Below are 142,895 nucleotides of genomic sequence, written 5' to 3' on the forward strand. Positions count from 1 at the left end.
TGAGATTAGTGCTGACATAAAATTATCACTCTACGCACAGTCTGAGTGTTTGCACTGGGTTTGAGGTACATTTTCTTCATCTTCACAGCCCCATCACTCTTACTTGAGACTATGGGTCAACGGAAGTTTGCAGGCTAAAACCATTCAATAATATTTTCATCAATGCTGGAATGATAGTAAGTAACATTACAAAATATCAGAGGCCAAAAATGTTTCTTTGTTGGAGCCCAAGATTTTAACTTATTCTTCGTTGCCTGAAAATACTGCTCATTTAACCTCTTTAGGAAAAAAAAATATTTTGGAGATGAATAATTCCTTCCTTAATGCTTCACCCAAGACGATTGCTTCACACTTATCCTCTGATGCTTTGTTGTTTTCATCCATTTGATGTAGCAGGCACCAAGAATCATCTTTCCTTTGGTGATCTGGCATAACGATCTCTTATGCTTTTTGCTAGTTGTTTGATAAATATTTTGTAAATTTTTCCATGGTATGTATGCACTGTTTTTTGTAGTTCCAATTCTAAAGGTTTTATTAAGGAATGAACGTTGTCATCTTGAAAGAACAATTTCTCAGCGCTTCATAAACAGCTCTAAAAGCTGGTTGCTTATCATCATGGTAAACACCTCTGTTCCCGTGAAGAATAAAGATTCCTTCTTCTGCTTCTTGGCAACTGCTTCCATATAGACAATGATCTGGATGATAATTCCATTGACACGGAGAGACAAAAGGGCTTTCTGGATTGTGAAAAACATGATATCCAACAAATCTTGATCACCCATGTCATGTTTAGCTTGTATATTTTAAGCCATGTCATAAGTATGTCTCCTCATTGTAGTCGCACAGTTGTCACATCATTCTTGAAATACTTCCTTCTCATTCCAGTCATGTTTGTCAACATTACTCCAGAGTTTCCTCCAGCTTTTCCACGGTATGGATGCCTAGCAAAGCGACTATTCCATCCTATTCGAGGTTCCTTGGGTTCTGGTGCCATTGCAGCAATTTGTGTGGAATGAAATTTCTTTAGTAAAGACCAAATAGTATCAACTGGTCATAAAAAAAGGGCTATCAGTGTGGGAGTCAACTTATTTCAGGAATAACGGCAAGGACAATCTCTGCAAACCACATGGTTTAAAAAGGTTTTCCACTCTGCTGCATTCTCACTTGGAAAGGTTATGGGGTATATTGTATAATTAAATATTTGGAGAAATGACCCCTGTCAAATCTTCCTTTAAAGCTGTGATGTAGCTGATCTTCAGCAAAAACCTGGAATTGAAAAGCTTTGATCCTGAAAATGATAGCTGACTTCAACCTGGTCATAGTTTCTTCCAGTCTTTCACCACAGGCAACTATAGCTAGATGCATTTTCTCAACAGGCTGTATTTTCAGACTACACCTGTCCCACCCGCCTGGATGCGCAGCGGGACCAGCCTTGCCCGCTCCTCTCACTGCACCACATCTGCCTCCAGCCAGTCAAGAAGCCACTGCGTGCCTGCGTCTTCCAGTCACTGCCACCTTTTCCTTCCTCCAGGGATGTGGCAGCTGGCTGAAGGCGTAAAGGAGCGAGCAGAAGCCGCAGGCCAGACAGAGCGCCACCAGGCACAAGTAGCGCTGCATGGCTCCAGCCGCCTTCCTTGGTCTCTGTCTCTGCCACGCCCACCTGGGGAACTGGAGCAGAGGGAGCCTAGTTCTGGAAATTTACCCTTTTTACTCTCCATGGATTCAACAGCAGTGTCTAAAAGAAAAAAAATCATCAATCAATCAATCATTTATATATATTTTAATATAAAGATAAAACAGTGCGAACCAGTGGAACTGGATAGAAAGTAATTCAATTTTACAGAACACATCTGTTTTCCAGGCTCTTACTTTTAATAAACATAAAAAGAGCCATATATATTTCTGTGGAATTCCCCTTTTACTTAAGAATTCATTAGCGAATTAGTTTAATGAGGCTGTTTTATTAGAGGCTGTAGTTTCATTCAAAAATTAGAATAGGAACAATGACTTGTAAAAATTCAACACTGTATTTTATTTTTGAGATGGAGTCTCACTCTGTTGTCCAGGCTGGAGTGCAGTGGCATGATCTCGGCTCACTGCAACCTCCATGTCCAGGGTTCAAGCCATTATCCTGCCTCAGCCTCCTGAGTAGCTGGGATTACAGGCACGTGCCACCACGCCCAGCTAAACTTTTTTTGTGTTTTTAATAGAGACGAAGTTTCACCATCTTGGCCAGGCTGGTCTTAAACTCCTGACCTCGTGATCAGCCCACCTTGGCCTTCCAAGGTGCTGGGATTACAGGCGTGAGCCACCGCGCCCGGCTGGAAGTTCTTTCTTCTTAAAAGGATCATAAATATAATTCACACAGGCATGACACTTTTACTAATATAGATTGACTTTTTGCTTCAAATAACCCATTCGTACATCTAAATTAATTTTGGTCTGTATGTGTGTGTGCATGTGTGCGTGCGTGGATGTGTGTGTATAAATGGCAGTAAAGGGTAAAAGGGAAGGTGGAAAAAAGGGAGATGGTCTAACATTTTTCACACATTTTTTAAATACACCAAAGATATGTAGTAAAAACAATGGTGCGGTGAAAACAAAATGTTGCAAACTGGATAAAAGACTTAGCTCCAGGTCCCGTCCCGTCCAGTCCGGAGGCGGCGCCCGCCAGCCTTAAGCTCCAGGCAGTTCAACAAGGGCCGCTCCTACAGGTTCTTGGGGGAGGTCAAGAACAGACTCCTCTCCAGATATGACCCCCAGAAGGAGGCAGAGCTCTGCAGCTGGATCACGGGACTCACCAGCCTCTCCATCAGCCCGATTTCCAGAAGGGCCTGAAGGATGGGATTATCTTACGCACATTCATGAACAAACTGCAGCCGGCCTCAGGCTCTTAAGATCAACCGCTTCCGTGTAGAACTGGCACCAGCTGGAAAACCTCTCCAACTTCCTCAAGGCCATGGTCAGCTACAGCATGAACCCCCTGGACTTATTTGAGGCCAACCACCTGTTTGAGAGTGGGAACGTGACCCAGGTGCAGGTGTCTCTTCTTGCCCTGGCAGGGAAGGCCAAGACTAAGGGGCTGCAGACCAGGATGGACATCGGTGACAAGTACTAAGAGAAGCAGGAGCGGAACTTCCACGACGCCACCATGAAAGCCGGCCAGTGCCTCATCAGGCTGCCCATTACCAACAAATGTGCCAGCCAGTCAGGCATGACCATGTACGGCAGGGCACGGGGAGGCATCTCTATGACCCAAGAACCACATCCTGCCCCCGCCATGGACAACTCCAGATGGGCACAAACAAATGTGCCAGCCAGGTGGGCTTTTTGACTCCTGGGACCCGGTGGCACATCCACCACGCCAAGCTGGGAATCAACAACTGTGACAACTCCTCCATGTCCCTGAAGATGGGCTACAGGCAAGGCGCCAACCAGAGCGGCCAGGTCTTTGGCCAGATCTTCAAATACACGGCCCCAAGTACTACCCGGAAGCCCAGTGGCCCATGGGGCTCCCTCGGGTGCCGGCGACTGCCCGGGGCCAGGGGAGGCCCCTGAATATCTCCCTTACAACCAGGAGGAGACCGGCTACTGAGGCTCCCAGCACACTCTCTCCCCAGACGGTCTCCCCGTCTGGGTGTTTGGGTTTTTCTGTGTTTCCGTCTTTTTTTTTCCAACCTGTTCAGTGCTACCAGTCAACTGAGGGTCTGTGAGTGGCGGCGTGGGATCAGGCAGCAGGGTTTTTTTCCCCACACCCCTCCCCATTGCTTTGGTTCCTTCGCAGGACTGAGCCACCGGGCTCTGGGGAAAGGGATCAAGGCCTTTTCCTGATGCGTGTAGGATAAGGGTCCCCACTGGCATGTCCAGGCTGTGCACCGAGCTGTGCTGGGGAGAAGAAACCTGGGCGTGGAGGAAACCGGACCCAGAAGATTTCCAGTGGCCTCTCTTCTTCCCCTTTTTGTCAGCCAGTTTGTGGTTTCTGTGCCCACAAAATCTTCAGGAGGTATTAACTAAAGAAAATTTTTTTTTTCCTGAGGAAAGGCACGGAGACAGTGGAGAGGGTGCTGGGAAATAAGTGCCCTGGGAGAGGGGGCCCAGACACGATGCTAAAATATCTCAGGCTCCTGAGTGGCTGGATTTCTCTAGGACCCTCAGACCTACATTGGGGCCCGGTGAGAAAACTGAGGCCCGTACAAGGTAGTGGAATTCTGAGTTGCCAAGGTTAAGCCTGACCCCTCTCCATCCTAGCTCCCCCACCCCCGTGGCCCTCACTAGGATTTTTGTTTGTTTGTGTTTTTTTGAGATGGAGTCTCACTCTGTCGCCCAGGCTGAAACACAGTGATCTCCCCTCACTGCACCAGCCTCCCACGCTCAAGCGATTCTCCTGCCTCAGCCTCCAGAGTGGCTGGGACTACAGGCATGTGCCACCACGCCTGGCTAATGTTTTGTATTTTTATTAGAGACAGGATTTCACCATGTTTGCCAGGTTGATCTGGAACTCTTGCCCTCATGTGATCCCCCCGCCTCGTCCTCCCAAAGTGTTGGGGTAACAGGCATGAGCCACCACGCCCAGCTCCTCAGTAGGTTTTAAGGAGCCTTAGCCCTCCTTCTCCCCTTAGGGCCTGACCAGGTATACTGGTCTATCAAGAAGCTTACAGTCCTGGCAGATGGTGAAGGGGAGCCAGTGTGTCACATGGTCAGAGAGGGAGTAAGAGAGAAGGGGGCAGTCCCATGCTGTTTTTAACAATCAGATCTCTCATGAACTCACTGTGAAGAACTCACTCAAGTGGATTGTGATAAACTAAGCTTGTCCAACTCGCAGCTTGTGGGCTGAATGCAGGTCAGAACAGCTTTGAATGTGGACCAAAACAGATTTGTCAACTTTCTTAAAACATAAGCGATTTTGTGTGCATGTCTGTGTATGTGTGTCTTTTCCTTTTTTCTTTTTTCTTTTTTTTCTTAACTCATCAGCTATTTTCAGTGTAATTTATGTGTGGTCCAAGAAAATTCTTCTTCCAATGTGGCCCAGGGAAGCCAAAAGTTTGGACATTCCTGTGCTAAACTATTCATAAGGGATCCACCCCATGATCCAATACCTCTCACTGGGTCCCACCTCCAACACTGGGGATCACATTTCAGCATGAGATTTGGAGGGAACACACATCCAATCTCTATCAGGGGTATGTGCCCATTATTGAGACAGGTTGTAGAGTATGCACACTTTCAAACGGGTCCTGTCATATTATTTTCTGAAATGTTTAAAACCATTTAATTTCCCATCCATTGCCCATAAAGGCTGTTTTCCTCATATCCTCATCACTCAATGTTATCTAGGATTCTTAAATTTTCTAAACAAGTGGTGAAAATACAGATCACATTTTATTTGTACACATTGCATTTGTCAGATTGTTAATAGTGTATTGGATTCTTTGGCCCATTTTGCTATTGAGTTTACTATTTCCTTTGTTCATTTGAATATCAATCATATTCACTTTACCCTAAGCAGTGTCAACATTTTCTTCTATTGTCATACGTCTGATAACTTTGTATGCCAGCTTTTATTGAAATGAGTCTTTATGATTGTTATACTTATTCTAAAGTTTTTGTATTTAATTAAATTTGTTGGATTAGTGTATCTTTTATTAAACTGGGACAACAAGCCCAAATCTATGTTTTGTTGGGTTCATTCAGATTTAGAATTCAGATAACTTTTTGGTGGATAAATTATTTTTATCATAATGAAGAATGGCTATCATAATGCAATATGATCATTTCTGCCAATGCTTAATGTTTTGTAGTCCACTTTGTTTATGTGATCAGGAGGGCAAGACCTGAATGACTTTGACCAACTCAGCGTTCTGGACCTCCTAGTCCTCAGAATGATTTTAGAATGTTCCAAGAAGACAATATCCTGAAATGGGGAGAAACTGTCTGGGACAGTCTGGACTCTGTCCTTGTTTTTCCTAGAACAGGATATTCCTGCAATTCTTAAACTCCAAGAACCAAGGTGCACATGGGGTGTGAAACCTCGGGTGGAGCACTCAGGGGTTCCTCAGCTGCAGTACACAGTGGGGCATGTGCAAAGGAGACTCTGTCAACCGTGGGCAACTTTTCTGACCTCAAGGGTCAGGCTTGTCATCATAGAACTTAGGCTTTTGCTGATTCTTCCTGCTCCTCTGTTAGTAATAAATGTAGTTTGTCTGATTTACTGTGTGAGCATTCTTCTGTTTCTGGCAGCTTGGTTTATATAAAATACCTCCTGCTAGACCTACAAATCTATGCAATGTGGAAGTGTCATAGAGGTAAACAAGCAACTTAACTGAGTTGAAAACTAACATACATAACATGGGGCCACTGCAGCAAGGGGCAAAATGATCCTGCCAAAATGTCATATGTGACCATTCCAGACATATTGTGGAAGAAGAAATTGGATGCTGAAACTCAGAGAGATCTGAAGATCTTATCCAAGCCAACAGGAGGCTAATAAAGCCAGGGAATTCCACTGTACTCTGATTCAAGAGTACAAGCTTCATCTCAGAGAAGAGCAATGCAATGGCACTAGTGATCAGACCAGGGAGACCCTCTGCCACAGAGAAAGCAGAGGTCTAGAGAATAGCACGAAGACAATAAAAGACTCCAGATTCAATTTCCCTTTGCCTTGAGGCCACAGAAAGCCCAAAGCATGTGAACATCTTCTTGGAGGCATTTAACTAAAAGAACAATTGAAACTTGAAGAAAATGTGAGTCAAAAGTTAAATTTAAAGATATGTTACTTTCTCCAACCCTCCCCCACCAATTCACCACAGGATGAGTCTAGTGAGATAAAACATGTCATTTATACAAAATACAGAAGTTTTATGTTCTTTATGTGAGCAGAAATATGTTCAAATTTTACTCAATAAATGTGTTTTGTTTTACTACTAGAAATAGTAAATTTCACTTGGTCATTACTTAATTTTATAATTATCTTTATTTAAATTTGTATCAGCTCACTCCCGGGTATCTACCTACAGGAAAAGAAGTCATATGAAAAAGACACATGTACACACATTTATAGCAGCACCATTTGCAGTTGCAATAATGTGGAACCAGGTTAAATGTCTATCAGCCGATGAATAGACAAAGAAAATGTGTTATAGATACACCATGGAATACTACCCAGCTCGGAAAATGAACCAAATAATGGCATTCGCAGCAAACAGGATGGAGTTAGAGATGATTATTCTAAGTGAAGTATCTCACGAATAAAAAAACAAATATGATATGTTCTCACAAGTGGGAGCTAAGCTAAGAGGGTGTAAAGGCATAAGAATGACATAATGGACTTTGGGGACTCGGATGGAAGGTTCGGGGGGTTAAGGTACACATTGGGTACAGCGTACACTACTCGAGTAATGGGTACAGCAAAGTCTCAGAAATCACCACTAAATAACTTTTCTATGTAATGGAAAACCACTTGTTTTCCCAAAACTATTTCAATGTAGTAATATATAGGAAAACAATGAATATGATAGTCTTGAGGTGCAACATTCACTGGATTTCATATGGGAGAAAAACAGCTAAAATCAAACACGTGGACAGGCAGTCAGAACATTGTCCATCACATACATAGTAAAATTAATAGGAGGCCAAACGTTCACGAGGAGAGTCCATTTGGAATAGCCTGCACCTGCAGTGAGGATGTACGCCATAGGGCACACATAACTCATGTTAGGGAGAAAACGTATAATTTTACTCAATGTGAAAACATCTTCGGAAATAGCTCACTCCATGCTGTCCAGATGCATTTCTGTACTGTAGAGACTAAGAGTCATCAAAGTGAAAAACCTCTGCCCCGCTCCAAGTTCTGCTTCACACAGGAGTAATACTACTGGAGGGAAAAGCCATACATGTCCCAAGTGAGGGAAAGCCTTTACATATCAGTCATTTCTTATGAGACATATGAAAATTCACACTGGATAAAAACCGTATGAATGTAACAAAAGTCAGAAAGTCTTTAGATATTCCCTACACCTGAATAAACATTTAAGAAAGAGCATTCTGGAGAAGCCCTATGGATGTAAGGAATGTGGGAAAGTCTTCAGCAAGCTTCAAAACATGCACATATAAGGAGCCACGCTGGAAAAGAAAAACCCCTATAAATGTGACAAATGTGGAAAAGACTTTGCAAAGTCATCAGAATTAAAAGTCATCTTAAGATTTACAATAATGAGAAGCCCTGTGGGTGAAAACGGGGAAATCATCATTAATTTTTTCACCATACTCAATATGAGAGGAGGACATACTGGAAGGGAGCTCAATGAGTTAACATGCATAAGAACATCTTCCTGAACTCTCGTATCTTATAGAAGTGTGAAAAGAAACCCTCTGAAAGTAAAGTCTATGGAAAGCCTTTTCTCTTCATTCATCTTGAGTACCTATTTGTTCTCACACTGGAGAGAAGCTGTGAAAGTAAGGAATATGAAAAAAAGCCTCAGTGTTGCCTTAGACTCATAATTCATACAAGAACTCACACTGCAGAGACGGCTTGTGGAAGTAAAAAATGTAGAAAAGACCTCTTTAAACACTTATCCCTCCTGTTGCACAAGATTCCACGCCCTGGAGGGAGACTACAGTGGGAATGAACATAAGAAAGTTTCAGTTCCAGCTCTTCACTTATTGGGCATGAATGAGCACATAGTAGGACTGAAGCACTGTAAACGTTAACAGTGTTGCCATTATCATTGTCTTATCCTTCAAGTAGAACCCAAATTCATACTTTTCTAGTTTTTCCTTTCTTAACAAAATGGTATAAGATGACAGATATCAGTCTTAGCACCCTTTCCGCTCTGCCACGTTAATGTTGCTATGTAGTAGCTTGGTTACAATTCACTCACACATGGTTTCATTCTCAATGTGAAGCCCTCTCTGCGCTCCATTCACTTTAGATTTAGAATTCATCTCCTCCATGATACCTTTTTTGTCAGTTTGTTTTTGTTGGTCACAATTTGACTACATTATGGTCACATTATGCGGTTTTAATGGTGCCGATTTGGTGTACCTGTTACGACTTTCATTTCGGTGTAATAGGGTCAATTCTGTCCATTTCCCTGCTATATCCATTATTCTCATCTTCTTCACTAAGGGAAGATGGAACTTTTTACAAGGAGCACTATTGAAATGCCTTTATTTATGTCGTTATCCTTATTTTATTATTTAATTAAATTTTTTTTTTTTTTGAAAAATGGTCTCACTCTGTCTCCCAGGCTGGAGTGCAGCGGTATGATCAGAGCTCACTACAGCCTTGAACTCCTGGGCCGTTGTGATCTCCCAGCTCAGACTCCTGAGTAGGTAGGAGTGCAGGCATAACAGGTGTGCACCACCACGCCAAACTTGTTTGTTTTTGTAGAGACTGAGTCCCTTTATGTTGCCTGGAATGGTTTCAAATTCCTGGGCTCAAGTGATTCTCCCACCTTGGCCTCCCAAATTGCTGGAATTACAGGCATGGGCCACCATGCCTGCCCCTGATTAATGTCTTTAAATGAGTTTCCCAGTTTTTCTCATAACTGCAGTGAGCAGAGCTTATAGTCCTGACCAATGTGAAATGCAGAATTCACTGGTTTGGATTTCTGAAAATCTGTTTGGAAATGGGAGAGTTATTGTTACTCTCTTCTTTTAACCAAGTTCCCTTTGCTCTTTCTGCTCGCTGCTCTCTGGGAATAGGATGAAATGCCCAGAGTCAGGATAAGCCACTTGAAGACCCTTGGAATGATGCTCCCAACAACAAAACCTTCAATATACAAGATTTCTAACTCCCTAAAGGCATGTTGGATATCCATGGCTGCCCTGGACTTTTTCTGGACTTGTTTCATGAAAGTAAGCCTTAATAGAACTAGGAAACATTTTAGGAGTGATATTTATAACAAATTGAATGATAAACCTAAAAATGAATAAAACAAAATACAAAAATAAAGAGAATAGATAAAATGGGCTTACAGATGCCGATTGGCCACAAATCCTTGGCTCTCACCCCCATGGATGCCTCACCTACTGTGACGCTTGGAGGGCTGGCAGCCATCACTCAAGAAATCAGAACACAGTGGCTTCTACTGCAGCATCAGGGAGCAAAACCTAAGCCTGTCAGCTCTCAAGAAACATACTTGTGTGTGTGTGTGTGTGTATATATATATATGTGTGTGTGTGTGTATACACGTGAGATAAATTTTTTCTGTGACTTTGACCTATCTCATGCTAAAACGATACATTGAGTTAAAACTAGTGCAAATTTCTGGCAACAGAACTTCATCTCCCCATTACTTATCCAGGGCATTGAAAATTGGCCCACATCACAGATCCTTAAGTCATTCTCTGAATCATGAGGAGAAAAGAGAACAGAGAGAACTCCATGTATGTTCCAGTCACAGGGCTGAGTGCTGTGTCTACATGATCCCTCTTGGTGCTTGCCACAACCCTGCAAGAGAAAAGTAAAAACTCAAACACACACTCACACACACAGACATACACACGCACATGCTCAAACACAAACTAGAAACTACAGAACAAAGAAAGCATTGACAACTAATAGAAGCATAGTGCTGGCCAAGCAAGGTGGCTCATGCCTATAATCTTAGCACTTTAGACCAGGAGTTCAAGACAAACCTGGGCAACATAGGAAGAGACCATCTCCACAAAACATTTTCCTAGATAAACATTTTTAAAAAGAGGTATAATGCCTAAGGGCTCAGGGAAGCAATACCCCTATGGCTGTGTAGTAAGCAGCAGGCAAAGTTGCTTGTCAGAACAAAGTGGTAGTGATTCCAGGCTTCCTTTGCACACTTAGCCAGGAGACTGGTGAGCTCAGCACTGCCTGGGTTCACTTTACCCTTCTACAGCTCTAAAGCTCTGGCAGGTGGGACCTAAGCATAAGAGAAAGTGATATTATGCAGGACTCTCTTGACCACATGTGATGGAAACCTAACTCGATCCAGCAGAACATTGAGTTAATTCGCTCTAATTACTAAAAACGTCCGTGAGTAGATGGGCTTCTGGCTCAGTGGGATCAGGGGTCAACTAACATCAACCAAGGCTCATTCTGTCCCTTCATTTCCTGTGTCAGCTCTGCTTTTCAGGTAGGCTATTTTGAGAGAGCAGCAAAAAATGGCCCCATAAATTTCATATCACTTACTTCCTTGGAAAATGCTATGCCAGTAAAAAGCAAGCACCTCATTCCTAGCAGTTTCACCAAAAGTGCAGGGATGACTTCCATGAGCCCAGCTTGGATCACACGCCCACTCCTGAATGAATTACCCTGCTGATCTGACTGCCCAGGGTGGATCAGCACCTCCCAAATCCCATGGGCTAGTATCGAAAGAGTGGTCCTCCCATGCGAAAAACGGAAGGACAGTACCAGAGGAATATGGGCGGGAGGGCCTCATCTCTAGATAAAAAGTATGAGCGTATTTGTGTTCTTTGTACACTCATTTATATGGTCACCGGGAAGAAAATGAGAAAAACTCACACACGACTTTCTACAGGCCTCTGTGCTTTGTTTCCAACACTGAGCTGTGAGAAATTTAAGTATTAAAACAAAACTTTGAAAATAAATAACAATTTGGGACAATGGGGCCAGTTAGCTGATGCAGCACAGGTGAGCAGTTCTTTTGTGCCCCTGAGGACACAATTCCCAGGAGGCCGCCTGTGGTCTCCTAGGAGAAGTGTGTGGGCACCCACAGGCTGCAGTTCCACCTTTTCCTTCCCTGGACTCTCAGGAAGACAGGAGTTCTGGATTCAGCTGAACTGAGTTCAAGTTCAGGCTCTGTGACTCACTGGCTGTGGAATTCTGGGTGAGTCACTTACTCTTCTTGAGTCCCATATCCTCCTTGGTAAAAGGAAGAGGTATAGTTATTGTTAGGTTTTGAAGGCAAGGCGAGGGTTAAAGAAAGACAGAGAGACAGTTGGCAGCTTCAACAGCAACTTCTTTATTGCCAGCAAAACCCTGGGGAGGATTAAACCAGCTTAGTGCTGGCACAACTGCCGCTCACAGGCTGGGGTAATCTTGGGACTGGGACGGCGGGGTCCGGGCGGTAGAGCTTGTTGCCCAGCAGGATATGGCAGGGATGTTCCTGCAGACAGACTGTGGAGCCTTTGCCCGGGACGATGTGATACGGATGTTTCTGCAGTAAGGCAGACAGGAAGGATGTTTCTCATGGCCCGAGTTCCCATGGAACGTTTCACTCTGACCAGGGTCTGCAACATGGCTGGAGGTTTACAACATGGTACAGGTTAGACTAACAGTAACATCTCCCAGGTAGACAGTTCTACAAAGTAAACTTCCCTTGAACATCTACACTCTACCAGACATGGTGCTGGGACCCAGGTCACAGGAGGAACTGGACAGATGAGGTCCCTGCCATCCTGGTGCTCATGTCTGACACAGGAAGCTAATGGGTCATAAGACCAGGTCAGATGCTGGTGGTAATGAAAGACATTACCAGAGTGAGATGAGCTAGAAAGAAACGGAAGGAGCTGTTCCAAACACAGTGGCAGGTGGAGACCCCTCCAAAAGGTGACTTTTGAGCAGAAACCTGAGAAATGCCCGACCAGGGGAAAACCGAGGGTAAGGTCCACAGAAACAACTGCTGTGGAAGGGGAAAGCGTGTCATCATCCAAAACCAGGGAGGAGACCCACAAAACTCCACTCCTATGGAGCAGAGGGGCCTGCAGGGAGACACAGGATTCTGCTGCTCATGTGGGTATCTGCTTCCCAGCAGGAAAGGGGACCATGCAGGATAGAGGGGCTAAGTGAATCCTGGGTTGTGGGGTTACGGGTACCGGTGCTGACTCACTGTTGGAGGTGAGCCACAAGAGGAGGCTTAGAACCCCTACCTGCAGCCTTTCCATTCTAATAAGGAGATTGTAGTGTGGTCAGTGGTGGTATCCGGAGACCGTTGAAGGGCACACGGAGTGATACCTCCTCTGGCCTCCACTCTCAGCTGCAGATTTTCCGAGTTCCTGGAACAGCTTCTCCGTGGCCCCATCAAAATGGAGGGTGGTGACAGCACACACGAGATGCTAACACCGGGGCCCTGTGCCATACCACCTGCTTCCCTTGGCCCTGCCCAAACCTTTGTAAACAGCTTTTTCTTAATGATCCTTCAGTCGCTTCAAGGTCCCTGCCAGCACCTGACTGCCACATTCCCCAGAGGGACCAGGCTCCTCGGCACAGGAGCTGAGGTTTCTACAGGCACAGAGGAAACACTGTCCCAGCTGTTGGAATGGAGTCAGGAGTGGAAAACAGAATGCTTGTTCTCATGCTCAGACTCACCAATTGTTTCATTTCATCGCACCAAGGCTGTGTGGCATTTTGAAGGAGAATTAGTAATCTACATAATTACAAATTATGTTCTTAAAGGAAGCTGCTCAGTGCCATGCCTGAAACAAGGTGAAACTCCATGAGGAGATGTGTGAGAAGCCAGGGTGCCATAGTTACAAACCAGGACTCCAGGTGCAGACTGCTTGGTTCAAACCTGGACCAGTGGAATGAATTTTCGCAACTCTCCGTATTGCTCTTTGCCCCAGTTTTTCCATCTAACAACTAGAAGTAAAAACAAGGTTATTGTGAAAATTAAATGAATTAAAGTAAGCAGAGAGTGTCTAAAACAACACCCCCAGTCACACAGTCAGCACTGAGCATGTTTTTCTTCACTACTCTTAATGAGGTAAGAGTGAGTGCACGGGCAACACCCATGAGCCTGGGCTTTCTATGGCACAGGCATCAGAGATGCCACTTTTGAGGTCCTGCATATATTCTTTTGACATTGATAAGGGAAGAGTCTCATGGGTGAGGAGCAAGCAACCACATTGGGGCCAGACAACCCATGGTCAAAGTTGAACTCCACCACTGTTCAGCTGGGTGACTCTGGGCAAGTGACTTTCCCTCTCATGTTCCTTTTTCATAAAAACTCTAGGACAGTAATTCGACTGCCAGTCCTTCCTTAGGGTGCGAATCTCAGGAAACACTGGTAGAGCCATGGGGAACAGAGACAGGAAAGGAATGCAGCAGTTAACGGGACCTTCATCAAGAAAGTTTCCACTGTGGCAGCCAGGACTCAGCCCTGCCAGGTACCTCCGAGAGACAGCATAGAACACGCGCCTCAGAGTCATCTCACTCAGAGCAAGGGAGCTGCGGTATTTATCCACTGATGCCCACCAGTCAAACCTCAGGGACCCTTCCAAGGTCATGATTCCTCCAGAATGTCCTGCCTGCACTGCAAGGGTCAGACCTGGGGTTGAGGGCAGGGCCCCTGACAGCACCTCCAACAACGAGCAGGAACACAGCCTGGTGTGGGAAGTTTCAGTGAGTCACTGATTCCAACACACACACACATACCTTCACACACCACACTCTAACACCAACACATACATGCATACATGACTGTTGTCCACTTAGATCCTGGTGACTCCATGGGATGGACGATAAGGCAGGAATCAGAGGGAAGAGCAAAATTAAGGGGAGTGAATGTCTTAAGAACAAAATGCACATTGAGGCAGAAAATCAAGGGGGAAGAGGAGTGGTCTGGACACCAAATGCCTGCTGGGTGGCACCTGCTCTACACACACTGTCACTAATTCTCCAAGCAGCCTCATGAGGTAGAAGAAATTCCCCTCAATTTACAGATGACAGAAACCTAGTTAAGAAAAGAAAGCTGATTTTACCAGTGTCTCAGCAAGTTAGTGGGTGAAGGTATGGACTCCCAGCTCTCTCTGTCCACAAAGCCTACAAATTCTCCCTTGTTAGGCAGGCTGGATACCGGGCTCTGCTTCTGGACTCTGCTCCTTTTCCTGCTAGGCAATCATGGCAGAACTGGCAGAAACGTTATGCCCCTTCACCACCTGGAGCAGAGCCAATGAGAGGGGCTGGGGAACAGGCCATGATGCCCTGCACCCACCATTCATTGTCTTCAGGATTGCGATCCCTCAGAACTCTTGCACCACGTGGTGGCAGCACTCTCAGTGTCTGGGTGTCTTCTGAGGTTGTACAGGATGCAGTGGAGGCCACTGGCTGTGCTGTCATATCCTAAGTGGCAGCCACCCAGTCTTGGGCTTCTTGGCTGCTTCAGCACCAGAGGTTGGACAGTGCCCATGCACTGAGGCCCTCAGGAGAATGGGAGGGAAAGGAAAGGCAGCATGGAGAGATATAGGGTCCATCCACCATGTCCCTGGATGGAGAGACTCCTGTTCCCACAGTAGTTCCCACACCGGGACCACGATTGGCACTCATAAACATGCCAGCCTCCATTTATATTTCCTTGTTTGACAACTCCTTCCCATTTTCATCCTGGAGACAAAACTTCTGAACACACTAGCTCTGAGAGCACCTGAGACAGTCCCTGAAGACCTTTGATCCAAGCAGGATCCCTCCCTTGCCATCTCCAGACCTCCCCACAAGCTCCCTCCCTGGTCTCCTGGCTCCTGTTCATCCCTTCCAGGCAGCCTTCCACAATCATCTCTAAAACATATCTGACTGTCCCTCATGTATCCAGCACTTTCCATGGCTCCCCAGAGCCCTCCAGATCAAGTTCAAATTCTTTGATCAGACACTTGATCTCAAGCTGCATTCTACCTCCTGAATTAAGATCCCCGAGAAGCCCAACTTGCTCAGCACAAATGAATCACTGAAGTCAAAAATCTTGAACGTGGCCTTGGCCTTGAGGAAGTCATCAACACCCTGGCTAGTGAGGGTGCAGTGCTGCTCCAGGATGATGGTGTGTAAAGTTGTGCTCCAGGTCTCAGGCCCTGAAGAAGCATCTCTCCTCAGGACTGGGTAGTACAGGAAGTGTGTGCATAAGCAGATCTGCTGGTGCCGTTACACTATGCAGCTCCAAGATGGTGGCAATATACTTACTGAGATGCCTGCAGGGTGAGGCTGGGGAGAGGAAGCAGTTCCATAACACGTATGAAACCCTGGAAAGACTTTCCTGCCAGAATCTCAGGACCACATTACATCCAGAAATGGGTGCCTTCTGGGCACACTTCTCTCCCTGCCTCCCACTCTGAGCTGCCTCCTAGCCCCACATGCCCCAGCCTGGCCCAGGGCTTGGAGCCCAGCGGGTGTTCAGTCCATGGTGTTGACTGCTCCCTGGGCCAGGAGAGCCCTTGGCGGCTCTGTGACTCCTCCTGTAGAACCCCTGCCTCTACCAGGGGACCTCCTGATTCCCACAGAAGCCCCCACGGCCCTGGATTGCTCTACCTGCCCTGGGATCCTCCAGCCCCATAGACTTTACTTGACGCCTTAGCCCTCCCAGAACATGACATGTTTCTCAGAATGTGGCTGATGTCCAGGGCCATCTGTGGATGTTTGCTGGGGGCCTCTTGCTGTTCTCCTTTATGGTCTGTAGGGCAGGGTCAAGAGGAGAAACCAGTCCAACATTCAGAATGGACAAAAGCTCACTGCCACAACGGCAACCACCAAACAGTCAGCAGTGCTTCTGGATGGAAAAGAGGTTTCATTCTGCAGAAAGCTCCTTGTTTGGCTTCTTTTGGAAGCCAGGGAGGGGTACCAAGCTCGGCTTACCTGCAATGCCTACGTTACCATCTGTTCCTAGTATATGCGATGGGCCCCTGCTCCCACTGTAGGGTTGACGTTCCCTCCAGCTGGAGACCTGGGCTCCTGACACCAGCTGACCTGTTTGTCCTGCTCTGGATGACAATGGAAAATCTGTACCTGGTATTTCCCTAGGTTCTTGGTTTCTACTTTCTAGACATCCAGCAGCAGTGACCATACCTGTTCCCACTCCTGAAAGGGGACTCCCTTGTAGGGCAGCCGAGACATCTACAGATGGAAGACTGCTCAGTGAGACAGGCCACAGGGGTCCCAGGGGAGGAATCGGGGGCTGGAGGATTCTGGAGGTTTCCAGCCTTGGGGTCTGTGGTTCCTCAAAGAGGTTAGGTCTACCTCGTACCAGGTCTGCCCTCCCATGATTCAAAGAGTGGATGATTGCTCAGCATCAGGAACTCTGATCTGGAACTAGTTTTTCATTTAGGTCACCAAGAGACAACCCCTAACCCCTGAGCAAGGCATGGTCCAAGCTCTGGCATGAGATTCTCTTCCAGCAATGTGATGCCTACAGGGCCAGGTAGAAAAGCCGGTGACCAGGTCTTCTGTCCTCCGGCAAAGGACAGTGTGCCATCCCCCCTAGAAAGGCAGGTGGTACCAGGCCACAGCCGTTGGTGCCTGTATCCCTGGCTCTGCAGACACCGGTCATGGAGGTCCTCCCCTCTTCACTTTACCTTCTTGCTGCTCCTAGATTTCCTCTAGTCATTAAACACTTTGAGCCATTTTTCTGTGCATCTGATCTGACATTTTTGCTCTCAGATGAAACACGATAAAGTAAGCCGAGCCACCAGGATTCCTGGAGGGAACCTTTGGGTCTTGGGCTCCATGGCCCTGATGGGACTGAACCAGAAGGAGCCAGGGAAAGGCAAACACTGGGACTCAGGCCCTATGACCCAATGGCCATTGGTGGCTTGTCCTTATGGCCCCAAGACACCCTGTCTTCAGGCCACAGACAGCATGGGGTATGGTCTTGCCTCAGGCTCCCAGTAGTGTCCTGGCACTAGCGGGTGCTGACCCTTGAGCCACAACCGCAGTTGTGGGTTTTGGGTTTGGTAAAAACACCTCAGGGACAGAGTTCTGGGTTTGACTTTGGCAGGAAACATGGCCCCTTCCAGGGATGATGTGTCACTCCTACTTGCCACGAAATGTGCACATAGGCTGTCCCTCTGCCCATCGCATCCTGCTGGAGAGGATGGAGGAAGTCAGGGAACAGGCAGGGTGGACAGCTGGGGTGCAGGGAGAGGCAGGTGCATGCTGGGGGTCAGACCCTTCGAGGGCTGTGTGGGGGCATCAGGTGGGGTGGGCTCCAGGTTCACACTCAGTGCACTGGGCCGGTCTCAGGACAGGCTTCCTGGACCCCACCCGGGTGATGTGGTCACTCCCTGGGGGACTGTTGACAGGCCCTGGTCACCCATCCTGGGCAGAACAATCCCATCTCCAGACTGGACTTTCTGAGTCCTGAGACAGGAGAGTGCTGCCCAGGCCTGTCACACTGGGAGGACCTGTTAAGTCCTCCATCCCTAGACCAGCCTAGCACACAGCAGGGACAGCCTCTTACCTTTACCTTCAGGGTGTGGACTGATCCATCTCATTCTAAGGCAACCAAGGCAGAGCTGAGGACCTGTGCCAGGCTGGGAGCCAGGCCCCTCCCTAAATGGGCCTGAGGGAAGTACCATCCCTGTCCCAATGCGCCACAAATTTCAGCCCAGGAGACACACAGGGAAGGGAGGGCATGTCCTCCCTGCTGGCTGACACTGGAAAAGCGGGACCTGGGAGACCAGGGAGTGCAGGGTGGCAGGGGCTGCTTCAGGCCCAAGGAGAGCTCAGGCTGCACCATGGGGCTGCCGCTCTTGGGCTGGATGCTGTACCCTCTGCAGGATTTGAGAAAGTCCAGTCTGGAGATGGGATTGTTCTGCCCAGGATGGGTGACCAGGGCCTGACAACAGTCCCCCAGCGAGTGACCACATCACCTGGGTGGGGTCCAGGAAGCCTGTCCTGAGACCGGCCCAGTGCACTGAGGGTACACCTGGAGCCCACCCCACCTGACCCCCACAGTCCTCACAGGGTCTGACCCCCAGCATGCACCTGCCTCTCCCTGCACCCCAGCTGCCCACCCTGCCTGTTCCCTGGCTTCCTCCATCCATCCTGTGCAGCCCATAGACTGCGACCATCTCACCGGCCCCTCTACCTTTGTCCTGTCAGAATCTCTGAGCAAGATCTCCCAGGTCCATCTAAACACCTGCTTTTTCCATTTTCACTGGGCCGTTGGACACCACTGGGCCATCCTAGCTGTCCACAGGTCCTTTGATAATGTGCATTTCCTCTGACATCTCCCAGCAGTACTCAGCAGCCCCCATTTACCAGATCCCTGCTGACCAGATCCCACACATCAGCTCCTCCCTGACCACACCCTCCCTGAATAGACCCCCATGACCAGCTCCCATAAACCAATCTCCCGCTGCCAGGCCCATAATCACCAGGCCTCACTCACCAGGACCTTACTGACCAAGCCTCACTGACCAAGACCTTAATGACCAAGCCTCACTGACCAGGACCTTACTGACCAGGCCTCACTGACCAGGACCTTACTGACCAGGCCTCACTGACAAGGGCTCACTGACCAGGTCCTTACTCACAAGGCCTCACTGATCAGGTTCCACAGATCATGACCCCTTTGCCTGGCCCCATAGATGAAGGTCCACTGATCAGGCCTCCAGGGAATAGGCTACCAGTTACTACCAGGCCCCTACTAACCAGGCCTGAGGTGACCAGATGTCTCTGACCAGGAACCCAGTGAGTAGGCCCCGCTGAACAGGTACGCACTGCTCAGATCCCCGCTGACCAGGTCACCCCATAGACCGAGGCTACAAAAGTCACCACTGATCAAGACCTCTCTGACCAGGCCCCGACTGATAAGGTTCCACTGACCAGGCTGCCCTGACCAGGGACCCACTGACAAGAGCCTCTGCTGTCTAAGTCCCATGTGACCAGGCCTCCACTGAATAGCACCCCTTGACCTGGTCACCAGTGACCCAGATCACACTGACAAAGCCATCACTAAGCCCCAGCTGACCAGGTCTCCACTGACCAAGCCCCGCAGCCCAGGTTTGCACTGACCAGACACCAAACATTTGTCTGCCAGTAGGCCCCACTCACCAAGACCCCCACTCCTAGAACCCCTGAGACCCACTCTAAGCAGACCCCTGCTGACCACGCCCCCACTAAGTACGCCTCACTGACCAAGTCCCAACTGACTAGCGCCACTGAGCAGGCCCACACTGATCAGGCCCCTTCTAACCACACCAGAAGGCAAGCGGCAATGAGATGTTTCATATGTCAAGGTAGGAGCAAGATGGAGAGAGGAAGGAAGTGCCACATCCTGTTATACAACCAGATCTCATGAGAACTCACATCAGGAGATCAGCATCAAGAAGGTTAACCATTGGTGAAGGAACCACCCACACCACCGCCCACTGTTTCCAGTCAGAAGCCTCCTGCAGAGGCAGAGCCTCTTAGGAAACTTCCACTATGGCAGTGCAGAAGGAAAATAGAGGCTTGGAGCCCCCACACAGGAGGCCACCGTCCTCCAGAACCCAGATTCACAAGCCACCAACAGCTCACACCCTCAGTAATGGAAAAGGTAAAGGCACTCCACACCAGCCCAACCCATGAGAGCAGCCATGGGGGCTGAAGCCTGCAAAGCCACAGGTGCACGGCCCTAGTAGAGGTTTTCCATGAGCCTCTGCCTCTGCAGCAGGTTTCTCCCCCTTCCTACTACCCTCCACCTTCCCACCACCCTACTCACGACCTACTCCTCCCCACCCTATCCCTCCTTTCCTTCCACCCCAATCCCTTCTCGTCCAAGATTAAATCACCTCCCACCTGGCCCCACCTCCAACTTTCAGGATTCCAATTCCACATTAGTGTCATAGGGACACACAGCCATCCCATATAATTCTGACCCTAATACCCCAGAACCTCATGTCATTATCACACAGCAAAACACAATCATGCCTTTTCAAAAGTTTCCAAAAGTCTTAACTCATTCAGAATGTAAAAATGTTAAAGTCTCATCTGAGACAAGGCTACAGTTCCTTCTGGCTATGAGTCCCTGAATTTAAAAGGGATTTCTTTTCTTTCAAGGTACGATGATGGGACGGGCATTGGGTAAGGTTTCACAATCCAAAGGGAAGAAATTCCCCAGAAAAATAACACAAATGAAGTGCAAAACCCAGCAGGTCCTGGCTAACACGGTGAAACCCCGTCTCTACTAAAAAATACAAAACACTAGCCGGGCGAGGTGGCGGGCGCCTGTAGCCCCAGCTACTCCGGAGGCTGAGGAAGGAGAATGGCGGAAACCCGGGAGGCAGAGCTTGCAGTGAGCTGAGATCCCGCCACTGCACTCTAGCCTGGGTGACAGAGCGAGACTACATCTCCAAGCAAAAACAAAAACAAAAACAAAAACCAGCAGGACACTATGCACTCAATCTTTAAGTTCAATAATCACCAAGAGAACTCACTATCATGCAGACAGCATTAAGGAGATAGCGTTTAACCATTTGTGAAGAATCCGCCCCCCATCCTTGTCTTTCATGCCCACAAAATAACCTCCCCCATTCTCTCCATGCCCCTACCTCCACCCCCCACTCTTCTCCATGATTATATCACCTCCCACCAGGCCCCTCTTTAACATTCCCCATTACAGTTCCACAAGAGTATTGGTAGAGACACAGGGCCGAATCCTATTATTCTGACCTGGGACCCCTCAAATCTCATATCCTTGTCACACTGCAAAATACAGTGATGCCTGCTCTACAGTCCCCTAAAGTCTTAACTCATTCCAGCATTTACTGAAATGTCCAAAGCCCAAAGTCTCATCCGAGACAAGGCTGCAGTCCCTTCTGCCTCTGAGTTTCTGAAATCCAAAGCCAGTTAACAACTTCCAAGGTATAATGATTGTACAGGCACTGGGGAAGCATTCCCAGGCAAAAGGAAAAACGATTGCCAGAAAGCAGCACAAAACACAGATGGGACTTACAGACCCCATGCAAGTCAAAAACCCAGCAGGCCAGTCATTGAATCCTACAGCTCCAAATCATCTTTTCTGAATTTACATCCTACATCTAGAGCACAGGGGTGTGATGGCTGGGCTCCCAAGGCCTTGGGCAGCTCAGCATCTGTGGCTGTGCAGGGTCTGTCTCCTACAGCTGCCCTCATGGGTGGGGCTGGTGTTGAGTGCCTGTGGCTTTTCTACACTGAGGGTGCAAGCAGTTGGTGGGTCTATGAATCTGGGGTCTGGAAAGTGGTGCATATCGGCTGCCGGTTGTGAGGCGTTTGATTGGGTTTAATAGGGTAGGAATGTTTTCATTGATGTTAATTAGTGTGGGGAAGTGGGGTTGTGGGGGCTCCAACCCTCTATGTTCCTTCTGTACTGCCCTAGTAAAGGTTTCCCATGAGGCTCCGCCTCTTGGAAAAGCTTCTGCCTGGACACCCAAGTTTTTCCGTACATACTCTGGAGTTTATTAGAAGCCTCCCAAGCCTCTAGTTTTGTGCCCTGTGCACCTGCTGGCTTAACACTATGTGGAAGCCATCAAGGCTTGGAGCCTGCACCCGTGAGCAGTGACCCAAGCTGTACCTGTGCATCTTTCAGCCATGGCTGGAGTTGGAGCTGGAGCTGCAGGGATGCAGGCAGCAGTGCCCTGAGGATGGATACAACCGTGTGACCATGGGACTGACCCAGGAAAGCATTCTTCGGTCCTAGAACTCAGGGTCTGTGAGAGCAAGCTCTGCTGCAAAGGTCTCTGAAATATCTTCAAGGCCTTTTTAACATTGCCTTCGCTATCAGCACTTGGCTCCATTTTATGCAAATTTCTGAAGCTTTCTTGAATTTTCCCACTGAAAATCAGCTTTTCTTTTTGACCACTTGGCCAGGCTGCAAATTTTCCGAACTTTCAAACTCTGCTTCTCATTTAAAAAATGTTTCGATTTGAGGGCATTTATTCAGTCACACAGAAGACCACAGGCTGTGCGATACAGACAGGACACGTCTTGAGCTTTGCTGCCTACAACTTCATATCACCAGACATACCCTAAATCATCACCCTCAAGTTCAAGGTTTCACAGGTCTCCAGGGCAAAGGCACTGTCCCGCCAAGTTCTTTGCTAAGGCAAAACAAAAGTAACCTTGGCTCCTGTACCCAGTAAGTTGCTCATTTTCATCTGAGACCTTCTAAGCCTGGCCTTCACTTGTCCATCCCTCAGTCACCCTTTGAGTTGCAACTATTTAACAAGTCTCTATGGTCATCCTTTTAATTATAACTATTTAACATGTGTCTACAATAGTCCAAACTTTCCCTCATCTTTCTATCTTCTTCCCAGCCCTCCAAACTGTGCAGTGTCTGGTAGTTACCCACCTCTGAACCTCCTTCTACATTTTCAGCTATCTTTGTCACAGCCTGGCAATGTGGTAAAAGAAGAAAAGTCCATTTTCAGGGGGAAAATTCAAGAAGGCTTCAGATATATACATATAAAAGAAGTCAAATTATAATAGTAAAAAAAAAAAAAAAAAAAAAGAGGAAAACAACCTAAAGGACATTTCATGGCTCCACTCTGCAGTACAAATTTTCTGTAAAATTATTTTTAAAAGAGATTTAATTGGCTCACGGTTCAGCAGGCTGTAAAGGGAGCATAGTGGCTTCTGCTTCTGGGAGGACTCAGGAAGCCTCACAATCATACCAGAAAGCCAAGCAACAATGAGATGTTCCATATGGCAGGAGTAGGGGGAGGACAGAGAGGAAAGAGGTGCCATACCCTGTTATAAAACCAGATCTCATGAGAACTCACTATCAGGAGATCAGCATCAAGAAAACTAACCATTGGTGAAGTTTCCACCCACACCACCGCCCACTGTTTCCAGGCAGAAGCCTCCTGCAGGGGCAGAGCCTCTTGGAGAACCTCTACTAGAGCAGGGCAGAAGGAAAAGACGGGCTTGGAACCCCAGCACAGGAGGCCACCATCCTCCAGACTGCAGATTCAGAGACCCACCAACAGCTTACACTCTCAGTTGGAAAAGCTACAGGCATTCAACACTAGCCCAGCCCATGAGAGCAGCCATGGGGCTACACCCTGCAAAGCCACAGGTGCACGGCCCTAGTAGAGGCTTTCCATGAGCCTCTGTCTCTACAGCAGACTACTCCCACTTCCTACTACCCACCACCCTCTCACCACCCTACAAACAACCTACTCCTCACCCTCCCCGCCCCCGACTTTTCCTCCCACTCCTGCCCCTCTCCCATCCATGATTAAATCACCTCCCGCCAGGCCACACCTCCAAAATTAAGGATTACAGTTCACATGAGTTCTGGTAAAGAAACACAGCCAAATCATATTATTCGGTCCCTGATCCCCTGCAGTCTCACATCCTTCTCACAGAGCAAAATATATTCATGCCTTTTCAAAAGTTTCCAAAAGTCTTAACGCATTCCAACTTTAACTAAAATGTAAAAAATTTCAACATCTCATCTGAGACAAGTCTACAGTCCCTTTTGCCTGTGAGTCCCTGAATTTAAAAGGATGTTCTTTTCTTTCAAGGTACAATAATGGTACAGGCATTGGGTAAGTTTTTGAATCCAAAGGGAAGAAATTTCCCAGGAAAATAACACAAATCGGACCACAGGTGCAAAACAAGTCCAAAACCCAGGAGGCCACTATTCATTCAATCTCAGAGCTCTAAAATCATGAAGAGAATTCACTATCACAAGCACAGCAGTAAGGAGACGGTGTTTAACCATTTGTGAAGGATCTGCCCCCCAACTCCCAATTTTCACCCCTCACACCAACCACAATTCCCCCATGCTCCCTACCCCCCAACCTTCCAACCCCCACTCTCCACCATGATTAAATCACCATCCACCAGGCCCCACCTTTAACATTCTGATTACAATTCCACATGAGTTTTGGTAGGGACACAGAGCTAAACTGTAGTATTCTGTCCCTGGCTCCCCAAATCTCGTGTCCTTCTCACATTGCAAAATATGATGCCTTCCCTACAGCCCCCTAAAATCTTCTATCATTAAAGCATTTATAAAAAATGTTGAAAGTTTAAAATCTCATCTGACACGAGGTTACAGTCCCTTAGGCCTGTGAGCCTCTGAAATATAAAGCAAGTTAACTACTTCCAAGGTACAAGGCTTGTACAGGCATTGGGTAACCATTCCCAGCCAGAAGGAAGAATTTTGCCAGAAAAAAACAAAACACAGATAGGACTTACGGGCCCCATGAAACTCCAAACTGAGAAGGCCAGTCATTTAATTCTACAGCTCCAAAATCACCCTTTTTGAAACCTTGTCCCACATGCAGAGCACAGCGGTATGAGGGCTGGGTTCCCAAGGCCTTGTGCAACTCTGCACCTGTGGCATTGCAGGGTTTATGCCCCACAGCTGCCATCATGGGCTGGGCTGCTGTTGAGTGCCTGTGACTTTTCCCCACTGAGGATACAAGTTGTTGGGGGGGGTCTGCCAATCTGGGGTCTGCATGATGGTGGCCTCCAGTGTGGGGGTTCCAAGTCCAAATTTTCCTTCTGCATTGCCCTAGTAGAGCTTTCTTATGAGGCTCTGCCTTTCTGACATGCTTTTGCCTGGACACCCAGGCATTTCCATACATCTTCCAAAATCTCCAGAGAGGCTCTACTCTCATGCTTCATCCACCCACTGGCTTAACACTATGAGGAAAATACCAATGCTTCTAGCCTGCACCCTCTGAAGCAGTGACCCAAGCTGTACTTGTGCATCTTTCAGCCATGGCCAGAGCTGGAGCTGGAACTTCAGGGATTGCAGGCAGCAGTGTCCTGAGGCTACTCATAGATGGGGGTCGGGAGGTCATGGAACTAGCCCAGGAAATCATTCTCCTCTCCTAGGCTCCAGGTCCTGTGACAGCAAGGGCTACTGCAAAGGTCTCTGAAATGCCTTCAAGGCCTTTTCCCTATTGTCTTGGCTCTTATCACTGGGCTCCTTTTTATGCAAATTTCTGAAGGCTTCCTCAGTTTTCCACTGAAAATCAGCTTTTCCTTTTGTGGAGCCATGTTCTTTGCTACATCAAAACAAAAGGAACCTTGGCTCCTGCTCCCAGCAAATTTTTCATTTTCATCTGACACCTTGTAAGTCTGATCTTTACTGTATATTTTCCTGTGACCCTTCTGATCATAAGTATTTAAAAATTCTTTACAAAGACCCAAACTTCCCTGATCTCCCTGTCTTCAAAGCCCTCCAAACTCTCCCGGCCTCTGTCTGCTACCCTCTTCTGAAACTGCTTCTACGTTATCAGCTGTCTTTGCTGCAGCCTGGCAACGTGGTAAAGGAAGACAAGTCCATTTTCAGCGGGGAAAATTCAAGAAGGCTTCAGATACTTGAATGAAAAGAAGCTGAGTGCTGATTGCCAAGACAATAGAGAAGGCCTTGAAGACATTTAATGGTTCAACTTTGCACTACTGATTTTCTCTATAATCATAAAGAAAAGAGGTTGACTGGGCTCATGATTCTGTAGGCTGTAAGGAAGCATAGTGGCTTCTGCATCTGAGAGGACTCAGGAAGCCTCCCGATCATACGAGATTGTCATGGGGCAATGAGATGATTCTTGTGGCAGGAGTAGGAGCAAGATAGAGAGAAAAAAGAGCTGCCATGCCCCATTATGCAAGCAGATCTCAAGAGAACTCACTACACAAGGACAGCATCAAGAAGATGGTGCTTAACCATTGGTGAAGGATTCGCCCCCACCCCCAACTCCCACTGTTTCCAGACAGAAGCCTACTGCAGAGACAGAGCCTCTTGGAAAACCTCTACTAGGGAAGTGTGGAAGGAAAATATGGGCTTGGAGCCCCCATGCAGACGGCCACCTACCTCCAGACGCTAGAGTCACAGACGCACCAACAGCTCACATCCTCAGTGTGGAAAAGCTATAGGCACTCAACATCAGCCCAGCCCATGAGAGCAGCTGCTGGGGCTAAACACTGGAAAGCCACAGGTGCACTGCCCTACTAGAGGTTTTCCATGAGGCTTTGCCTCTGCAGCAGTCTACTCCCCCTTCCTACTACTCCCCACCTTCCCTCTACCATACTGCCAACCGACTCCTCCCAATTCTACCCATCCCTTTTACTTTCCACCACCACCAACCTCCTGCCCATAATTAAGTCACATGCTACAACATTAGGGATTACAATTCCACATGAGATTCATAGGGACACACAGCCAAACCATATCAATCTGATACTGACATCCCAGAATCTCAAGTCCTTATCACAGAGCAAAATGCAATCATGACTTTTCAAAAGTTTCCAAAAGTCTCAACTCATTCTAAATGTCAAAAACTCAAAGTCTCACCTGAGACAAGGCTACAGTCCCTTCTGCCAATGAGTCCCTGAATTTAAAATGGAGTTCTTTTCTTTCATGGTACAATGATGGTACGGGAACTGGGTAAGCTTTCTCATTCCAAAGGGAAGGAATTTCCCAGAAAAATAACACAAATGGGCCCATAGGCCCAATGTACATCCAAAACCCAGCAGGACAGTATTCACTGTATCTCACAGCTCCAAAATCATCAACAGAACTCAGTATCATGCGGATAGCATTAAGGAGATAATGTTTAACCATTTGTGAAGGATCCAACCCCCACCCTCATCTTTCACCCCCACCCACAAAATAAATTACCTCATTCCCCCCACACCCCTGCCTCCAACCCACACTCTTCTCCATGATTCCATCACCTCCCATTAGGCTCCAACTTTAACATTCACCATTACAATTGCATATGAGTTTGGCAGGGATGCAGAGACAAATCATATTATTCTGACCCTAAGCCCCATATCTCATGTACTTCCCACACTGCAAAATACAATGATGCCTTCTCTACAGTTGCCCAATATCTTAACTCATTCCAGAATTTACCAAAATGTCCAAAGCCCAAAGTCTATTCTGAGACAAGGCTGCTGTCTCTTCTGGCCCTGAGCCTCGGAAATACAAAGCAAGCTAACTACTTCCAAGGTACAATGATTGTACAGGTATTGGGTAAGCATTCCCAGCCAAAAGGAAGAAATTTGCCAGAAAGAAGCACAAAACACAGATAGGACTTACAGACCGCATGCAAATCAAAAACTCAGCAGACCAGTCATAGAACCCAACAGCTCCAAATCATCTTTTGTGAATCCAGATCCCACATCCAGAGCACAAGGGTGTGAGGCCTGGGCTCCCAAGTACTTGGGCGGGTCTGCACCTGTGGCTTTGCAGGGTCTAACCCCCACAGTTGCCCTCATGGGCTGGGCTGGTGTTGAGTACCTGTAGCTTTTCCACACTGAGGGTGCAAGCTGTTAGTGAGTCTATGGATCTGGTGTTTGCAGAATGGTGCCTCCCTGTGTGGGGGTAACAACCCTGTATATTCCCTCTGTATTGTCCTAGTAAAGGATTCCCATGAGGCTCTTCCTCTTGAAAAAGTTTCAACCCGGACACCCAGGTTTTTCCATACATACTCTGGAGTCTAGATGAAGGATCTCCAGCCTCCAGTCTTGTGCTCTGTGCACCTGCTGGCTTAACACAATGTGGAAGCCACCAAGGCTTGCAGCTTGTACCCTCTGAAGCAGTGACCCAATCTGTACCTGTGCATCTTTCAGTCATGGCTGGAGCTGGAGCTGGAGCTGCAGGGATGCAGGCAGCAGTGTCCTGAGGATGGACACAGCAGCGGGGCCATGGAGCTGGAGAAGGAAACCATTTTCTCCCAGGCCTCATGGCCTGTTACCTGAGAGCAAGGGCTGCTGCAAAAGTCTCTGAAATGCCTTCAAGGCCTTTTTAACATTGTATTGGCTATTAGCACTGAACTCCTTTTTACGCAAATTTCTGAAGCCTTCTTGAACTTTCCCACTGATAATCAGCTTTTCTTTTTGACCACTTGGCCAGCCTGCAAATTTTCCAAACTTTTAAGCTCTCATTCTCATTTAAATATAAGTTTCACTTTTACGTCATTTCTTGGGTCACATATAAGACCACAGGCTGGTCGACACAGACAGGACACCTCTTGAGCTTTGCTGCCTAAAAAGTTCATTCCACCAGATACACTCTAAATGATCACCCTCAAGTTCAAAGTTTCACAGGTCTCCAGGTTAGGGGCATCATGCAGTCTCTACACTGATCCAAACTTTTCCACATCTTCCTGTCTTCTTCAAAGACCTCCAAACTCTCCCACCTCTGGCCGTTACACACTTCTCAACCTGCTTCTACATTTTCAGCTGTTTGTTGCAGCCTGGCAATGTGGTAAAACAAGAAAAGTCAATTTCAGGAGAAAAATTAATGCAGGCTTCAGATATTTGCCTGAAAAGATGCTGAGTGCTGATTGCGAAGACAACAGGGAAAAGGACTTGAAGGCATTTCATAGCTCCACTTCCCAGGAATAATTTTCTGTATAATCAGAAAGAAAAAGAGGTTGAACTGGTTCATGGTTCTGCAAACTTTAAATAAATCATAGAGGCTCCTGCTTCTGGGAGGACTCAGGAAGCCTCCCAGTCATACCAGAAGACCAAGCTGCAATGGGATGTTGTATATGGCAGAAGTGGGAACAAGACAGAGAGGAAAAAGGTGCCACACCCTGTTATACAACCAGATTTCCCGAGAACTCCTTATCATAAGGTCAGCATCAAGAAGATGTGGCTTAACCATTAGTGAAAGATCTGCCCCTACCACCCCCACCCCTCACTGATTCCAAACAAAAGCCTGAGGCAGAGGCAGAGCCTCTTGGAAAGCCTCTACTAGGGCAGTGGAAAAAGAAAAAAAAAACATATATATATATGTATGTAATACAAATATATATGTATATAACACAAATATATATATATATATATTTGTGCTTGGATGCTCCACGCAGGATGTTACTATCCTCCAGATCACAGATTCATAGACCCACCAAGAGCTTGCAATCTCAGTATGGAAGAGCTACAGACACTCAACAGCAGCAAAGCCCATGAAAGCAGCCATGGGGATAAAGCCTGCAAAACCGCAGGTGCACTGCCCTAGTAGAGGTTTCCATGTGACTCTGCCTCTGCAGCAGGCTCCTCCCTCTTTCTGCTACCCACCACCCTCTCACCACCCTACTGCCAGCCTACTCCTCCCCACCCTACCCACTGGTTTTTCCTTCCACCGCTACTAACCTGTTTATGATTAAATCACCTCCCACCAGGCCGCACCTCCAACATTCAGGAATACACTTCTCCATGAATTTTTTAGGGAAACACAGCCAAACCATGTAATTCTGACCCTGCACCCCCAAATCTCATGACCTTCTCACAGAGAAAAATACAAACATGCATTTTCAAAAGTTTCTCAAAGTCTTAAATCAATCCAGCAGTAACTTAAATGTAATAAGTTCAAGTCTCATCCAAGACAAGGCTGCAATCCTTCCTGCCTATAAGTCCCTGAATGTGAAAGATAAGTCTCTTCTTTCAGGTTACAATGATAGTGCAGGCACTGAGTAAGCTTTCTCAATCCAAAGGGAAGATTTTCCCAGAAAAATAACACAACTGGGACACGGGCCCAATGCGAGTCCAAAGCCCAGCAGGACCGCATTCATTTATCATAAATATCACACAGACTGCATTAAGGAGATAGAATTTAACCATTTGTGAAGGATCTGCCACCCACAGTGTCCATCATGATTAAATCACCTTCTACTGAACCCCACATTTAACATTCCCCGTTACAATTCCACATGAGTTTTGGTAGGGACACAGAGCCAAATCATATTATTCTCCCCTTGCCCCCCAGTCTCATGTTCTTCTCATACTGCAAAATACAACGATGACTTCTCTACAGTTCCCCAATGTCTTAACTCATTCCAGCATTTACTCAAATGTCCAAAGCCCAAAGTCTCTTCTGAGACAAGGCTGCAGTCCCTTCTGCCCCTGAGCCTCTGAAATACAAAGCAAGTTAATTACTTCCAAGGTACAATGATTGTGCAGGGATTGGGTAAGCATTCCAAGCCAGAAAGAAGAAATTTGCCAGAAAGAAAGACAAAACACAAATGGAACTTACAGACCCCATGCAAGTCAAAAACCCAGCAGGCCAGTCATTCCATACTACAGTTCCAAATCATCTTTTCGGAATCTATGTCCACATCCAGAGCACATGGTGGTGTGATGGCTGGGATCCCAAGGTCTTGGGCAGCTCTGCAGCGGTGCCACCGCAGAATCTTTTCCTTATAGCTGCCCTCATGGGCTGGGCTGGTGTTGAATGCCTGTAGCTTTTCAACACTAAGGGTGCGAGCTGTTGGTGGGTGTATGCAACTGGGGTCTGGAAAATGGTGCCTCCCTCTGTGTTGACTCCAACCCTATACTCTCTTTCTGTTCTGCCCAAGTAGAGGTTTACCATGAGGCTCTGCCTCTTGGAAAAGCTTCTCGCTGGACACCCAGGCTTTCTGATACATCCTCTGTAGTGTAGACGAAGGCTCTGAAGCCTCTAGTCTTGTGCTCTGTGCACCTGCTGGCTTAACACTATGTGGAAGCCACCAAGGCTTGGAGCTTGCACCCCTGAAGCGGTGACCCAAGCTGTACCTGTGCATCTTTCAGCCATGGCTGGAGCTGGAGCTGCAGGGATGCAGGCAGCAGTGTCCTGAGGCTGCACACAGCAGTGGGGCCATGGGGCTGGCCCAGGAAAACATGCTTATCACCTAAGTCCCAGGGCCAATGACAGCAAGGGCTGCTTCAAAGAGCTTTGAAATGCCTTCAAGGCCTTTTTCCCATTGTCTTGAATTATTAGCACCGGGTCCCTTTTTATGCAAATATGTGAAGCCCTCTTGATTTTCCCCCTGAAAATCAGCTTTTCTTTTGGACCACTTGTCCAGTTGGCAAATTTTCCAAAAGTTTAAGCTCTGCTTCTCATTTAAATATAATTTCCAACTTATGGTCATTTCTTTGATCACACATAAGAGCATGGGCTGTTCAATGTAGGCAGGATAACTCTTGAGCTTTGCTGCTTAGAAGATCATTCCACCAGATACATCACCCTCAAGTTCAAAGTTTCACAGATCTCCCAGGCAGGGTCACTGTGTGGCCAATTACTTTGCTAAGGCAAAACAAAAAAACCTTGGCTCCTGTTCCCGGTAAGTTCCTCCTTTTCATCTGAGATCTTCTAAGCCTGGCCTTCACTGTGCATCCTTCTCTCAGTCTTTTAATCACAACTATTGAACAAGTCTCTGCAGTGATCCAAACTTTCCCTCATCTTCCTGTCTTCTGCCAAGCTCTCCAGACTCTCTAAGCTCTGGCTAACACCCAATTCGGAACCGCTTCTACATTGTCAGCTATCTTTGTCGCAGGCTGGCAATGTGGTAAAAGAAGAAAAGTCCATTATCAGGGAAAAACATCTAGAAGGTCTCCAATATTTGCATTAAAAAAGGCCCAGTGCAAATAACCAAGAGATTGGGGGAAAGGTCTAGAAGCCATTTCATAGCTTCACTTCGCAGCATTAATGTTCTGTATGTACATAAGGAAAAGAGGTTTAATTGACTGACAGTTCTTCAGGCTCTAAAGAAAGCGTAACTGTTTCTGCTTCTAGGAGGACTCAGGAAGCCTCCCAATCATATCAGAAGACCACGGAGCAAAGAAATGTTTCATATGGCAGGAGTAGAAGCAAGATAGAGAGAGGAAAGAAGTGTTATATCCTGTTATACCACTAGATCTCATGAGAACCCACTATCAGGAGATCAGCATCAAGAAGATGGTGCTTAACTACTGGTGAAGGATCCACCCACCACCCCATATCCACCCCCCGCTGTTTGCAAGCAGAAGCCTGAGGCAGAGGCAGAGCCTCTTGGAAAACCTCTACTAGTGCAATGCAGAAGGAAAACATGGGCTTGGAGCCCCCACGCAGGACACCACCATCCTCCAGACACCAGAGTCATAGACCCACCAATAAGTGTGCTATTATGTAGATAAACAGGTATCTACAATGGTCCCAATTTTCCCTCATCTTCCTGTCTTCTTTCAAGCTCTCCAAACTCTCCAACCTCTGGCTGTTACCCACTTCTTAACCTGTTCAGCTTTCTTTGTTGCAGCGTGGCAATGTAGAAGAAAAGAAGTTCCATTTCAGGGGAAACTTCAAGAAGGCTACAGATGTTTGCGTTAAAAAGAATTCCAGTGCTAATCACCAAGACGATGGGGGAAAAGTCATTGAAGATATTTCATAGATTCACTTGGCAGTACTTATTTTCTGTGTGATTGTAATGAAAAGGGGTTCAGTTGGCTCATGGTTCTGCAGGCTGTAAAGAAAGCATAGTGGCTTCTGCTTCTGGGAGGACTCAGGAAGCCTCCCAATCATACCAGAAGGAAAGCAGCCATTAAATGTTTCATACGGCAGGAGTAGGAGCATGCCTGAGAGAGGATACAGGTGCCACACCCTGTTATAAAACCAGATCTCATGAGAACACACTATCAGGACATTTGCATCAAGAAGATGGTGCTGTTTAGCACCATAAGATGGTGAAGGATCTGCCCCGCAACACACCTCCATCCCCTACTGCTTCCAGACAGAAACTGGCTGCAGAGGCAGAGCCTCCTGGAAATCCTGTAATATGGCAGTGCAGAAGGAAAATAAGGGCTTTGAGTTGCCATGCAGGAGGCCACCATCCTCTAGACCCCAGATCCATAGACCTACCAACAATTCCCACCCTCAGTATGGAGAAGCTACAGGCACTCAACACCAGCCCAGCCCAGGAGAGCAGCCATGGAGGCTAAAGCTGAAAAACCACAGGTGCACTGCCCTGGTAGAGCTTTCCCATCAGCCTCTGCCTCCGCAGCAGGCTCCTTCCCCTTCCTATCACCCACCACCCTCGCACCACCCTACAGCCAGCCTACTTTTCCCCACCTTACCCACCCTTTTTTCCTTCCACCCCAGCCCTCCCATCCATGATTATATAATCTCCCACCAGGCCCCACTTCCAACATTTGGGATTACAATTCCACATGAGTATTTCTAGGGGCACACAGCCAAATCATATCATGCTGAACTTGAGCCCCCCAAATCTCAGGTCCTTCTCACAGAGTAAAACACAGTCATGCCTTTTCAAAAGTTTCTGAAAGCTTAACTCATTCCCACATTAACTCAAATGTAAAAAGTTCAAATCTCATCTGAGACAAGGCTACAATCTCTTCTGCCTATGAGTCACTGAAGTTAAAAGTGCATTCGTTTCTTTCAAGGTACAATGACGGTACAGGTATTGGGTAAGTTTCCTCAATCCAAAGGGAAGAAATTTCCAAGAAAAATAACACAAATGGGACCACAGGCACAATGGACACCCAAAACCCAGCAGGCCAGTGTTCATTCAATCTCACAGCTCCAAAATTGTGAAGAGAACTCACTATCAGAAGGACAGCATCATGGACATGGTGTTTAACCATTTGTGAAGGATCCACCCCACCCCTGCCTTTCACCCATAACCCCACCACCTTCCCCTCAGTTCTCCCCATCCCAATACCCCCCAATTCTCCCCACCCTTCCCCATCCAAACTCCACTCTCCACCACGATTATATCACCTTCCACCAGTCCCCACCTTTAACATTTTCCATTACAATTCCACATGAGTTTTGGGAGAGACACAGAGATAAATCATATTATTCTGTCCCTGGTCCCCCTAATCTCATGTCTTTCTCACATTGCAAAATACAATGATGCCTTCTGTATAGTCCCCCAAATCTTAACTCATTCCAGCATTTACTCAAATGTCCAAAGCCCAAAGTCTTATCTGAGACAAGTCTGCAGTCCCTTCTGCCCATGAGGCACTGAATTATAAAGCAAGTTAACTACTTCCAAGGTACAATGATTACACAGGCAATGGGTAAGCATTCCCAGCTGATAGAAAACAAAATTTCTAGAAAGAAGCACAAAACACAGATGGGACTCATAGGATAAATAAATGTCCAAAATCCAGCAGGCCAGTCACTCAATCCTACAGCTCCCAAATCATCCAGTTAGAATCCCTGTCCCACATCCATTGCACAGGGGTGTGAGGGCTGTGCTCCCAAGACCTTGGGCAGATCTGCACCTGTGGCTTTGCAGTGTTCAGCCTCTGTGGCTGCTCTCATGGACAGGGCTGGTGTTGAGTGCCTGTAGCTTTTCCACACTGAGGGTGCAAGCTGTTTGTGGGTCTATGAATCTGGGGTTGGGAGGATGATGCCTCCCTGTGTGGGGACTTCAACCTTATATGTCCCTTCTTGGCTCCCCTAGTAGAAGTTTCCCATGAGGCTCTGCCTTATGGAAAAGCTTCTTCCTGGACATCCAGGATTTTCTGTACATCTTCTGGAATCTAGATGGGGGCTCTCAAGCCTCTGTTCTTGCTGTAAGCACCTGCTGGCTTCACATTATATGGAAACCATCAAGGCTTGAAGCCACCTCTGAAGCAGTGACCCAAGCTGTACCTGTGCATCTTTCAGCCATGGCTGGAGCTGGGGCTGCAGGGATGCAGCCAGCAGTGTCCTGAGGGTGCACACAGCAGCAAGGCCATGGAGCTTTTCCAGGAAACCATTCTTCTCTCCTAGGCCCCAGGGCCTGTGACAGCAAGGGATGCTGCAGAGGTCTCTGAGATGCCTTCAAGGCCTTTTTCCCATTGTCTTGTCTATTTGCACTGGACTGGTTTTTATGCACATACCCTGAGGCTTCTTGAATTTTCCCACTCAAAATCAGCTTTTCTTTTTGAACACTTGGCCAGGCTGAAAATATTCCGAACTTTAGGTCTCCACTTCTCATTTAAATAGAAGTTCTATCTTGAAGTCATTTCTTAGGTAACACATAAGAACACAGGCTGTTCAATGCAGACAGGACACCTCTTATGCTATGCTGCCTAGATGTTCATTCCACCAGCTACATCCTGAATCACCACCCCCAAGTTCATAGTTCACAGATCTCTGGGGCAGGGTCACTGCACAGCCATGTTCTTTGCTAAGGCCAATCAAATGGAACCTTGACTCCTGTTAACAGGAAATTCCTCATTTTCATCTGAGACCTTTTAAGTCTGGACTTCAGTGTTTATCCTTTTGTCAGCCTTCTGATCACAAGTATTTAACAATTCTCTACAGTGGTCCAAACTTTTCCTCATCTTGCTGTCTTCTTAGCTTTCCCAACTCTCCCGACCTCTGTCTTTTACCTACTTCTGAACCTGCTTCTACATTGTCAGCTCTCTTTGTCACAGCCTGGCAATGTAATAAAAGAAGAAAAGTCCATTTTCGGGGGAAAATTCACAAAGGTTTCAAATATTTGCATGAAAAGAAGCTGAGTGCTGGTTGCCAAGACAAAGAGGAAAGGGCCTTGAAAGCATTTCAGGGCTCCACTTTACAGCACTAATTTTCCATATGATCATAAAGAAAAGAGGTTTAACTGGCTCATGGTTCAGCAGGCTGTAAAGGAAGCATAGTGGCTTCTGCTTCTGGGAGGACTCAGGAAACCTCCCAATCATACCAGAAGGCCTAGGGGCAAGGACATGCTACATATGGCAGGAGTAGAAGCAAGACTGAGAGAGGAAAGAGGTGCCACACCCTGTTATATAACCAGATCTCATGGGAACACACTATCACAAGGACAGCATCAAGAAGATGGCGCTTAACCATTGGTGAAGGATATGCCTGCCACCCCCACCCCCTGCTGTTTCCAGGCAGAAGCCTGCTGCAGAGGCAGGGTTCTTGGTAAACTTCTACTAGGGCAGTGCTGAAGGAAAATATGGACTTGGAGCCCCCACACAGGTGGCTACCACCCTCCAACCCCCAGAATCATAGTCCCACCAACAGCTTGCACCCTCAGTGTGGACAAGCTACAGGCACTGAACACGAGTCGAGTCCTTGACAGTGGCAATGCGGGCTCAAACCTGCAAAGCCACAGGTGCACTGCCCTAGTAGGGGTTTTCCATGAGGCTCTGCCTCTGCAGCAGGCTACTACCCCTGCCTACTACCCACCACCCTCGAAACCACCCTACAGCCAGCCTATTCCTTCCCACCCTCCCCCCCTTATTTCCTTCCACACCCCCCGCCCATCCATAATTAAATCACTCCCTCCCCGTCCCTCATCTTTCCATCATGCTCCAATCCCTCCAAACCCTTCCAATCTTTGTTTGCTAGCCACTACTGAGCCTGCTTCTACTTTTTCAGGTATCTGTATAGCAGGCTGACTATGTAGTAATAAAGCAAAACCCAATTTAAGGGGAAAAATTGAAGAAGACTTCAGAAATTTGCATACAAAAAAGCCCTGTGCTAATAGCCAAGACAAAGGGAAAAAGGCCTTGAAGACATCTCACAGCTCCTCTTGGCAGTTTTACTTTTCTTTATTATTGTAAATAAAAGAGGTTTAATTGACTCATGATTCTGCAAGCAGTGAAGGAAGCTTAGTGTCTTTTGTTTCTGGAATGAATCAGGAAGCCTCCTAATTATATCATAAAGCCAAGGGACGATGAGATGTCTCCTAAGGCAGGAGTAGGAGGAACACAAAATGAGGACAGAGGTTCCACAGCCTGTTAAACAACCAGATCACATGAGCACTCACTCACTCTCAGGACAGCATCAAGGGGATGGTGCTTCATCATTCGTGAATGATCCACCCCTACACTTTTATGACTAAATCTTTTGCCACCTAGGCCCCATCACTAACATTAGGAAATAGAATTCCGCATGAGTTTTGGTAGGGACACAGGGACAGAATAGTCCCTGATCCCACAAATCTCATGTCCTTCTCACATTGCAAAATACAATCCTGCCTTTCCAGCATGAGTCTTAACTCATTTCAGCATTAATTCATTTCAGCATTAACTCAAAGTTACAAAGTCCAAAGTCTCATCTGAGTCAAGGCAACAGTCACTTTTGCCTATGAGCCTCGGAAATAGAAAGGGAATTCACTGCTTCTAAGGCACAATGATGGTACAGACATTGTATAAGCTTTCCATAATCAAAAGGAAGACGTTTTCCAGAAATCTTCTTATATCTGAGACCTCCTCAGCCTGGCCTTCACTATCCATGTTTCCATCAGGATTTTTGTCACAACCATTTAAACAGTCTCTATAATGTTCCAAAAGTTTTCTCATCTATCTGTCTTCTTTTGAGCCCTCCAAACTCTTCCAACCTCTGCCCATTACATGGTTCCAAAGCTGCTTCCACGTCCTTGAGTATCCTTATAGCAATGTTCCAATCCTCATTTGCCATTTTCTGTATGATTTGTTTTGAAAAAGAGGTTGAATTGACTCATGGTTCTGCAGGGTGGACAGGAAGCACAGTGGCTTCTGCTTCTGGGAGGACTCAGACATCTATCAATCATCGTGGAAGGCAAAGAAAGAGTGAGTAAGTTGTCTCACATGGCAAGAGGAAAACACGGAGAGTAGGGAGGTGATGTAGAGTTTTCAGTGACTAGATCTCATGAGAAGTTGCTCATGATTGTGAGGATGCTACAAGGGGATGGTGCTGAACCATTCATGAGAAATTTGCCTTCACAATTCAATCACCTTATACCAGGATCCACCTTCCACAATAGGAAGTATAATTCAACAGGAGATTTGGTGGGGACAATGCAAATTACATCATTAATCTTTGAGTATAAAGACATCCACAGCAGGATTTATCCAGCCAACTTCTAGGAGATTCTTTATAGGATTTGAGGCCTATAGCACATACACTAAAATATTCATACTTCAAAAAGCAGTAAAGTGGTATTATTCTTCCAAAAGTTACAATGGTAGTTTAGGCATTCATAGCATGATTTAATTCATGTTTGCTACTGTTTCTATTGTATCATCATATTAACTGTTTCCTACACAATTCTGTATTCACCTGGATTTCAGTTGATCACAAAACCATCCTTGTGCTACCACCGATAGCGTGCACTAGCTCTTTGCTCTAGTGTTATTATTCTCTGTAGAATGAATCCTTGAACTGGAAGCGGTCCACGATCGAGTATCTAGTCATTCAACACTATCAATTCCTGGGTGGCATTTTGAAAAAACAGTATCTTTTGCTGCAAGAAATGCAGCATCTGTGAGTCCATGTCTCTCACTGGAATTGGATGAAAGTGGTGAATTTCAGCCAAAGTAGCCAAAGAAATCCTGTTCCTGCGATTCTGACGTCATCAGCCTCTGCACCTCTGTCTTCACTTCTGTCACATATTGCCGGCTCTCCGTGACTTTGGTAAGAGCGTCCTTGTGCATGTGGATGATGTCCAGGATGTTGGTCTGGTGTCCCTGAGACAGCACTAACAGGTCCATGACTGGGTCCAGGTCCTGCCTGGGCTGACTGGCAAAGAGCTCACTGATAGTGTGGAAGGCCTCTATGGTGAAGTGGATGGCCTGGTCCAACTCCAATGCCTGGCTGAGGCTGAAGTACTGGCTGCCATCTGATGCTCTTTCTTAAAGCCTGTTACCATCATCTGCTTGCATGTCAACTCACTGGCTGTGAAGTTGAGCTGAGTGCCCTGTTGTCTATCTTCTCGGTGAAGTACTTGAAGCTGTCAATCTTGCTCTCCCATTCCTAAAGGTTGAGGGTCACTCAGGGTGGGCTCAGGGACAGGAAGAATCTGGGACTCACCATCTCATCCTTCTCAGCCTTCCTCTTGCCCTGTCTCCACGCTGTCTCTTCAGTGCTGGTGGGGCACATCAGGAAGTGACAAAGGATGTGGCACCGTGCCCACACCCAGAAGCTGGCCGTGTGGTTCATCCACCAGACTGGGCCCTTTCTGCACTTGAACATAGATGCCACTTCACCACCAATGCCTTCAATGCTGCCAGGGAGATCTTCGCCAATCAGCCCAGGCAGGACCTGGACCCAGTTATGGACCTGTTAGTGCTGCCTCAGGGACACCAGGCCAACATCCTGGACATCATCCACATACACAAGGAAGCTCTTACCAGAGTCCTCCTCAGGATGGTCTGTGGTCTGCCTCTTGGCACCCAAGAAGCCCACAGTGCTGTAGAAGCCCTGATGCATGGGCTGGAGCCCCAAAGGCAGTGCACAGCCTGCTCCTGAGGCTGCTGCTCATATCCTCTATGTGACTCCATTTGCAGCACAGTTGTTGCACTGAGGCCTGTGCATGCCAGGCAAGGCCAAGCTGGCTCAAAGAGCAACCAGCCACCTCTGCAAGGGTGTGCCAGGAGCAGGTGGACCAGTCACCAACTCACTGCCAGTCAGGGTCAATCAGTTATTCTGCCCTGGAAGCAGGGCCCCAGTGCCATCTGCTTTTCCTCAGGCCTCCACTTCATCAGCTGTCAGGTGGTGGTCACTCAGGGTGTGGGAAGCTGGCCATCTCTGTTTACTTGAGTGGATGAGGTTGGTGGCTGGTCCACCTGCTCCTGGCACACCCTTGCAGAGGTGGCTGGTTGCTCTTTGAGCCAGCTTGGCCATGTCTGGCATACATAGACTCTGGGTACTGACAAGCTGCTCTGACTGAGCTTGTCCTGTTTTGGGCCAAATTCTAAGTCTGGCCAGGGCCACAGAAGGATGAGTCCCCTGGGTGGTAATCCTGGCTGCTGCAGGGGGGTGCATGGTGTCTCTCCCATCCCAGGGCTCAGGATGAGGCCGACTGAGATAGGACCCTTTAGGTATGGGACTTGTGCCCCAGAAGGTGGCCTCTGTCACAAAGATCAGGTGAGAAGATGTATGGCATGCTGCTGGCTGCCAGGGCTGTTGGGATGACACATTCACCCTTCCTTCCAGGGACCTCAAAGTGACCAGCTTTCCCTTTAAGAATGACTTCTTAAGGCCCAGGAGTCATCTGGGGCTGCAAGGCAGATGGCCGCATGCTGCCCTGGCTTCTTCAGTGGTGAGCTGGTCACTACCCACCAAGGGGAATCACATGCAGGCACAATGCAGGGCGCTTGTCTCTGGACCTGCGTCTTGGTTATCATGGAGCCAGACTGGGCCTGGTGACAGGGCCCTGATGGGGTTGTCCTGGTGGTCCTGGGGGTGTCCAGAGGAGATTCAGAATGGAATTGCTGTGAGGATGAATGAGATGACTGTCAGCACAGAACAGGCACCCGGTGACTGTTTAGGGTTTATCCTCAGTAGCTGCCCAGAGGCCAAAACCACCCACCTGATAGTGACTGTACCCAAGCCAGGAGGAAGAGAAGAGAGCAGGTTCCACTCACCTGAGTCTGATGAGTCAGCTGTGCTGAGATGTGCTTCTCATGTAGAAAACAGTCCTTCATGCAGAGCCACTCACGGACTCTGCTGTGTACCTCTAACTGCTCCACAACACAGAGGCGATGGGGGCTCAGCAACAGTGACATCGTGGGGTGACACAACCCAGCACAACTGGAGCCTGCTTGGGTCAAGAGGGCCCAGAGTCAGTGTCCTCTACCCCCTGAACTGACACGTCTGCATGCAGTGTGTTTGTACATGTGTGTGTGCCTGTGTGTGTGCGTATGTATGTGTTTGTCTTGCTTCTCTGGCCAGGCTTAGCTTCTACACTCGGGAGCACCCAGGTCTCACCACTGTCACAACCAGGGCCCATGGCCAGCATTAGAGCCTCTACAGGTGCTCTCCAATCTCTGCCTTCCCCATCCATGGGGGTCCTGGGGATGCAGACAAAGGAGGGGCACCGGGTAGAGCAGAAAGGGCTGGCATCCTCTCTAGGTGGAATACAGGTCCTGTGTAAAGTTGTAGGTCTGCCAAACAGTGCTGGATACAACACATCTTCTCATCTTCTTTTACCAACCACCTGCCAGGGTGCCCTGACTCACCTTCCCTGCAGATGGAAGCAAGGAGACTCCACAGACAAACCCTCTGCCTGAGGTCACACAGTGGCCAGATGGCCACATTCCTACTGACCAGCCGCCCCTGACCAGATCCCTACTGACGAGGCCCCTAATGACCACTCCTCCATTGACCAGGTCCCACTGACCAAGTCCCAACTGACCATGTCTTCCTAACCAGGCTCACACTTAATCGGCCTCATGGGCCAGACTCCACTGACCAATTTCCCACTGACCTGGTCCCCACTGCCCAGGTTCCCACTGACAAGACCACAATTTCCCAGGTTGTCGCCCCCCCATCCCTCACTGAACAAATCTCCATGGATCAGTCCCCAGCGGACCAAGTCCCCTCTGACCAGGCCCTCACTGACCAAGCTCCAAGCCACTAAGGCCCCACACGGACCAGGCCCCTGGTATACTGTATAGGCTCCACCAACCAGTTTTTCATTGTTTATGTTCCAACAGATGAGGCCCCACTAATAAGACCCCCACTGACCATGTCCCCACTGACTAGGCTTCCAATGACTAGGTTGCCAGGTCCCCACTGATGAGAACTTTACTGAGGAGAACACCACTAACCAGGCCCCTGGTGATCAGGTACCAACTGACTAGGTCCTAATGACCAGGTCATTTCTGACCATGGTCTACCCACCCGGCCCCTGAGCAGTGCTGCTTAAAGTCTCATTACCATGCCCCCCCTTAGCCCACAGACCCTCCCTCCCTGCATGCATGCCCAGGGGTCAGGCCCTGCGGGTTTTCTTGGGACAAGGCCTCTCCTCCAAGACACAGGGAGAGACAGTCAGCCTCAGGCTCCAGGTAGCCAGCTTCACACTCATCCCCCAAGGCCCTCAGGGTTCATCTCAGAGGAGACAGTGAGGTGGCCTGGCACAGCCTGGAAACCCCATCTACCCTATTCCTGAGTGTCAGAGTGGGAGGAAGGGAGGGACATTTGGCAGACGAGACACCCTGTGCTGCTGGGTCTCCCGGGGCCCTTCCCGCAGCGCCCGATCTAGAGACACAGCACAGAGGCTGCAGGGAGACTAACCCAGAACCCTTGAGGCTGAGCCAGGGACCACATGAGGACTGACCCCAGACAGCCAGAAGGCCCTTTGCTAGTTTCTTGGTACCTCAGTGGATGCAGCAGCTGTTTTTCTGTTGAGGACCAGTGAGCACATGCTGGGGAGGGCTCGCCTATACTTCCTCAGTGGCTCCACCTCTGATTCCAAAAAAAATCACTCATTTCAGGGCTGGGGCAGAGAAAACACAAGATTATCTTAGAACATCTTGTGCCAGAAAGTAAAAAAGTGCTGACAGAGTAACAGGCACAAATCAAAAAGACATAAAGAGTCAGCTTAGAATATCTACCACTGGCCTAATCTTGGGGAATTGGAGCACCAGAAACATGAGCTTTCCCTTCTCCCTTATTTATTGTTTTTATTTCTCCATGTAGGACAAAGAAGAGAATCAGAAAATAATCACCTGGCAACCATTGCAGTAATAATTGTTCAAACACAAGTCATCCATGAAATGCCAAATCTAGTGTGTTTTGAGGAGTAACCAGATATTTACAGAGCCTCAGATCATCACCACACAAAATACGGTTCAACTAGAAAAAGAAAATCATAACATTAGCATGGACAAGCCTGGCAGGTACTCCTTAGGTCTCCTAAGTAATAAAAACTGTGATATGCAAATAAGTCTTCGATGACCTTTACTAAAGAATCAATGACGACTTGGTTGTTTGGCTGTTTAAATAGCTGGCATTTGGGCAATTTGAGTATGTCAAACTCAATAATACTGGTTTTCATCTTCAAGATCCACTTAAAACTGAAGGAGACTGAAAAACATCATTTAAAATACCCTACAAGTTATCTTCATACATATGATACAAAAATATCCTACTTCAGTAAAGATTGTGATGTTGTATATTTTATGAGAAACAATTAAAATGTTGTGTAAATAGCCCAGTAATAAAGTTTTATAATCTTTTATATCACAAAATTTGTCCTTATGATTTTATGGTTAAATATTCTCTTGATTAGACGTGGCTTACCAGTGGATTCTGCAGAAGAAAGTAGATGGGTGAAAGTGTCCAACACAGCAACAGCTGGAAAGAAAAACAAAGAATTATGTTCTTTACCTAAAACACTTTGGTTAGCTCAGTGTGATTTTAAAAACTAAAGAGTTGAGAACTTTATCAGAGTTAATAAGAATGAGAAATATGTATGTACATTTACAATACAAAATTATTATTAAATAATTTACACATGACATTAAATCTAATTGTGTTTAAATATCAGAGCTTTTTCATTCTTCATTCATCTACTCAACAGACACGTGCTAAGATTCTAGAACCAGCACTAGAATTTCAAGATGAAGATGGTATGGTCCACCTCCCAACAGTCATAAGCTATACCCAAAAAAACCAGACAAGACAATGTCCATATAGAGTCATGGATACACAAGAGGTATACAGCAGGGCACTACTGGAACACACAGAAGGGTCCTCTATCCCACTTTTATGTCAATATCATGGGCTTTCTGGTGGAGGAGATAATATAACTTGATACCTGAAGGACAAGGAAAAGCTCATCAGAGAGAGGGAAGAGGTGCAGGCAAAGAGCCTGAGGTGGGGAAGAGCCCTGCAGAGTTCCGCTCCGTCCAGTTTGGCGCTAGAGCAAAGGGCAGAGTGCAGTAAGTGGTGAGAGATAAGGTTGAGTAACTTGACAGGAATCACATTGATGTGGGTGTTTTTATTTCATGGTGAAAAAGTTGGAACTTTTCCTGAGAACAGACATAAGCCAATGACACAGTAAATGACAGGAGATTTAAAATGTCACTTGTGAAGTGACTGCCTACGAAGGGTTATTGCTCAGCTAAGTATTTCTGAATGAATTTGACATCTGTTGGCCTTCAATCTCTACCAAAACCCTGAGAACTTGATGATGCCTTTGTTTTCTGAGAATCGTTTCAGGGTGCTGGCTGACAGTTCCATGAGGATGGCAAAACTTAAGAAAGTGTAGAGCCAGTGAAAAAGAGATGCATAGACTTCTTGGGAATTTTTGAAGCTATGGGATGTGATGAATTTATGGTGCACAAGGACAGTCTTCTCTGTGGAAGTTTTTGTTTTCATATCTTTCATTAGATGTGCATAAGAGAAAAATACTTAAGATGGTATCTACTAACCCAACAATGAAAAGGAATGCCATTTGTTATTAAATTTTATTTCTAAAATAAACCTAAATTTAAGGAATAAATTTTGGTAACATACTTCTCTTTGTCTCTCTAATTATTTGTTCTACACAGTCCAGCTCCATCTAAAATAAGTGAAAATAATAATAATGTTTAAGTTAACCAAAAAACATTATCATGAAAATAATATATCACTTACAAATTGTGGTCTTTAGTATTTTTAGTGACTAGACATAACTTGAAGTTTGCTTCAAAAGAAAAATAATCACATACATAAAGTAAATTTTCTACTTAATTTAGATAACAGAGGATGTATCTGTGTAATGTTGCTTAGAGTAATTGGACAAAAACACAGTTAATATTGGTCTATTGCATATACATAATTTTAGAAAGGTGGTGTTTATTAGTACAAAGGTTAAACAATGGCCAGGTGTGGTGGCTCATGCCTGGAATCCCAGCACTTGGAGAGGCCAAGGCAGGAAGATCACGAGGTCAGGTGATCGAGACCATCCTGGCCAACATGAGGAAACCTGGTCTCTACTAAACATACAAAATTAGCTAGACGTGGTGGCCCACACCTGTAGTCCCAGCTACTTGGGAGGCTAAGGCAGGAAAATTACTTGAAGCCAGGGGTTGGAGGTTGCAGTGAGCCAATATTGCACCACTGCACTCCAGACTGGCAACAGAGTGAGACCTTTTCTCAAAAAAGAAAAAGAAAGTTAAAGTCATCTTTTACAATGAATGCATTACTTTGAAATTCTTAGCAGAACTCTCCCCTTTATAAAAGTTTAATCTGTTTTTTTACTCCAATAAATTTTTATCTTAAAAAGAAATTTCTATTCTCTACTTATACTAAACTTTTTTATGGTAAATTTTTCTTTTATTAATTTTTTTTTCTAGTTTGTATTCTCAATTAAGGTGGTACCTGTGGAGGTTTTTTCCAAAGGTATATTGAGGCATGCCAAGATTTGGAGTACAATTGAACCCATCACACAAGTAGTGAGCATATGACCCAATAAGTAGTTTTTCAACCCTGGCCCACTCTGTCCCTCCCCGTTCTTATTTCTCAGTGTCTATTATTCCCATGTTTATGATAATGTGCACCCAATGTGTAGCTCTCACATGAGTGAAAGCAGGAGATATCTGGTTTCTGTTTCTGTGTTAGTTTGAGTAGGGTAGTAGATTCCAGCCGTATCCACGTTGCTGCAAAGGGCCTGATTTTGTTCTTTTCATGGCTGCAAAGTATTCCATTGTATATATGGAATTCTCCAATCTAGCTTGGATTTTCAATCTACCTTGGATGCACCTGGATTGACTCCATGTCTTTGCTATTTTGAATAGTGCTGCAATGAACACACATGTTCATGCATCTTTATGTTACAATGATTTATTGTCCTTTAGGCATACCCCTAGTAGAGTAATGAGGTTGCTTCATCCAACGATCATTCTTAGTACTTAATTTCCAAACTGCTCTCCATAGCAGCTGAACTAATTTATATTGCCACCAACAGTGTGTGTTTCCTTTCCTCCACAGTCTCCCCAACATATATATATATATATGTTTATATATATATGTTTTTACTTTTTAACAAAAGTCATTCTGACTGGTGTGAAATGGTATCTCACTGATGTTTTATTTGGCATTTCTCTGATGATTATCAATGGTAAGCATTTGTTAATGTGTTTGTTGGCCACTTACATATGTTATTTTGAGAAGTGTCTGTTCATGGCCTTTGCCCAGCTTTAACGGTGTTATTTATTTTTCGCTTGTTGATTTGTTTAGGTCTCTTATGGATTCTGGATAATAAGCATTTGCTGTATCCATGGTTTGTGAATATTTTCTTGTATTATTTAGGCTATCTGTTTAATCCAGTGATAGTTCCTCACGCTGTGCAGAAGCCCTTTAGCTTAATTAGATCACACTTGTCAATTTTGTTATTCTTGCAGTTGCTTTTGAGGAGTTAGCCATAAATTAATTGACAAGCATGATATCCAGGAGAGCATTTCCTAGGATTTCTTCCAGGATTTTTATAGTCAGAGGACGTACTCTTATGTAAGAAAGGCACAAACCGATTTTTTTTTTTTTTTTTTTTTGAGATAGTCTCCATCACCCAGGCTATAGTGCGGTGGTATGATCTTGGCTTACTGCAACCTCTGTCTCCTGGGTTCAAGTGATTCTCCTCCCTCAGTCTCCCGAGTATCTGAGATTACACATGCCTGCCAACAAGCCTTGCTAATTTTTGTATTTTTAGTAGAGACAGGTTTCATCATGTTGGCCAGGCTGGTCTCAATCACCTGACCTCAGGTGTTCCACCTGTCTCAGCGTCCCAAACTTCTAGGCCTTGAGACTACAGGTCTGAGCCACCGTGCCTGGCCAAGCACAAAGCTTTTAACATAAAAAAGGAAATTAACATTTTAGGGTTTTGTTTAATTCATAAAATGCAATTAAATTGGATTCTACTAAATAATAAACATCCATATGTGGTAAAGTGTTTGGATGCCAATCATTCAGTTGTGATTATGGGTGGGAAGAGTTGAGATGGTGCAAATAAACTTTTTTAAAAGTTTTTATTTTCAAGATGGAGTCTTGCCCTGTCACCCAGGCTGGAGAGCAGTGGTGTGATCTCGACTCACTGCAACCTCTGCCTCCCAGGTTTAAGCAAGTCTCTGCCTCAGACTCCCTAGTAGCTGGGAATACAGGTGCCCACTCCCCACCCGGCTAATATTTTTTTGTACTTTAATAGAGATGGGGTTTCACCATCTTGGCCAGGCTGGTCTTGAACTCCTGACCTTGTGACACACCTGCCTCAGCCTCCAAAAGTGCTGGGATTACAGGCATGAGTCACCGTGGTGTCTGCTGCAAACAAACTTTAAAAGTGACATGGGCTGGGCGCAGTAGCTCATGCCTGTAATCCCAGCATTTTGGGAGGCTGAGGCAGGTAGATGACAAGGTCAGGAGTTTGAGAACAGCCTGGCCAATAGGGTGAAACCCTTTCTCTACTAAAAATACAAACATTAGCTGGGTGTAATGGTGGGCGCCTGTAGTCTCAGCTACTTGGAAGGCTGAGGCAGGAAAATCGTTTGAACCTGGGAGGTGGAGGTTGCAGTGAGCCGAGATGGTGCCACGACCCTCCAGCCTGGACAACAGAGTGAGACACTGTATTAAAAAAAAGAAAAGAAAAGAAAAAAAAAAAAAAAGGCGGTAGTATGCACTGCAACTAAACTAGAATTAGAGAGTAAGCCAAAGCATCTCAAGGTATATCGTCAGTTATTAGGCAATAATATGCAATTTCTAAAACCTAACTTAAATGCAGCTTTTAAAGACATTTTAAATGTGTCAGTTTAGTCACATATATTGAATAAAGCTAGGAAATGGGTATCTCTTGAAAATGGGAGCTCCAGGGAATTAAAAAATGAAAAGTTCCCATTTCCTTTCTGTGTTAACATAGCTAATTATGATCTTTACTTAACATGCATAAGTCAACAGAACTCAGTATTTCACCAAATTACAAAGAGGAATTATATTAGAGAAATGAAAGCCAAAAGAGAAACGATCATATAACTAACCTCAGTGAAGTAGTTCTTGCAGTTATTTGAAGTCTGTGGGTTTGAAGTAGGAATTCTGATGGGCATTTGGGGAATATATTTTCTGTTGAGTCCTCTACTAGTAAGATTTCCAACACAAGGTGACTCTGGGTCTCGCCTTGTAGAAAGAGTGCTGATAAAATGTTTCATCCGCTCTTTCTCCATAAGGAGCTTGGTGCTGATCATTGCTATTTTCTTATTCGATCTGTAAAGACAGCAAAGACAAATGCTTAGTATTTCATTTTTCCTTAAATGATTCTTAATGACTTGCAGTTTTTAAAACGTTGCCCTGAGAGTAAACCAAAGTACCCACTAAACGGTGTTTTCACACCGAAGATGTGTGACAGCATACCTGTTGTAAGCAATTATAATTGTAAAATCATTCTAAAGAAGCACCCGTGTTTCTTTAGAAGGTAATTTATACTGAACAAGAAGTTCAAACAAAGTAGACAGGGGAGAGAAACGGCTGTCAGTGATGCACGGCTCACCAGGTGAAACTTGCTGCTTTCTAAAATGGCTCCACTTGTGAGATTCTAAAGATTCCATTAGAAATACTTGTATTTAAAGGGTAACTATGCGGGAAAATGAATATGTTGATTTGTTGGAGTATAAGAACCACTTCACTGGAAATCATTATATCAAAACATCATGTTGTAAAATGAACAAAAAAAAAAAAATCTAGGAATAGTTGTGTTTAGTAAAGAAATTTTAGGTTTCACCCTTGTACATTTCACCCATTATCTGGGAACAATTAAGCATTTGGCACTGAGAAAGAACTCAGAGCAACAGCTCCTGGGGAGAACTAGATGGTGTGGCTTGGAATAAAAAGAACTAAAGCAGCGCTGAAGGCAATTAGCCCCCAGCACTGTGACCAAGGCACTGGAGTGGGGGGCTTGTTCTTTCTGCCTTCCACACAAATCTTCAGGCTGAACAAGGTGTTACTTTTTAACGACTTTGTGAATTACACTTCTTTAAATTCCTTGATAATTATTCCCTATTTCACAAGGATGCCTTTCTGTAACATCTTGAAAATGTTACACAAATAGTCTTTCTTGAGACACCCTCTATTGATAATACTAAAAATCACAATTAAAAACGATTGTGCCCAGAGTAGCAGTACCACTCGACACTTTGGGTGTAGGTTGTGATCTACCGAAGAATAAATTAAACTCATTAATCTTTCTATTTAGGGAATCTCTGACAAGTAATTTTATAACAAGATCGCTTTATGAATTATAAAGCTTCAAAAATACTTAGTGACAAAAACTAACAGATCAGATTAACTACATGAGAGTTTTCAGAGGAAAAAAGTCATACAAAAGCAAAAAAATAAAAATAAAAAATAGAAATGGGACAGACATTATCCTTGACTAATATTTTCAAGGTAAGATTATTTACTAACATTATTTTCCAAAATTACATTATCAAATTAGCATTCACGTCGTACTAATCTCCTGAAGCCATCTCACTAAAAATTATGTTTTCAAAACAAATTAATGAGCTTAATTCATTTCCTACAATTGTATGTTTTGACTTACTTTGTTATTTTTTTTGACATGGAATTGTTAGCTTTCAATGCTACTGCAAAGGCTTCCTTATATTCTTCCAATTCGGTTGTAACCTCTTCATAAGCAGTTTTCATTTCGGAGAATTTACATTCCACATCTTTAAGCATGAGTTCCTTCTTATTTAGTGAAGCCATGTTATCCTTGCTTAACTGCTCCAATTGTTTTTCATGTTGTGCTTGTGTCTAAAATGAATGAAAAGAATACATTTTTAAAACAATTATAACCTAATTACCATATGTTTTTTGCCTTTCATTTTGAGTCAGTGATTCAAAGAGCAATTTTGAATATGTTAAAAAAAAAAAAAAAAAGAGGCTGGGTCGGGCGCGGTGGCTCAAGCCTGTAATCCCAGCACTTTGGGAGGCTGAGATGGGTGGATCATGAGGTCAGGAGATCGAGACCATCCTGGCTAACACGGTGAAACCCCATCTCTACTAAAAAAATACAAAAAACTAGCCGGGCGAGGTGGTGGGCGCCTGTAGTCCCAGCTACTCGGGAGGCTGAGGCAGGAGAATGGTGTAAACCCGGGAGGTGCAGGTTGCAGTGAGCTGAGATCCGGCCACTGCACCCCAGCCTGGGTGACAGAGCAAGACTCTGTCTCAAAAAAAGAAAAAAAAAAAAAAAAAAAGGCTGGAGCTTAACATATTTATCAGCAATATCAAAAAAACTAATAACTGAATTCAGAATTAAGTCTGATTTATACAAATTTGAAATCATAATTATGTTACTGTTAATGTAATCTGGTCATACAAGAAGTAATAGAATGCATTCATAATTTTAAAAAGTGATCAAAGAACAATGTAGCTTAAGACCAATTTAAAAGTATCACATAATCTCTAAATCACAATTTTTTCTTATGCCAACTGGTCTTAATCATCAAATGACTCCATAGTGAGAATCATTACTCTGAAAGATTGATCTTGTTATAGTAATAATGGAAATTTAAATGTTTAAAAGAAAAAACAGATGCCATTTTTTTCTAGAACTCTACAAAGCAAATTGCTACAAGAGAGGCAGAAGAAACACAATATATACATATCCAAAATACAGTTTGCAGTGAAATAAATGAAAGCACATTACAAATAAACTTACCTGATTTAAAAAACTAACCTGTAAATGGATTTCTTCTAATTTTTCTATTGCCTGCATTGCCTTTTTATCTAGCTCTGATTTATATTCTTGTACTTTGCCAAGTTCTACCATATTGTTTTCCATATGTGTCTTAAGATTTAATATTTGTTCTTTCAACATCTTTTTATCCTCCTCAAATTTTTCACATTCCTGTTGTACTTTTCTCATAGATAATAACTCCTGTTGAAGAACTTGATTGTCTTTCACCAAACTGACACATTTTGAAGATACAGCTTCCTTCTCTGCCATAAGATCATCAAACTGCATGAATAAAATAATATAGTTTGATATAGACTAAGAATAATCTAATACAAAACCAATAGCAAATTTTGAAAAGTATTTACTTGCAATAAAATGTTATCTGTAACACAGTACATTCTTCAAATGTAAAGCCTTAAATTACTCTGAATTTTAAGAGCAAAGTTAAAGCTACCATGAGTCACAAAAATATATGCTTTACTGTCATCATCTTTCCAGAGAACTTTTGCACTTCATCTGACTTTTATTTTCCTGATAATACATTTCTGTTCCTCCTTCAATGGCACTAAGTGATCTCTCAGTGAAAAGTGTCTAACCCCCTCCCTCATCCTCACTCCCCATAATATGTCAAAACGGTGTCAGACATATCATAGTGGGTGATTTAGGCCAAAGTCAATAAATGGCTCTGGGAATAAGACTTTGAAAATAATTTAATACTCTATACTAGGGATGGTGGCTCATGCCGGTAATTCCAGCACTTTAGGAGGCTGTGGCAGAAAGATCACTGGAGGCCAGGAATTTGAGATCAGCAAGAGCAAAATAGTGATACTCCCATGTCTATATATATGTGTGTGTGTGTGTGTGTGTGTGTGTGTGTGTGTGTGTATATACTTATTTTTAATTATCTGGGCATGGTGGCTTATGCATGTAGAGCCAGCTAGTTGGGAGACTGAGGCAAAAGGATGGCTTGTACCCAGAGCTCAGGGCTGCAGTGAATTATGACCACACCACTGCACTTCTGCCTGGATGACAGACAAAGACCGTATTTCAAAAAGACACAAAATAATGAATCCTGTAAATAAGGATTCAATGCCATAAGCCTTTCCTTAGACTGCAAATGTTTCAGGACAATTTGAATTGCATTTTAAGAAGTCATGATTCTTGGGGTAAAGGCCATAGAATACAGCACCCAGAAATAAATCCACATATTTAAAGCCAACTGATTTTGGACTAAGGTGCCAAGAACATACATTGGGGAAAGGACAGTCTCTTCAAATGAATGGCACTGGGAAAACTAAATATCCATATGGGGAAGAATGATACTAGTTTCCTCTGTAACATCATATAAAAAAGAAACTCATAATCAATTGAAGACTGAAATGTAAGGCCCCAAATTATCAAACTACTGTAAGTAAATATAGGGAAAATGCTTGAGGACATTAGTCTGCACAAAGATTTTTATGGGTAAGACATCAGAAGCATAGGAAAAAACAAATGATAGACCAATGGTAGTACATTGAGCTAAAGAGCTTCTGGCCAGCAAACAACTGAGTGAAGAGAAAACCTGTAGAGTGGGAGAAAATATTGTCAACTATTCATCTGATAAGGGACTAATATGTAAAATGTACAAGAAACTCAAACAACTTGACTGTTAAAAAAAAAAATCTGAGTTCAAAATCGAACAAAATATCTAACTATACTTGTTTTTAGAAAAAAGAAATACAAATAGCCAACAAATAAATTTTTAAATGTTCAGTATCATTAATCCTCAGGGAAATATAAATCAAATCTACAATGTGATACAATCTTGCTTCAATTTGAATACATTGCTATCATTGAAAAGATATAAAAATAACAAATGCTGGTGAGGCTCCAGAGAACAGGAAACTCTTACATGCTGTTGGTGGGAAGGTAAATTAGTGCAGCCACTACAGAAAACAACACGAGTTTTTCTCACAAATCTAATAATGGGACTGCCCAGGGACCCAGCAACCCCACTACTGGGTATTCAGGCAACAGAAAAGAAAACAATAGATCACAAGGATACCTGTCCTCACATGTTTATTGTAGCACTATTCACAACAGCTAATGTATCAAATCAACCTATATGTCCACCACCAAATGAATGGACAAAATCCTGTGGTACACATACACAATGGAATACTATTCACCATATAAAGGAATTAAACCCTGTTATTTGTGGCCACGTGGATCAGTCTGAGGGATGTTATGTTAAGTGCAGATAAATACTGCACATTGTCACTCATGTGTGGGAGCTGAAGAAAAACTGAGGGCTGGGTAACATGGCTGATGCCTGTTATTTCTTAGCACTTTAAAAGACCAAGGCAGGAAAATCACTTGAGGCCAAAAGTTCCAGTGCACCCTGGACAACATAGGGAGACATCTCTACAAAGTCAAAAATCAGACAGGTGCAGTGCTGCATGCCCATAATCCCAGCTGCTCAGGAGGCTGAGGTGTGAGGATCATGTGAGCCCAAGAGTTTGAGGCTACAGTGAACTATGATCAAACCACTGTCTCCAATCTGGATGACTACAGTTGTCCAGAGCCCAGACTACACTAGAAAAGTCCTGTCTCTTAACAACAACAAAAAAGCTCACAGAAGTAGGAGAGGGGAGGCTGGTTAATGGATAGAGAATTACAGTTAGATAAGAGGAATGAGTTCCGGTGTTCTGTGGTATTGTGGGGTGAATATGGCTATGATTTATAGTATGTTTTTTAAAAGCCAGAAGATTTTGAATGTTCATAATTCAAAGAAATGAAAAATGACTGAAGTAGTAAATGTGCTAGTTAGCTTGATCATTACACACTATGTACATGTATCAAAATGTCACTCTATGGCCATAATTATGTGTGTGTGTGTGTGTGTGTATATATATATATATATATATGTCAATTAGAACAGAAGCGAGGCTATATTCATCCCATTTAAAAACAGAATATGGGCCAACCTTATTGACTTCCTTCGAATGAATAGAATGCAGTAAAAGGGATGCCATGTGGCTTCCCTATCTCAGACTGCTTTCCCTTCGAACTCAGCCCCCAGATTGTGAGAGAGATCAGGCCACAAAGACAGCCTGGCAGTGCCAGGGTCAGTGTTCATGCTGCCTGCCCCAACCAAGGTTCCAGCCAATGGCCAGTATCAGCCATCAAACACGTGGGTGAGCAAAGCTTCAGACGATTCCATTTCCCCAAATGATCAGCTGTTCCTAGAGAAGCTGAGGGAAGCAGAGACAAGCTCTCCTGGCCAAGCTTTTTCCAAACCACAGGTTCATGAACAAACGAAATGTTTTTCTTGTAAGTCACAAAACTCTGGGTAATTGTTAGAAAAATAAAGGACAGGAAACATAACTTGTGTAGCAGAAAAGAGTCTCCTTTAAAGTAGGATCTAATAAATGTTGAGATTTATTCACTGATGGCAAACATTACTGAGAAGCAGCAGATAACCAGGAGAAAGACAGAAGCTGCTGAGGAGGAACTTTTCCTAAAACCCCCTTCAATTATGAGCTCTGATAACAAGGCCAGGGTGTCTCCTTACAATTTCCCCTCAAGTTAGGAGACCAGACTGGGAAGCAAGAAGACATATGATTTGAGAAACAACTAGAAATACTTGGTTACATAACCAAAATCAGACATTTACCTGATTTCAATGAACTAAAATCCTAAAAGAAGAAGCTTTGAGTATTTATTAATCGATCTAGTGTTCAATTTTCATTTTCCTTTTCTCAGTGAGGAAATAAGGAGAACATTATGGAATGATTTTTAGTCTTCAAAGAAGTAAAATAAACAGCACGCTTTGAGTGCTAAGACATCAAATGCAATTTCTCCTTCACCTTACTTCAAGCTTGTTTGTATGGAGGAGTTAAGACCATCCCATCTCTATGTTATGCCACAATGTGTCTCTATAGCACACTCTGAAATTTCAAAAGTCAAAATACTAATCTACTATGTGTCTCTCATAAACTGCCTGAACATTACCTGATTTTGAAGTGCTGCACTCCTAAGACGTTTTCTTGGAATGAATTAAACTTTATATTCCAAGAATCGTCTACTGAGCTAGAAAGCAGAGCTGTGCATCTCTGTTTCAGCAAAAGGAGGTCAATACAGGGAACTGTGGTTTCTGAGAATGCAAGATTGGCACCAAGAAAAGTATTAGCCACAGTGCTACCCGAGAGAACCGGCTACCAGGTGGAAAGAGGATCTGCGAACTGAAAGATGATGACTTCACTTGATTTCCACTGAGGAAAGCTGGCAGCTCAGACTTAAACTTCTCCTTCCTGGATGGTAGACAGCTATGGAAGATTCTGTGAAGTACAATGAATTAGCAAAACATAATGCACTAAATATTAGACTATGTCAGCATATCCTGTGATCAAAACTTTCCGCAAATATAACTATAGAGGGAGGCAATGGAAAAGAGACTAAAGGTTGGAACGGAGAAAAAAAGAAATCAAGTGTGTCTTGTAAGCCTGACTTCCCATCATGTCTTAGACTAAGTAAGGTATAAGCTGGCCAGAGACATCTTCGAGACACAAAAAGTGAAGTTAAAGATATTCCACTAAATTTAATTTTTATTATGACATAAGACATCTGGTAATATGCAATATGATGGAAAAAAACTCCTCATTAAATTTGATTTGGCCTTGGCATAAGAATAGACATAAACAAGCTAAGAGTTGATAATCTAAAAATAAACTTGCACATTTACAGTCAATTGATTTTATACAAGGTTAACAAAAGAACAGAATGGGAAAAGAATAGTCTTTTCAACAAATGGTGCTGGGAAAACTGGGTATCCATATGCAAAAAATAAATAAAGCTGGACCAGATATCTTATTTAAAAATTAACTCAAAACAGTTAACTGTAACAGCTAAAACTATAAAACCCTCAGAAGAAAACCCTGGCATAAATCTTTGTGACTGCATTTCGCAGTGTTTTCTTAGCTATGACTCCAAAGGAAAAATGGATTCAATGGACTTCAAAATTGAAAACTGCTGTGCCTGAGAAGACAGTATCAAGAAGTGAAAAGGTAAGACACTGAGTAGAAGAAAGTATTTGAGAAGCATATATCTGATAAGGGACTTACATATATAGGACATATAAAGAATGTCTGCCATTCATAAACAACAAGATAACCCAATTTAAAAAATGGGCAAAGATTTTGAATAGATATTTCTGCAATGTTATGTGCAGATAAGGGAACCTGGACTTGTCTTGCCTGGACATGCCGGTAGAGGACTGGAGGCCTACAAGCACTGGCGGGATGGGGAGGAGTCACCAGGAATTCCCACCTTATGCAGGGGAGGAGCCTGACCACTTCCGCTCATGTGCTCCTGGTATTCAATTGTGAGGTGGAAACCTGTTTGCAGGACCCCTCTCTTTGCTGAGCACTTTCCTTTCACTTAATAAATTCTGTCCTCCTCACCCTTCAATGTGTCTTCATGCTTAATTTTTCCTGGTCATGACAGAAGAACCCAGATTTAGCTGAACTAAGGAGCAAAAACTCTGCATCAATACCTGCTACAGCACAGATGCAGCATGAAAAATTATGCTAAGTGAAATAAGCCAGTCACTGTAGACCGCTTGCTTTTTATTTCAGAGGCTTATAGGCAAATCTATACAAAGAAGGTGGGTGGTTCCCTAGGGCTGAGGGAGGAAGGGGAAACTAGTGAAGATGGCTAAATAATGTGGGGTTTGTTTTTAGGGTGATGAAAATGTTCTAAAATTGATTGTAACGAGGACTGCAGAACTCTCTCAAAATATGAAAGTGAATGAATTGTATATTATAATTAGTGAATTGCATGGTGTGCTCATTATTTCTCAATAAACCTGTTATCCTCTGCCCAAAATTAATTTGGTACTAGTGATTTTGGTACTAGTGATTTGGAGACAGATGTTGCTTGGTTTCAGATCACTGGCCAGAGGTCAAGGCCTAAGAGAATCAACAGCATGTCCTTTTTATAGAAAAAAGGATTCATGTTTTGAAAACTATTCTTTTCATTAGTATCAACTCAGTAAAATTAAATGAAAAATCTTTCTTTCACTGCTTAAAGCACTGAGAGATTTATATTGAGGAATAAGACCTTGTTTTCTTTGGCTCCAATTTCTATCCACAGGGTCTGGGAATCACACACTTCAAACTATAAAATCTCATCAGATGGGTTTTATTAACTCTTATAATGTGGCTCACTTTCTAACCCGATTCCGGTCCAGCATCACAGAGAGAAGAAGCTGAAGGAAATAAAAATATTTAACCCCTAAATATATTTTTGACATATTTTGAAATGGCCGCTGCAGGGCCAAGAGATTGAAATGGCCCTCATTAATGTAGCCCAATCTCTCCCCTTCTAGGTCTTCCCAGTTCTGGGGAAGATTAACTAAGAGCCTGATGCATTTAAAATCTGAAAAGATATATTTATCCTCTATTTTCTCAACATATTTTGGCAGAATTTGGGTTTTCTCATTATTAATATTTTCCCAAATTATGTGATTTTTGATCCCAAAACTGATTTAAAATTACCGTATGTTGGAATGTAAATTACTCTATTATAAAGATACATGCATTTGTATGTTCACTGCAGCACCGTTCACAACAGTAAAGACATGGAATCAACCCAAATGTCCATCAGCGATAGACGGGATGAAGAAAATGTGGTATATATACACCATGGAATACTATGGAGCCATACAAACGAATGAGGTCATGCTCTTTGCAGGGACATGGATGAACTTGAAGCCGTTATCCTCTGCAAACTAATGCAGGAACAAAAAAACAAACACTGCATCTTCTCACTTTTAAGTGGGAACTGAACAATGAGAACACACGGACTTGGGGAGGGAAACAACAAACACTGGGGCCTGCTGGGGTCAGGAGGGAGAGCATCAAGATCAATAGCTAATGCCTGTGGGGCTTAATATCTAGGTGATGGATTGATAGGTGCAGCAAACCACCATGGCATGGCACACGTTTACCTATGTAACACACCTGCATGCCTTGCTCAGGTAATCTAGACCTTAAGATAAAATAATTTTTTTAAAAGAAATTACCTTATGGTTTAGCTTCTTAATCAGAATATCCATTTTCAGTTTATCTGTTTTTAAGTCTCCATGGAAACCAAAGTCTTCATTTCCAAATACATATAACATATTTATTGTCCTTTCCAGGAGTTTCTTATATCTGCAAAAATGTACATAGTTAGTAAGTCAAGTGTTTTTAAGAGTAACTATTTAATAATTGTTTAAAAAGATGTTATGTTATGGCATATCAAAGAAACAAATCTATAAGCTATGATCCTTTCAGTTTCAACTGAACATAGTTTGAAAGCATTCTATATGAAATTACAATCTTAGATAAATAATATGAAGAATAATTTATGGCATATATAGCAGGTAAAGTGATATTATAACCATACATTTTGTTTTGTTTTGTTTTGAGATGGAATTTCACTCTTGTTGCCCAGGGCGACGTGCAATGGTGTGATCTCGGCTCACTGCAACCTCTGCCTCCTGGATTCAAGTGATTCACCTGTCTCAGCCTCCCAAGTAACTGGGATCACAGCCGTGTACTACCATGCCTGGTTCATTTTGTATTTTTAGTAGAGATGGGGTTTCGCTGGTCAGACTGGTCTTGAACTCCTGACCTCTAATGATCTACCCACCTTGGCCTCCCAAAGTGCTGGGATTACAAGTGTGAGCCACCACACCTGGCCTAACTACACTTCTTGTAAATAAACTATTCATATCCATGTTGGTATGCTAAGTAAAATAACCTATTACTAAATATAAGCCATAACCCAGAGATGAGTAACCAAGATAAAAAAGTAAAACACATATGTTTGAAAAAGACACAAAAATACATTTTGACACCCATTGACCGCAGTCTATAAGAAGAGAAAAAAGTACACACAAAAAGCATCAAGGAGATCGTTCAATGTAGAAAAAGAGAAGAAAACATCTTTAGTATCTGAGTTGAGGAGAAAAAGGAAACAGGCCGTTTTAGAAAAAGGGAAAGGGGCAGAGAGATGTGTGATGATTTACAGACTTTGAAGAAGAGATCTAGAGATCTTTGCTGACATGATGTCAACAAAACGAAAGAGATACAAAACCATGTAGAGAAAGGCAATGTCAGAAAAATGTCAATTAGATTCAAAAACAAACTTAAGTGCTCAGTAAATAAATAGAGAAGTAGCTGTGTTCAGGGCTTCAAAGACACATTCCATTAAAAAAAAAAAGTGATCAAAACGTGAATGCTCATTTTACTTTTTCTTTAGGTTTTACATATATTTATATATATATGAAATTTATTTATGTAAAACAGAAGTTTTATAACATGTATACTTCATGTATACAACGGAGGTACCGTGTAAAATGAGTAAACTTCCAATATGTTTTATATCTAAAAGAAAAAGAAAGAAGCAGAAACAAAATATAAGCTACATATCAAGGTAAATTTTGATGTAAAAGAATGACACAAATAGGTCTTTAAAGAATTTGAATGCAGCAGAGGATACTACAAAGGGAAGAAAAAATGACCACAGACAGCAAAAATATCTTCAGAAATCAAAATTCAAGCTAGATAATGAAGCGTGTACTTGACATTACTTGTCCAAGGCTTTGTCATTGTTTTCAAAACCATTAAAGAGTAAGTGGCCAGGTGCGGTGGCTCACATCACTTTGGGAGGCTGCAGCAGGCAGATCACGAGGTCAGGAGTTCGAGACCAGCCTGACCAACTTGGAAAAACCCTGTCTCTACTAAAAATACAAAAATTAGCCAGGCATGGTGACACACACCTGTAATCCCAGCAACTCAGGAGACTGAGGCAGGAGAATTGCTTGGAGGCATAGGTTACAGTGAGCCAAGATCGGGCCTTTACACTCCAGCCTGGGAGACAGAGCCAGACTCTGTTCTCCACCAAAAAAATAATAATAATAAAATAAAATAAGTATAATATTTTGGCTTCAAAAAACTTTCACCTTGCCCCAGCAGCTCAGCTGACTCCCGCCCCCACGACGCAGATGCCTATAAAGTTGTGTTGTGAGCTTGTAAAATACATTTCAAAATAGAATTCGTTTAATTATGAAAATACAGACATAACATGAATTTGTATCTAGGTTTTAGTCAAGTAAAATTAGAGTTAAATCAATTAATAAATGGTTAACATGTTCTACAATAGGAAAACCTTACCCAGTTGCCTCTTGTTCTAATTCATGATTTTTCTTTCTTACTCGATTCACATTACATTCCAGTGATGATATTAACTCAACAAGTTTTCTTAATTCTTCCTTTTTTTCTTCAGTCTTAAAAAAAATGTTTAAAATTATTTTTGTAAAATCTAGAGACCCTCTTTTATCTCAAATATCTTTCTCATAAGTGGATGAGTAATACTTATTTAGGCAGGTGTATAAAGTGCATTTTATAAACCCGATGCCAGGAAGGGCAGATTTCAAAAATAGTAATTTTTCTTAATATTGCTAAAAATGATTCATACTTTCATCATTATCTTTTCTGAAATTTAAACTGCCAACAATCTTTGTTACAAATGAGGGTTTTTAAACATAAAATACTAAGGGTTAGTAAAAAAAAAAAAAAAAAAAGTAGTAGTTATATATTTACATTTAGTTTTTAAAGATACTCTAGAAACATTGTCATTAATATTTAAGATATTCCAAGTTTTCTTAAATTATGTCTTACTAACACGATTTTTAGAAAACTCTTATCTAGTTCCTGTTACATTTTTGATCCTCATCTGTCTTCAGGCTGAGCTAAATACTGTCATTCTAAGTATTCACCCATAGGTTTCAGTTTTTCTCTTTCTCTTAACCACTTCTCTTTAAATAAAGTTTATTTTTTCTATAATAAACAAAAGCACAACCTTTGTCTACTTTTTGTGGCTTTTCTATTACCCTGTTTCTCCCCTTCCATTGGACTCTATGACACATGGTCTCATCCAGAAATCTATTTTTCATCACTTATTGTGTTTTTTATACTGAAATCTGATTTTTAATAATTCCAATAAAAAACTCCAAGGGTCGTCAAGGACTTTACTCCGCTTTACTCAGCAGCAACTGCGAGCGGTGACCAAATCCTCCCTCTGCTCCTCTGACCCCACTTCATTTCTAAATGCAGCAACCTGTGTTGTTCAGCTCTACTCCTTTCTGGTTTTTGTTTTGTTTAGTTTTTGTTTTTTGTTTTGAGATGGACTCTCCCACTGTCACCCAGGCTGGAGTGCAGTGGCATGATCTCGGCTCACTGCAGCCTCCACCTCCTGAGTTCAAGTGATTCTCCTGCCTCAGCCTCCCAAGCAGCTAGGATTACAGGCATGTGCTACCATACCTGGCTAATTTTTTGTATTTTTAGTAGAGACGGGATTTCACTATGTTGGCTAGACTGGTCTTGAACTCCTGACATCATGATCTGCCTGCCTTGACCTCCCAAAGTGCTGCGATTAAAGGCATGAGACACCACACCCGGATGCTATTTCACTTTTTAAATTCTCTTGGGACTCTGAAAAACCTCAAAACTTTGACCTAGATTCCCTAATCTACATTTCCAGCTCTGACCTTTCTCTTGAGGCCTCTTCCTTCTAGTACACATATTATAGACCATATTCTCAACCACACACTCATACGTTGCTACTTGGTGCAGATGACTTCTGTAGATAGTGAATCTTGTCTATTTTACATTGGTTCTTATTGATGCTACTTTGAGTATACTGTTATTTTCTAATCTCAAAGAGGGACTATCTCACTGTGACGATACTGACCAGTATACTTTGTCCTTTCTTTCTTTCTTTTTTCTTTTTTGGACCAGTATACACTGTTTTTCTTTGTTTTTCATTTTTTGTTGATATGAAGTCACACTGTGTCATCCAGGCTGGAGTGCAGTGGTGCCATCTTGGCTTTCGGCAACTTCCACCTCCTGAGTCCAAGTGATTCTCCTGCCTCAGCCTCCCAAGCAGCTGGGACTACAGGTGCACACCACCACACCTGGCTGATTTTTGTATTTTCAGTAGAGACAGGGTTTCACCATGTTGGCCAGGCTGTTTTTGAACTCTTGACCTCAGGTAACCCACCCACCTTAGCCTCCCAAAGTGTTGGGATTACAGACATGAACCATGGCACCCAGTCCTTGTTTTCTTTTATAATGAAAACTTTCCCATGAGAATCAGATTATCAATTGTTTGCCTTTGTTTTCTTTTAAAGAATTTCCTTTTCCATAGAGATGTGGCATGATGAAAGTCTTGTTCTAAAGCTTCTTTCAGGGGGACACTCAACTATATCATTGGCAGCTCCAGTCAAGCAGAGGTCTCCCTGCTTCCCAATTGAGATTCCTCATCTCAAAATGGTATCCACCAAATGTCTTAATCCAGGTAGTCTCTTGCTTAGAAATTCATGAAATAAGAACCTTCTTGAGAAGTTAGAGGCTATTGATGGAAATGGTTTAAAGCTGCCCCTTATTACATGTTTTACACTCAAGGCAGACATCAAGTGGCTAATAATTCTATGCCTGATGTCTAACTCAATTCTATGGGAATCTATACAGAACGTTTTACTTATGAGACAGAGTCTCGCTCTGTTACCCAGGCTGGAGTGCAGAGGCTTGATCACCACTCACTGCAGTCCCAATATTCCAAGTTCAAGTGACCCTCCTACCACAGCCTCCCATTGTAGCTGGGACTACAGGCATGCACCACCATGCCTCAGTAAGTGTTTAAATTTTTTTTTTTTTGAGACAGGGTCTCACTATATTGCTCTGGCTGGTCTCAAACTCCTGGGCTCAAGCGATCCTCCTGCCTCAGCCTTCTAAAATGCTAGGATTACTGGCATGAGTCACCTCCCCCAACCAGGTGTTTAACTGGGGACTAACATGAAGCCCTTAGAAGAGCACGTGGAACATAGTGAGCTACATAAAATATTTGCTATTAGTATAATAATTCTATCTGTATATCTTAACAAAATTGTGTATGTTAGGCAGGTGGCATGCCAATGGAACTAGTCTCCTATAGCTGCACTCAATCATTCTTCTCACCACTGAGAGCTGCAGCAAATGGGGGGCATAAAATTTATAACTGACTTTTCTATCTGTGCGACTCAGTAGGCAATGACTATGTATGTACTACAATGTAAATAGCGCCTCCTGGATTGAATAGTGTGTAACTGACATGACCAGCAGAGACAGGCTAAAGACACTGAGCTGGAAAACCCTAGGCTCTATTGCTAAATCGAGGTTCCTGAATCAGTTCCCTCTGAGCAACTGTTGCTGTGGTGCTGCCTTCACAAGCCGTCTGCTGAGCACTCAGATTGAGGGGCTGTGCTATCGTTCCTCAGACAAGCTGCAGCCAGAACTGTTCAGCTGACAAACTGGTAGCAGTCCAGAAATACAGTTCTGGATGCGGAGTGAAAAAAGGCCAATTTAGATTCCTTTTCATAGTGAGAAAAACATAAACATGGATTTGAACGATTCTCCTCTATTAGACTCATTGGTTTAGACTTGATATTTAATTGCTAAAAATACATTTAGAATATAAACCTTACTGTGTCAAAGTCTCAAAGAAGAAATAATTGGTATGGTATAAAGTACTTCGTTGTGTGTTAAAATCTTCTAAGCTAAAATGTTTTCAATTTATGCAAGGATAGGTGGCATACATATTATATATTATTCCCCCATTAAGCACATTTATAATGAGACAAAATTATCTTCCATAAAAAAGCCATGTAAAATTAAGGACTAAGTTTTTCTGCACAGACTAGACAACAATTGCTAACACATAAGGTCAATGAGAGTCAGAACAGTCATAGAAAAATTCATGAAACAAAAAATCGTCTGCCAGGTCTGATGAATGAGGCTAGATAAACAGAAACTGAAAAGGCAGAAAGGATAGCATGAGCAAGACAAGTGCTGAAATCTGCCCAATTAACTCTGAGGATAAAGTTCAATGGCAGGAAAATAAAAACACATGTCCACATAATAACCTGTAAGTGAATGTTTGCAGCAGCATTTTTCATAATCGCTAAAAAGTGGAAACTAACCTAAAGATCCATCAACTGATGAATGAATGGAAAACCAGTATAGTCATGCAATAGAATATCATTTAACTATAAGAAGAAATAAACTACCAGTGTGTGCCAAAATGTGCATGAATTCTGAAAATATTATGCTAAGTGAAAAAGCCAGTCACAAAGGACTACAGATTGTATAACTCTATGTATATGAAATACACAGAACAGGCCAACCTGTGGAGACAAAAGTAGATGGTGGTTGCCTATAACAGGGGTAGGTGAAGAGACACGGAGGAAGGTTGCAGTCATGCTTAGGAGATGTGGGGTTGCTTTTCAGGGTGATGAAAATGCTGTGAATATACTAATAATACTGAGTTGCACATTTTAAATTGTTGAACCATCTGATGTGTGAATTATATCAGTGAAACTGTTTTTAAAATCCAATGGCAGGACCAAGATAATTTTATCAACTCTCAATTTTTGATGTACATACTATATCAAATCTAAATATTTCTACAGTTTTATAGTATATTTTAAATAAAAGATAAAGAAAATGCCTAACTTTTCAAATGGTTTGTAAAAAACCTAAAATACGTACATTTCAAAGACTAGTATAGTGGCCTTTCTGTACAAGTTAACCTAGAATCTGTGAAATAAATAGACACAGATTCTATGTTCATTCACAAAAGTGAAGAAATAAGATAATTTTCTGGAACATTCCATTAAACATTCTCCTCTGATTTAATCTGGCGTGCCTCATCAGAGCAACACAAAAATTACTTAAAAATACTGTTTAACAGGAGAAAAGTCAATTTTCTGTGAGGAATGATGTATAATTCTCAACCTTACCAAGGGCATGTGTTGCAAGAGAAAAGGTATACAATGGTTTTTCAAAATGGTAGAATGAAAGTCACAATATAAAAGAAAAGTACATTATAAACATAGTAAAATGGAAATAATTAATTATAATTAAAACACAAAAGCTTCTGCCAAAATTAGTATCCTAAAACATGTTATATAATTCAATCAGCTGCAGAATAACTGTCGACATGTTAAATTTCATACATACTTGACTTTTCACTTGAAATAATTTCTTCTTTGAGGCCTGTGTCTCATCCAAATTAATGTGACAACGTGATGTACCTTCCAGTGGAGACTCTAACATAGTTAATTTTTTAAGGGAATCAGCTACTTCTCGTTGAAGTTGTCTCACAACCACCCGATAAAATAATTTTGTTACTGATTTTATTAATTGCCTTATTATTAAATTATGTTAATACTATTGAACTCTAACGTACCTACTTTGAAAATTATCACCACACACATTAATTCACCTTCTTTTCATCACATGTACACACTTTTATTTATTACTGAATTCAGTGAGGAATGCAGAATGTGTTATCTTCCTGCCTAATTCGTATTCTTACTTACGCAACAGACTCATCCCACCATTCAATCATCTTGGAAGCTCAACTCAACCTCAAAGTTCCTAACATATTTCATCACCTGTTCAAATCCTTCTAACAGATTCCTATCTCAGAATAAAAGTAAAATTCCAATGACCTTTGAGGCCCTAGGTAAACAGGCCTCTACCTCCCTCTCTGACTTCAAGCTCCTACAACTCCCTCTGTAATTACTCCATTCCCACTGTATGTGAAGCCTGCCACCCCTCTTTCGTTTGAAAATGGGGATCTAATGCCTAACTCATAAATCACAGGCAGCTACAGTATCTTTGTACTGGACAAAGTTATATTCAAATGATAGTCATTGAGCTTTGAAATAAAAATTATGAGTTAATTATTAATAAAAATATTCAAAGTAAACTATAAATTCCAGTGGGAAGACTAAACCAAATACGGTTTTGCTAAAATTTACCACGTTTATCCTAAATTATGATTTTATAACAAGTAGGTGCCCTTAAAACATTATGTGGTCACAAAAATATGTAATTTGACATATTTTCAGATTTGTTAATATGAATAATAACAAAGCTATAGCAACTAAAATATATTAAAAGCTACTTAAAGCAAGGTATGACAAGACACAGCAATGCACTTCAGTTCATCTGGGAAATCTAGAATTAAGTGTCAAAATCACTTAATTAAATTGTAATTTGAAAAGACTCATTTCAGGTGTAAACATTTCCATTTATACCTTCATCATGGTCTTAACATGTGGCAACATAAAGACATTAAAATTATTTAACCAGTACAGGACTATCTACCTGAAAATATGACTCTGTGCCTAATACAGTTTTGCAGGTGACACAATGTCTTTTCTCAAAGTAAATCATCTCTCACCTCTACCTTTTATTTCCTAGAAACAAGGTGTGTTTCTAAGCTGATGGAGTAAACACATTTTGCCTTTTATGTTTTCTTATTAAAACAGCTTTGTTGAAATATCATTTACATACTACATCTGTTTTAACTTAAGTTAAACGAGTTTTAGTACATTTACTAAGTTGTGCAGCCATCTCTACAATCCAACTTTAGAGCATTTCCATCACTGCAAGATCCCTCACGCCCTTTAGCGGTCATTACCAGCTTCCAGCCCCAGCCCTTCGCAAACAGTAATCTACTTTATGTCCCTATACATTTCTCTTTTTTGGATGCTTCACGTAAATGGAATTATACAATATGGTAAACACACTTTTCATCTATTGATTTTTATATTCAACTAGGTTCAACATGTATCCAGAACCAAATGTTTACATTTTCTTTCTAGAAGTTTGAAAATATTTCTCTTCCTTGATACTTACTACTCTTTCTGCTTTCTCTCTCTCATATCGAAAGAGACTTTCTTTTAAATGATCATAGTCATTCATTAGCTTCTTATTTTTCTCTTCGAGGAGGAGGTCTTTCTTTCCACTCTCAATAGAACCTCTTTGGATATTAATTACTCTCTCTTTATGATCCTCTTTCTGATGATCAATATCTAGTTGCTGTTCAAGACACAGATTTTCACGCTGGAGTTGACATATCCTTTCTTCCACACAGTTCCACTCTCCAGTGGAATTACTCACTTTACCTTCTGCATTTTGATACATCTCTTTCATTTCCTTTATTTGCTGCTGGGTTTGGCTTAGGTCGTTTTGTAGAGTTTCTAAATCCAATGGCTTTGTTCTGAGAGTATCTCTTGTCTTAGGGAACTTATCTTTTAAGGTATTGAATTTAATTTGCGTTTTAGAAAGTTGTTCAGTGAGAAACTCATTCTTATCTTCAACTTCGGAGATATCAGAACTCATTTTTTCTTGCACAGAAATGTCTTGTGTGTTCTGTAAGGTAAGTTTTAGGTTTCTTTCTGTGTTGCTTTCTTTTTTCTTCAGCAGTTCGGAATTGAGCCTTTTATTCTCAGCTTTGAGATCTTTCAGCTCTTGTTGATCCTGGAATGCTGTTTTTGTTATTTCCTCATTGAGTTTTATACTCTTTTCAAGGGCAGCATTTCTTTCCTTAACAATTTTAATGTCCTTAAGATATTCATTTTCCTTTTCCAAGTTGTCATTTTTCATTGTGAGTATTTCCTGCCTGAGTATAGCAATATCTGTCTTCAAAATGCAATTTTCATCCATCAGATCTTCCGTTTCTTCATGAGTATGAAAATCCTAAATAAAATAAAAGAAAGTTTTAGCTAGTACTCCATAAAATAACATATCGTGATTACCTCTGAAGCTGAAGAATAACCTGCACATCCGTACACTAAAAAGTTTACTGTCAGTGGATATCCAACAGGAGAAAAAGTTGAAGCAAAACTTTGAACCTTGTAGAGCATAAATTCCAAAAAGTTCAGAAATTTATTTAAAGTCAACGAGTTCATAAAAGTAAACACACACACACGCACACATGCACACCAGAGAATTTGTAAGAATATCAGAATTGGAAAAGCCTTTGCCTGAATTACAACAAACCCAAAAGCATAAATTAAAGCATTAACAAATTTGACTAAATTAAAATATATCAAATAATGCATTTACACTTTGATATCTAACCCTTACACCACCCTATAATAAGAACCTTAGTTCACACGTATTTGGACAGATAAAATTTCCCAAAGTTATTACAGTTCTGTTTCCCAGATAATATTCTATTGCAATTTGACTCTTTTAACACTTCTATAGTCAGTTATAAGAATTACATTTACTAAATCATAAATCTAGACATTATACTAGTCACTCCTATATACATTCATTGATGAACTCCTCTAGTTACTATAATTTTGAAAAAGAAAGGTTAAAAATATAAGCAAGCTACAGGATTTTCCCCAGGACTTGTGAGTCTATTTCTAGTTCTCCAACAGATCACAGTTACTTCTGTGGTGTAATTATATCAATACAAAATAAAACTTTTATTTTAAAACACCAACGGTAAAATAAGATAAAATTTATAGAGCTCTTCTTAGGATATCATGAGATTATTTGTGATTGCAATAATTTCTGTTTCTTCTTTATTTTATTTTAGGTACAGTAATCAATATGAAATAGGGAAGTACAAGGAACAATCTTCCTGGGAACAACATTTTTATCAATAGGTTATCACTAAGTATACATTATGGCATGTTATTGTTTGCAAAAGCACTTGGTAATAAAATAATATCCTATGTGGATGCCAAGACTTATAATAAATATTAATAATTGTACCTGTAAGTGTCATCATTCATTTTTAAAAGTGAGATAACATTTCTGATTTTAGACCTATTATAGTATATATTAAATCAAGTGGATATTATAAGTAAAATTGATAAATAATGCTTAAAATATAGAATTTTTACCAAAGATTGATTTACCTGATTTGGAGTACTTCTTGCAGTTTTTGGTTTCATCTCTAGTGACTGAACAGTCGGTTCAGGTTGTTTTGCTTCAGCTTCTTTCTTATGTTGTTTCTCTTTCCTGTCTAATTCTTCTCTATTTTTTTTGTACAGCATATTAACATTTATTTTTTCTTCATTTTCCTGTTTGAAGGTGCATCTGCAGATAAAGACATTTCTCTTAAAATGCATTTTGTTAAAAAATAAAGAGCTCATCTCTGCAGATGTTGTTTATCATCCTAATAAAACTTCCATGTTCTGGATTATTTTTCCTTTGCAGCTCTCAGATATTTAATTTCTCACTTCAACATCTTCCAAAGAATGCATATACTTGAAAAGTAGTAAGGAAAGGATATTCCGCTATAGTTTCTGTTACTAGTCACTCTAGTATATATTATAAAAAAGGATACTGGAGATTATTCAGTAAAGTTACATGTTCAAAATTACCTTTTTAAATCACACAATCATAATTACTCCATTATTAGAAAAGATTGTTTACAATCAACTACATTTTTAAAGTTACTATTTATTGACAAGTGTCTAAGTTCACTAGAAATAAAGTTTCATCTTTATGAAATATTGCAGGTACCTCTCCAAATGATTGACAGAGTAAGATGGAACCTTCAGCTGTCCCTCACACAAACTATATCTGCAGATGACTGTCAGCCAAAACTAGGCTAAAGAGTCTAACATCTGTTACCCCATATTTTTTATATTACTTTCTAAGTACTTTCAATTCACCTTGTTATTACATAGATTTTACATATTTATTAACCTATTGTTCATTATGTGTAATATATAATTAATATCCTTAATAAGTGTGTGTATGTTTACACAAGTTATGTTTTCCCGTGAAATCTAGTCCCAGAAATGGAGTTGTTGAGTTAAAGGGATGTCGGGTTATTTGAATTTTTGATACAAAGCACTAAGTTGCTCTTCGGAAATAATTTACCAATTTCATATACCAACGGTGTACGAGAATGCGTTTTTCCTCACATACGCCAACATTGGTAATTGCTTTTTAAATATCAGCATGACTTTTAAAAATATATCTTATTTTATGTTAATTTGCATTTTTCTGATTACCAGGCAGGACTAAATATCCCTGGTAAAAATATAAAACTTGTTATTCATAAGGAAGATTAGTCCAAATTTGCATTAGTGTATAGCACAATGACAATTACCTCCTGTTAAATACTGCTATAGGCAGCCAGGCAGGGTGGCTCACTCCTGTAAACCCAGCATTTTGGGAGGCCGAAGTGGGCAGAACATCTGAGGTCAGGAGTTCGAGACCAGCCTGGCTAACAGGGTGAAACCCCATTTCTACTAAAAATACAAAAAATTAGCCAGGCATGGAGGCACATGCCTGTAATCCCAGCTACTAGGGAGGCTGAGGCAGCAGAATTGCTTGAACTCGGGAAGCAGAGGTTGCAGTGAGCCGAGATCACACCATTGTACTCCAGCTTGGGAAAGAAGAGAGAAACTCCATCAAAAAAAGAAAAAGAAAAAGAAAAAAAAAATCCGTGCTCTAGGCTTACCTATCACGCTCTTCCTTCAGCTTCTTGGGAAACTGCTGAGGATGCATTTCCCCAGTCTTTCTTTGTTGGGGTAATCTGTCAGCAGCAGCTGTGCGATCACATAGATTTTCTGATACTGGTATTTTTTCACTTTTGTTTGTATTATTTCCTTCTTTGACCTTTAATAAAAGTAATATGAATAATAATTGTTATTATTTTATTCAATAAAAAGAACTTTTTCCCTGATTTTTTCACTTGATTCAGGTTAAATGTAATTTTTATCATAAAAGTATTTTGTGTTTACTTTAATTTTATCATTGTACATAATGATTATAATTATAAGGTACTCATCATTTTACCATTGAAATTTTTGCCGAGTCTGCTTATTTCTGTTTGAGTGAACAGAAGAATTTTACAAAATTTCAAAAAGGACTCTTCTCCATTTTGTGCTTTTATTCCCATCCACTCTTTGCTGCCTGATATAAATTTTTATGCTATCTGACTGGCAGAAACAGAGAAATAAAAAGACACAGGCGTAACATATGTCTTCTGTCTTTACCACCTGGATGTTACATGAAATAGCCAGATGAAGAGGATGTGACCTTGTGGGGCTTCAGGAACAGTAAAGAAGTTTCCCTTTTCTGCACTAAGCTATTCTTTTCCCCACTGTCTTTTATCTCTCTCTCTCTTTTTCTTTTTTCCATTTGAATCCTGGGATATCAAAAAAGTAAATGTGCTCCCTGAAGGATGGGAACCAAAGTTTGCCACAACACAAGAAGCAGAGTGAAACTGCTGAGTTTCTAGTGCAGAATTCTGGAAAATGCGATGCTTCCCAGATTTCACATTCAATTACCACAAAAGGTGACAGGTGGAATGTATATGGTCCAGTTATCAACTTTAGCCCCATTATCTACTGATAATGGGAGTCAAACCAACCAAGACCTATTAAATGTTTCATCCACATCTCCTAAGGTGGCATTCACTAGCATTTCATGGCACCAAATAACATGATACAACTCTATATTGCTGAATTACATAAAAGATCAATTTATCAAATTAGTCAGATATATTAAAAGTCTAACTTGAGCAAAGCAATTTAATGCCTCAGAGGGTGCAAAAAGCCTCATGTGCTTTTACTTTGAAAGAAGAAAATCTCTATCTTTAGAACACAATGTACAGAACTCAACTTCCTCCTAAAGAGTCAAAGGTTAAATTTTTGGCTGATAAATGATGCTTCTTATATGATCAAAATAATACATGCCAAAACTTACTATACTTTATTAAACAACATAAGGTCTGATTCAGCAGAAAAATTGGAAACTGGTGATTTTTTAAAATATGTGGAAGTATATATCTGTTTTCAAAAGTATTTGAAATAACCATGATGGGACTATAAGTTCAAACAGTTTGAGCTAAGCAGATAAACTTGCAGGCATGAAAACACATTAAACAGACTCATTTGGCTGGGAATATTCATTGCAACTCTCAAGGCGAGATGTGTTTTTGTGGCTCATCTCAGTCATTGCTTCCCTCCCATTGTATTCCCATTCTATTAATAAATAAATGTAACTCATCTCTAAATGAATACAGAAAAAAGAATCTAGGATCTAGAGCTTATTTCTTTAGCAATTTCTTTATGTTTATCTGGTTCAGAAGGTCTCTTGGTATACGGCTGAATTAGTTTCCCAGCCCATACGCCACTTGGAAGACTGAGAGTGAGACTTAGGTTGATTAATGAACAAACATTATGAGAACATTCTCCAGAAGCGTTATTTAGATAGCAGAACTAATCTACTTTGACACATAATTACACATTTAGATAACCCCGCTGTAACTGTACGCATGAGATTTTCTTGAATAGAAAATTTGACTACATCAAATAATTGATAAAGAGAAAAAAGAGAAGCAGCAAGTAAACCTCTGTCTTTTTGAAGTTGGAGTTTCTCTTTCTCCAAAGCCAGGAACTCTGCTTGTAACATGCCTATCTCATTCTTAAACCTTGGAATATCTTGCTGTAAGTCTCCTAGCTATATTTTTGATGTTTTTTCACTATGTGGCAGAGAATAACTCACATTTTATAATTCAAGATTCCTGCTTTTGTAGTTGTTAGCACTGGGATTGTCATATGGTGGCTTCTGGAATAAGCACTATATTGGTTTTCTGTTTTTAGAAGTATCTGTAGCAGCAGAAATACTGTAGCTTTCTATCTGAATCATATGCTTCATTTCTTTGGGGTGGGTAAACCACAAATCAAAAAGACTTTCGGGATCTCTAGACGGAGGCCAATACCTAATGTCTAATTTCCAAAGAGTGATATTCGGGTTTATATTTTTTGCTATTTGCATGTCAAACTCTTAATCATCTTTCATTTCAATCATAATTACTAGGTTCCTTAATTTTTTGGTGTCTGTATCATTAAAATTTTTTTCTTCATCTGTGTTAGAAACAAACTATGTGTCTGGTTTGTTATCATTTTTATAGTCTGATTTATTTTCATTTAAATGAAGCTTAGAAGATGACTGCTAAGTATATTTCAGGGACCTGGAGTGGGAATGGAATGAAAGACATTTGCCATGGGCCTCCTCTGTTCAGGTGCTGCCTGGAATGCCACAGAGTTAGGCCCTCCAGATGCGTCTTCCTCCTCACAATCATGGACATGACTCATCAGATCAGAGGGCACTCCTTTTTTGTTCATCCCTCTTTAGAGTTACTATGTAGAAGCTCTGCCTCAGGGCAAGCAATACTTTTGGAGTTTTCAAAACTTTCACCAATATTCAGCTTGAACTTGTTTGTAATGAATCTTAAAGAAAGTCCTGAATATACAGATATATTCCCGTTATCACAATTCTCACCCAGTTCTGGTTCTTGAGACCTTTTTTTTGGAAGGTGCAAAATGGAAAACAAATTTGCTTGTTTTGTTTCTCAGTTACTGTCTTTTCTGTTGGAGTGCATGTTTTAAAATTGGCTTTAATCAATTACAAACAAAGAAATGTTAGAAAATAATTAAAATTTAACTGATACTTAATCTATGTGTCGCTACTCTTATATGATGGAATTGTAACTAAAATGTGAAAAATAATTTGCCTTGGCTTAACATAGGAGAGAAACATGAACTGGCAAGCTGAACTCTCTGTGTTTGTTTGGACTGAACTTAATTCATTATGTGTTAAATCTACCAGAAATGAATTCAAAGATAGGTAGTATTATAAAAGATTCCTCTCTTACAAAGATTTTACCTCAGCATACCAGAAAGAGTGAGCCCCTACAGTGCACATATATTTCTGAAGAGTAACTAGAGACTAGGCAAACACTCAATTATTGAGAGCCAAACTGAACACCACTAAGAAAGAGAAGCAAAATTTTAAATTCCAATTCAAATGATATACTATGATAGTGTTATGTATCTAGATAGATTTTCTGCTTATATCCACTTCTAATATATTTTAAGTTCCACTAGTGATAGTGGATGGATTTTTTAAATTGTAGGAATATTTACTATGTATTTATGTTGAAATAAAGTTATCGTTTGTACCCTGACACCAAAAGTCCCATTCTGCAAGGTAGGATTCTCTTAATAGGCAACTGGGTTGACTTTTATGACCCCATTCATTTCCTGAACACAGACACTGAAGTCAACTGGCGACCACAAAACAGAATACATCTTTAAACTCGACACTGATGACCAGCAATATAAAACTGCAACATTTGAACCGCTGGCAATGATGACTCCTTTAGCACTAGTTTAGCTCAATGGCCATCATGGTTAAATTGTTCATAATTTCTATTCCTTAGTAATATGACTCAATATTTCATGTTACCTTCTGTATTAAGAGTAAGGTTATAAAAATAAAAGAAGATTTCTTGCCTCAATTCCAAGGGTAAAGACAACTATGAATTACTAGAGATAGTAAGAATATCTTAGGTTTTGTAACAGGTTAAAATGTTTTAAAAATTGAATATAAAATTATGATCCATTTGATTCTAAAGGTATATTCTAAAAGGTCATGTCATTTGGTCTATGCTTTCTTACTAAAGCAAAAAAAAAAAAAAAAAAGAAAACAATGTTAAACAAGAAACTTAAATTTTTATATACCTGTGGTTGCTTCTTTTTGCTTCTTTCATGCCTTTCTTGCTCCTCCTCTGAAGCCACTAGTAAGGCTTGTTCTGTTGACAAATTCATTGGTTTAGTTCAAATGAACTAAGAACAGTTAGATAAAGACTATAATCTTTATAAAAATAGAGAATAAAATTTCTTTGTATTATATATTTTGAGAGTTTAAATGAAGCTTAATGTTTACTGAAATATTTACTTCTTTAAGAAATACTTCTCATTATCCAAAACTTCAACAAACCACTTGGGGAGACACTAGGTATCACCAGGTTGAAGCCATACAAAATCTCAGGGTCACTTACAAATTGTTCCACCCAATATAAATAAACAAAGCTGTTGCAAACAAAACAAATTTTGAAATGCAGTCAAAATATACAATGTAACACTTTACTATAATTCATAACAGTATCTTTTTACAAACACTCATTGAGTTGGCAGTTACTAATAATTTGCAAAATTGTCATTGTTTATACCTTAATTAGTGTTCACCCCATTTTTTACATCACAAATGTTTTCCCCTACTATTCTGAAAAATTTATTTTCATCTTTTAAGACTCAGAATGTAGGCTGGCCATAATAGCTCACATCTGTAATCCCAGCACTTTGGAAGGCCACAATGGGAGAATTGCTCAAGGCCAAGAGTTTTAAGGCCAGCCTGGGAACCATAGATAACATTGACTCTACAAAAAATTAGACAGGTATGTTGATATGTGCCTGCAATCCCAGCTACTCAAGAAGTTCAGGTGAGAAGATCCCTTGAGCCCAGGAGTTTGAGGTTGCAGTGAGTCTCGATCACGTCATTGCACTCCACCCTGGGGCATAGAGTAAGAACTTGTCTCCAACAACAGAAAAAGAAAAAGAAAAAAGGCTCAGAATGCTGTGTGAAGTCTTCCTTCATTCTAGCTGTCTTTCTCCACACACACGTGTCTGCTTCATGGGCCTCCCTTAGTACTTTGGCAATTTTTCCAGTGTCACTTTACCACCTGAACTGCACATCATGTCTTTACTTGTTGATCCCCTTTGCTGCTAGGTTGTAGAGGACAATCTTTTGAATCATCTTTGTATAAACAGTCTTAACTTTACTAAATAATTAGTTATTGAGTTCCTGCTATGTGTTAAGCACTGGGGTATAAGGAAGGAAAACAAAAGCTGTCAGCGATGGCTTTCCTAAAGATCATGCATGAGCTGCGACTTAGAGAGTGAGGTTAGCCAGATTAAGTGAGGCAGAGGGCAGGAAAGGGTGAGCACATGCCAGGAAGCAATGAGAGAGGGAGAGAAGCCTCCAAGAGTGTATGTATTTCTCTGCAAAAGAGGAATGGTGAGGGGGCCATTGCCAGCAGCTCAGTAATTCCAGAGAAAAAGGCAGACGGGGAACGGGCTATGGATGAAGATTTGGGCAGAAATCAGTTTTCTTTTTTTCTTCTTTTTTTTGAGACAAGGTCTTACTCTGTCTCCCAGACTGGAGTGCAGTGGAATGATCTTGGCTCACTGCAACCCGGCCTCCCAGGTTCAAGCAGTTCTCCTGCCTTAGCCTCCCAAGTAGCTGAGATTACAGGTGCATGCCACTACCGCCTGCTAATTTTTGTATTTTTTTTAGAGATGGGGTTTTACCTGTTTGACCAGGATCATCTTGAACTCCTGACCTCAAATGATCCACCTGCTTCAGCCTCCCAAAGTGCTGGGATTACAGACATGAGCCACCGTGCCCAACCCAGAAGTCAGTTTCTGATATCCTTATATACCTTTAAGATGCTTGGATCCCTGGAGCAATACACTCTGCTCATTACTTTACAAACTTTATCAAATGAGAAGTAAATTAATCTACATAAACTGTTTCAGTTACTTCTATTTACTTTACACTTTTTCTGTTTCAGTTTTACCGTGCACAGGAAATGCATTTGGGTTTTGTGGTTGTTGTTGTTGTTGTTGTTGTTTGAGATGGAGTTTCACTCTTGCTGTCCAGGCTGGAGTGCAGTGGTGCTATCTCAGCTCACTGCAACCTCTGCCTCCCAGGTTCAAGAGATTCTCCTGCCTCAGCCTCCCAAGTAGCTGGAATTACAGGCATGTGCCATCATGCCCAGCTAATTTTGTGTTTTTAGTAGAGATGGGTTTCTCTATGTTGGTCAGGCTGGTCTCAAACTCCCAACCTCAGGTTATCTGCCTGCCTCAGACTCCCAAAGTGCTGGAATTACACCCACAAGCCACGGCGCCCAGCCACATTTGGGGATTTTCTTTTAAAAGTTCTGCTTCCTGGATTTACCAAGCTCATGAGAAAATAGAAGCAAACAAGTCATTTGCATAGTTAAGAAACTTTGGATTTATAACTTGTCATCACTACTCTAGAAGACTATCATCATGTTTTGTAAAACAAAATGTTAATTCTAGACATAAGGGGAAAAAGAAATTAAAACTATAGGGGTGAAAATATATTGCATAATTTATTGCTATTGACATGATCATATGACTGATTAAGAGCACTGAATTTCACTTGTATGTAAAGTAGACCCCATATTAGCCGCAGTTAGTCAATAGACTTGGTGTTCTAGCAGAACTAAATTTGATGCTCCTGTGTTATCTTTAAATGATACAGCTCTTCTGAACACCCATACTCCTAGTGGATTACTATCCATTAAGACAAGGTGAAGGAACGTGTGAGTACAGCTGAGGAGACACCATAAGGCAAATGCTCGATGGTTCCCATTAATATTGGGAAAATCAACATTATAATACAGAAAGCTATAGGCATTATTTAATATTTGGTTTGGGAAGGTATTTTTAGTGACGTTGCATACAGTTGTAACTAATAATTGCAGAATTAGAGATGTAAAAATAAATCAAAGCCACACTGTGCTTGAGTAGGAAATCTGTAGACGTCTGCAGCAGCCCCCAATTTTTCCAATCCAGCCCCAAATTCTAAATATAATCATGGTACCCACTCTCAAATTTATGTTACATACTAACCTCAATGAAATTACTCTTTCTCCTTATTCTCTTGGTTATTTGTATGTTGCTTTCCTTAAAGGAAGAATACAAATGCCTTGCTAAGAAGCATTCTGTTTGGGTGTAGGCTGCAGAAGGGGAGGAAACACAAAGTACTTTTGGCCACAAAATGACTTCTGAAAAGTCAGAACTATGGGAGCATGAAGCCTGCCAAGGGAATCGAGAATAACATGTTCTATGCTTCCTTCCCTTCTTTGTTCTCTTCCTACTCTAATAGCTGCTACTCACACAGGTAATGAAGAATATAATTCCCTGATAGTAACACAGCTCCAATATTAATCCTTTCTTTAACTATGAAGTTCGTGTGTCCAAAGTCTGTAGTTGCTGTCTGATTTTTCATCACTGATGGTGATAGACATTTATCATCAACTCACAACTTCCCAAATCTTTGAAGTCTTACTATTGATGATTCAACTAGTAGAAACATAATCTAAAATATCTGAAAATTATGTTTTTATTTATTAGAATGTAAATAGTAATACAAATTGTAATAAAGTGTAAAAATTCTTTCTTCCCTGAAGCAGTGCCATGTTGTCATCTACCCTACAAACACACTACTCCCTCATGGTCTAATGTATTTTACAAGTCCTGTAATTGCTATTAACTCAAACAAGTTTATTTAACTTGTTTTAAGCTTCTGTGATTTACTACAATTTACTTTGAATCACTCAACTATCTCTATTATATATGTTGTTTTCCATGAGAAATTTGTTTATTAATAATTAAGATTCTTCAGTGATAAGAAAATATTTGAATAACTAAGTTTGAGAATAAACACATGACATTATTGTGTGTTTCTGTGTACTAGAGACAAAAACTTCAAAACCATTATAATGAGTATACATTAAATTAAAAACTGCCTTCATTTAACCAAGATGATCTTCCCTCAACGCATGAATACCTTCAGAATTCACATGTGAAGCCTTAAATATAGACCAAAGATTTATCTAAAATACAATAGCCTTAACAATCTTATCTGTAGCCAACACAGTGGATCCCGCCTATAATCCCAGCACATTGGAAAGCTGAGGTGGGCAGATCACCTGAGGTCAGGAGTTTGAGAGCAGCCTGGCCAACATGGAGAAACACCATCTCTGCTAAAATAGAAAAATTAGCAGGGTGTGGTAGCACGTGGATGTAACAGCAGCTAATTGAGGGGCTGAGGCAGGAGAATTGCTTGAACCCAAGAGGCAGAGGTTGTAATGAGCCAAGACTGAGCCACTGCACTCCAGCCTTGGTGATAGAGCAAGACTTTGTCTCAAAAACACAAACAAAAGACCTAATTTTTCCATTATAAAAATAAGTCTATGTTCACACGAGATCTGAAGAGTACACAACGCTGTGAGATAGGACAGAAATATATTTTGAAAGTTGTATTCCCGGTTTCTGTATCAATAAAACTGTTGAATTTTAGCTTTTAAGACAAGTCAAGGAAAAGAGCAAAAAATGCAGAAGTGAAACTTGAAAGGTCAGTTGGCCATCAAGGGTTCATGATAACTGAACTTACATAAACTATATATATTGATCAAAACATTATTTCTGAATTTTGATCTGAGAGACCCTGGAGTTTCAGATTCATTCAAGGATGTCCACGAGGTCAAATAAGACAATGCCACTTTCTATTTTCAATTTTCTTTTCTGAGAACAGTGCAGCATTCTTCCTCAGAGAAATGAATTGTCCTAACTTCATAGGCTAAAGGCTCACGAGTCATAGTTCTAACTGCATGTATAAAATATGGTGGTGCATGCTTGTATTCTGAACTTTTCAGCTTTAAACTTTCATATAGTAAATATTAATAGATACAAACTGATTTTAAAAAGCCCTTTTAATCTGACATTATTTCTATTTTTCTTTCTTTCTTCATTTATCAGCAACAGGAGAGTCTAACTGAAAGTGGTAAAGTGGAAAAAGGGAATACAATGAAAAGTGTAAAATGAGTTAAACCAGAGATAATCATATCAATGTGGATGCATCTGGAAAATATGATACACCAAAGAAGGTGGCAGAAAAGTATGTAAAGTGTAGAACCACTCATGTACCATTTTAGGACACAAATAAAACATTCTGCATATTACTTCTGAGCATCACAATATAGTTAAAGATTTCAAAAGGGCTTTGAAATGAAAACCAATTTATGATGTCGGTAGCCTCTATGCAATCATGTTTTAAAAACCTTAACACCAAAAAGTCTCAAAATAACCCTTTTAAAAGACTGTCTACCAGTTATAAATGAATCATTACTTTCCTCATTTTTAATAGTCAAAGACGTCACAAACTCACACATACACACACGTATGCATACACCTACATGCACAGTCTGCTCATTGGAACATCTGATTGGCTTCAGATCATCAGTGTAATAACACTAGCAGCAAGCCTCTAAAGTTAACACAGAAACTGACACGTTAATAAGTAAAGCCTTCCTCTAGGTAAAGATCAGAACTCCAACTAGCACATAACTCACTGGAAATATCTTAGAGTCTCAAATTTCACTGCTTTGAATCCCTGACAAGTACAAAAATTTTATATTGAAAACTTTATGCTATACAAAATATTAAAAGAGAAACATCTGAGTCAAAGTTTACATTGTAAAAATATTTTTATGGCTTCTAAATTTGTTTTTATTCAAATATGAATACAAACAATAACATTTATGTCAATGCCTACCATTCAATTTTAAGCAAATAGAATTAGCGGTAAGAATAATGTGAGCACTTCCATCATTTAATGTACTTATTTCCAGCATTCCATTTGTATTGATAACATACCTGCTCTCAAGGTCTGTACTTTCTTTCTTTGTACTGCCCCTTTCACAGCAGGATCTTCCATTTTAGTGCTAGGCTGAATGGGTTTTAAAAGAAAATGATTCATAAATCATATATATTTTATACAACATGGAGTTAGTGCTTCAAAAATATGCATAATTAATTACCTTCAAGGAAGGATGTTGTGCAGGAGGCCCTACAAAGCAAAGGGGATATGTCATCAATTATATGTAAGTATGACAGGGCCAACCAAACATTCAGGCAGTGTTACTATCAAGCTGAGTTCTCATGCCTGACTATAAAAATAATTACTTAAAGTTTTGAGGGTACTGCTTGGCTTCTTCTTTTCCTTGCCTAGGACAGCAACATGACAGAAATATAATGAGGAAAATAGGAATATAGGATTCCTAATACTCAGTTTACATTTCAATAGTGACATTATGTTTCAAATGCCTATGCCTAAAACAGAAAAGCCTGGATATCACTGTAAACACATGGGCTGATAAGGAGTAAAGAGACCATTAAACAGATGAGGAAATCAAACCTGAGAGTATCAATGTCAAGGCTGAGGGTGAAGGTACAGAGTATTTTCACTCAACACATTAGAGGCATTGCTGCCAGCACACCACAGATAAATTCCCCATGTCCTGTCGCTGAGGAAATACACAGTTGAGATGACAGTTCAGGTGAACGTGCAATTCACCTCTCATCAAAGACAGTGTTCTAAATTGATCAGCTGTTATACACACTTATGAAATCACAGCTAAATGAAATATTCATTTTTCCCATGACCACATGGGCTACTGTAGCACCTACATTTCTCCTATCCCCTCGTTTGGCCTTGAATTAGAGCTCCTGGATCCACTCATACAAGGTGGTCCATAAAACACATCAAATAAACTATGTAGAATCAGTTTCCAATATCAAAATATTTATCAAAAAAGAAAACACTGAAATACCACAGACTTCCTGGATATGAATACACTGTTATATTGCAAAATCAGTGCAGTATTTATTGAAAATGAGAAATTTGGTATTCGCAGAATGAATTGTATAATATGATTGCATCTAAAATTAACTAAGTTTGGTATATTATCTTACACTGTAAAGGACATTTACAAAACCGCTATCATATCAAATAACTGGCTGTCTCAAAAAAAAAAATTAGCCAAAGCATCTATATGCAATTTAATCACATCTTATTCGCTCATGTCAGTGAAACTTCTCTCTCTGAGGCCTGACAGTTATGAAGTGAAATGAGCTGCTGCAGTTTACCCCAAGTCTAGCACTCCCTCCTGCCTCCAGTACTCTCCACAGCAATAACCTCTCTTGTGAGACTGGCCATATGCCAAAGCAACTGGAAGTGACTCATCTCAAGTTTACTTGGCTTTAACTCCCAAGAACACAGCAAATGTCTTTCTTTCCTCCCTCCTTGTCCTTTCACAATCCCTCTTCCTTTGAAAAAGTGATTTTTAGATCTGTCATCCTGATGCTTCCCTTCCTAGCTGCTTTTTATGGATCATTGCGACCACTGTTGTCATCTGTGTTCAGGAGTAGTATACACCTGTAATCTCTCTTTTCATCTCATTCTCCTTCCCCTGTGGCTAGAATCATGCTCAGAAATAAAAGGAAATTAATGCTTTCCCTGGATTCTGTTATTTTTTAAATTGCTCTCCAATAGTTCTTTTTCCAGATTTCTCTAAAGGAAGGCTATTCCCTTGCTATTCAGGGCTATGTCCAGGGACCAGCACTAACATCACCTGAGTACTCATGAGAAATAAAGAATCCCATACCTGCTGAATCAGAATGTGCACTTTCCAGAAGCTCCTCAACTAATTCACGACAATTTGAATGCCCTTTTCTACACTGATGTGCTTGCATATTGGTTTACCCTAATTGCCCTGTTTGGCCTAGCGTCAATTTCTTCCCTACTATGTCCCTGAATTTAATACTACATTATAAGCCATAATGTTTCTAATGAACTTTTAATCAGGCAATACGATCTCTACTTAATTTCTTCTCCATAAATCACCCAACACTGTTCATTTCAACGATGTTAATTTGGCCTATACGATACTATCCCATGAATTTACACCATTTTCTATAAAACTAAATTATAGCCATTCATGGCTGACCATTTATGGTGATATTCATCTATGGTAGATAAACCACAGGTCTGTGTGGTAAAGTACCTCAATCCTTAATGCCTCCCCAGTAGTGAGCATGACAGCAAGAGTAGGAAAATGTTACTCTAATTCGCTGACACATTTTCGTACTGGAAGCTCACTTTATCTTCTTTCCTATTTCTAACACCCTGTTCTTCCTTCCTCTACAGAGCAATTTGACTTTATTAACCTCCATTACATACGCCCGCATATTTTTTTTATGTATTACATGTACACTCTGCCCTCTTCATTCTTTCTTTCTCTTTATTCATTTCCTCTTCCCTCTCTCCTGAGTTGCCTCAGGTCTTAGAGTATCTTAAAATGGAACTCACACTCAGCTCCTTTAGTGGTGCTCCCAATAGAATCAATAGCTGACCCTTGGTTAGAGACACAATTTATCACCATTTGACTTCTCCTTTACTTATTATAGTTAATAGGACATTTTCTTTAGCTAGTAGACTATATTAGTGCTCATGTTTTAAAAGAAACATTCCATCAAATGACTTTTTAAATAAAATACACTTCTCACCTTCTCCTTTCCCATTGACTATTCTGTTGCCTTTTTCATGGGAAGGTCCAGGTAAAGGCTGTGACAATTTCTCGGGGACACACTGCTAAGGAAATATCAAGAATTAGTTTCCATTTAAAAAATTATAATGAGTTACATCAAGAGATTCTTATCATTCTCTTTTTATGAAACTGGATCTCATTCTGTCAACCCAGGGCTAGAATGCAGTGGCATCATTATGGCTCACTGTGGTCTCAACCCTCCGACCTCAGGCAATATTCCCACCTCAACTTCCTGATAGCTGGAACTACAGGTGCATACCATCATGCCAGACTAATGTATTTATTGGTAGTTTTGTAGAGACAAGGCCTCATTATACTGCCCAGGCTGGTCTCAACCTCCTAGGCTCAAGCAAACCTTCCACTTCTGCCTCCCAAACTGTTGAGATAACCAGTGTGCACCAGCACACACAGCCCTAATCAATTCCTTTAAATAAACCTCAATGTTGCCCAGGCATGGTGGCTCACACCTGTAATCCCAGCCCTTTGCAAGGCCAAGGTGGGTGGATTGCTTGAGTTCAGGAGTTTGAGACCAGCCAGGGCAACAAAATGAGAACACATCTCTACACAAAAGTACATAAAGGAGTCAGGCATGATGGTCTGTGCCTGTATCCCAGCTGCTCAGGAGGCTGATGTGGATCACTTGAGCCTGAGAGTTAGAGACAGTAGCGAGCCAAGATCATGCCACTACACTCCAGCCTGGGAAACAGAGCAAGACCCTGACTCCTCCAAAATTTCTATTTAAAATGTGAGAGTAAAGAGAGATACAAATGAAAAACAAGCCTAATTGATCAATGAAATATGAGCTTAAGTGAAGAAAGAAAAGAAACAACATGAAGTGCAATAAAGTACCTGGAGAAAGAAATCTGTAACACAGCCTTTTGTTCTTTCATATCCCTAATAATACTAATTAATATTTATGCTCCAATAAGTTTTTTGTAAGTACTTCTGTGATAGACTTCATTACTCTAAAACTTTCAATTAGCTAAATATGGTCATCTACCACTACCTGAAAGAAAATTATTATAACAGAGAGAAACCAGGAACTTTCCATCAACTTTCCACCCAGAAAAAGAATTTGTCACCAGAACTCTAAAGGGTAATGTATAGCTTAAAATGGTATATTTAATAGAACATGTGTTGGGCCTAATAAAACATTTAAGAAATGTTAATCTAAAATCACAATGTTAAGATTCCAGTTGAATCATACTAGAAAATATATTGTAACCCTCTTTGCTACTGATGACCTATTTCTAATTTATTTCCTTGTTATTTATGGCATAATTCCTCAACATAACACTTCAAAAGTTACATAACTTTAAATATTAACAATAACACAAATGTAAGCAATATTTTAAATACAATATTCAATTATTAGATACATTAGGTATATTACTTATAACATTCTATTATTTAAAAATTCACTTGTCTCTTTATTCAGACTAAACAAATATTGAGGCTGAACATCTCAATCCGTAACGTCAGCACTATGAGAGGCTGAACACTTGAACCCAATGGTTAAAGACCAGCCTGGGCAACAAGGCAAAACCCTGTCTCTTGAAAACTCAGCCAAGCATGGTGACACAGGTCTATCATGACATAGGTCTATAATTTCAACTACTTGGATGACTGAGGTGTGAGGATCACCTGAGCCCAGGAAAGAGAGATCGAAGTGAGCCAAGATCTCACTAGTGCCCTCCAGCCTGGCGGACAGAATGAAACCCCATCTAAAAAAAACAACAATTAAAATGCTTCTTACATAGAAGACTGTATTTTAGGCCCTCCAGGATACACACAAGTATGTTCATTGACGTCCAGTAGCTCATGGTATGCAGGAGCTTCCAATGATTATTTATAAGGACTTTGAGTGGTTATTTTATTTTATTTTATTTTATCTTATTTTATTTTATTTTTTAAAGATGTAGTCAAGCTCTGTCAGCCAGGCTGGAGTGCAATGGTGTGATCTTGTTTCACTGCAACCTCTGCCTGCCGGGTTCAAGTGATTCTCCTGCCTCAGCCTCCTGAGCAGCTGGGAGCACAGGCATGTGCCATCATGCCCGGCTAATTTTTCTGTGTGTTTTTATTTAGAGACAAGGTTTCACCACGTTGGCCAGGCTGATCTTGAACTCCTGACCTCAGGTGATCTACCCACCTCAGCCTCCCAAAGTGCTAAGATTGCAGGCATGAGCCACTGAACGCAGCCAAGTAAATATTTTTTAAGAACTATGATGATAAAATTATGATGTTAAAGTCTTACTATATTGGTATTAAGAGTCTCTGCTTCTAGAACTGGTTATTTGCAGCAAAATACATGTTATTCAATTAGATGAAATTAGATGAAATGTTTTATATAAACTCTTCATGGACATCTCATAAAACACAAAAAAAAATCCCTTTGCGATACAAATCTTGAAAACATAAATTTAAATTTCTACATTACACAATTTATATTTTTAAATCAGATACAGTCTTGTTATGTTGCCCAGGCCGTTCTCAAACTCCTGGGCTCAAGCAATTTTCCTGCCTCAAACTCCCAAGCAGGAGGGACCACAGGTACACACCACCACACTCAGCAATTTTCCTACAATTTTTAATATTATTTTAGTCTCACTACAGAATCAATAATATAGGTAGAGAAACAGTTTCTCCTAGAAACTATATGATAACATAATAATAAGTTTCCAAGAAGAAAAAGCTCTATGCTATGTGCTGGACATTTTCACAACTACAAGGTACCAGAGGGGGTCCATGATTACTGCAAATCATTTGATCACTGAAGATTTATGAGGCATAAATAGTATGAAAGTCTGAAAGTCACAATTGTATGATTTAAAAGTCAAAGTGTTACTATTTATCCAAATAAACCTTAACCAAATTTCATATTTCTTCTATTGGGGAAGCATTTAATAATGCAACTTTCCCGTCACTATTATTTTCCAGTTCAAAGCTCCTACCCGGTCACAGTACTTGTCAATTTTTGTTAGTTACCAAAGTTAAACACATTTTTTGAATCAACTAGCCATATGTATGTTTTTCTCTGACCAACTTTCCATTATCACCATAAAACAATGACAGGTAAACCACTGCTAAACTTGAAAAGTAAATACTATGCAAAACTAGATTCAGAGTGAGAAAATTAATTTTACAAGACACCACTTTACCTTAGTAGCAACACTCAAGTCTTTGTCATCCAATGTAGGCAATGAATCCACACACAGTTCATGGAAAATGCTTGAAACCAAAAACACACAATGAAAAGAGCAAGTTGATTTCTTTACAATTTTTATAACTGCCAGTTTATATCCGGCTTCCCCCTCAAACAAAAGACATAATCTGGGGAAAGGTCAGTGATCCATATATTAAATAATGATTCTTGATAAAATTAAAATAGGACATCTGTTCTAAAAAGAGATTTTAGTTACCTATTTCTGCCTCCATCTGTCTAAATCTACAAAATATTCAATGAAAACTGACCTTGAGCTTTATATAACAAATAGTGACAGTCAATATATTGGCAGAGCCTGACAGTAATTTACACACACAAATTATCTGTCCTGAAGCTGAGCTTAAAATTCAATTAATGGATGACATAAATGTTGTTACCTAAACTGGAAGAATAGTGATGACTTAAAACAACTTTTGTAAAACTTCCAGTCCTATGGCCAAAGCTAAGTAGGTTCTGCCCTAAAGACTTTGATGGTAAAAATAAGATACTGGTTACCAGGGAAATTTTAAAATTCATTAGGACAGATTCTTGGACTAACCACATTCTAACAATAACCTTCAATGAGAGTTTAAGGTATTTAAACTCTCATTAATTTAGGCATTAATTGAATTAATGAATCTGATTAAACTGATTCAGACCTATACCTTGATCCAATGGCTGCACAGATGTCTATCAATCTATGCTGAGGAGCAAGAGAAGGGATTTGGAAGGCAGGCAGGCTGACGGTCAAGTTGTGGGCCAGCTACTTTGTTAACTATGGGATCATGAGGCAATTAATTGACTGCACTAATCCATAGTTGTTTACTGAATAAATAGTAGGTTATAGGAACACAGATGTTGTGATGGCTTTATGAGATGATAAATGCACAGAACATAGTAGGATGTCTAGCCCAGAATACAACGCTCAACAGATATTAGTTTCTTCCATCTCTATTTCCTTAGTTAACATAAATGTTTACATCTATTAAATCCTACCTGACTGCAGATTCATCAGAACTTCCAACATCTATTCAAGAAAAAGGAAAAATGCATTTTAATTCAATAATAAATGTACAGAATACTAAAAGGATAAGAGTGCACAACAACGCATGCCTGTACTCTAAACTATGTGGGAGGATGAGGCAGGAGGATCACTTGAGGAACCCAGAGATTTGAGACCAGCTAGGGAAACATAGTAAGACTCTACCTTCATGAAAAAATGTGCACACTAATGTGTATGCTTTAGATGCTGTTTTTGTTGTTGTTGTTTTGTTTTGGTTTCCTTTTTTTAAAGCATAAGACTGCTGCTATGTTATAAAGCATTCCTTTGGGAGCATGCCTGGGACCTTATTAGAATTAACATTAATTATACCTATTGATAGGTAATTAATGCAGTAAGATCTCTCCCCTTTGTATTTATGAGATGCAAAGAAGAATAAATTTATAAAATTTGGTATCTACATGTAACCTGCAGTATACAAGTCATCCCAGCCACACCCCATGAGAGGGAGTAAAAATGGTATTGTTAGCAGAACAGGTGTGATGAGTCAACAGTGTCAAAGAGCATGATTTCTGGACCAAAATATGAGAGGCCGTTAAAACAGAGTATACAGTAGTACCCGTTATCCACTATATGAGAGGAAAGACATACTTGACAGGGTTTTCTCTGCCCTCACGCCACAGCAACAATCATCTACAAAGAAAGCTTCTGTGACAAAGCGTGGAGAGATTTTCCCCCAACAAGCAAAAATCTTTCCTGCTGATAACAACATTCAATTCTCACACCTTATCTGCAGACACAATCAGATTTAATTTAATTTATAAATTAAACTTTGTCATCCATATGTACGTATAGGAAAAACCAGTTTGTGATTCAGTACTATTCGTGGTTCCATGCATCCACTGGGAGTCTTGGAATGTACTTCCCACAGTTAAGAGGGAACTACGGCACTTATTTTGTTATAGCACAACACAGCCTCTCTAGCTCTTCAGTTCAAACTGTTCAGTTTAGGATAAAATACCCTATATCACCAGAAGCCAGCAAAACATAGGAATCAGACCAGAAACAAGAATCCTTGCAAAGACTTTCCAGCCACCAGTGGAGAAGAGCTGAAGAGAGATCGGTGTGTTACTCTGGCTAATACTCTTCTGGAGAAGGTGCTGGGTGGTTTCCTTAGTTGTAGCTATTTGTTCTGCCCTATGTATAACAAGGCCCAAATTCACCTGCCATTTTACCTCCCACAGAAAGAACCACTGGAAACATCACTCCTTTAAGAGCTTATCCACATTCAGAGAGAAGCTTAAGAAACACTGGAGAGGTGTGGCAGGCTGCTGGGCAGTATTATCTGATGTGAAAAATATATAGAAAGAAAACTATCAATGACCTTTTACTACCAGAATATTCCAATGCTTGTTCTTCTCCCAAGTAGGAGAAGAAAATTCTTTTTCACCTCACATCAAGCAAAACTCCCTTACCATCCCTCATGACAGAATCTAGTTGTAGATGAGTCATGTCATCATACTACAGGCTGTTGTCAACCTCATCCCTCAAAGGAAGAGGATCAGTGAGGAACACATGTATTTACCTATAGCATTCACTGCCTGGTCTTAACTGCAACCGAAGGTAAGTATGACAGACTTAGTGATTCCACTTTTATAAAGCCCAACACCTTGTGCTTGTCCCCTTCCATTGCTAGAGAGTCTATCTGGACCCACATCATACAGCAAGATACTCTAGTTTGTGCCGTGTGGCACGGCATGGTGTCCTTTCCCTCAACCCTTTCTATTATGTCCCAAACATCTATACAAATCATGTTTTCTGAGTATGTAAAGCACATCTCATCAGCATATGTCATTCCTTACAGTGATAAAGAAGCAAAAGGAAAACAAAAAGGACAAGGAACATCTTAAATGACTACATTCAATTACCATGGAGCTTTAATTTTTTAACTATTCAAAAAGATCTCCACTGTACTCTTCTGAAAATAATAAAACTATGAAGATAGAGTAAAGATCAATGGTTGCCAGGAGTTGCTAGGGTAAAAGTGAGAGATGAACAAGCATAGTATAGAGAACTTTTAGGGTAGTGAAACTGTTCTGTCGATAATATTACAGTAATAGATACATGTCATATCATTCATTATACAGTTGTCCAAGTTCACAGAATGTACAGCATCAAGAGTGAAGCCTGATGTAAACTATGAACTTTGAGTGATTAGAATGTATTATAATGTGTCAATGTAAGTTCATCAGTGATAACAAATGTACCACTCTGGTGGAAAATACTAATCATGGGGGACGCTATGGATGTGGGAGGCATGGAATATATGAGAAATCTCTGTACCTTCCTCTCAATTTTGCTGTGAACCTAAAACTGCTCTAAGAAATAAAGTTACTGATTTTAAAAAGACATTCACAACTGGGCTCAGTGGCTCATGCCTGTAATCTCAGCACTTTGGGAGGTAAAGGAGGGGGATCACATGAGGTCATGAGTTCAAGACCAGCCAGAGGCAATGAATTCAAGACCAGTCTGGTCAACATGGCAAAACCTCTTTTCTACTAAAAATACAAAAATTAGCTGGGCATGATGGCAGGCACCTCTAATTTCAGCTACTCGGGAGGCTGAGGCAGGAGAATCATTTGAGCCTAGAAGGGTTTCCACCATTCACTAAGGAGAGTGGTTCACTGTGTCTAAAGTCTTTATAGAAACAGTGTGGTTACTCTGAACAGCTGCTTTCCTTCTAGGAGTCTGGAATTGGGGTACATGTCAGGGAGAGTAACCTCCATAGAAACACTTGGGTACTTAGTCTCTAATGAGACTCTGGTACTGCTAGATATCACTGCACAAATGTTGTCAAAATGTGAGCCTGGGAGAATTCCCAGATCCTGGGAACTCCACAGGAGAGAACTCCTGGAAGCTTGTGCCTGGTTTCCTCCAGACTTGACATGTGCACCTTTTTCCTCTACTAATTCTGCTTGCCCCCTTTCTTGTAATCAAGTAAAGATCTGAGTATGACTATTTCCTGAGTCCTGTGAGTCTTTCTAGTGAACCACCAAACCTGGGGGTGCTCTTGGGGAACCTTGACACAAATGCATTGTGTAAGATTTTTATGAAGTTGATATGATATATGTAACTGTAATCAGGTGGTTATTTCACAGAATAGCTTTCCCTAATCTGTTTTCCTTTTCTTTTTTTCCCTTGATATTTGACTTGGAAAGTCTTATATTTCTATATCTATCCAATTGAATAAAGCCATAAAAGAAATAAATGAAACGATAATGTCAGAAAATAATGTGAAATAAGCAGCAATCCTATTTTAACTGAAAAAACAGAAAATCTGGGTGATCGACAATATGTTCTACAATATGAATGTTTCTAGAAAAAAACGAAAAGGTGGTCAATTTTCTGCAACGGAAGTGGGCTTAATTCCTTTTTATAATAATTGTGCAGGTCAGGTGCAGTGGCTCACACTTGTAAATCCCAGCATTTTGTGAGGCTGAGGCAGGAGGATCACTTGAGCCCAAAGTTCCAGACCCACCTGGGCAATAGAGTGAGACCTCATCTATTAAACAAACAAACACAGAAACAAAGAAACAAACAACAACAACAACAACACCTTCAAAAGAAAATTAGCCAAGTGTGGTGGTACATGCCTGTAGTCCCAGCTACTTGGGAGGCTAAGGTAAAAGGTGAAAGGATCACTTAAGGCCAAGAAGCAGAAGTTGCAGTGAGCCAAGATGGCACCACTGTACCCCAGTACCAGCAACAGAGGGTGACCCTATATGAAAACTAAATAAATAAATAATTGTGTATCAGGCCAGATGTAACCACACAAAATTGTAGTCCCAGCTACTATAGGAGGACTGCTTGAGCCCAGGAGTTCAAGGATACAGTGAGCTATGAATGCACCAATGAATAGACACGGTATTCTAGCCAAGGCAACATAGAGAGACCCCATCTCCTATAAAAATAATAATTGATTAATTGTGCATCATTCAAGTAAATTGTATAACTGGAGAAAAACATAGTACTATTGAGAATGTACTATAATAGTCTACTACTGATCATAGAGTTCCTCTTACTTGCTTCTAATCTTTTTCTGTGTTTCTCCTAAAACTAAAAAAATGGTTCATCCATTAAAAGCAGTTCATCACAAAACAAGTCAAAAAGATGAAAGAATTGCATCCAAATTGTAGGATGTGTTATCCACCACTTCCTGTGAACAGATTCTTGAGGGATAAGAAAATATTTGAATAACTAAGTTTGTGCATGAACACATTAAGGTCAAATACCCATGACATTATAGTGTGTTTCTCTGTACTAGAGACAAAATGTTCAAAAAGCAATTTAATGAATATACATTAAATTAAAAACTGCCTTCATTAAACTGAGATGATCTTCCCTCAATGCACGAATACCTTCAGAATTCACATGTGAAGCCTTAAATATAGACCAAAGGTTTGTATATAATTACTTAAAGTTTTGAGGGTAATTCTTGGCTTCTTCTTTTCCTTGCCTAGGACAGCAACATGACAGAAATATAATGAGGAAAATAGGAATATAGGATTCCTAAAACTCAGTTTACATTTAAATAGTGACATTATGTTTCAAATGCCTGTACCTAAAACAGAAAAGCCTGGATATCACTGTAAACACGTGGGCTGATGAGGAGAAAAGAGACCATTAAACAGATGAGGAAATCAAACCTGAGGATATCAATGTCAAGGCTAAAGGTGAAGGTACAGAGTATTTTCACTCAACACATCAGAGGCATTGCTGCCAGCACACCACAGATAAATTCCCCATGTCCTGTCGCTGAGGAAATACACAGTTGAGATGACAGTTCAGGTGAACGTGCAATTCACCTCTCATCAAAGACAGTGTTCTAAATTGATCAGCTGTTATACACACTTATGAAATCACAGCTAAATGAAATATTCATTTTTCCCATGACCACATGGGCTACTGCAGCACCTACATTTCTCCTATCCCCTTGTTCGGCCTTAAATTACAGCTCTTCAATCCACTCATAAGGCGGTCCATAAAACCATCACATAAACCATGTAGAATCAGTTAAAAATATCAAAATATTTATCAAAAAAGAAAACACTGAAATACCACAGACTTGCTGGATATGAATACACTGTTATATTGCAAAATCAGTGCAGTATTTATTGAAAATGAGAAATTTGGTATTCACAGAATGAATTTTATAATATGATTGCATCTAAAATTAACTAAGTTTGGTATATTATCTTACACTGTAAAGGACATTTATGAAACAGCTATTATATCAAATAACTAGCTGTCTCAAAAAAAATTAGCCAAAGCATCTATATGCAATTTAATCACATCTTATTCGCTCATGTCAGTGAAACTTCTCTCTCTGAGGCCTGACAGTTATGAAGTGAAATGAGCTGTGGAGTTTACCCCAAGTCTAGCACTCCCTCCTGCCTCCAGTACTCTCCACAGCAATAACCTCTCTTGTGAGACTGGCCATACGCCAAAGCAACTGGAAGTGACTCATCTCAAGTTTACTTGGCTTTAACTCCCAAGAACCAAGCAAATATCTTTCTTTCCTCCCTCCTTGTCCTTTCACAATCCCTCTTCCTTTGAAAAAGTGATTTTTAGATCTGTCATCCTGATGCTTCCCTTCCTAGCTGCTTTTTATCGATCATTGTGACCACTGTTGTCATCTGTGTTCAGGAGTAGTATACACCTGTAATCTCTCTTCTCATCTCATTCTCCTTCCCCTGTGGCTAGAATCATGCTCAGAAATAAAAGGAAATCAATACTTTCCCTGGATTCTGTTATTTTTTAAATTGCTCTCCAATAGTTCTTTTTCCAGATTTCTCTAAAGGAAGGCTATTCCCTTGTTTCAGGGCTATGTCCAGGGACCAGCACCAACATCAAATGAGTACTCATGAGAAATACAGAATCCCATACCTGCTGAATCAGAATGTGCACTTTCCAGAATCTCCTCAACTAATTCACGACAATTTGAATGCCCTTTTCTACACTGATGTGCTTGCATATTGGTTTACCCTAATTGCCCTGTTTGGCCTAGCGTCAATTTCTTCCCTACTATGTCCCTGAATTTAATACTACATTATAAGCCATAATGTTTCTAATGAACCTTTAATCAGGTAATACCATCTCTACTTAATGTCTTCTCCATAATCACCCAACACTATTCTTTTGAACTATGTTAATTTGGCCTATAGGATACTATCCCATGAATTTACACCATTTTCTATAAAACTAAATTATAGCCATTCATGGCTGATCATTTACGGTGATATTCATCTATGGTAGATAAAACCCATGTCTGTGTGGTAAAGTACCTCAATCCTTAATGCCTCCCCAGTAGTGAGGATGACAGCAAGAGTAGGAAAATGTTACTCTAATTCGCTGACACATTTTCGTACTGGAAGCTCACTTTATCTTCTTTCCTATTTCTAACACCCTGTTCTTCCTTCTTCTACAAATCAATTTGACTTTACCACCTTCCATTACATATACCCGCATATGCTTTTTAAAATTTATTCCGTGTACACTCTGCCCTCTTCATTCTTTCTTTCTCTTTTATTCATTTCCTCCTCCTTCTCTCCTGACTTACCTCAGTTTTTAGAGTATCTTAAAATGGAACTCAGAACTCAGCTCCTTCAGTGGTGCTCCCAATAGAATCAATAGCTGACCCTTGGTTATCACCATTTTAATTCTCCTTTACTTATTATAGTTAATAGGACATTTTCTTTAGCTAGTAGACTATATTAGTGCTCATATTCTAAAAGAAACATTCCATTAAATGACTTTTAAAACAAAATCCAGTTCTCACCTTCTCCTTTTCCTTTTCCACTGACTATTCCATTGCCTTTTTCATGGGAAGGTCCAGGTAAAGGCTGTGACACATACTTGGGGACACACTTCTAAGGAAATATCAAGAGTTAGTTTCCATTTAAAAAATTATAATGAGTTGCATCAAGAGATTCTTATCATTCTCTTATTGTGAAACTGGGTCTCATTCTGTCAACCCAGGGCTAGAATGCAGTGGCATGATTATGACTCACTGTGGTCTCAACCTCCCGACCTCAGGCAATCTTCCCACCTAAACTTCCTGATAGCTGGAACTACAGGTGCATACCATCATGCCAGGCTAATGTATTTATTGTTACTTTTGTAGAGACAAGGCCTCATTATACTGCCCAGGCTGGTCTCAACCTCCTAGGCTCAAGCAAACCTTCCACTTCTGCCTCCCAAACTGTTGAGATAACCAGTGTGCACTAGCACACCCAGCCGTAATCAATTCCTTTAAATAAACCCCAATGTTGCCCAGACGTGGTGGCTCATATCTGTAATCCCAGCCCTTTGCAAGGCCAAGGTGAGTGGATTGCTTGAGTTCAGGAGTTTGAGACCAGCCTGGGCAACATAATGGGAATACATCTCTACACAGAAATACAAAAAGGAGTCAGGCATGATGGTCTGTGCCTGTATCCCAGCTGCTCAGGAGGCTGATGTGGGAGGATCACTTGAGCCTGAGAGGTGGAGACTGTAGTGAACCAAGATCATGCCACTGCAGTCCAGACTGGGGAACAGAGAAAGACCCTGACTCCCCAGAAGTTTCTATTTAAAATGTGAGAACAAAGAGAGATACAAATGAAAAACAAGCCTAATTGGTCAATGAAATATGAGCTTAAGTCAAGAAAGAAAAGAAACAACATGAAGTACCATAAAATACATGGAGAAATAGATCTATTATAGAGTGTTTTGGTCTTTCATGTCCCGAATAATGCTAATTAATATTTATGCTACAATTAGTTTATAAGTATTTCTGTGATAGAGTTTATTACTCTAAGACATTCAAGTAGCTAAATATGGTCATCTACCACTACCTTAAAGAACATTATTACAACAGAGGGAAACCTGGAACTTTTCATCAAATTTCCACCCAGGAAAAGATTTGGTCACCAGAATACTAAAGAGTAATGTATGGCTTGAAATGGTATATTTACTAGAACATGAGTTGAGGCTAATAAAACATTTAAGAAATGTTAATGTAATATCACAATTTTAACATTCCAGTTGAATGATACTAGAAAATATATTGTAACCCTCTTTGCTGCTGACGACCTATTTCTAATTTATTTCCTTTTTATTTATGGCATAATTTCTCAACATAACACATAAAAACTTATACACCTTTAAATACTAACAAATAATACAAATGTAAGCAATATTTTCAATACAATATTTAATCATTAGACACATTAGATATATGACTTACAATATTCTATTACATAAAAATTCACTTGTCTATTTATTCAGACTAAACAACTATTAAGGCTGAATGTCTCCTGTCTGTAACCTCAGCACTATGAGAGGCTGAGGTGGGCAGAACACTTGAGCCCAAAGGTTAAAGACCAGCCTGGGCAACAAGGCAAAACCCTGCCTGTTCAAAAGTCAGCCAAGCATGGTGACACAGGTCTAATGTGACATAGGACAATAATTTCAACTACTTGGATGGCTGAGGTGTGAGGATCACCTGAGTCCAGGAAAGAGAGATCAAAGTGAGCCATCATCTCACCAGTGCCCTCCAACCTGGGGACAGAGTGAAACCCCATCTCAAAAAACAACAATTAAAATGCTTCTTACATGGAAGACTGTATTCTAGGCACTCCAGGAGAGACACAAATGTGTTTACTGACCTCCAGTAGCTTATGGTATGCAGCAGCTTCCAATGATTAAACAACTAAATATCAAAACTTCAAAATTTGAAATTTCAGAGTGTGATATAAGGACTTTGAGTCGTTATATTATTTTATTTCATTTTTTCAGATGTAGTCTAGCTCTGTCCCCCAGGCTGGAGTGCAATGGTGCGATCTTGGTTCACTGCAACCTCTGCCTGCCGGGTTCAAGTGATTCTCTTCCCTTGGCCTCCTGAGCAGCTGGGAACACAGGTATATTCCCAGTTTATGTAAGTATTTCTGTGATAGTATTTCATGCCTGGCTAATTTTTCTGTGTGTGGAGTTTTTTTTTTTTTTTTTTTTTTTTTTTGAGACAGGGTTTCACCTCGCTGGCCAGGCTGATCTCGAACTCCTGGCCTCAGGTGATCTACCGAACTCAGGTGATCTATGCACCTCAGCCTCCCAAAGTGCTGGGGTTACAGGCATGAGCCACTGAACCCGGCCAAGTAAATATTTTCAATAAACTACGATGATAAAATTATGGTGTTAAAGTCTTACTATATTGGTATTAAGAGTCTCTGCTTCTAGAACTGGTTATTTGCAGCAAAATATGTTATTCAATGAGAGGAAGTGTTTTATATAAACTCTTCATGGACAACTCATAAAACACACAAAAATCCCTTTGCGATACAAATTTTGAGAACATAAATTTAAATGTCTACATTTCCATAATTTATATTTTTAAATCAGATACATTCTTGTTATGTTGCCCAGGCCGTTCTCAAACTCCTGGGCTCAAGTAATCTTCCTGCTTCAAACTCCCAAGCAGCAGAGACCACAGGTGTATACCACCACACTCAGCCATTTTTCTACAATTTTTAATATTATTTTAGTCTCACTACAGAATAATATAGGTAGAGAAACAATCTCCCCTAGAAACTATATGATATCAAAATAATAAGTTTCCAAGAAAAAGCTCTATGCTATGTCCTGGACATTTTCACCACCAAAAAGTACCAGAGGGGGTCCATGATTACTGAAAATCATTTGAACACTGAAGATTTATAGAGGCATAAATAGTATGAAAGTCACACTTGTATGACTAAAAAGTCAAAGTGTTACTATTTATCCAAATAAACCTTAACCAAATTTCATATTTCCTCTATCAGGGAAAGCATTTACTAATGCAACTTTCCTGTCACTACTTATTTTCCAGTTCACAGCTCCCACCCTGTCACAGTACTTGTCAATTTTTGTTAGTTACCAAAGATAAACAAATTTTTTGAATCAACTAGCCACATGTGTGTTTTTCTCTGACCAACTTTCCATTATCATCATAAAACAATGACAGGTAAACCACTGCTAAATTTGAAAAGTAAATACTGTGCAAAACTAGATTCAGAGTGAGAAAATTAATTTTACAAGACACCACTTTACCTTAGCAGCAACACTCATGTCTTCGTCATCCGATGTAGGCAACGAATCCACACACAGTTCATGGAAAATGCTTGAGACCAAAAACGCACAATGAAAATGGGCAAGTTGATTTCCTTACAATTTTTATAATTGCCAGTTTATATCCAGCTTCCCCCTCAAACAAAAGACATAATCTGGGGAAAGGTCGGTGATCCATATATTAAATAATGATTCTTGATGCAATTAAAATATGGCCTCTGTTCTAAAAATAGATTTTAGTTACCTATTTCTGCCTCCATCTGTCTAAATCTATAAAATATTCTATGAAAACTGACCTTGGGCTTTATAACAAATAGTGACAGTCAATATATTGGCAGAGCCTGACAGTAATTTACACGCACAAATTATCTGTCCTGAAGCTGAGCTTAAAATTCAATTAATGGATGACATAAATGTTGTTACCTAAACTGGAAGAAAACTGACGACTTAAAACAAGGTAGAAAGATCCACTGTCTCTTTTCCTTGATCTATCTCTCCTTAAGAGACTAATCTGCTTCACTTCAAAATGGCAGTCTTGATTCCTCAGCATGGAACCCACTGAGGAAGGTCCTATTGCTTTCCTTTGCCCTAAATCAGTATAGGGAATCTCCTGCAATATTTGAAATGTATGAAAGCTAAATGTACAAAAGTCAAATAACAAAGGTGTATATTCTTATTGAGAATACTTTTCCCAGAAAGATTAAAACACTAATAATTATAAAATCCCATTATTTTCACTCTATAGGTACTACCTTATTCAGGTCCACATAAGCTAATAAGCCATTAAAAATTTTCATAGGCACTCAGACATCCATGGAGAGAGACTGCAGGAAATACAGAGTCCTGGTAGTTGTACCTCTATTTCTGTAAGTACTATCTAAATATCTTTCTTCCTATGGGCACCCACTTTCAGATTCCACTACTGCAGGGCTCCATAGAAGTCTTCAATCTTCAACTCTTCAGTCTATGAAAGCACAGATTCCGGAAAGGATGGCCTCAAATGACCAGGAGTAACAAATCTCTATATCCCTCATCCCAAAAAGCAAGCCAACTGGAGTCTCCGTCACCTTCCCCCAGCACAGACACACTGCCAACTACCCAACTGAACTCCATGACTGATTTGCCAGACAATCATGCCCCTGACCCAGCCTACATGGACATGGGAAGGACATCAGTGAATTGGGAACAGAGGCAGAGGTAAGGAGGCACCTGCCCTGTACCACATATCTATGTAGTTCAGCAGTCTCCAGCCTCTTAGTACTCCAGGGGCTCTAAGCCACCCCTCTGTAAGTCAGGATGGAAGCAGATGATACCACATTTCTGTCTGCTGCAGACACTCCTCCCAGTGTCTCAAAATGTTTTAGCATATTTCAGTAAAAATCGTCAAGTTTGTCGGTCCTTGATTAAAAAAAAAAAAAAAACAGCAAACTTTTTAGAGCTCCCTTGAACCTTCTATTGTAATGTGCCTTTGTAGATAATTCCCAAATTTCTTGTGTCTTTCATCTTTATAATTTATCTTTATCAAACTTGTCATAAACCCCAATATTTTCATCTCTTAGTGAAGACTTCATACTCCTACACAATCCAGTGTTGTTTCTCTTCAAACGTGGCTTTCCCCTGCTCATTCCATTATTACCTACTTCCATTGGGTTCACCAGCTAATTCCATTCTCATTCTATCCACTGTGTGCACCAGACTCACTCCTGTTTCTACTGGGCTTTAAAATGAGTTCAAATCTCATTTCTGCCAATTGCTATGTCTAAAAAAAGCACACTAATCTCTTTGAGCCTCACATTCTCTATCTACAGACTCACTTAACCGGAATATTCAACACAGGTAAAAATACTAGGAGGTATTTTAATTCATTCTAAGATTCCTTAACATTCTGTAATTCTATGTCCTCTTGATTCTGTCTATAGGAAAACTGGGAGTACATAGCCAACAGAATTTGAAAAAATAATAGAACAAAAGAAACACAAAAAAAGCAGAAAGGAAAGCATTAAAAATCAAGACAAGATTATAGAAAAGTCATGGAAAAAGAAACAAGACTTTAAAAAGTATTATGGAAGTCAACAGAACTCCTGGCCTAAATGGAAAACCAAACTGGGAAGTCAAATCATTTCTCTCTAAGACTTGCCTAAACTTACTTTTGTAAAACTTCCAGTCCTATGGCCAAAGCTAAGTAAGTTCTGCCCTAAAGCCTTTGATGGTAAAAATAAGATACCGGTTACCACTGAAATTGTCAAATTTATTAGGACAAACTCTTGGACTAACCACATTCTAACAATAACCTTCAATGAGAGTTTAAGGTATTTAAACTCTCACTAATTTAGGCATTAATTGAATTAATGAATCTGATTAAACTGATTCAGACCTATACCTTGATCCAATGGCTGCACAGATGTCTATCAATCTATGCTGAGGAGCAAGAGAAGGGATTTGGAAGGCAGGCAGGCTGACGGTCAAGTTGTGGGCCAGCTTCTTTGTTAACTATGGGATCATGAGGCAATCAATCAACTGCTCTAATCCATAGTTGTTTACTGAATGAACAGTAGGTTATAGGAACACAGATGTTGTGATGCCTTTATGAGATGATAAATGCATAGAACATAGCAGGATGTCTAGCCCAGAATACAACACTCAACAGATATTAGTTTCTTCCATCTCTATTTCCTTAGTTAACATAAATGTTTACATCTATTAAATCCTACCTGACTGCAGATTCATCAGAACTTCCAGCATCTATTAAAGAAAAAGGAAAAATGCATTTTAAATCAATAATAAATGTACAGAATATTAAAAGCATAAGAATGCACAGCACTGCAGGCCTGTACTCTAAAGTATTTGGGAGGATGAGGCAGGAGGATCACTTGAGGAACCCAGAAGTTTGAGACCAGCTCAGGAAACATAGTAAGACTCTACCATCATAAAACAATTGGGCACACTTTTGTGTATGCTTTAGATGCTGTTTTTGTTGTTGTTGTATTTGTTTTGTTTTGGCTTTTTTTTCTTTTTTTTAAGCATAAGACTGATGCTATGTTATAAAGCATTCCTTTGGGAGCGTGCCTGGGACTTTACTAGAATTAACATTAATTATACCTATTGGTAAGTAATTAATGCAGTAAGAACTCTTCCCTTTGTATTTATTAGATGAAAAGAAGAATAAATTTATAAAAACGTAGTATCTACAAGTGAACTGCAGTACACAAGTCATTTTAGCCAAACCCTATGAGATTGAGCAAAAATGGTATTGTTAGCAGAACAGGTGTGATGAGTCAACAGTGTCAAAGAGCATGATTTCTGGACCAAAATATGAGAGGCCGTTAAAACAGAGTATTCAGTAGTACCCCTTATCCACTATATGTGCGGAAAGACATACTTGACAGGGTTTTCTCTGCCCTCACGCCACAGCAACAATCATCTACAAAGAAGGCTTCTGTGACCAAATGTGTGGAGAGATTTTCCTCAACAATCAAAAATCATTCCTGCTGATGACACCATTCAATTCTCACACCCTATCGGCAGACACAATCAGATTTAATTTAATTTATAAATTAAACTTTATCATAGATAGGTATGCATAGGAAAAAACAGTTTGTGATTCAGTACTATTCGCGGTTCCATGCATCCACTGGGAGTCTTGGAATGTATTTCCCACAGTTAAGGGGGAACTACTGCACTTATTTTGTTATAGCACAACACAGCCTCTCTAGCTCTTCAGTTCAAACTGTTCAGTTTAGGATAAAACACCCTATATCACCAGAAGCCAGCAAAACATAGGAATCAGACCAGAAACAGGAATCCTTGCAAAGACCTTCCAGCCACCAGTGGAGAAGAGCTGAAGAGAGATCGGTGTGTTACTCTGGCTAATACTCTTCTGGGGAAGGTGCTGGGTGGTTTCCTTAGTTGTAGCTATTTGTTCTGCCCTATGTATAACAAAGCCCAAATTCACCTGCCATTTTACCTCCCACAGAAAGAACCACTGGAAACATCACTCCTTTAAGAGCTTATCCATATTCAGAGAGAAGTTTAAGGAACACTGGGGAGGTATGGCAGGCTGCTGGGCAGTATTATCTGATGTGAAAAATGTATAGAAAGAAAACTATCAATGCCCTTTTACTACTAGAATGTTCCAATGCTTGCTCTTCTCCCAAGTAGGAGAAAAAAATTCTTTTTCACCGCACATCAAGCAAAACTCCCTTACCATCCCTCACGACAGAATCTAGTTGTAGATGAGTCATGTCATCATAATGCAGGCTCTTGTCAACCTCATCCCTCAAAGGAAGAGGATCAGTGAGGAACACATGTATTTACCTATAGCATTCACTGCCTGGTCTGAACTCCAACCGAAGGTAAGTATGACAGACTTAGTGATTCCACTTTTATGAAGTCCAACCCGTTGTGCTTGTCTCCTTCCATTGCGAGGGAGTCTATCTCTATCATAGAGCAAGATACTCCAGTTTGTGCCGTGTGGCACAGCATGGTGTCCTTTCCCTCACCCCTTTCTATTATGTCCCAAATATCTATACAAATCATGTTTTCTGAGTATGTAAAGCACATCTCATCAGCATATATCATTCTTTACAGTGATAAAGAAGCAAAAGGAAAACAAAAAGGACAAGGAACATCTTCAATGACTATGTTCAATTACCATGGACCTCTAATTTTTTAACTATTCAAAAAGATATCCACTGTACTCTTCTGAAAATAATAAAACTATGAAGACAGAGTAAAGATCAATGGTTGCCAGGAGTTGCTAGGGAGAAAATGAGAGATGAACAGGCATAGTATAGAGAATTTTTAGGGTAGTGAAACTGTTCTGTCGATAATATTACAGTAATAGATAGATGTCATATCATTATACAGTTGTCCAGGTTCACAGAATGTACAGCATCAAGAGTGAAGCCTGATGTAAATATGAACTTTGAGTGATTATAATGTGTCAGTGTAAGTTCATCAGTTGTAACAAATGTACCACTCTGGTGGAAAATACTAATCATGGGGGAGGCTATGCACGTGGGAGGCATGGAATATATGAGAAATCTCTGTACCTTCCTCTCAATTTTGCTCTGAACCTAAAACTGCTCTAAGAAATAAAGCTGTTGATTTAAAAAAGATATTCACAACTGGGCTCAGTGGCTTATGCCTGTAATCTCAGCACTTTGGGTGGCAAAGGTGGGGGGATCACCTGAGGTCATGAGTTCAAGATCAGCTTGAGGTAATGAGTTCAAGACCAGTCTGACCAACATGGCAAAACCTCGTGTCTACTAAAAATACAAAAATTAGCTGGACATGATGGCAAGCACCTGTAATTTCAGCTACTCGGGAGGCTGAGGCAGGAGAATCGCTTGAGCCTAGAAGGCGGTGGTTTCAGTTAACTGAGATCACACCACTGCACTCCATCCTGGAAGACAGACCGAGACTCCATCTCAAAAAAATTAAAAAATAAAAATAAAAAAGATATTCACTGTCTATGCATCCCAGGATCTCCAGAACAAAAATTAAAATAAATAAATAAATAAATAAATAAAACGATGGCCAGGGTCAGTGGCTCATGCCTGCAATCCCAGCACTTTGGGAGGCTGAGGTGGGTGGATCACTTAAGGTCAGGAGTTCAAGACCACCCTGACCAACATGGTGAAATCCCATTTCTACTAAATACAAAAAATTAGCCAGGCATGGTTGTGCATGTCTGTAGTCCCAGGTAATTGGGAGGCTGAGGCAGGAGAATTGCTTGAACTTGGGAGTCAAGGTTGCAGCGAGCTGAGATTGTGTCATTGCACGGCAGCCTGGGTAGCAAGAGCAAAGCTGTGTCTCAAAAAAAAATCAATAATAAAAAATGAAAAATATTCACTGAACCTGTTATTATGATATATTTAAGCAAGACTTGGTGACCCTAAAAATTAGAGATCATTGAAGATCAAAATAACAACACGTGGTCATTATTTCTCAAAGTGAAGTATATAAAATTTATAAAATAAGTTAATTGCATGCTTAGGCAAGACGATATTGATTGAAATGATTGAATATTTTATCTCGTTTCATACTTCTAAACAGGGATTTAGCACAATATGAAAACTAGATTATCCATGTCATCCAAAAAAAAGACAATTTTATTCTAATTTTAACTCAGAACTTATTATGCTTATTTAATTTCACAATTTTACTGAAAGGCTAATAAGATAAAAAGGACAGATTATCATTACCTAACACTGTTATGGTAACTTATATACAAATACCTGTTTGTCACCAAAAGTCAAAAAAGTAACCAGCATTGCAACTTAAGATGGATCATACAAAAGAAATTACTACCAATTTACCTTATCTTATAATATTATGTGTTATTAAAATGAAAATGTAAAACAACACCAAAAGTTAAGTTGGGGCTATAAGTGTTGTGCAATAAAGATTTCATAGAGCAGGCAACAGACTGCCATCTTTAGAAAGGCCTGCACACAAGGCTGGCCCTTGACTGGTGTTTAGGAAATTGGAATTGGGAGAGTTTCCACCATTCCCTAAGGAGAGTGGCTCACTGTGTCTAAAGTGTTTATAGAAACAGTGTGGTTACTCTGAACAGCTGCTTTCCTTCTAGGAGTCTGGAATTGGGGTACATGTCAGGGAGAGTAACCTCCATAGAAACACTTGGGTACTTAGTCTCTAATGAGACTCTGGTACTGCTAGATATCACTGCACAAATGTTGTCAATATGTGAGCCTGGGAGAATTCCCAGATCCTGGGAACTCCACAGGAGAGAACTCCTGGAAGCTTGTGTCTGGTTTCCTCCAGACTTGACACATACACCTTTTTCCTCTACTAATTCTGTTTGTCCCCTTTCTTGTAATCAAGTAAAGATCTGAGTATGACTATTTGCTGAGTCCTGTGAGTCCTAGTGAACCACCAAACCTGGGGTTGGTCTTGGGGAACCTTGACACAAATGCATTGTGTAAGACTTTTATGAAGTTGATATGATATATGTAACTGTAATCAGGTGGTTATTTCACAGAGTAGCTTTCCCTAATCTGTTTTTCTTTTCTTTTTTTTCCCTTGATATTCAACTTGGAGAGTCTTATATTTCTATATCTATCCAATCGAATAAAGCCATAAAAGGAATAAATGAAATGATAATGTCAGAAAATAATGTGAAATAAGCAGCAATCCTATTTTAACTGAAGAAAAAATAGAGAATTTGGGTGATTGACAATATGTTCTACAATATGAATATTTCTAGAAAAAAATGAAAAGGTGGTCAATTTTCTGCAACTCAACTGGGCTTAATTCCTTTTTATAATAATTGTGCAGGCCAGGTGCAGTGGCTCACACTTGTAAATCCCAGCATTTTGGGAGGCTGAGGCAGGAGGATCACTTGAGTCCAGAAGTTCCAGACCAGCCTGGGCAATAGAGTGAGACCTCATCTATTAAACAAATAAACAAACAACAACAACAAAGAACCTTAAAAAGAAATTAGGCAAGTGTGGTGGTGCATGCCTGTAGTCCCAGCTACTTGGGAGGCTAAGGTAAAAGGTGAAAGGATCACTTAAGGCCAGGAAGCAGAAGTTGCAGTGAGCCAAGATGGCACCACTGCACTCCAGTATCGGCAACAGAGGGAAACCGTGTATCAAAAATAAATAAATAAATAATTGTGTATCAGGCCAAATGTAACCACAAAAAACTGTAGTCCCAGCTACTCAGGAGGATGAGGTAGGAGGACTGCTTGAGCCCAGGAGTTCAAGGCTACAGTGAGCTATGAATGCACCAATGAATAGACACGGTATTCTAGCCAAGGCAACATAGAGAGACCCCATCTCCTATAATACTAATAATTGATTAATTGTGCATCATTCAAGTAAATTGTATAACTGGAGAAAAACATAGTATTATTGAGAATGTACTATAATAGCCTACTACTGATCATAGAGTCCTGTTTACTTGCTTCTAATCTTTTTCTGTGTTTCTCCTAAAACTGAAAACATGGTTCATCCATTAAAAGCAGTTCATCACAAAACAAGTCAAAAAGATGAAAGAATTGCATCCAAACTGTAGGATGTGTTATCCACCGCTCCCTGTGAACAGTTGGATTTGGTCATTAAGAATTAGCAGGACTAACTTTGTGTTTGTGTGTACACGTGTGAACGTGTGTGTGTATGTGCTTGTAAACTGTGTGTGTGTAAACTATGACAGATAAAACCATTTTGCTTGTGTAGGAATATGTAATATATTTTGTACTTCTCATGAAAGAATTGCTTTTCTGTCTTCTGTGCTCAGTAGCTGTCTTCAAAAAATAGTCTCCTATTTGTATGGGTGCACGCTGGTTCAGTTCCACAGTTCTTTTTTTCTTTTTCTTTTTTTTTTTTTTTTTGAGACGGAGTCTCGTTCTGTCGCCCAGGCTGGAGTGCAGCCCAGGCTGGAGTGCAGTGGCGTGATCTCGGCTCACTGCAAGCTCCGCCTCCCAGGTTCATGTCATTCTCCTGCCTCAGCCTCCTGAGTAGCTGGGACTACAGGCGCCCGCCACCGCGCCCGGCTAATTTTTTGTATTTTTAGTAGAGACGGGGTTTCACCGTGGTCTCGATCTCCTGACCTTGTGATCCGCCTGCATCGGCCTCCCAAAGTGCTGGGATTACAGGCGTGAGCCACCGCGCCCGGCAGTTCTACAGTTCTTATTGCCATTTATTTACGGTAACAGAAAGGGATTGCTGAGTTCCTGGTTCTAAAGATAGTTACTTTCTTAGTGACACACATCAATATGTAATACAGTTTGCCCTTGAACAGCGGGGATTCACTTATATGCAGATTTTCTTCTGCCTATGCAACCCAGACACAGCAAGATCCACCTCTCCTCTTCCACCTCAGGCTAATCAACCTGAAGATCATGAAGACCTTTGTCAGCATCTACTGATGCTTTATGAAAAGTCAATATATCTTTCCTGATGATTTTCTTTCTAACAGCTTCAATTCTCTGGCTTACTTTATTGTCTGAACACAGAATATAATAATGCGGCAAAAACAAAATAGGTGTTCATCAACTGTTTTATGTTATCAGGAAGGCTTCCAGCCACTAGTGGGCATTAGTAGCTAAGGTGAAGTAATCAAAAGTTATACTCAGATTTTCAACTGCACAGGGATCAGAGTCCCTCACCCCTACATTATTCATGGGTCAACTGTAATTCTTTATTTACTAAATATAAACAATTTATTATAAAACTGAAATAGAAGATCCATTTGTATAGCAAGTCCAATTGGTTATAATGTGACTACAGAGGAAACATACAACATACTAAGTTAAAAATCTTTTTTCTTATTCATGCAAAAACATTATATAGGATTTTAGGGATCATAAATGACTTTTTAAGACAATAATGTTTGAGATTATAAATGAGCTACAACTACCTTCTTAAATAAATCTGAATTTCAAACTAGTTAAATTTTAAAAATTAGTTTACATATGTATATACATATATACACATTCAATTTACACATATTTTTAAACTGGTCTTTTTTGATTAACACTACCTTAATCTTACATGTTACTTTTCATTTTCTTATCAAGAGCAGGACCACCAAGAGAAATAAGAAATTCACTATCAGAAGTCTTACCTGGTTTGTCATTTTTAAGTATCTTCTTTTTATGTTCCAAAATTTGTTGTTTAATTCTATGTATACAAAAGTAATAAATAAGTTGTTATTTTAACACTGAAATAAAAAATATTTACCAAACATATTAAATTCTAAAACCATTTAAGGCAATATCAGACCTAATATCAGAATTTTAATATCCCATACACTTCAAATTTTTAAACCTTACAAGCTTATTAAGCTTATAATTAAAGAATAAAAGAAAGGGAAGTACTCATAAATGGAGGGAGAACAGCTCAGTAAATTAACTCTAGTTAGCTGGACATCATGCAAAGTGTCCTGCACTCAGAATACATCCTTGCTCTGTAACCAATAGGTATTTTCTTTTCAGACAAGTTGCTTCTCGTAGGTTCCATGGTTTCTTCTAAAAAATAAGGACTCTGCTACCTTAGGAAGATGTAATGAGATTACATGTTTAAATGTTCAGAGAAATAGTAAAGCAATGGAATAATTTCTTCTTGAACTTGATTCCTGAAACCATTTTGGAATCCCAAATAAAGCTTGGTGTAGGCTTTTCTATAAGTTCTAATATTCAAATGTTGCAGTTTTCAGAAGATGTTATTAAGTGCTAATTTTGGTTATTAGTTGTATTCATTCTGGCTTGTAATTCAGGGAATCTTACCTAATTCATAACTTACTGCAAAATTTATATATATATATATATATATTCTCATTAAAATGGATTACCTAATTGTCTCCCATCACTGAGTTCATCAATCACACCAAGGGCAGAAAACTAATAGGTGTCAAAACCCGGCTTGGACAACTACCACTCCTTCTCTACCTCCTCAAACTCTAAGCCAGCAGATCCATGCCAGGATGCTGGATCTCCCCGGTCCTCTCCAACTAACAGACAAGACAGAACCTTGCTGTGATTGTTTTTCGGTTCCATGAAGGAAAGGCAAGTGGACATTTTTTCATTTCCAAGACATGTACTAACAACATGTAACATCCCCTAAATATTACTCAGCTCTGTTATCCTTTCAGAGATCACTGGACATCAATATTTTCATAGTGATAATCACAATTTCAATATTGGGGGGTCTCCTGTTTTGGTTTCACTCACACTGCTTCCTAGGAGCTACTCAACAAACAGTCAAATGACCTTCCTGGGACTATGCAAAATATGGAATGCTTTCTGAATCTGTGTGCCATCCCCAGGCAGCAGCCATGCTTATCTGCTCTGTATTGATCCAATTTTAAAATATGTGCTGTGGAAACAAGCACAAAGGCCTGTTTGATACACAAATACTCATGAGTCATGGATGAGGCTTAGCTCTGGTAAATCCAACTCACTTACTTTAGATTCTGAGAATTTTATTGAATGACTTCCTGTGAGGTGGAATTTTAAAATATATTTAAAATTTGAGGAAGAGCTGCGAGTAGCCCAAGAGATTTTCATGATTATAGAGACACATTGCTAGAGGGGCCAACCGCAAGTTTGATCCCACTACTTGCTGGAAAGATAACATGGAACCTTCTGCTATCTAACCAAAGCTTCTGCACAGGATATAAAAAGCCTCAAGGTACAGATCTTATAGCAAAAGGGAAAGGGAACTCTGATCTCCCTGCAACATTATTTGAACATCCCTGACTGTGGAGAACAATCCCAACTAATAGCGGTTAAAGAAAAGACAAATATGGCTTTCAAAGGATAACATACCGTGAAGGCCTAGGCTAAGACTAGCTAAGAGGTGGGCTCCAAATAAGATTTTTAGTGTAGGGCAAGCATCAACTTTCTCAGTATTTGTGTGGGTAAAGCTAGGAGGCCTAGCTGGCAGAGCAGGGTGCTGGGAACAACGACTGACCATAAGTACATAAACTAATAAACACCATAGCTTTGAACTCTATATATGAATCACCATGAAAACTAGGGGGTCTGCATCAGTGAAGGCAACCTGGTGGCAAAGGTCAGTCATTATCAGATTGCAGGATGGGTTACAATGGCAGCAAAACAGCAAGCGAGTCCATGGAAACAACAGAATGATCAGAACGGCCTTTTTTCCCGTTCTTCTGACTTGTAAAGAAAGATTGTCTTCCTTGAACTTAGGGAACCCCTTAGCTTCCTGGAAAATTCAAAGAAGGAAGACACAGGAGACAGCCCGAGGGGACAATACAAGATTTTCTGCTAAATTGGACATTTCAAGACCCAATAACTAATTAGAAAAGTCAGGCCAGGCATGGTGGCTAGCATTTTGAAAGGCCGAGGCAGGAGGATTACTTGAGCTCAGGAGTTAGAGATTAGCCAGGGCAACAATGTGAGACCTTGTCTCTACAAAATAATAATAATAATAATAAGAAGAAGAAGAAGAAGAAGAATAGAAAAAGAAAAATAAAAAAAGAAAGAAAGGAAAGGAAAAGAAATCAAAGATGTGGCTCTTTTTATCCCATGCATGGGGATTATACTTAGAATAAAATGGACAACACTGAGGTCACCGGGAATAAAGGTGTTAAAAATCCTGAAAAAATCTTGCACTCTACTTTGAACTAACCTAGACTGCTGCTTGATTTCTGGCTAAAAGTAGACTAACTCATTGCTATTTCAAACCATCTGAACCAAACTATGAACTCTTATCTAATGTATAAGATAGAGTAGTTGCAATTATTTTAAACTTCAATTTAGTATCAACTGGTCTTTTGACATACACACTTACTTTGTCAAATGATGAGAAGTAGCGTAATCTTCTGCATCTCGTCCACACATGTCTTGAGTGAAGACATTAATATTTTGCTTAAGAAGGATGTTGACAATACCTGGTGAGTCATAGTGCACAGCAAGCATGAGGGCCGTTCTAAAATAACAAAGAAATAACTCCACTCAAGAACTTTAATAAAGACTTTTATAAACAGTTAGTTTGAGACACTTTACCAATTTCATATCCATCTGTCAGTGTAGACGTAATAACCATTTGCATGTACCAGCTTGGGTCTATAAGCATCTAGGGTGCTCAAGCGTTCATCTTTGTAAATTATCACCAAGGCTAAAAGAAACGGACAGCAGGGAAGCCTCTTGTCCCACTGGCGTGTGACATAATACAAGTTGCTAATTTATAGTCCTTTGATGGCCAAGAAACTGTGCTGAGGTCAGTCATCTAAAGTAGGCAAAGATTTACATGAAGATTTCCCCATTGCTTTCCTACTCTGATATATTGTAATTGTAATCAGCTAGGGGTCAGATAAGAGTTATCTGCGGGCTGAAAACAACAACAACAACAATAATAATAATGACAATAGCAGTAGTCATAAACTAAAAGTCCACATTTTAAAAATTAAAAAAACTGCCAGGTGCAGTGACTCTTGCCCGTAATCCCAGCACTCTGGGAAGTCAAGGAGAACAGATCATGAGCTCAAGAGATCGAGACCATCCTGGCCAACATGGTGAAATCCCATCTTTACTAAAAATACAAAAATTAGACGGGCATGGTGGCGCACACCTGAAGTTCCAGCTACTTGGGAGGCTGAGGCAGGAGAATCGCTTGAACCTGGGAGGTGGAGGTTGCAGTGAGCCAAGATCACACCACTGCACTCCAGCCTGGCAACAGAGCTAGACTGTATCTCAAAAAAAAAAATTAATAAAACTAATACAAAACCCTTTAGCTAATAAAAGATTACAGTAACAAAAACATCCGATTATAAATAACAAATCTCATAAGAGAAGATTAATCCTACTATATACTGTTCTTTATGTGACTCAGTCTAAATATTTGTGGTCTACCTGATTATTTGTGGTGACATTTTTCACTGTATGCCAATAATTACACTAATCTTATTAATATTTCTGACTTGAGTGACTATTACCCCTCTAGAATACGCAGGCTTTTATTTTTTAAAAAAGAACTACTGTACCGTCTCAGACTATCAACGGCATGTACACTTGCTTTGTTTCTCAATAGAAATTCCACCATTTTCTCTTTCTTGCAAATAATAGCGAATAGAAGTGGGGTATTATTGTCCTATAAGACAGCAGAAAAAATTAATAATTCACAAAATTACATATTTATGAACTGAACTGAAAATCTTCTCTAGGATTCTTTGAACTTCAACATACAATATAGAAAGGAAGTAAATGAAAAGCAGTCCCCTCCTTCTCACTCCTCTGCGCTTTCTGATGTGCTGCTCTTTGCCTTGCAAACAACCCTCCTCTGTCTCCCCGGATTAACTGTGGTCATTGCCAAAATTCACTGTAAACATTTACCAGTCCCAAGAATCCTTGCCTTGATCATAGCACTTAGCATGCTACATTGTAATCATTTCATTGTTTCCCTCTGAAACCAAGAGCTTCTTGAGGGCAAGGGCTGTATCTTTTGTCTCTATAGCCCCAAAACCCTAAGACATAGTAGCAAATATTTTAAGTTTTTTACATAAATTAATGAACTAAATTATTATCTCTAAAGCAGTGTTTCTTAAACTATATTCCAAAGAATATTTGCTTTAGCAGAAGTATAATACCCCAAGAGAAAGACTCCATGACCTTCTGCATTTGCGAAGTATTACAAAATTGTATCTTACATCCAATAATCAAGAACTCTCTTGAATTTTACCTAATCCCCATTTCACAATACTATTTGTGGCAAATATTAACATTTAAGGAATTAAGAGTTTCAGAGAAACAGTTGCCAGAGCTTCCCAATACAGGTGGAGGATTCCTCTGGGTGGTACAAACTTGCTTGATTCACTTCTATCAGTGGTGTCAGGATGCCAGACGCCAATGTCAGGCACTCCTGCTCCAAAGGGGTCACTATGGAAATGAACTCTGAATTAAGAGAGATTGGCTTCAAATGCACTTATTTGCCTTATAAATAGTCCATGGTTTTTTTCCTAATACAAGAGAATAGATTTTTATCTTTACTGTTAGAAAGCTCAGTATGTTCTGTGTAAGAGAGACAGGTTTAAAAAACTTAAGAACAAATATTTGAAAAACCAAAGCTCAGTAAGAAATACTATTCTCAATTATAATGGTAATCCCAGGACACTAATGCAGCTCTACTTTTTAAATCCATTTTTATTGGCTTCCACTTAAATGGCTATTTAAAATTGTTTTTCATTTTAGGCAAAATATAAATCTGAAATAACAGCATAATGGCTTATCAATAAAAGTTCTCATACTGATCCATATGAATTATTTCTGGCATAATAAAACCAGTAAGTCACTTGCATTTTTAAAGGAGGGTGCTGAGGACAAAGATATAATATCTGCAATATTCATAAATTATCCAACTATAACCAGCAATAACCTAAAAAGGCTTCTAGGCATTCTTATGGGCAGATAATTATTTCTGGTATATATAAAGAAAAGGAGTTTTAAAAACTTCTAAATTCTAAAATTCAACTCCATAATAGAGGAATTTACATACTCCATAGACTATATATTACAAACAAATCTACACACTGACTTCAAAATCTTGAAATCTTCATCAAAATATACTATAACATAGGAGTTGTAAACTCAAATACTCACAAGGACAAAGGAAGGTTACCAGAGCAAGGGAAGTACTGAGGTGGGCACAATAGCAAACTGGAGAATACATGCCTTCTATAAAGGGGCAATCTCTGCACAGCAGACCAAACAGTGATAGAAACTCAGGAGACACCAGATTTGACTTTTTGGGATAAGCCTGAAGTCCAGATTTCTACACAAGTCTTCTAAATTTTACATGTTGATTCAACTTATAGAGGCAAATAAATCTGTGTACCACATTAGAATATAGCCCTTGCTTTTTTATATTTACTATAAATGCATTATGAAATGGTTGTGTATAATCCAAGTATTTGCATGTAAAGTATTTTCTTTCTCTAGTATCATATGTTTTACCAAAATATGAGGTGCTTGTATATAATAAAAATTGCTAAAAAGACTCATAATACCTGCTTCAAGAATTTTTCTAACATTTATTCATTTAAAATATGTTTGTATATAATTTTCCCAGATTGTTAACCAAATAGATCATTGGTTCATAGGACTGCTAAAACTAAATTCTCAAAAGAATTCCTATTTGTATTCCTTTTTTTTTTTTTTTTTTTTTTTTTTTTTGAGACGGAGTCTCACTCTGTCACCCAGGCTGGAGTGCGGTGGCCGGATCTCAGCTCACTGCAAGCTCCGCCTCCCGGGTTCACGCCATTCTCCTGCCTCAGCCTCCCGAGTAGCTGGGACTACAGGCCTATTTGTATTCTTATTAACTTCATGGATTTCAGTGTTTAAAACTGCCATTTTGGTTATGATAAAGCTCTATACAACTAACAAACATACTGAGATAGTTCATAATACAACTTCAACTAAAAAAAAAGAGTTTAGGATTTGCTACTATTCTAATTGAGAAAGCCCAACTTGTAATGAAAATTTGTTGACACATAATCACCTGCATGGTGACTAAGAGACAACAAATCCTGACAGGGTCAGCCCCTACTTATTGAAAGATTACCCATAAGCAAATTTCTAAAGACTCTCTGAATGGTAGTGAATGATTCGTGGATGGAAGGAATGGTGTTATTCTGTCAGCTGAGGGATGTTGCCAATAATATTTCCTTTCACTTCCCAGTCACAGATGTAGAGAAAGACAGATAAGTCAGGGTAATATCATCAAACAGAAGAACTTTGAAGGATGTGGCACCTATCAAATGCCAAGTCTTCTAGAGATTTCTTACATTTTTGAGATACAGAAATTTATATATTGCACTTATCTGTTCTGGGATTCTTAATCAGGAGTGTATCCGAACTTTGAAGGTTTTTTTAATTGGGTTTTTTTTTTCTTTTTCTACAATTGTTGTTAGAGACAAGAGTCTCACTATGTTGCTCAAGCTGGATTCAAACTCTTAGACTCAAGCTGGAACTACAGGAACATGCCACTGTGCCCAGCTTCAAGTAAACATTTTTAAACATGTTCAGGCCTTATTAGGTCTATTACATCAAAATCTTCAGGGGAAAGACTGTGGTTGTAGATTTTTAACAAAATGTCCTCAGGTCACTGTAATGCCCAATTCTGAGAATTAGTGTAGCAGACAATCACTTCAGTCACATCTCTCACCCACATGGCTAATGCCCTTTATCAGTCAGAGATGTGACCAAAAAGATAAAAGGGTAAGAGATAGAGTCATTTATTAAAACTCCAGTAAATTTTCCTGGGTATGGCTAGAACAGGGACAAGTAAACTCAAAATCCCACTTGATTTTGCTATTTATAAGCTCCTTATCTCCCACTTTTCCACCAAGACATTCTAGATTTGAGAGGAGTCTTTAGCCTCTTATCTAAGTGGCAGTTTCTGCCAGGATGGGCAATAAGTCAGTTAATAATTTGTTCCAGCTTCTGCTGAAGTTTTTCTCACTTCGTCACCACATATTCACTGCCAATCTGGTTTCCTCAGAGTCCTCCTAAAATTAATCTCTAGGCGAGTTTCAACTCACTCACTCTCTTTTTCAAACCGAAAATTATTAGACCCAAAGCTAAAGAGCACCTTGTCTCAACACATAAACTAGAAGAACAACAAACTAAAAACAACAACAATAACAACAACTCTTCCTCGCATTTTCCTTCATTACCTGATTTCCAAGTGACCTGCATATTTCTGATTGCTCTCCTTTTCCCTTCCCATTTTTCCCTGAGAAATGATACGTCAGTTTTTCAGAAAATGAGCAGCAGCAGCAACATGTCCATTTATTGTAAGTTGCTTTAGTTTTGTTTGAGTTTTAAAATAAAGCCTATTTCCAGGGCATATTTTCTTTCCTGTGTTGTTTTACACTAATTAAGAAAAAAAAAAAAAAAAAAAAAAAAACACCCTGCATAGAAAAAAAGTTGAAAAGGTTTTACCTTTAACAAATTTGCAAATATTTTCCAAAGCGCATTTTATAAAGCTGTGCCCTTGAATGCTTCTTTAAAAGTATCAATATTTAAAACAAAATCTTGTGCAATTATTTCAAAATAACTTAATTTACATTTGCATTCGGGGAATGGTTGAGCTTCCAAATATAAAAAAAAATCATTGACCCTTACCTATGTCAATGATAAAACAAATATTTTTGAAAGAAAGTTGATTGATCTATACCTTGTCCAGTGCTTCAATATTTGCACCATGGGAAAGTAGTTTTTCTGCCAGTGAGGTGCTCTCACTGTACACAGCATAATGGAGAGCAGTGTTGCCGTAGATATCCTTAAGGTTTGGATTGGCACCATGTTTCAGCAAAATAACGGCACAAGCCTCTTCCTGGCAATGGATAGCCTGTCAGTATTAGACCAAGAAACAGATTGTAAATTCTAAGAATTCAAAATACACATTCCACAGGTTTCACCAACTAGTTATATTTAAATGAGATCAATTCATTTTAATTCTATATATGTAAATCAAATCCATGTCAGGCTAAAAGAGTTGGCTCTAATATACCTGTATCAAGGGCGTTCTGTTTTCTTTGTCACAGATATCAATCTGGCACTTTCTGTTGATCAGGAGAGTTACCACTTTCTCATGGCCACTGGCACAGGCCAAATGTAGAGCAGTTCTACAAGAGCAAGAGGACTTTTTAGGAAACGGTAGTGCAACATCTCAAAACATACCATCATTCATGTCATTGTAAAAATTGAATAGCATGTTTTTCCTCTGCCTTCAAAACAAATACTTAATTTTTTTGAAGAAAGTGCAATGACAACAGCAGCCTATTTGAATAGAAAGAGCTCAGTCTATAGATTCAGTTCAACTAGGGCTTGAGTCCTACTTTAAACGCTGTCACTTACCAATTATTGCTTAGCCTTTCTGTGCCTCAACTTCTTCATCAATAAAGATGACAATAGTAGCTATCTCATAGGACACCAACTTGATGCTTAAATGAGAAGCTATGTGAAGTATTTAGAATAGTTCCTACAACAGCTCAATAACTGTAAGATTTTCGTTTTTTGAGACAAAGTCTCACTCTTTTGCCCAGGCTGGAGTGCAATGATGTAACTATACCTGGAACTCCTGGGCTCAAGTGATCCTCCATCCCCAGTCTCCTGAGTAGCTGGGACAACAGATGTGCACCAGCATGCCCAGCTATTTATTTAAAAATGTAGAGTAAGAACCTCACTTTGTTACCCAGGCTGGTCTCAAACTCCTGGCATCAAACAATCTTCTCACCTCAGCCTCCCAGAGTTCTGGGATTACAGGTGTGAGTCACTGCAACCGGCCAGATATTATAATTGTTAGTATTACTACTACTTAACAAAAGCATTTTAATTAGGTAGAATGACACAATTATACCTACTTTGCAGGATGGCTTAATGAGTAGGTCACATTTTAACAACTCTGACATTGGAATGCCACTTATAATTCATGATTTATTATAACTCTAACTGGTAGCATTTTAAAAATTATCTTATTGATATATAAAATAGTGGAGCATCACACAATCCATGAGACCTTACATTAAGTAGAATATGGTAACTCAGCACTAGGGCAGTTCCAGGCATGTAACTGAAACTGAAATACATTTCAGTTCTTAAAGGGACTATAGGGAAAGAGCACCGAAATAACAATCATGCATTTTTTAAACAAATTAATTCTTTGATTTTCAAACAACTTGAAGTCAAAGGAAACTCATGAGTCAAATGAATTTGTATGGCTCATTTTATTCAATTCTTATACTTACAGAATATATGTAAATAAGACTTTCCAATGATTAATATTAGGATTTAAAACTGATAAACTTTTGAAAGGGCAGTTCAAGGTTATCTTCTACCATTTTCTAACTTCAGAAATGCTTTTGTTTGAAAGGTGGGAGATAAAGTTTCAAGGAGATGAAGTCCCAATATTCCTATTGTAAATCTCTCAGCTTGTGCAGACAGGGCAGGTAAACATGAAGTTTTTAAGGATACAAGGGTCCTGAGAGATAGTAGAGTATGTCTGCTACATAACAGGTACTCAGGTTATGCTTGATGCATAAATGGAATGAAATAATGGATAAATATAGCTGGGGAGTTCACTATTTTTAAATAAACTCCTATAAAGCAATATTTTTGCAATAGTAATTATTTATATGTGTTATTTTTTATTTTTAAAGAATACAATTAAAATGAAGTGATTAATCTACCATTGTTTGAATAAATGGAATGAGTATATAAGAAAAACATGTGCATAATAAAATATATAGATAATAAAATCTGGAAACACAGATAAAAACATTCCCTTCTTACTTCTGAAGACGCTAAACATTCAAAGAAGATAACATTACACACAATAATGATAAAAAGTAGAAAGCGAGAAATTATTTTTATCAGTGCAAGATTAATATTTCTCTCTTCCCAAGGATGATTCCATTAATACTAAACTTTTACTAGAAGTTTTGTACATGCTCACTGCAGCAATCACAGTTAAGAAAAAGGAAAAAAAAACACACTTTACTTAAAATGCAAATAGTCGCAGGGCGCGGTGGCTCACGCCTGTAATTCCAGCACTTTGGGAGGCGGAGAAGGGTGGATCACGAGGTCAGGAGATTGAGACCATCCTGGCTAACACGGTGAAACCCAGTCTCTAGTAAAACTGGGTGCTGACGAGTTGATGGGTGCAGCAGAGCAACATGACACAAGTATATATATGTAACAAACCTGCACGTTATGCACATGTACCCTAGAACTTAAAGTATAATAATAATAAAATTAAAAAAAAAATTAGTCGGGCGTGGTGGCAGGCGCCGGTACTCCCAGCTACTCGGGAGGCTGAGGCAGGAGAATGGCGTGAACCCGGGAGGCAGAGCTTGCAGTGAGCCGAGATTGGGCCACTGCACTCCAGCCTGGGTGACACAGCAAGACTCCATCTCAAAAAAAAAAAAAAAAAAAAAAAAAAAAGCAAATGCTCAGAAATTACAAATTTTATCATATTTGGTACTTTTTTTTTTTTTTTTTTTTTTGCTAAAACAAGACCATAGTATGTTTGCGTATATACAATTTAGCTATTTCTTTTCCTCGCTGGCTATAGCAAAATACATCTTGACACATCAACTTACTTCTATACCTATTGCCACCTTCAATGGTCACATATTATTCCATCCTATGGATGCAACTGAAATTTATTTATAGGATCCATTCACTGGGTTCTTTTTAAAATAAGTTCCGTGAAAACTAAAGTGCATGTATCTTTATTTCCTAAGGGCATCTTAGTATAATGGAATTGATGAGTAAAGAGCATACACATTTTTTAAATGTAGTACTTACCACCAAATTATCTATTTGAAAAGTAATCAGCAACTTAAACTTTTAAGTAGCAGTATAAAACATCCTCACAAATATTGTGGATAGAAAACTGTTTGATTCCTCTTTTAAATTCTTATACCAGAAATGAGAAGGATTTTTTCCTATATACATAAGTAACTTGTAGATCTGGGGAAAGGTACTTTGCCTACTTTTACAGTGTTTGATGATTTGATTTGAAAGAATTTCCTGTAAAATGAAGATGTACTTTTCATCGAATGTGTATTATAACTTTTCATCTAATGTATATATATAACTGATATATATAACATATTATATCTGGAATATATATGGTATACATATCAGTAATATCTATATCTTATCATATATAATGAACAATATAGGCTGGGTGTGGTGGCTCACACCTGTAATCCCAGCATTTTGGGAGGCCGAGGCAGGCAGATCACTCGAGGTCAGGAGTTCGAGACCAGCCTGGCCAACATGGTGAAAGCCCCTCTCTACCAAAAATACAAAAATTAGCCAGGCTTGCTGGCACCTGCCTGTAATCCCAGCTACTTGGGAGGCTGAGGGAGGAGAATTGCTTGAATCCAGGAGGTGGAGGTTGCAGTGAGCCAGGATTGTGCCATTGGACACCAGCCTGGGCAAAGAAGCGAGACTCTGACTCAAAAAAAAAAAAAATAAAAGAATATAATGAATTCCCTATAATTTTTCATCTGAAAAATTTTCATCTGAAAAAAATATATATATTAAATATTTTTCAAGTAAGCTCTCTTTTATTTTGTTAACTTTTTTTCTGAAACATAGTTTTAATTTTTAGTTTGCTAAATCAACCTTCAGAATGTCTGCTTACAAGGTCATTCTTAGGAAGGCGTTTGTCAACATAAAATGTACCTGTAAAATAAGCATTTGTATTTTTCTTCTGGTACTTTACTCATTTGCACATGTAAACATTTCAGTCTGTATTCCATCAGGAACTCATGTTTGTGACATAAAATTTAATTAGTTTTCTTCAAACAACAGGCACTTTTTCATTAATAATTCATCCTTTCCTACTCATCAATCCTTACGTATATCTTACATAATTTCAATGATTCTGGGTTTCCTATTCTGTTCCATGCATCTGTCTTTTCAGCTGTTAGCAAACAATTAATTGTAGAAATTAATAGCACATTTTGCTATCTAGAGGAGCAAATGTTTTTTTACTCCATTATGAGATTTAAAAAAATGTCTTCACAGTAGTGAAAGACAGCAGGTGTCATACAAAAATGTTAAAACCTTGGTATTTTCATTTGGTCTATGTAAAACTGACAAACAGAGAAAGAGCTCACATTTTGAGAAAAATGTTCCTTTCCATTCAAAAACACAGAACCCACCTCCCACTTCCAAGTTGCTCTCTAAGAACCTTAAGTAAAGAAGCTACCTACACAGGTGGATACGGATGTAAAACGGACAGTTTTATCTGAGAACTTTTTGCCTACTGAAAATCACTCATGGTATTTTTGATAGGGGAATTAGTTCTCTCATTAGGCACCTCCTATAATGTATACAAACCATGTTTTAAAGGTGTTCCTTAAAAATAGTAACACCGGATATGCTTAACTTTGTGAGTTAAATCACTCAAATTCTCCACCAATTGCTCCAGCCAGAGAATTATGTCGGATGGAAAACAGCTGAGGGTCCGCTTGGCTTCGCCCCTCAGAGGGTGCCCGGCGCCCTCCAAGGCCCAGTCCCAGGGGCTGCGGGGAAGCCGGGCCTGGGGACCCCCTCCCACCCCGGACTGAGCCCCCGCTCCCCGCTACCTGTGCTGCTTGTCCAGGGCATCCAGGTCGCCGCTCCTGCGTGCCAGGCAGCGCTCCACTTCCGCGGCGTCGCCCTTGACAGCCGCCTTGTGGATCTTCTGCAGTTCGGAGTCCCGGATTCGGTACCCGGAACCGGTGTAGACGTGGTCTATGGAGCCCAGGACCCTCTGGCCCCTGCGGCTCCCGAAGCCGAAAAACTTCATGGTAGTGAATTCTTCTCAGACCCCCAACCACCGACCGGCTCTTGAATGGGGGCAGCTCCCTGTCACCTTTTCACCACCCCCCACCCGCCCCTGCCGACCCAGCCCCAAATCCAACCCCAAGTCCCGATCCAACCCCAAATCCGCGATCCAACCCCCAGTCTGCGATCCCAAGTCTATGATGTACTCCAAAATCCGAGATCCAGCCGGGTCCACCACAGCCTTCAGCAGCGACACTCGCAGCCTCAGACCTCTCAGACCCAGTGAGCCTCGCAAAGCCGTTGGGCGCGCGCCTGCACCGCGGTGGCCGCCCGGCTCCCGGAAGCCGCTCCCTGGCTGCGCGCGCCGGCAGGTGGGGCTGCAGCTCCAGGCGGGTGCCACTAGGCTCGCGGGTTCTCCTGGGCATCTCCGGGCGGCCCCAGGATCCTAGGCGGGCAGCCAGCCAGGCCTGAGGAGGAGGACTTGTGTGGCCTTGCGGCCGCCCCGCTCCTCCTCCGCAGGGAGATCGGGTGCTGGCGAGGGCACTCAGAGGCCACCGGAGTGGCTTTGCAGATAGCCTGGCTTCACGCTGAGGCTCTGGCCCTGGAGTCTGTGTGGCTAGTGTCCGGTAGTGGAAAAGGCATGGAGAGTCAGGGGCTGCTCCTTCCTCCACCCGACCTAGCCGCTGCCAGTGCCCGACTGCGCGGTTTGCAGCTGCAGATCTGGCAATGGCGCGGGATGGTGGAACTTCCCTTGGATGTCCTCAGGGTCGCCGAGTGCACAGCCCACCTGGCCTCAGGGTCTGCTCCTCTTGGACATCTCTCCGGATCCTGGGCCCTGGCACTAAGCAATCTGTATCCACATGCATAAGACTGAGCGGCTGCTGGCTGGGCCGATCGCCTGACTTCGCTGCCTGGGCGTCTGGGCTCAGGATCCGCGCTGCTGGGGGCACGGGCCTGGTCTGGGGTGTCCAGTCACTTGCAGTGGCTCGTATGCCAGCGGGGACTGGAGGCCTGGTACCTGATGTCCTCAGGGTCATGTGCATCACCTGCCCACTGGAGGCTCTGCTCTGATTTGGTCTCCTCCAACAACACAGGGGCTGCCGGGGTGGGCTCTTCGTGGTAACTGGCATGGTATTAAGCAGCAGGTTCCCACCCTGGTGCCGCTGCTGTGCAGATTGCCTGACTTGGTCGCCCAGGTCTGCGTGGCAGGTGTGCAGATAGGGTGAGGGGCACTGAGGGTCAGGGGGTTGCTCCGTCTTCTCTGCCCGTGTGCAACTTGCAGTTCTGCAGTTTTCTGCAACAGCTGAGGCGCTGGCGGGGGAAAGCAGAACTCCGCTGGATGGCGTCAGGGTTGCCGGCAGAGAGCACAGCCCGCCAGGCCTGAGGGTCCGCTCCTTTTCCACTTGCTCTGAAGCCTGACCCAGATGCTGAGCACTCTGCCTGGATGCAGATAGGGCTGACTGATCGATTGCAGAGCCGGTCATCTGGCTTTGCCACTGAGGCATCTGGCCCCAGGATCCGCGATGCTGAGGGTGGCCAGGCAGTTGCTGCCCACGTGCAGGTGGCAGCTGCAGCTTGGGCACCGACAGGGATTGGCGGGGCTGGTACCTGATGACCTCAGGGTCGCCAAGTGCACTGCCTGCCCAGCCCAGGGTCAGTTCCTTTTTGGCCTGCGCCAACAGCGCAGGGGCCATGGTGGCTCAGTTCTCTGTGGAAACTAGGATGGGGTGAGCTGCTAGTTCCCGTCCTTTGGCCGCCTGGCCAACTGTCAGACTTAGCCGCTGCCGCCCAGGCATCTGTCTCTAGGGTTGCAGTTACTTGGGTGGAAGTGGGGATCGGGGTGGGCGTGGAGCGTCACCAGTTGCCAGGCCAGCACTGCCTTTGCAACATATTCAGATGGTGGCGGCAGCTTGGCAAGAACTCAGACCCAGCCAACGCTCCCACCCAAGTGCCAGTTCCCGACTCTGATGCCTCCACCCACGGAGCCCTGTCCCCCAGTGATATCCGCTACTCCGTGTCCGCTGTGCCTAGGGATCCCAGGCGGTCTCAGCAACACAGAGCGAGAGGGAGCGGGCCCGGGGAACCATGGCGGGTATGGGGGCCCTGCAGTGCTCAGGATTCCTGCAGAAACGCTGTGTGCTTGCTGCGCTGGAGCAGGAGCAGGAGGAGGTCAGGTCGCCCTCTAGAGTCTGGAGTCCGAGGAGTCTCCTTCTTTGGAGGCCAATTCTGTTGCTGCAACCTCTGCCGCCACCATCAGGGCAGCCCCTGATAGAGCCCCTAACCTACCGCCCGCTGTTGGCCCCGGGATAGAGGCCCTAACACCCTCCCCTCCTGACCTGGTGATCTGCCCGCCTCGGTCTCCCAAAGTGCTGGAATTACAGGCGTGAGCCACCACACCGGGCCTCTTCTAAGAGTTTTATCGTCTTCCCTTTTACACTTAGGTCTAAGATCCACGAGAGTCAATTTTTGAGCATGAAGTGAAGTCAGGTCCAGCCACAGTCTTTTGCATGCGGCTACCCTGTTGGCTCAGCACCATTTGTTGAAATGATTGCTTTCAACAATCGTGGAATTGTCTTGGCACCTTTGTTGAAAATTAATTGACTGTAAATATGAGGGCTTATTTCTGGACTCTCAATTCTATTCCATTGATCTATAGGTCTATTCTTGTTTAGTACCTCACTGTCTTGATTTTGTAGCTTAGTATTTTAACAGCAAGTTTGGAATCAAGAAATGTGAATTCTGCAACTTTGTTTTTCCGTTTCAATATTGTTTTGAGTATTCTTGGCCCCTTTGAATCTCCATATGAATTTTAGGATCGGCTAGTCAATTTCTGCAAAAAAAAAAAAGCTGAGAATTTTGATAGGAATTGTGTTAGGTCTATAGATCAATTTGGGGTATATTGTCATTTCAACAATAGTAAGTCTTTTGTTTCATGAACATGGGATGTCTTTCCACTTATTTAGGTCTTCTTTCATTTCTTTCAAAAAAAAATCTAGGTTTTAGAATGTAAGTTTTGGAGTTTTTAATTAAATTTATTCCTAAGCATTTTATTATGTTGGTGATATTGTAAGTAGAATTTTTAAAAACTTCCCTTTGAGATTGTTCATTGCTAATATGGAAATACTTTTTTGTGTGTTTTTATATATTGACCTGGTATCCTGTAACCTTGTTGAACTATTTTGTTAGTTCTACCAGCTTTTTTTTTTTTTTTTTTGTTTTTTGTTTTTTAGTGGATTCCTTAGGATTTCCTATATACAAGATCCTGTTATTGGAAAATAGGGGTGTTTTTACTACTTCTTTTCTGATCTGGATGCCTTCTATTTTTCTTTTCCTGTCTAATTGCCCTGGCTAGGGCCTCCAGTACAATGTCCAACAGAGTGGCAAGAATGGACCCCGCTGTCTTGTTCCTGATCTTTCATCATCAAATATCATGCTTGCTGTGTGATTTTTGTGTCTTTCATCAGGTGAGGGACACTCCCTTATATTCCTAGTTTGTTGTGCATTTTTATCATGAACAGGTGAATTTTGTCAAATACTTTTCTGTATCTATTGGAGGATCAGATGGTTTTTGTCCTTTGTTCTCTTAATATGTTGCATTACATCAATTGATTTTTGAATGTGAAACCAACCTCACATTCTTGGGATAAATCCCATTGATCATGGTGTGTAATCTCTTTCCTATGTTGTTGGATTTGATTTGCCAGCATTTTGTTGAGGATTTTTTTTTTTTTTTTGTATCTGTATTTGTAAGAATTATTGGTCTGTAGTTTTCCTATATCTCTTTCTGCTTTTGTCATCAGAGTAATGCTGGCCTCCTAGAGTGATTTGGCAAGTATTTCCTATTGATATTTTTTGGAAGAGTTTGGGAAAAACTGGTATTAGTTCTTCTTTGACTGTTTGGTAAAATTCATCAGGGAAGCCATCTGGACCTGGGATTGTGGACAATTTTTCAATTATGAATTAAATCTCTTTTTTGTTTTAGTTCTATTAAGATTTGTGATGTCTTCATTCTGTTTCAGTAATTTGTGTGTTTCTAGGAATTTGTCCATTTCGTGTCTAGTCTGTTGGCATGTGGTTGTTCATAGAGTTCCCTCAGAATCCCTTTTATTTCTCTAGGGTAGGTATGATATCCTCTCTTTCATTCCTGATTTTAGCACTTTGAGTCCTCTCATTTTCTCTGTCACTCTAACTAGATGTTTGCCAATTTTGTTGATCTTTTCAAAACATCAACTTTTGTTTTGCTGTTTTTTTTTCTATTGTTATTTATTCTGTTCTAACGTTTCATTCCTTCTGCTTGCTTTGGGTTTAATTTGCCCTTTTTCTGGCTTCTCAAAGTAGAAGATCGGGCTATTGATTTGAGATCTTTTATAATGCAAGCACGTAGAAGCAGAAATTTCCCTGTAAGCATCGCTTTAGCTGCATCCCATAAGTGATTGTGTGTTGTGCTTTCATTTTCACTTCATTCAGTAGCTTCTAATTCCCTTTGTGATTCTTTTCTTTGATCCATTCGTTCTTTAGCAATGTGTTGTTTAATTTCCACTTACTTGTGAATTTTCCAATTTTTCTTCTGCTACTGATTTCTAATTTAATTACATCACAGTCAGAGAATATCCTTTGTATGATTTCAACATTTTTGAATTTATTGAGCCTTGTTTTGTGGCTTAGCATATATTCTATCCTGGGAAGCATTCCCTGTGCTTGAGAAGCATGTGTCATAGTGTTTACCTGAGCTGGGAAGGGCTTGGTGCGGACTAGAACAGAGGGAGGGGAGGCTCAGTACAGGTGTGCTGGAAAGAGCCCCCATTCTCCACGTTCTTGGGAGGAAGCACACCCCAAAGGCCCCCGCAGCATTACCACCTCCCTGGAGCTTTTCTGATCAAGAAGGAGTGTCTGGCCTGCAGAGGGGCCACCGCTGTGTTTGACATGTCCTACTTTTGGAAGTTGTACCTGGTGGGACTGGATACAAGGAAAGCTGCCGACTGGCTCTTCTCCGCAGATTTCAGCCAACCCCCAGGTATGGAGCCTGGGGTTGGGGGGAATGTCTCTGTCTCTCCATGGGCACAGCCGCAGGCACTGAGATGACCTGGCAAGTCATCCTGTCCCCTCGGGCACCCTGAGCACACTGCTCCTTGCCCTCACCTGGCCTTGGGCCCCCCTCTCTGGCCCCCTTTGCCCCATCCCAGGCCCCAGGCCCTCATTACTTTCCTCCACCTCTCTCTCCCACCTTCCTTCTCCTCCTCACCTCTGCCTTCCTCTCTACTCTATTCCAGAAAGGATATGTGGCAGCTGGCCCTCAGCCACCTCTCTTCTGGGACTGGGGGGCCCAGTTGCCCCCATGCTCTCACAGGTGGGATTGCCAGAATTAAATAGAAACACAGGATGCTCAGCTACTTTTGAATTTTGAATACATAATGACTCATTTTTAATATAAGTATGTCCCAAGCCATATTTGGGACATACTTGGGATCTTCATCTGCCTTTTCGTCACCCACCCACCCAAAAGCTTACGCATCCCCATCTTCATGAGTGTCCAAGGCTGCCAGAACAGAGGATCACAGACCCGGTGGCTTAAAACAACAGCAATTTGTTGTCATGGTTCTGGAAGCTGGAGGTCAAAATGAGGGTGTCTGCATCTGACACTCTGCAGAGGACCCTTCCTTGCTCTTCCAGCTGCTGGTGGCGGCCAGGAATCTTGGCCTTCCTTGGCGTGCAACTGCATCACTGTAGTCTCTGTCTGTGTCACATGGCCTTATCCAGGTGTTCTTTGTCTCTCTCTTTTTTATTTGTTTATTCATTTTTGAGATGGAGTCTAACTCTATCGCTCAGGCTGGAGTGCAATGGCACGATCTTGGCTCACTGCAACCTCTGCCTCCTGGGTCCAAGTGATTCTCTTGTCTCAGCCTCCAGAGTAGCTGGGATTACAGGCATCCACCACCATGCCCAGCTAATTTTTGCATTTTTAGTAGAGACGGGGTTTCACTAGGCTGGTCTCAAACTCCTGACCTCAGGTGATCCACCCACCTTGGCCTCCCAAAGTGTTGAGATTACAGATGTGTGACACCACGCCCAGCCGTGTTCTCCTCTTATAAGGACAGCAGTCAGATTAGATGAGGACCCACACTAACGACCTCACTTTAACCTGATCACATCTGCAACCACCTCATTTCCAATTAAGATCACATTCCCAGTCCTGGAGTGAGGACTTTCACATATATTTTGTGGGGATCACAATTCAACACCTAACATCATCTCTCCAGTCAGCCAACCAACAAACCCACTTCCCAGACTCCTAGGCACCTGCTGCTCACCTCCCATTAATCCAGCCACACACTTAGTCTTCCATCCACCCATCCACCAGCCCACACATCCACATCCCTGTTTCTCCATACATCTGTTCTGCCTTCTACTCACCCACTCCCATCCTCCCATCCATCTGCCCACCTTCCCATCTGTCCATCCATCCTCCATCCACAAAGTAACTTATGCCACAGACATTTATGGAGTCTTCTCCAGTACCAGGCACGGTGCTAGGAGCCCTAGAATGAATGGGGGACATGAATCCTGTCCCTAGAAACTTCTCAGCATGGTGGTGGATGGGTGGGAGTGGCCAGTGCCAAGGCATTTCAAGAACAAAGAAGCTTCCTTCTCGCAAGGATGATGGTGATGGGATGACCCACCCATGGCCAGTTCTCTCTGGTTCATTCATCTGAAATGGCATCCCTGGGCTGAGGGGCTCTCCAGGTCACCTCCCAGTAGGGCATCCTGTCTGGAGGTTATCCAGCCTCTGTGACAAGCAGCTGCCCTTGTGAGCAGCCCTGGGGAAACTGAGGCAGCACAGACCCGGCTGGGGCCTCAGCACAGATCCGGCTTTCTTCTCCCTCTCACAGGCTCCACCATGTACACTTGCATGCTCAACCACTGTGGGGGCACCAAGAGTGGCCTGTCAGCTGCCTGGCACCCACTCACCAGACCTCCCTGCTGGCCCCTGCCTTTGAAGTTATGGGATGCCTCTATGTGCACGGTGCTGTGACTGCGACCTGCTCTGTGGACTGATGGTTGTGGACAGGGCGGGATGGACGGGATGGGCTGCTGACGGCAGCTCTGTCATTAGCTGTTGTGCCCACTGTGGTCAGGGCTGGGAGATTAGAGATCTCGTTTCAGGCTAACTGCGGACTTTGTTCAGGTGGCACTGCTGGAGCTCCCAGTACTCAGTGATTGCATCTTTGCACCTGTCCACACTGCTGCGTTTTGGGGCGGCTGCAGCGTGGGCATGCTCAGCTCGGTTGCCCAGAACAGAGCGTGCCAACGATAGGCTGTGCCTCCCACTCAGAGCAGTCAGCTCCTTTCTGCCACTGACATCCTTGCTGGGATGGCTTCTCCGCCCATGTGACCCCCTAGTCTGAGGCATTGGCAGTCCCTTAGAAGATGTCCAGCTTGAGGCTCACACTGATGCCTGATTGCCCTCTGCAGTCCCTCCATGTCTGCTTCCATGTCCTCCGTGACAGGTAGCTCAGTGCCCTCAGTGATGGGTAGCTCAGTGCCCTCATGCCTTGTTTGCTCAGCCCCAACTGTTACATAGAGCCAGGACCTGCCTCCTGTCCCTTTGGCTCCCTGATCCTGTCCCTGGGTTCACACAGAAGCCATCTGATCTCTCGTCCTGTAACCCATCCTCACCAGGGATGAAGAAGCGGAGAGGGAAACATTCTCTCCAGGAAGGGGCATTGCGGCCTCTGGGATGGGACTTGCACAGGGGAAGGTGCTGACTGTTCAGCTCTTTGTGTTGCCCCCAGGGTGGAGGCACTGTCAGGGGTGAGGGCCCAGCTCATTCAGAAAACCTGGCATCTCCTGGTTCTTGATCTGACTGTGCTGCTGGCAAATGTAGTTGTTTTCTCACTGGGACACAGCCAGTGTCAAGCCCCAGTTTGGGTACTGGGGGAAAGAGGCAAGGGGAGAAAGGGCTCACTCATGATCAGCTCATGACCCGCACCTTCAGCAGCAGTCCTTGAGCACCGACTGTGTGTCAGGCTCGGTTTGAGGCAGGGAGGACCCCGCAATGAACCAAACACAGAAGGTTCTGGCCCATGTGGAGTTTCTATCTCTGGTGGGAGAAAACAAGATTAAAAAAATGAAAGAAGTGGAAGGTGTAGGATGTTAAATGGGTCAAGAGGAAAAATGACCAGAGGGAGTGGGATATTGGGGAACCTCTGGGGTGCTGCCGAAAACAGGGAATAGTGAGGTGAGCCCTTTAGGCTCGAGGCTGGTGGCAGAGATGAGCTGTGAGCATGAGTGAGGGGTCCTGTGGGGTGTGCAGATCTCGCCTACTGCTTCCCTCCTGCCGTTGGTGATGTGGAGGCTGAGAGAGCCATGGGATGAGCCTGAGCGCGTGTGCTTCCTGGATCTGTGAGCTCATTCATTCACTAATTTCCTCAACAGTCATTGTGGAGCCTGTACTGTGTGGCAGCGCCAGGGCAACCAGAGCCGGGAGCAGTTGAAAGAGGCTGGTGGGGCTTCAGGGACTCCACAGTGGGCTGTATGTGCAGATGGGTGCAGGAAGGGCCCTGTGACATCTGGAGGGGGACACACAAGGGGATGGGAAAGAGCTTGTTAGGGAAGGCCGTGCAATGGCGCTGAGCTTGGATGAGCAAGGCTTCCTGGAGGAGATGGCTAGCCTGAGCTTGGAAGAATGGGTAGGAGCTGCTGGCTACAAGGGTGTGGAGGTGAGAACTAGTGTGACCTGCCCATCACTGGTCCTCTCTGGGTCATTCAGCTGAAATGGCATCCCTGAGATGAGAGGAGTGATGGCCGTAAGGAGCTGGGTATCAGCCCCCAGGAGAGGGGTGGCCCAGGCACAGCCCATAGCCACAGCCTTAGTGAGTCTAGCTAGGGAGACAGCAGAGGGGCCAAAATGAAGTCACAGGTCACCAAAATCCTGGCCAGGTCCTGCCACTGCCTGGCTCAGTGACCTGCCTCCCTGAGCCTCAGTTTCCCTTGGCTGGGGAATGAGGACCTTGCTCATCCCCCCTCATAAGGGAAGCTGTCGGGAAAGTGCTTTGAACACTGAGCCATCTCCCAGTGGTGCACAATTAGCTTTCCAGAGGATTCTGGTGGATTCCTAGAACTGAGGGCTGGAGATTGGCGGTGCTGGCTGCTGGAAAGGTTTGCACTTGGTGGGTGTGGGGTTAGCGCAGTGAGTCACATCCCCCAGGGCTCTGCAGGTCTTGGGGACACCACTCAACAGGATAAAACCACAATGTGGGCTTTGCTTTACTTTCAGGCTTCAAAACTGCACTATTTGAGTTATGAATATGCATGGACATTAAATATGCATGTATTGAATATGTGTGCTACCTACCCATGCTACATCAGATCACCATGAAGTTGAGAGAATGTGATGATTTACATGTGATCAAGGTGGCATACAAAGCAGCTGTCAATCTTAAAAGTAATTTTAAATGATCTTCATTGATCTTTTTGTAAGATTACAAAAGGACACATGCTCCTAGGATCCATTCCAATGATACTGAAAAGCACAAAATAAGGTGCACAGCCCACAGCTCCCCACTACACCCAGTGCCGATGGTGCAAGCCCCCGGGCCACCCTGCCTTCTCACTGCTCTCTGCCATGTCGGCTTTGCAGGCCATGCCTGGACCTGGGCTGACTGGCCTCTGGCCTCAGGACTGGCAATTTGTTTTCAGGGAAGTTGATCATGGATGGTCAGGGTCATAGGAGTCCAGGTCCATCAGCTGCCATCTCCCTGGGCACCAGACAGCCTCAGTAGCTCCCATGCCCTCCTGGGAGAGGCCTGAGATGGCTGCAGACTGGTGGGGCCACCCAGGAGCCAGGGGCCTGAGAGTCACTGTGTGTGTGTATGTGTGTATGTGTGTGTGTGTGTGTGTACGTCAGAGAGTGTGTGTGTGTGTGTGTGTGTGTGTGCTGGGGAAAGTGAAGTGAGGTGGAGTGTGTGTCTGGCACTGGACTGAGGACGCCATCCAGAAATGGCCCCAGCCTAGGAGTCGGGGAACTCCTTGTGGACTGGCTTGTCTCTTTGCCTTCATTCTCCATTGTGCTCACAGTGTCAAGAGGAGGAAGGGAGGAAGCAGCCTGGCTGGGGCCTGCCCAGGGTCCTGAGAGGTCTCTCGTCCAAGGGATGCTCCCAATAGCCCTGTGGGGTCAGATCTTGTGGGTCTGCCCCTTTTACAGAGGAGAAAGTGGGGGCTCAGAGAGGTGAGAAGTGAGCCTGGTGAACCACAGAACTGCATTGGGGCCAGGCTGGCCTAGGCCTGTGGGTTCCCAAGACACTGTCCTCCCAGGGTGGGGGCATCCCTGTGAGGAGGGCGCAGAGGGGTGGGTGGTAGGGGTTGAGAAGCAGGTCCTTCTCCTAACTCCCATGGTTCAGAGGATACTCTGTGCAGATCACGGATGTGGGGGACCGAGGGAGGGACAGATATGGTCCCTGAGCACTGTGAAGGCACAGGTCCCTGACAGGGAATTTGTTTTCTCAGCCTGCAGACCCTTGGGCCACCTGCTCTGTCCCTGCCTCCCAGGCCCTGACATCCTACTGTATGTTCAGGGGACAGTGACTACCTGGCCGTGGGCAGGGCCGTGGCCCAGCACAACTGATCTCACATCACCACCGTGCTGCAGGGCCAGAAGTTCCGGTGCTACCTCATCGACAGCTCCGAGGACCTGGGCATGGTCAGCATCCAGGGCCCAGCCAGGTGAGAGAGAACTGGTAGCCTGCCCCTGGGCACAGCTGCTCCCTGGACCCAGGCCCTCCAACTGGCCCTTGGGCAGAACCATCTGTCCAGAATGGGACATTCTGAAGAGTTAAGCACAGCGGTATACCAGAGATGCCACTCTGAATAAATAATCTTCAAAGCACTGGAATGCAGATAAGCCCACAGCATGAGTCAGACTGAACTTTATAGCTGTTCAGTCACCGAGGACCCCAGGATCCCAGAGGGGAGGGCAGTCTGCATCACCAATGCAGTCTAAGAACTACCGTCCACCATCCCGAAATGGGCAGAACCAGGTTGGCCCTGCTACGTAGGCAGAATAATATCCTACACCGAGGTGTCCCCAGCTCCGCCCTAAACACCCCTCATGACAAGGTCTCCACATGGCTTATCCATGCATTCATTCATTCTGTAAACACCTGCCAGGCTGTTTTCCCCACCCACGAGAAGCCACGATCCAGGGAGACCCTGGGATGCTGGCTCATGTGCACAGCCACAGAAGGGTCATATTTTGAGAAATAACATATAAAATAAAAATTAGCATATTCATTCCATAAATATCTATATATAAAATATTAATAGTCTGCATATTTTCATATACTTAAAGTATACCTTGACTACTTCAAAGTAATTGTGAGAACCAATACTGTAAGTATAATTACTATGTCATTTTATATGGATCAAGAAACCAAGGCCAAGAGATTAAGTAAATTATTCATGGTTATAAGTTTGAACCCATTTAATCTTTCAGGTTCATATTCTTAACCATTGAGCAATTGATACTACATTTAAATATCATTATAATATATATCTAGTAAATTATAATATTAAAATTAAATTATAATATAAAATTAAATATATATCAAAATCAATATTTAGGTATTTTTTAGTAATTGTAGTGTTTACTATTTCACGCACGATGTATGTAATAATTACAGAAATCTGTGTAACTTGCAAAAGATTTATAATTATTTTCAAAATACACATTAGAAACTATAAAAGGTCATCACATAAATATGCAATGAGACCTTCCCAACAGTGCTCTTTCTTAGTTTACAAATAAAAATTAAAGCAAGTTGTGTGATTTCTCTGAATCCTGTTGCTGATGTTGAACACTCAGCATTGAGGCACAGATTCATTTAGAAGACATTAACAAAAGTTAACCTTTTATCTTTCGAATTTCTTGTTACATTATCAAAAACAGTTTTAAGCCAACATTAATTTTCATAGGTTTTCTATTTATAGCTAATTGATTATCTAATATTAAGTAGTATGAACCAAGTAGGAAATTAAATCCTATTTTATGTGCCTGAAAGGTGAGTAAACAATGGAATAAATGAAAACATGAGAAAATAACAATTATTGGCTATTTTAATATATATCTTATTGTTCTTATTAAACATTTTAAAACTTGCATATTCTATGATGTATTCTAAAATGTTGTTTTAGATGGATTTCAGTCTAACCCAGAGGTAGCTTGTGCAACAGAATAAAAATTGTACATAGTAATTTAAACAATAGAAATAATCTGTCATTGGTTATTTTGTATGCATAGTTCAAGTCTTTTATGATTATAGTTAATATCCTAAGATATAGAAACAAAATTAAGGTATGTAAGTTTAACTTTTGACCTACAGCTTTGAATATTATATCAAGTCATTATTGAATAAGCATGTTATTATAAGCACTATATAACATTAATTTGGTTTTATATTTAAATTTTACGATGTGGAAATTAAACTTTAGAGTTGAAGAAACTTGAATAAATTGAATGTAGATATTTTTTAAAGCCAATATGAGGCTTAAATCATATGCTAATCTTTTTATATAAAAATTAATTGAGTTTTACATTTATAATTGAAAGTCACCCTGTGATCTTAGGCCCTTCAGGTCATGAAAATATTCATTAAATTTTTTTTATTAATCCATCAACAAAACTTAAGATTAATTGGGCTAGAAAATTAAAAGGGTCAGGGAAAGTTGGAAGCATGAAGCAACAATAGAAATCATTGTTATTGTATGCTCAATGCACTTTCCCAGAGTTTGAATGCAGAGAGATGGTGAAAAGTGATCAATTATAATTTAAGTACAAGAAGCAGTGGAAATGACAGGCATAAAAAGACACATCTGGGTTTCTACTTTGCTTTCTACAGACAGCTATGCACATATGAATACCATGAAATACCACTCAGCTATAAAAAGTAACATATTTCTGATGTGTGCAACAACCTGGATAAATCTCTACAAAATTATACTGAGTAAAAAATATCACTAACATAAGAGTACATACTGTATAGGTCCATTTATATGACAGTCTGGAAATGACATAATTATAGAAACAGAAAAGAGAACACATGTTGCCAGAGGTTAAAGGCAAGAATAATGAATGGAGAGGCTGGAAAGGATGCAGACCTGGCTATAATGCAAATGAAGCATTATTGCTTGAAGATAATTAATATATATGATATTATTTATGATATATTTCAAAAGTTGCTTTCCTTGGAATTTTGATATATTTCAAAATGATACATTTCAAAGGTTGCTTTCCTTGGAATTTTAAAATCTCTGTTTCTGTAACTTTCCATACCTTAGGTCGGTATTATGGATTGCATAAAAATAATAGAATTGATTTATTTTTAAGGAAAAAAATTATAACAACAACTAAAATTTTCATGATTGTTATAGCTTTATCCAGTCATGACAAGTATTCAATTAAATCCAACAATATCAGTTATTTAGAAGTTATAATACTCCTCATCTATATAATCCCGAAATAGTGGTACCTCCCGACATATTTATAACTTCAAGGTAGAGCAGCTGTTTATTTCCTTTGAGCAAGATAACCACATGCTTGTCTGTCATGGATAAATATATTTACAACTCTAATTACTTTTGAGAAAACCATGTTTAACAACACAGCAACATTTGGTGGCAAATATTGTTTAGTACTTCTAAGCACAGAAAATGGCTTTTCATCCACTCCTTTAAAATGCAGTGTTTTTATGGACAAATATTTACTTGAATATCACAGAAATCATGTGAGCGAAATAGAAAAATGTGGTAACCTCAGATACTAATTTTGACAAGAGGAAATGTGTTCCAAGACTGTCATCAGAATAAGTGACTGTTTTCAGCAGTAACAGAAATTTCAAGCATCAAAAGTGACTGTAGCAGAAAGCGGAGGATATCCTTAGGCTGCCTAAGTTTTTGTATCTGCACTGGACTTTCAACACGGCCAGAGGTAGCATTATATTCTGTCACTTACGGTAGGAGTAGAGGAATTGGAGGGCCCCAAAGGGATCACACTTAGGTTCCCTCTCCAGCAACCAGGAAGAAGCAAAGAGGACCTGTCCTTTGGAACCAGAAAACCACTTTGTGTAAATATTGCGCATATGGTGGGGGGAGTTGTAGAGATGCATGATAGAAAAGCTGGTCTTCCTGATTTTCTTGAAGGGTAAAGCTTACCTTTTATTTTGGCACAGTGATGATTGGTTTAAAGAAAATTGAACAAGAATACTTTATGTGTGTGTACACATGTATAGATCAAGTCTGTAGTATACGTGACCATGTATAATGCATATTAACCTATACACACATGTGCATGTTTTTTATAATGTGAATTCCAGTTTAATACACCAATTATTAAAAATGTTTATTATTTTAATGTGATACAACTATATTATCAAATTTTCCATTTTGATTACCTTATTGAAACTGACTCAAATGTACGGTAATACAGAGGACCAAGATGATGACTCATTTATTTTTAAGGGTCAAGATACTTTAAGTACAAAGGAATTTTCATGATCTGTAAACGTGTGTATTTGTGCAGTCATATAAAAATTTCAGCCGGGTGCGGTGGCTCACGCCTGTAATCCCAGCACTTTGGGAGGCCGAGGTGGGCGGATCACGAGGTCAGGAGATCGAGACCATCCTGGCTAACACAGTGAAACTCCGTCTTTTTTATTTTATTAAAAAATAAAAAAAATTAGCCGGGCGTGGCAGGCTCCTGTAGTTCCCAGCTACTCGGGAGGCTGAGGCAGGAGAATGGTGTGAACCCGGGAGGCGGAGCTTGCAGTGAGCCGAGATTGCGCCACTGCACTCCAGCCTGGGGACAGAGCGAGACTCCCTCTCAAAAAGAAAAGAAAAGAAAAGAAAAATTTCAGAGGTATTCCCATGCCAAATCTCAAAGAGTATATGCATCCATGATAAAGAAAATAAATCTATACTTTTCAGCAGATGGTCCTGTAATGTACATATCAGTCCTCTAATTTCCTTGCAGTTTGATGACTCATTTTACATCATAAGAAACCTGTTAGTATTCTCTAATTATAACACTGTTTTTACTGTAATTCTCACTAGTCTCTATCAGTCGGTTTTCTTCATCATTGCAGAGATGGAAATTTCTGTGGGGACTAGGGCTGATGTAATCAGATGTCGATGAAATGCCCGTAAGACTCTTTTATACAGGCAGCATCATACATCCTTCCTCTTTCATCACGTGTCATCCCCATCATGAAATGAAACTTCCATAACTGACTTATGTCTCAAACTCTTCTCTGATGTCTGGCCCTCCTTACATTAGAACAATTCCTGAATTTCATCACCGACCACCATCAATTATTATTATTATTATTTTGCTGTCCTCTTGCTCTCTCAGCATAGTATGAATTTCTTTGCAGCATCCATGAGTGAAGGATGTTCCTTTATCTATATTTTTTTCTTATCAAGTAGTAAGACCAAGAAAGTGGTTAGTATGCTTCTAGTTGACCCACGGGTGTTGAAAACCATTTTTTCAACTACATTTAACTATCTTCAAGCAATAACGTTTCATTTGCAGTATAGCCAGGTCTGCATCCTTTCCAACCTCCTCATTCATTATTCTTGCCTTTAACCTCTGACGACAAGTGCTCTCTTTTCTGTTTCTATAATTATGTCGTTTCAAGACTGTCATATAAATGGAACTATACAGTATGTAATCTTATGTTAGTGACATTTTTTACTCAGTATAATTTTGTAGAGATTTATCCAGGTTGTTGCATATATCAGAAATATTTTACTTTTTATAGCTGAGTAGTATATCATGGTATTCATATATGCATAGTTTAACATCAACTTTTAAGGAAACAATCATTTTCCTCTTTAATTCAATCAGACAATTACCTGTAACACACAGGCCTAGTCCTGCTTTTAACAACTCTGAAATCTTGAGTTCTAATATGCTTCTCTCTCATCATTATTCCCTATTCATCAACCTCATCCCACCTGTTCTTTCATAAAAACTTCACCTGGCCGGGCGCGGTGGCTCAAGCCTGTAATCCCAGCACTTTGGGAGGCCGAGACGGGCGGATCACGAGGTCAGGAGATCGAGACCATCCTGGCGAACACGGTGAAACCCCGTCTCTACTAAAAATACATAAAAAACTAGCCGGGCGAGGTGGCGGCGCCTGTAGTCCCAGCTACTCGGGAGGCTGAGGCAGGAGAATGGCGTAAACCCGGGAGGCGGAGCTTGCAGTGAGCTGAGATCCGGCCACTGCACTCCAGCCTGGGCGACAGAGCGAGACTCCGTCTCAAAAAAAAAAAAAAAAAAAAAAAAACAAACAAAAAAAAAAACTTCACCTGTACTTCAAATTCTAGCACCATAAACATTATTTTGTTCAATATCAATTTTTTATTTTCCTGGAGTCATGAATTTGCCTATTCGGCTAGTTTTTCACATTTTAGATGACTTATTCCAGGCATACTTATTTCCCTTGCCCTGTCCAACATCGAAAACTTGCTCAATCATGTCTCCAGGCACATTCCTGAGTGAAGATTTTAAGTTTGGTCAGTTTATTATCCATGCACATTTTTCAGTCTGTTCTTTACATTTCTCACAAAAACAATTCCAACCCTGAATTAATTTTGGCTACACTCATCAAATGACATTGCCTTTAATTTTCGTACTAAAAATACTATTAATCATTTCTGCGAAATAGTTTACAAATGTAAATCGGTGGTGAGATATCAAATTTTGTGTTCTTTCTCCAACTTTTGCAACTAGAAACTTAATCAATTCTTTTTTGCTATGCTAGTGTTTCCCTTTACAAGTCTCTTCTTGAAATTATTGCCATGAAAATTAAACTTCAAAAACCAACATTAGTGAGTAGAAACACAGTTATTCAAAGTCATCTGAAAGAGGCAGAATGTCACCTGCTGGGTTAAGCTTAAGTGAAAAGTAATTGAGTGTATTAATAAATGTCATAAGGAGTGATACCCTGAAATTTGGAAAGGGTTGGTTACTCATGAAAGAAGAACAAAAGGCAAATCTCAGCCATAATCATTAGCAATAGCCAACTAAATTCTTCAAGTATTATAAACCCATCTGCAAAACGCTCTGACCACTTTAAGCCCTTTTGATTATAATTTGGCCTCCTCAAAAGATATGTAAGCAAGAGAAAATTGCAATAGACATTATGACAAAAAGATGTGTTATCCATGTAATAGTTATATTTTTACTAAAAGTAAACAGCTTAGAACTCTAGATACGTATGGATTTTTCTTTTAGTTGCATTCAGTATGCTATCCCTCTGAAGGGGATCCAGCCTTATTGTGTTAATAAAGTCTTGTTTAGGAATTTTCTATTGCAAGCTCTGGGTTTTGCAATTTTAGTAAAGAATCTCTCTCTCTCTCTCTCTCTCTCTCTCTCTCTCTCTCTGTGTGTGTGTGTGTGTGTGTGTATGTATGTATGTATGTATTAGGAGGTATGCTTCTTATATATTTTACTATGGCTTGAGCCTTTCCTCCGATCTTCTTAAAATACTTAAGCCACCCTTGCTATAGCAGATGAAGTCACATCCTACCTCCATGAGAAAACAGAAGCCATCTGAAAATAACTTTATTAAGTTCTTGCATTCTAAGAAACTTAATATGTCAAACTCTATTTTTGTCTTCTATATCAAAGGAAAAAATGTCAACCCACTTCTATCCAAAGCTGTAAATGTTACTGTCAGTTTTGTGCACAGAAGATCCTCTCAGATTCCCTTTCCTTTTTGTGCTCTTGTCCCACAGAAGCTTTACTCTTAACGTGGGCCCCTGAAACCATGGACTACTCAAAGTGCTCTCTCCTGGGATTTCATGCCTTCTCAGGGTAGCCTCTAGCCAATGACTTACAGGAGTGTGACAGTCCAGTCACCTTTCCAGAGGTAAGAGATATTCTGCTGTGTAATTTTCATTTTTGAGTTTCTTGCAGAATTAGGATGAGGCTGCAACTTCACTTGAAATCACAACCTTGTTGGACTTTTCCCCTGTCTTGCTTTTTTTACTCCCTGTACTGTTTCTCTAACAACATTTCCTTAATGAATCACTTGTGCATAAATCCTTATCCTAGCTTCTTGCTTCCAGAGAATCTGACCTCAGGTAAAAGCTAATTACAACTACCACCTGCATTTGGTGTCATAGTCCCTGTTGTATTACACAGAAAATTAATAAAATTCCTAGTATGCTTATTTCATTAACATTTCTCTTTCTCTGAACTTGTTCTTTGATCCACAAAATAATCACATAACTTTCTTCTTTTCTTTATATTTGTGTCTCTGGAAACAGTAGTCTATGCTCATTTTTCCAGCTTATCACCTCTTCTTTACTATTTAAATTTAGGTTGTGTTTTTCTTCATTAAAATTATTTCACTAAGGTTAGCAAAAGCCTCCTAATTCACAAAACCTACAAGCTTTTTTGCAACATAAAACATTTTTATCCATTCTTTTCATTTATTTAACTATTCCTTCCTTGACATTAAGATACCAGTATAATCATTTATGCCTTCATATTACACATGTTTACTGGTGTGTTTTATTGAATGTCAGATACCAGACAAATAAATAAGGGAGAATTGAGATAGTAATAATACACACAGTGTGACATGAAAGCAAATAATAAAGAAACATAACCTACTCTGTTAGAACAAGGTAATTTTTTTCTGGAAGATACAATGTTTGGGCTGACTCCTGTATGATTTTAGTGACTTAACTTGTGACATATTTTCCTACACCTACAATCTCAGGTCTTGAGACCATTAACTACCTAAACAGGACAAGTAAAATTTGGAGTAGACAGAATTATCTTCACCTAAGTCCAGGCTAACATTAGTGTTACCTCAGTGATGAGAAATGACTCCTTCCACCTGGTGTGCATGCAGCTTCTGATCTTAGTATGTTTTTATTTTTTCTCTGCCCATGGAAGCCACTAGCTCTGTGACCATGCAATCCAGATGCCCTGATGACCTAGATGCTTTAAATGCCTACATAGCAACTCTGTACTGGTCCTAGCTTCTTAGCAAGGCTTCCAATTGCTATCCTTATCTGTCATAACAATTGAGCAGAAAAGAATTCTACGAAAGCTGAGCTAAGATCTTGTGTCAGTGTAAGACTTACAGATAGTGACTTCTAAAGCCTGTCAACCGAGGCTAAATCTCTTCTCTGAAATGCTAGAACTGGGAAATGCAAAAGGGAGCAGAGAGAAACATTTGATTAAAAAACTCCACAAATGCAGGTTAAAATTGTAGCCCAGGGAGATACAAAAATCTATTCCTGAATTCATAAGTAACTGGTAGAAGCCCTTACACAGAAAGCATTGGAGAAAAACAATTTTATTTAAATTGTTGAATCTCTATATGTGAAGTCTCAACTTTGAAAAACAGAATACTGTTTGTTTAATCATAATGGCATTGCTAGAAGAGAGCGACCACCCCAGCTCAGCTTTGTGAACAAGAATAATGCAGGGCAGCTGAAACTTCAGGATGAAAAAGAGATATCTATACTATATGAGACACGAATAGAGAAACTGTGTTTAACCTTATCTAAGCATGTCCCAACAGGAGGTTTCTGTACTCCGCCTTAGTCTGTATGTCAACTGAACCTTTATTGTCTCTCCATGGCAGATCCTCTTTCTCAAGTCTAGATAGACAAAGTCCCCAGGGCTGGGGCAATAGCTTCTGGCATCACATGGTGTGAGCCTAGAAGTCCATTTTCAGGGCCAGTGATTCAGTAAGTGAACTGTTCAAAACTCGAGATTCAAGCAAACGTGGCTTCCAATACCACAGATGTTTTTAGAACTTCCAGGAAGTGAAATTTTTATCATCTATTTTTGTATTTAACAAATGCATATTCCAACGTACTATTTTTAAGAAAATGTGATAACTACTATAAAATGCTATAAAAATTATGGGTACATAATATGAGTGTCTGTTAGAGCAATTATTAATATTGGGGATATTTGACTACTGTATGTCTCACTGAAGTAGCTTTGAAAGGTCCTAGAATCATAACATCTGCTCAGCTTACAAATCACTAGCATACTTCATGAAATTATTATTAACTTTATATATGTTAGAAAATCTAGGAAAGGGATTTCTAAAAGAGGCATTTCTAAAAACTGTCTATGATTCATAACACATGAACATTTTATATATAATCTGAAAAACACTTTTAACATTTTTGCCTAAGATCAGAGTTTTTTAAAAGGCAAAGACATATTTTAAAACACATTGAATTATTTTATTGTATATCTTCTTGTCGAAGAAAAAAATCCTTAAAAAGTTCTAAATTCATACAAAGTTTTTATCAAATCTTTATGAAGTTTGACATATTAATAATATTAACTTTGATCATGGCACATTTAAGATATTTACACACGTGATACGGCAATTACATATTTTTTGGTCTGGTTTATTTAAAGCCTGCATGGAAGTACAACAATATGCTCGGTTTTTTATTTTATTAATCTAGATAAATCATATAAAATTAACACCTATTTACAATATAATGTACATAATTATTAATATAGCTTAGCATTGTGTGATTTTATTTTTATTATTTCAAACAGATAATTCCATTTAAAAGTTGCCTTTCACTCAGCACCACACTTACAAAAATGAACTAATTAATAAAACATGACTTATCAAAATTTGTGGGATGCAGTAAAAGCAGTGCTTAAGGGGAATACATAGCATTGAATTCACATTATAAAAGAAAAAAAAATCTAAAATCAATTATCTAGGCTTCCACTTTAGGAAATTAGAAAGAGAAGAGCAAGTTAAACTCAAAGTAAGTAGAAGAGAATAAATAATAAGAATTAAAGCAGAAATCAACTAAATCGAAAGCAGAAAATCATACAGAAAACCAAGAAAACCAAAAGCTGGTTCTTAGGAAAGATCCATAAAATCACCGAGCCTGTAGTCAGGTTCACTAAGAAGAAAAGAGAGAAAAACAAATTACTAATATATAAAATGAAAATGGGCCATTTTGAATTATATAGACATGAAAATGATGACAAGTGGGAGAAATTATATTCAAATAATGCATCTGATAACTCAATAACTCAACAAGAAATAAAACAAGACAAATAACCTTATTAAAAAGTTGGCAAAGAATATAAGCAGACATGTCTCAAAAGAAAACATAGAGCAGTCACCAAACATGAACAAATGCCCAACATCACTGAATATTAGAGAAATGCAAATTAAAACCACAATGATATATCATCTTACACTACTCAGAATAGCCATTATTAAAAAGTTAAGAAACAACAGATACTTGTGAGAAACCAGAGAAAATGAAACACTTATATATATTGGTAGGAATATAAATGACTACAATTTCTATGAAAAAAAGTGTGGATATTTCTCAAAGAAGTAAAAATAGAACTACCATTTGACTCAGCAATTCCACTACTGGGTATCTAACTCAGGAAAAGAAACCAATGTATCAAAAGACATCTGCACTTACATGTTTATCTCATCACTATTCAAAATAGCAAAATCACAGAATCAACCTAAGTGTCTATTAACAGATGATTGGACAAGAAAATATGTGATACACACACACACACAATATACTACTATTTACCCATAACAAAGAATAACATTATGTCGTCTGCAGCAACATGGATGGCACTGGAGACCATTATCCTAAGTGAAATGCCTCAGAAACAGAAAATTAATAACTTTTTTTTTTTTTGAGACAGTCTCGCTCTGTCACCCAGGCTGGAGTGCAGTGGTTGGATCTCAGCTCACCGCAAGCTCCGCCTCCCGGGTTTACGCCATTCTCCTGCCTCAGCCTCCCGAGTAGCTGGGACTAGAGGCGCCCGCCACCTCGCCTGGCTAGTTTTTTGTATTTTTAGTAGAGACGGGGTTTCACGGTGTTAGCCAGGATGGTCTCGATCTCCTGACCTCGTGATCTGCCTGTCTCGGCCTCCCAAAGTGCTGGGATTATAGGCTTGAGCCACCGCGCCCGGCCAATAACTTCTTTTTCTCACCAACAATCGATACACATGGACATATAGTATGGATTAATAGACACTGGAGACTCTAAAGTGTGGACGGGTGGAAGGGAAGGAAGAAATGAAATACTAGCTAATGGGTAGAATGTACACTCTGAGTAATGGCTATATTAAAAGCCCAGACTTCACCACTATGCAATATATTCATATAACACAACTGAATTTGTAACTCTAAATCTATAAAAATAAGGAAGTTACAAAGAAATACTATGAACAATTACATGCCCACAAAGCTGATAAACTATTTGAAACAGACCAATTTCTTAAAAGGCACACTCTGTCAAAACACATAAAAATAAATAGATAATCCAAATAGGCCTCTGTCTCTTACATAAATTAAATCAATACTTAATAGCCTTCTGAAAAAGGAAGCATCAGAACCAGATGTATTCACTGGTGAATTCTACCAACATTTAAGAAAGAAACACCACCAATTCTCTTCAATCTCTCTTAGAAGAGAAACTTATAAGGAATACTTTCTAATTCATTCAGTGAAACCAGCACTACCCTAATACCAAATCCAGAAAAGCCATTACAAGAAAATACACTATTGACCAATATCTCTCATGAACATAGATGCAAAAGGCCTAAAAGAAAGGATAGTGGACATAACAACTTACTTATAAAACTTGTAAAGAGTGCTGTGTTGTCCATAGTTAAAATCGTATATAAGATAATCTCAACTGTATAAAGAAATAATCTGCATAGGAATAAAAAACTATTCTATTTTTAAAAAGGAAATATTAGCAAATGAAACACAAAAATATATAAAAATATCACTCAACCACAATGAGGTGGGATTAATCGATCTCAGGTATGCATGGTTGTCTCCACATTCAAAAATCGGTTAATGTAATCCATCACATCCGTAGGCAAAAGGAGGAAAATCGCACAATCATATCAATAGATGATAAAAAAGCATTTGGCAAAATCCAATACCCATTTATGTAAAAACTCTAAAAACCTAGGAAATACAAGGAAACATCCTAACTTG

At 41.0% G+C, this 142,895-nt stretch overlaps 1 protein-coding gene, 2 long non-coding RNA genes, 1 other non-coding gene and 2 pseudogenes across 11 annotated transcripts; 2 read left to right on the forward strand and 4 right to left on the reverse strand.

Annotated features, from left to right (window-relative positions):
* Positions 1 to 406: 406 nt before the first annotated feature.
* LOC139358563 (glucoside xylosyltransferase 1 pseudogene) lies at positions 407 to 1,617 on the reverse strand (annotated as a pseudogene).
* An 871-nt stretch (positions 1,618 to 2,488) lies between these two features.
* Positions 2,489 to 6,354, forward strand: LOC139358368 (calponin-2 pseudogene; annotated as a pseudogene).
* Positions 6,355 to 11,941: 5,587 nt separating this feature from the next.
* On the reverse strand, positions 11,942 to 14,390 carry LOC139358564 (uncharacterized). Its single transcript, XR_011613710.1, has 2 exons — positions 14,189 to 14,390; positions 11,942 to 13,573 (listed from the first exon to the last, which is right to left on the reverse strand). It is a non-coding gene; the product is annotated as an uncharacterized lncRNA (long non-coding RNA).
* Positions 14,391 to 40,454: 26,064 nt separating this feature from the next.
* Positions 40,455 to 120,120, reverse strand: LOC105467671 (putative ankyrin repeat domain-containing protein 20A2). 8 transcript variants are annotated; one of them, XM_071079800.1, is made up of 30 exons: positions 120,054 to 120,079; positions 119,667 to 119,840; positions 115,073 to 115,187; positions 114,737 to 114,910; positions 110,547 to 110,653; positions 109,355 to 109,492; positions 106,662 to 106,717; positions 99,782 to 99,812; positions 97,053 to 97,122; positions 93,769 to 93,859; positions 86,927 to 86,957; positions 85,887 to 85,956; positions 82,688 to 82,772; positions 80,161 to 80,189; positions 79,997 to 80,069; positions 74,210 to 74,280; positions 70,138 to 70,295; positions 68,579 to 68,759; positions 66,558 to 67,400; positions 59,985 to 60,097; positions 57,848 to 57,977; positions 50,782 to 51,063; positions 49,645 to 49,856; positions 48,089 to 48,311; positions 44,601 to 44,646; positions 43,383 to 43,436; positions 42,809 to 42,935; positions 42,457 to 42,576; positions 40,724 to 40,896; positions 40,455 to 40,570 (listed from the first exon to the last, which is right to left on the reverse strand). In XM_071079800.1, the coding sequence occupies exons 5-27, from the start codon at positions 110,603 to 110,605 to the stop codon at positions 42,913 to 42,915; spliced, it is 3,069 nt and encodes a 1,022-aa protein (XP_070935901.1). In that variant the 5' UTR covers positions 110,606 to 110,653; positions 114,737 to 114,910; positions 115,073 to 115,187; positions 119,667 to 119,840; positions 120,054 to 120,079; the 3' UTR covers positions 40,455 to 40,570; positions 40,724 to 40,896; positions 42,457 to 42,576; positions 42,809 to 42,912. The 8 variants fall into 8 exon arrangements, with proteins under 8 accessions (XP_070935901.1, XP_070935898.1, XP_070935896.1 ...); XM_071079797.1 differs by having other exon boundaries at positions 82,688 to 82,769; positions 119,667 to 120,120; XM_071079795.1 differs by having other exon boundaries at positions 119,667 to 120,120.
* LOC139358565 (uncharacterized) lies at positions 95,370 to 100,129 on the forward strand. The gene is made up of 5 exons (XR_011613711.1): positions 95,370 to 95,650; positions 95,766 to 95,887; positions 97,984 to 98,267; positions 98,990 to 99,252; positions 99,792 to 100,129. It is a non-coding gene; the product is annotated as an uncharacterized lncRNA (long non-coding RNA).
* LOC139358998 (U6 spliceosomal RNA) lies at positions 107,821 to 107,927 on the reverse strand. The gene has a single exon (XR_011614500.1). It is a non-coding gene; the product is annotated as a U6 spliceosomal RNA (small nuclear RNA).
* Positions 120,121 to 142,895: the final 22,775 nt, after the last annotated feature.

The sequence above is a fragment of the Macaca nemestrina genome, chromosome 15 (assembly GCF_043159975.1).
Source record: "Macaca nemestrina isolate mMacNem1 chromosome 15, mMacNem.hap1, whole genome shotgun sequence".
In the NCBI taxonomy this organism is placed as follows: Eukaryota; Metazoa; Chordata; class Mammalia; order Primates; family Cercopithecidae; genus Macaca; species Macaca nemestrina.

Excerpts from the sequence above, each read along its gene's own strand:
- LOC105467671 (XM_071079795.1), bottom strand. The coding sequence starts at position 119,869 with ATGAAGTTTTTCGGCTTCGGGAGCCGCAGGGGCCAGAGGGTCCTGGGC. Across the intron at positions 93,860-97,052 it reads ACATGAGTGTTGCTGCTAAG|AAGTGTGTCCCCAAGTATGT; the intron begins GTAAAGTGGTGT and ends ATATTTCCTTAG. Across the intron at positions 68,760-70,137 it reads CTGAAGGAAGAGCGTGATAG|ATGCACCTTCAAACAGGAAA; the intron begins GTAAGCCTAGAG and ends CTTTATCTGCAG.